The 144,179-nt window shown below is 37.2% G+C and overlaps 6 pseudogenes; 2 read left to right on the top strand and 4 right to left on the bottom strand.

Moving 5' to 3' along the window:
- The first annotated feature begins 12,739 nt into the window (after positions 1 to 12,739).
- LOC129144169 (elongation factor 1-alpha 1-like) lies at positions 12,740 to 14,151 on the top strand (annotated as a pseudogene).
- A 48,970-nt stretch (positions 14,152 to 63,121) lies between these two features.
- LOC129143995 (NADH-ubiquinone oxidoreductase chain 5-like) lies at positions 63,122 to 65,015 on the bottom strand (annotated as a pseudogene).
- Positions 65,016 to 67,272: 2,257 nt separating this feature from the next.
- On the bottom strand, positions 67,273 to 68,813 carry LOC129143998 (ATP synthase subunit a-like; annotated as a pseudogene).
- Positions 68,814 to 68,998: 185 nt separating this feature from the next.
- Positions 68,999 to 69,682, bottom strand: LOC129143997 (cytochrome c oxidase subunit 2-like; annotated as a pseudogene).
- A 3,599-nt stretch (positions 69,683 to 73,281) lies between these two features.
- LOC129143999 (beta-glucuronidase-like) lies at positions 73,282 to 115,921 on the bottom strand (annotated as a pseudogene).
- Positions 91,119 to 92,712, top strand: LOC129143996 (putative POM121-like protein 1-like; annotated as a pseudogene).
- Positions 115,922 to 144,179: the final 28,258 nt, after the last annotated feature.

Raw genomic sequence — 144,179 nt, 5'->3', positions numbered from 1 at the left:
TGACTCATTAAAAGGCTGAGGCTTGGCATGGTGGCTCACACCTCTAATCCCAACACTTTGGGAGGCTGAGGCAGGCGGATCACTTGAGGTCAGGAGTTTGAGACCATCATGGACAACACGGTGAAACCGGGGGGGTCGAACTTCTGACCTCAAGTGATCCACCTGTGTCAAACTCCCAAAGTGCTGGGATTACACCCGGGAGGCAGAGGTTGCACTGAGCTGAGATCACACCACTGCACTCCAGCCTTGGTAACAGAACAAGACTCTGTCTCAAAAAAAAAAAAAAAAAGAAAAGAAAAAAGAAAAAAAAATAGCTAGGCATGGTGCCACTTGCCTGTAGTCCCAGCTACTCGAGAGGCTGATGGGTGAGGATCATTTGAACCCAGGAGGTGGAGGTTGCAGTGAACTGAGAGGGGAAAAAATAATATGATAATTTAAGAAAGAAAGGGGAAATGTGTAGTGATGTCTTTGAATATAAAAGGGCCCGCCCAGTCCAAATCAGGCTAAAAGACCCCACCACTTTTCCTTATCAAAGGCAATATCCCTTAAGGCCTGAAGCTCATAAAGGATTACAGGATATTGTTAGACATTTAAAAGCTCAAGGCTTAGTAAGAAAATGCAGCAGTCCCTGCAGAACCCGAATTCTAGGAGCACAAAAACCGAACGGTCAGTGGAGACTAGTGCAAGATCTTAGACTCATCAATGAGGGAGTAATTCCTCTATATCCAGTTGTACCCAACCCCTATACCCTGCTTTCTCAAATACCAGAGGAAGCAGAATGGTTCATGATTCTGGACCTCAAGGATGTCTTCTTCGGTATTCTGCTGCACTCTGACTCCCAGTTTCTCTTTGCCTTTGAGGATCCCACAGACCACACGTCCCAACTTACATGGACGGTCTTGCCTCAAGGTTTTAGGGGTAGCCCTCATCTGTTTGGTCAGGCACTGGCCCAAGATCTAGGCCACTTCTCAAGTCCAGGCACTCTGGTCCTTCAGTATGTGAATGATTTACTTTTGCTACCAGTTTGGAAGCCTTATGCCAGCAGGCTACTCTAGATCTCTTGAACTTTCTAGCTAATCAAGGGTACAAGGCATCTAAATTGAAGGCCCAGCTCTGCCTACAACAAGTTAAATATCTAGACCTAATCTTAGCCAGAGGAACCAAGGCCCTCAGCAAGGAACGAATACAGCCTATACTGGCTTATCCTCACCCTAAGACATTAAAACAGTTGTGGGTGTTCCTTGGAATCACTGGCTTTTGCTGACTAAGGATCCCCAGATACAGCGAGATAGCCAGGCCCCTATATCTTCTAATTAAGGAGACCCAGAGGGCAAATACTCATCTAGTAGAACGGGAACCCGCAGCAACAAGCTTCAAAACCTTAAAGCAGGCCCTAATACAAGCTCCAGCCTTAAGGCTTCCCACAGGACAAAACTTCTCTTTATACGTCACAGAGAGGGTGTGAATAGGTCTTGAAGTCCTTACTCAGACTCATGGGACAACCCCACAAGCAGTGGCATACCTAAGTAAGGAAATTGATATTGTAGCAAAAGGCTGGCCTCACTGTTTATGGGTAGTTGCAGCAGTGGCCATCTTAGCATCATAGGCTATCAAAATAATACAAGGAAAGGATCTCACTGTCTGGACTGCTCATGATGTAAATGGCATACTAGGTGCCAAAGGAAGTTTATGGCTATCAGACAACCACCTGCTTAGATATCAGGCGCTACTCCTTGAGGGACCAGTGCTTCAGAAATGGATGTGTGCAGCCCTCAACCCTGCCACTTTTCTCCCAGAGGATGGGGAACCAATAGAGCATGACTGCCAACAAATTATATTCCAGACATATGCTACCCAAGAGGATCTCTTAGAAGTCCTCTTAGCTAATCCTGACCTTAACCTATATACCGATGGAAGTGCATTTGTGGAAAATGGGATACAAAGGGCAGGTTATGCCTTAGTTAGTGATGTAACAGTACTTGAAAGTAAGCCTCTTCCCCCAGGGACCAGCGTCCAGTTAGCAGAACTGGTGGCACTTACCCGAGCCTTAGAACTCGGAAAGGGAAAAAGAATAAATGTGTATACAGATAGCAAGTATGCTTATCTAATCCTATATGCCCATGCTGTAATATGGAAAGAAAGGGAGTTCCTAACCTCTGGGGGAAGCCTCATTAAATACCACTAGGGAATCATGGAGTTATTGCACACAGTGCAAAAACCCAAGGAGGTGGCAGTCTTACAGTGCTGAAGCCATCAAAAAGGGGAAAGAGAGGGGAGAACAGCAGCATAAGTGGCTGGCAGAGGCAGGGAAAGACAGCAGAAAGGAAAGGGGCGGGGGGGTGGTGAAGACAGAAAGTCAAAGAGTGAAGAAGAGAGAGAGAGGGAAGACAAAGTCAAAGAGAGAAGGAAAGAGAGAGAGCAAGAGACAGAGAGAAAAAAGGGAGTCAGAGAGAGAGAGAGGAAGAGACAGAGAGACAGAAAGTCAGAGAAGGAAAGAGAGAAAGAGAGAGAGATAAAAGTAGTAAAGAAAAAACAGTGTACTCTATTCCTTTAAAAGCCAGGGTAAATTTAAAACCTATAATTAATAATTGAAGGTCTTCTCCATAACTCTATAACACATATATATAACACACATATATATAACAGACATATATATACACCATTAATTCACACAATTAAATATATATACATATATACCATTAATTCACACAATTAAATATATATGTATATACCATTAATTCACACAATTAAATATATATACATATATACCATTAATTCACACAATTAAATATATATTACATATATAATTAAATATATATATTGTGTGAATTAATGGTATGTATATATATGTATGTATATATCTATCTGTAATGGGAACCTAAGGGACAGTGAATTATCTTATAATTCCTTATATCCCATGGTCAGCAGATATCAAAAGAAGAATATTCAGTAAAAATAAATAGCTTTTGTTTTTTTCATTCTATATACTTTTTTCTTATCAATCCCAAAATCTTGATAGTGTGTCCGGAGTTGGTTCCTTCCGGTGTGTTCGTGTCTCGATGACTTCAAGAATGGAGCTGCGGACCTTCGCGGTATTATAGCTCTTAAACATGGCACAGACCCAAAGAGCAAGCAGCAGCAAGATTTATTGTGAAGAGCGAAAGAACAAAGCTTCCATATATAATTAATACAAATATAATTAAATATATATTTAATTGTGTGAATTTTTCCCTCTGATAAACAAATAGAGATTTTGTTATGGAGACAATTGAGTTGCAAAGTATAATTTGATGTGATACAAAACAATGATAAAACAAAAAGAGAATCATGTATTGGATACGACCAAGGCAAGTTTCTCTCTATTCTTACATTAGGAGAAAAATGATCTTTTACCAAAGAAGTTTATTTTTTATCTTAAAAGTTCCAGAGCAGGTGGCCTTAGGAGAAAGGATAGTAAATATTAGAAAGCTTAATTGGTGGTATAAAGAAAGGGGAAAGCCTCAAACGAGTTGACCCTGTCTGCATATTTACTTTGAGAGAATTCTTGAACCACTGAAATTGCACCCTATGAACTGCTGACATTCTTAACTGTACTACTTCCGCCTTAATGCATGTCTAATGGTAAATGAAACTCTTGCAAGATAAACAAATGTTTAATTTTTTTTAAACAGAAATATTAGCCATTACACATGAAGTATGGAGAGTTATGTGCATGGTTCAAAAACATGAAAGATGCCGGGCGCGGTGGCTCACGCCTGTAATCCCAGCACTTTGGGAGGCCGAGGTGGGCGGATCACGAGGTCAGGAGATCGAGATCATCCTGGCTAACACAGTGAAACCCCGTCTCTACTAAAAATACAAAAAAATTAGCCGGGCGTGGTGGCGGGCGACTGTAGTCCCAGCTACTCCGGAGGCTGAGGCAGGAGAACGGTGTGAACCTGGGAGGCGGAGCTTGCAGTGAGCCAAGATCTCGCCACTGTACTCCAGCCTGGGAGACAAAGCCAGATTCTGTCTCAAAAAAAAAAAAACAACAAAAAACATGAAAGACAGGTAGACTAGGGGTTATGAAAGAAGATTAAACCATTCTGAGCTGGTGAAAGGCAAGAAACTGATATTTGTTAGTCAAAATATTAGTGTTTTTTCTTAATCAGTTTGGATGTGGCCTTAAATGTTAATGAAGAATAATCTAGACAGCCTTTAATTTAAAAAATCATTGTGTCTTGTAATACATTCCAGACCAAAAGTAGTAATCTTAGTGTAAGCTTTTGGACAGCTATGACTAATTTATTTTTAAGTTCCATTGAGAAGGTTTAAAATTTTTATTTTTTATTTAAAATATAAAAATGTAAAAATAAAATATTTCCTTTTAATTCTCTTTCCAGTGATATTTTGTCATAAAATGAGAAAGGCAAATTACAAGTTGAATAGAGGCTTCCCATTAGCTCATTCAGCTACTATATATCTCAATTTTCAAAAAAAAATCATCAGTAATTATATTTTGTTTTGATAATGATAGTTGTTAAACTGTCTCCCCCAGAAGAAAAACCTAGCAAAACAATTCTAGATATCCTTTCCTTGACAGGAGAGGCTCCAAAAACAAAATTATGCCATGATAGCAGGAAGTACTTTTCACTGTGTGTCTTTTAAAGGTAAAACAGTGCGTGAAGCCTAGAAAATTATGGTCATAAAAAATTGGAAACTTTTCTTATTTTTGCCAGCCAAATTGTAAAACAATAAAAATATTTAAGCAGAATTTGAATCAATCAAATGTATAAAATTATAATGCAGAAACAGGATTTGTTAATCTTATTTTAAATCTAACATAGGAAAGTATTAATTTCCAATAGTTTTGTTACAGCAAAAGTGTGGATTTAATCAGTGAAGTGTATGTTTCATATAACATGTATGCTATCCTGTCGATTGGATTGTTTTCTGTTTACTTATTTTATCATCCCACAAGTTAAGCTTTAGGCTGGTAGAGGATAGGCATCATATAAATATCTCATACACAGCAATGTTTTGTAAACCCAATTTCCTGCAATAGTTCCAAACGTAATACTTCCAAAATAATGTTTTATTTTTCTTTAGCTTCTAAGCTGTATTATCATTGTTCCCCAGAGATGTCTATATTCCTTCCAAACAAGTTTCTAGGTTCTATGTTTTCAGTCATATGACTTCCTTCTAAAAAAAAATATTTATCTAAGCTCCTTCTCTGACATTCTACAAAATCGATTTATCCTCTCCTTGAACATCCATTTCAGTCTTATCCTCAACATAAAGCCACTTTGATCCAATAAATCGTTTACTTCAAATGCAAACACACACTGTCCACTCTGAAAACTTATATGACTTTATGGTACATCTATGAGGTTACTAACTGTTAAGCTTTAATTAGAGTTATCTGTGCACATGTCTGCTTTGCCATAATAAACACATACTCAGTGTGTATAGGGATTATGTCTTAGATACCATGATAGTGGGGCTTCTCAATTCCTATAGAGTATTCACTGGTGAATTCTGATAATAAAAGTAGATAATATTATAGAGATTTAAGGAAAATTTGACAGTAAAAACTGATTCTGCTTTACTGCCACAAACCTCTTTGTACCGAAGCTTGGTGGTAATAAGGGTAAGAAGGGTAATCTAAGTAACTGCCTACATAAATTTAGCGATCCCAGATGAACTTGCATAGTAAACAAGGAGAATGAGCTGCTTCAGTTTCTCAATTCAAGGATATTTGTTCGTTTGGTTTTAGACACAAATGCCAATAAATAAAACAGGAAAACCCAATGCACATATGCAGTCATATCTACATTAACTTGGCCAGAGAATGTGGAAGAAATGCTAGATTCTCAAAATCAGAAACTCTCACTAACATAAAGACCAAAAGTAATTCTTATATCCTTAACTCAAATTAATTTATTACCTCACTAATTTGTCTACATCTCTACAGTTTCCCAAAATCTTCTCTAGAGCTTTCACAAAGAGTTAGATGAAAAGTGGGTTCAACTATATATTCTGGCTTACTTCATTTACCTTTCATTATTGTAAGGTGGGGCAGAGGGTAATGAGCATGTCCTACATTTACTTACATCTTTGGTTCTAGTACTACAATAATTGAATTTCTCCTTTCAAATGAATACCTCATGAGGTCCTGATGTGATTATTATGCATTGCATACCAGTATCAAAACATCTCATGTACCCTATAAATATATACACCTATTATATACCCAAGAAAATTTAAGATGAAAAAAATTAAAGAAAATCTCTCCTCACATATTGAATTGCCTCAATTCTTTGGTCAAAATAATACAAATGATTTCATGATTCTATCATTTTTTTCTACAGGATTTGTACCCCTTTGCTTATAAATCCTAGTGACCTGAATATACTCAGTTTTTAATATGCTCAATAAGTAATTTTTATTAATTTCTTTCCCTTCACAAAAAGGAGGTATCCATCCCTGAAAATCCAACCACCTACCCTATAAATAACTGACATTATCTATAATGTTAAAGTTAATAATTCTCGATATTTATTATAACTATGCATGTGTATTCACACACACACACATATTTTTTTTTTTTTGCCTAAGTAATGAGAGACTTAACATATCATATATAGAAACAGAGCTGTCCCAGAATCTGCAGGAACCAATCCAGGAAGCCAAGCCACAAACCTGGTAGCAATCATCCCAAAACAGTCACTGCTTAAACAATAACTAACAATTTCCCTCATTTTTGTCCCAACTTCCAATTCAGGACCAACTAGAGACAACCAAATATATTCCCCTAATCAATCATGAGAGTTTCACTCCCCCAACTGCATCTTCTCAATTAGCACATACAGCCTGCTGAACGTTTGATTAAGTACTTTAGCAATTATTTGCTAGTCTTTTCTAACCTTGTATAGTGAATACATTTATTATTTTAATGCTTTAGAGTGTTTCTTAGATATGGTGTGTTTTTCATCTCTTTAATTATTTACCAGGACCTATCACTTGGCTTACAAATAGTAGGTGCTGAGTAAATCTTGGTTAAATAATAAACTAGTATTGTTTGCCTTATTAATCATTTATTTTATGATATTTTGATAGCTGTGGCAATAGCCTAATAAAATGAACTTACGTGATACCATTTGGTTTATAAAACATTTTTTGATTAGAACTTATTTGTTCCACTGTCTTCACTGAAGCATGTGATTTGTAAGTTATCTTATCAAATATATAAATGAAGCCTTTTCTTAAGATTAATGAACTAGTTGCTTATTAGATATGATGATCACTACAATCAGTGCTATCCTCAATTTTAAGCTTAATTCTAAGGCTTTATATTCCAAATATATTCAGGTATATGCTCTTTGCTTGTTTGGTTTTGTGCTTGTGTTTTTGAATTGTGTTTTTCATGCCTTGGATATCTCGATGTGCTTATAAACTATGCAGTACAAATAGACATCAGTATGCTTATTGATAAAATCCTACTGGCTATTTCCATAAGGTGGCTTTCAAACTTACGGGGTTTTTTTAGCTCCTGCTTATAACTAAAATCTTCGTAAGTGATATTTTTGTGTTCTTTTTGTTGCCTACTGTTATTCTCTTCAATTTCACACATCTCTTTCAAGTGCATACAAAAGGTGGGGGAGATGAGAATGACTAAAATAAAAACAATTAAAATATAGTTTCTATGTGTTTTCTAGTAAAAACATCATAATCTTTGAAATTTCACCTTATATTTAAATCTTTCATTTTTCATTTAAGCTTTTTACATATTTTCTGTTTTAATGCTAATATAAATGTGTTGGAAGTTTAAAATAAATGTCTCTTATAACAAGTCTTAACTTTTAACATAATTTCAAGAATCTAATATATTTCTAGTTTAGAAGTATTGCTTTTGTTGAAGTTACAAATGCTGATAATGATAACGAAGCAGCTTCAATAAAAGATGATCTAATAATTCTTTGTGTTTTGGAACAAACTTAATAAATTACGTTACAGCATTCACAATGCTTAGGTAGTTGTTTTATTTTTTTCCCAAAGTTCTCCAATACTTTATAGTCACTTATTTTGTAGTAAGAGGATTGTCCTTGCAGGCAAATCTAAAGTATCATTTGCTATGTATCAGCATTTTCTTTATTTCTCCTTTAGGAGACGTTTCTTTTTTATTTTGTGATAAGGCAGAAAAATAGAATGAGCCCAAGGGTGTTATTTAATTACATGCTTTCTCAGCTACAAATCAAATAGGTCACTTCCCTCTGAATGAAACCATGATGATAAAGGAAGATGGCATCAGAAATATTATCAGAAAAATGATAGTCAAAAGGAAATTTGTCCTGAGACCAGACAAATTAAGATGAGTTTTCTATCTCCACTAATAGCAACCAGTAGGAGACCCCTCTAGGTTTACCGCCCAGCTTAAGCCAATAATAACATTATTTTTCCTATGAAATCCATGTCTATTCCCTAATTCATATGGTTGTAACTTCAGTGGAGGTGTCAGTACAATAAGTTCTGTTCCCATGGCCACAAATGACTGCACAAGTGGCGACTTTACCAAAGACAATAATCCATTTCCCATGATTTAAAATTGGTATTAGATGATTAGTATCTAAAAGATTATAGTTTAATTTGTGCTGGTGCCTTCAAAAAAGCAACTTTACGATGTATGCCTTATAGAGCAATGTGTCTACAGTACTTGAACAAAGTTGCAGAACATACAGGTTACAGCCAAAGAATAGTGATGTAGCTAAACATTGAGAACCATAAATGAGATTATCTTGAGTTACTGATGTATTTCTATTTCCTATTTCAATTGATTTCTGAGCTCTGGGTATATTTTGGCCCATTGATTTTTGAATCCTCAAAATAAGAGTTTTTCTACTTAAACTCAAGTTGTTTTTTGTTATTTACAGAATGTTAATATAGACTCAGTGCCACATATGCCAATATAGCCTTGGCCAGAGATGAGCTACCTTTGCATATTAGACAGTGCAAATATTTATTATTCAAGTTCACATAGCCTATGTAAATATCCTAAAATATAGGATACATAGAATATTCAAAAATACATTAAACTCTCAGTTTCTGAAGGTCAAAGACTTTGCTGAGCAAGTTTTATTTTTAAATATATATTCACAAAAGTATACACTGAAAAGTAATATATACTCATCTACAATATACTCATATTTACTAGTTAGGGAATCTTCAGAGTATCAAGTAGTTAAAGAGGATATTATTTTCCCTATTTTTAAATTACCATGCTACGTGACTTATATAGGGTCATGTAGATAATTGGCCTCTTCACAGCATGGTGTTCTCAAAGTAGTCACACATCTTACAAGGCGGCTGGCTTTTAAGACAGAGCATGTAAAGTGGTTAAAGGTGGAAGCTCCAGATCTTTCAACATGTAATCTGAGCATTTATCCAAGGTCACTTTACCACATTCTATTGGTTAAATCAGGTCACAGGACTTGCCTTCTTTCAAAGGAAGAAAAAAATAGACTTCAACTCTTTAAGGTAGAAATAATAAAGGATTTGCATGCATTTTCAATTTATTGCTCTAACAGACTGGCATGGGCTCAGTCATGCCAGGATCTTAATACCAAAAATGGGGCTATTAATTTTAAGGATGATCGTAATCAAACAAAGATCTCCCTACTCTACAATAGCATATAAAATACTTTGAATTTGATCTTCTTGAGTAAAATAAATATTTTGCACAGTTTTGAAATATATATGGTATTATTAATACTAGGTGTTAACAATACTAATAAATGTTATAACTTACAAGGCACTGGAATGCCAAATAACCAATTTCCTGTAGCACTTTAGCTTTCTAAAATTCTACATTTAAATGAGATCTGGCCCATTATATATCTACCTTACTATTTCAAAAGTGGTTTTACTATAAGTAAATAGTGTACCTACTTCTCTAAGGGCTAACTATAGAATAATAGGGTATTTAGCAAGAAATGAAATGAGAGGCTAAAATACTTGTCTTGGTCAGGTATCATGTGTAAATAACAAGGTACTTATGAAAATTACTTCATAAGAATCAATGGAAGAAAACATAAAGTACATAAATTATTGGTGATATAGTAGTAACTGCTCTGAAAAATAAAACTTGTCTCTATCATATAGGAGGAATGTGCCACTACAAATGGAACTTCACTGCTATTCCAGTATCAGTAGGATAGGTACTAGGAGTTGATTTTGTAGTGATGTTTTAAATTTATGAAGTATAGTATATATTTCCCAGGAGGTGGAATGGGGGAAAGATTTTAGAACCTAGCCTTTGGCCAGGAAAATTGTATTTGTTCAACACAAACATATATGAAAGGGTTTAACATTACGGGAAACTTAATTGGTAATTGTTAACAGAGCTTCAGTGTCAAAAATTCATAGAAACCTCAAAGCTCATCTCTAAAATGTTTGACCCTTGTTTTTAATCTCTCTGAATTCTGACCCTCCATCTAAAATAGCCAAACAGAAACACTGAGATGTTCCATTTTCACCTAAAAGTTGGCATTTTGAAAACTGAATTCATAATTTTATTGACAAAACAAATTTCAGGGTTACCTTAATTATCCAATCTTTCATTTCAGTGTAACTTCTCTTTCAGCCATCCCTTTCTTTTTATTCCTACAGCTAATGCTCTGTTTCATGTCCCTATATGCCAGCTGAAACACTGAAATGAGATGGTCTATTCTTCCAACTTAATTATTAGGACACATTTGCATAGTACTTTATTGGTTTTGCTGAAATAATAATTTATTATATGGGATTCATACAACCTACCTATTAGACTCAGGCTGCTGAACATGGTATATTATGCTGTTAGGTTCAAAACACAAACTTTTCTTCCAGTTTTAGTTCACACTATATACGCAAACCATTACCAATAGGAAAATTGTCTTTTTTTTTTTTTTTTTTTTTTTTGAGATGGAGTCTCACTCTGTCACCCAGGCTGGAGTGCAGTGGCGCAATCTCAGCACACTGCAACCTCTGCCTCCCGGGTTCACGCCATTCTCCTGCCTCAGCCTCCCGAGTAGCTGGAACTACAGGTGCCTCCCCAACCATGCCCGACTAATTCTTTGTATTTTTGGTAGAGACTGGGTTTCACCGTGTTGGCCAGGATGATCTCGATTTCCTGACCTTGTGATCCGCCCACCTTGGCTTTTTAAAGTGCTGGGATTACAGGCATGAGCCACTGTGCCCGACCACAAATTCCATTTTCTTTCTTGTATCTGTGTGTTTTTTAACAGTCTTCCAACTCTCTTCTCCTAAGGATCATCTTCCTCATGTTCTATCTCCTCAAATTACCAATATAAATCTATTTATTCTTTAGTGTTCCTTTATCATCTCTCTTTGCATTCCATCTCTACTCCCATGTCCAATTTCTCTCCATGGGAAGCTGTTCTTCTCTGCAAGTCCTAGCACTTATTTCTGCATCTCTTTGATAAATGTATAATGCTTTGCTCTCTTCCACTTCTTTTGTTGATTCCTTTTCTTCATGTCTTGTCATTTCAGATTGTAAGAATGCTGAACACATTCTTTTACTGTTTTATACTTATCTGTGTACCATACGGTGCTCAGAGGTGTTGGTTGATTAATTAGATGCATGTAGTTCACTGAGACACAATAATATCTCTTGGATTTATACAAGTAATAAACAAGTATGGACTATGAAATAAGTTTTCTGCTCTGCATGGACCTAACTCCAAGTACCACAATAAAGTAGAATTTGGGTGGTTTATAAAAAGATCAGATGCCAGACAGAGAATTAAAGTGTTGCGTATGTAATGCAAAATAATCAATGCAAATGGATGACTAACAGCAAGACGTTGACTATTATAGGAAACTGTTCACTGGCTGTAAATCATACTCTAGGAAAACCACCGCAAATCCTTTTCAAAATACCCATCTATATCTAACAGGCAAACCATCAAAAAGCAAGAAAGCTTAAAAATGTCAGGACGGGAGGTACAAGAAGGGGAAAATGTGCAAGAAATGTTTTTCATAAAAAAAAGGTCTTAAGAGAAATGAAGTCTCTGTTTTGTACTATTTTATAGAAAGTATTATACAATCAAGTATGATGCAAAGTACTGGGGAAACAGGAGTCAAAATAATGATTTGTTAAAAATGTATTTTTGTAGTTCTATACATTTTGCTCTTGTATTGAAAACCTGAAGATATAGTCATCCCTATCACAGTATAAAACAGTGTGCAAAGGACCTTCCCTGAACCAATAGTATAGACGAAATTAAAATAAACATAAACAAAGTCAGGTAAAAGTTAACAATGGATTTTTTTCTTTTTTTTTTTTCAATACAGAGTCTTGCTCTGTCGCCCACGCTGGAGTGCAGTGGCCTATCTCGGCTCACTGCAACCTCTGCTTCCCGGGTTCAAGCGATTCTCCTGTCTCAGCCACCTGAGTAGCTGAGATTACAGGCATGTGCCACTGTGCCTGGCGAGTTTTTGTATTTTTAGTAGAGACAAGGGGTTTTGCCATGTTGGCCAGGCTGGTCTCAAACTCGTGACCTCAGGTGATCCGCCTACCTTTTATGTTGACACAGTTATAAGTCCATGTCTATAATGTGGAGATAAAATACTATTTAACTAAAAGAAGTATGCCATACACAAGATTGCCCATTTGGTCACAGAGTTTGATCACCCAAGCAGACTGATAAAGCAAAACAACTCATTCTTTTCGCAAGAGGTTTGCTGTCAGAACACAGATGTCATGAAAACCACCCTTAAAACCAAAGCGGGAAACAAAAAGACTCATATCAATATCAGCGTCATTGGTCATGTAGATTTGGGCAAGTACACCGCTACTGGCCATCTGAGCTACAAATGTGGTGGAATCACCAAAAGAACCATTGAAAATATTGAGAATGAGGCCACTGAGATGAACAAGAACTCCTTCAAGTATGCCTGGGTCAGTCTTAATAAACTGGAGAGTGTGAATATAGTAAACTGTCGAGTGTGAATGTAGTATCATCATTGGTATCGCTCTGTGGAAATTTGAAATCAGCAGGTATTATGTGACTATCACTGATGACCCAAGACACAGATACTTTATTAAAAATCTGATTGCAGGCATATCTCATACTGGCTTGTCCGGATTGTTGCTCCTGGCCTTGGTCATTTTCAAGCTATGTTTTCCAAGAGTGGATAAACCCATGAGCATGCTTCTCTGGCTCACACACCGGGTATGAAACAACTAATTGTTGGTGTTAACAAGAGTAGAATCCACAGATTCCACCCTACAACCAGAAGAGATATGAATAAATTGTTAAGGAAGTCAGCCCTCACATTAAGAAAATTGACTTACTACCGTCATAAAGTAGCATTTGTGCCAATTTTTGGTTGGGATGGTGAGCCAAGTGCTTGCATGCTTTGGTTCAAGGCATGGAAAGTCATTGATAAAGACAGCAATGCCAGTGGAACCATGCCGCTTGAAGGTCTGGTTTGCAAACTACCACCAACTCACCCAGCTGACAAGCCATTGCATCTGCCTTTCCAGGTTGTCTACAAAACGATATTGGTACTATCCCTATGGGCCAAGTGGAGTCTGGTGTTCTGAAACTGGCATGGTGGTCACCTTTCTTTGAGTCAATGTTACAACTGAAGTAAAGTCTGTTGGAAGGTACCATGAAGCTTTGAGTGAAGCTCTTCCTAAGAGCAACGTGGGCTTCAGTTTTAATAATGTGCCTGTCAAGCATGTTCGTTGTGGCAATGTTGCTGGTGACAGCAAATATGACCTACCAATGGAAGCATCTGGCTTCACTGCTCAGATGATTATTCGGAAGCTTCCAGGCTAAATCAGTGTTAGCTACACCCCTGTACTGAATTGTCACACTGCTCACATTGCTGGAAAGTTTGCTGCACTGAAGGAAAAGATTGAGCACTGTTCTGGTAAGAAGCTGGAAAATGACCCTGAATTCTTGAAATTTGGTGATGCTTCCATCATTGATATGATTCCTAGCAAGCGCATGTGTGTTGAGACCTTCTCTAACTATTCTCTTCTGGGTCATTTTGCTGTTCGTCATATGAAACAGTTGCTTGGGTGTCATCAACGTAGTCGACAAGAAGGTTTATGAAGCTGGCAAGGTAACTAAGTCTGCCCAGACAACTCAGAAGGCTAAATGAATATGATACCTCTACCTACCATCCCAGTCTTAATCAGTGGTGGAAGAATGGTCTCAGAACTATTCCTTTCAACTGGCCATTTAAGTTTAACAATAAGTCTGGTTGATGATAACAATGCATCGTAAAACCTTCAGAAGGAAAGGCAAGTGTTTTGTGAACTATTTTATTTTTGCATTTGGCAATTTTTAGTTATTAGTTTTTAAAATCCATACTTTTTAATAGAAACAACTTGACAAAAAATCTATTGCAGAATTTTGAGACCCATTAAAACAAAGCTTAATGACAAAAAAGCGACTCATTTTGAGAAATATGAATGAAATATCAATTACCCATTTCTTTGTCAAGAATTGAATGGTAACTCACTTTTAAAGAAAAGCCAGCACATCTGAGACTAAGGATGCATTTTAATAAAATAACAGCTTTTTCAAAGAAATACAACATGATTTAAAATTTGAGCTTTCAAGGTTTATTTTTATTTTCTCAATCTGTTGTAGTTTCTGTCAGATGTCATGGGTGACGTGGTGTCTGTGTCCCAGAGATAAAGTGAAATGAACCCAAGTCAGAGATGAGAAAGGGTGTCTGACAGATGATGGGCACTTGGGCCCTTGTGAACCTTGACTATGCTCCCTTTGGGAGGCCATCCCAGTGCCAGTTGGAGTAAATCCACACTGTCCAAACTGTCAAGAGCAGTTTTGTGATATGTGCTTCACAGAGTCCCTACAGCTACAAATGGAGACTTGATGCCCTGTGCTCTGAGAAGCCTGATCTTTAAATTATTCTGTTTCAGCCCACCCTTTATAAGTTTCTATATGTACTAATGCAAAATAAGAGGAGCACAATTTCCCCAATTATACTTCTGTGGTAATAACATGCTTTATACATTTTTAACCTTCCCTGATATCACTGATTTTCACAGTGTATCTCCTGTAAGTCAAATACATCATTTATGTTCAATTTGTTAGATATGCAAGCAGACATCATTCAGCATTCAGTAAAATATATATTTTGAATCTGTGATAAAATGAGCTAGAATTAGGAATGGAAAATACATGAAGGCTAAATTGAGAAATGAAAACATAAGTAAGTTTCAAAACTAAATCCAAATAAAACATGCCACTTTAAAAAAGAATACTACACCTTCCAGATAAGCTTTGGAACAGAAAAAAAAGGCTTATTTTGAAAAATAATGAAAAAGAACAGCACTGAAGAAGATGTCAAATATTACCAATTATTAGCTATATAGTTAATTAAATAAAAATAAAGCGTGCACAAACACAAAACCTGCCCCAAACTATCCAGATAAAAAATTAAAGAAAATGATTGTTATGCATTCACAAAAAGTAAAAAATCAATAATGCCTGATTTATATGTTCTATGCAAGAAATACATTGAAATCTACATGAGACAAGTTATACTTCAGATAAACACAGCAAGCAATTTTTATAACCCACATCATAATTTTAGTTTTTTGTTTTGTTTGATTTTGTTTTTTTTTTTTATCAGTGAACTTCTAAATACACAAATAGGCATGTGATAACCGTTTAAATTTATCCATGGAAATGGATGAATAATATGAAATAATCACACGGGATACTAGCTGTTGGACTTTTTAAAAAGTTGTAGTTAGAATCAATATGAACTCACATATTAAAAATGCTAATTTCAGAATTAGGAATATTTCTGCATTGATAAAGTAGGAAAAAATGGATTTGACTTATGTTCAGGGAAAATTCTAAATCAATATACTGTTGTAAAATTTGAAAAGCAAAGGTATGAAAATACATCATCTCAATTAGACATTAATCTAGCCTCTTTGGGAAATATCAAAATTAGTTTCTTCTTTACTTACTATTTAATTCACTGAGTTCATCTTTAAATTGATCATAACTCTATTACAAAATAAGTTTAAATTTTTTTGACTTTTAAAACACTTACCCTTGGAACATCTATCTGAAGAAACTGTTTTAAAGTAGTTTTTTTCTTTTTAGAAAAGGTGGTTATTTTTTCTGAGATGAAAGAATTTGGGGATCAATATACACAATTTTCAATCTCTTGAAACTGTATTATTTTTGGATGGCATGGTCATAATAACACTTACATCTGATTACTTATAAGTCTTTTATTCAATCTATTCAAGTCTCTATATTATTCCATACTTTCATTATGGGGATTTGGAATTGCTTACATTGGAAAAGCACATGCCAACTCAGGAGTGAATTTAGTTACAAATGTGAACACTAGCAGGAAAGTAGGTTTCCATTTTTTATAAGAATGGACCTTTGAGAGCAAACCGTATTTATTGCTATTCATCACATAATGAAATGGAAATTTTGGCAAAACCAAACAAGTAATATACTAAATTAAAGCAATAGTAACTAATATTGTTGATGTATTTAGGTACTAAGTTCTATAGCTATCAATTATTATGTGTAGAATCATGTATTTATATAAAATTTCTATATAGTAATGAATATATAGTTTGAAATTAAAGTAATAATGCTTAAGGTATTTCATGATTTACAAGTGTCATATTTCATCATTAATATATAAGTAGATATTTGCTAAACAAATCCAAACTTTAAAAAATATATTTATTTCCATTTAATTATCCTCTACTAGATTAAGCATCTATTTTTGGAAGTGGTACACATTTATTTAACTTTCCTATATCCCTTAAATAAGTAAAGACAGATATATATAGTCTGGTAAAAAATGAATAGGGCTTGTAAGTAACTCTTTTATCATAAAGAGGATAAAGTTTGAAGGAGGATTCAGTCAGTTTATTTCTAATACAATTAGGAAAACGAAGATAATATTTAATTTACAGGACAAATATTAATAATGTAAAATGTCTTCTAAAGGCTGTTGCAATGGAAATTGGTAGAGTATTTTATTCCAAACAGGCAAATGTTTACGAAGCAAAATATTAGCATAGGCCATTTCATAGGGTAATCACCATTGCATCCCCTGCATCTGTAAGAGTAACTCGTATACAGTAGATACTTAATATATATTTGATAATTACTAAATTGATAAATATATGCCTTTTTCCTTTCCTGAGACACAATATCATATGTCTTTACTTGTAGCCAGTTTTCACTTGATAGAGGTTTTACAGACTATTTATAGGCCTTTTGGGTCATAAATAAATTGTGAACTTAAAAAAGAGAGAGAGTTTATGTTTTTCAAGGTGGGCCTTTGAGAATGGAAAAAGGTAAAACCATCATAATGATGTAACTATATTTCAATTTATATTAGACATAATATCAATTTGAAGAATGTGTGTTTTGTTAAAAACCCCATGTATATTTACAATAGAAGAATTTGACACATTTTCTGATAGTCTTTGATATTCTTCACATTTATACTCCTTATACTATGAAAAATATGACACAACACATGCTAAAATGTTTGCCCTAGTGTGAACAGCATCTATATATATAGATACTAGCTATCCCGTAGTCAAAAATTGTTATTATTTTATTTTATTATTATTGTACTTTAAGTTTTAGGGTACATGTGCACAATGTGCAGGTTAGTTACATATGCATACATGTGCCATGCTGTTGTGCTGCACCCGTTAACTCGTCATTGAGCATTAGGTATATCCCTAAAGCTATCCCTCCCCGCTCCCCCACCCCACAACAGTCCCCAGAGTGTGATGTTCCCCTTCCTGTGTCCATGTGTTCTCATTGTTCAATTCCCATCTATGAGTGAGAATACGCAGTGTTTGGTTTTTTGTTCTTGCGATAGTTTACTGAGAATCATGATTTCCAATTTCATCCATGTCCCTACAAAGGATATGAACTCATCATTTTTATGGCTGCATAGTATTCCATGGTGTATATGTGCCACATTTTCTTAATCCAGTCTATCATTGTTGGACATTTGGGTTGGTTCCAAGTCTTTGCTACTGTGAATAGTGCCGCAATAAACATACGTGTGCATGTGTCTTTATATAGTCAAAAATTAAAACAATTCCAGAAAGCAGTCACCATTGGAATGTGGAAGAAGAGATTCTAGCTCTGGGGTTGTTCACACAGGCAGGTGTGTAACTGGGACTAGAGAGGATATAATACTGAAGGTAAGTAAATGGCAACTAGAAAATCTGCCACCAGCTGAAAAGGACAAGTGCTCATGGTTAGGTCTCTAATCTTCTGGTAAATGAGAAGGCACTTTTATCAACAAGCATCAGTTTAACTCTTTTTAACCTTATCTACTCTACTCCATTAATCAATTTCTTTAGAGAAAGACAGATGAGAGATCAATAAATGTATTCTTGGATATGTGGCTATGCTTTGTCAGAGGAAGGCAGAGAGCCTTGTCTGACAATTATTCAGACATAAATATTAGATGATTTCCCACTATGTACAAAACACCGTTCAAATATTTGGATAAAAATCTGAAAAGAAAAACAAGGCATATTTTCCTGAAAATATCTGAGAATATTCACTTAAGGTCATGGATAAAATGTCATGATGGTGTTCATGATAATGTCCTCCTAGCAGAAGGAGATAAACTCTAAGGAATAACAGGGGACTGAACATGTAAATCCCGCTGGGGCTTTAATTTGTATTGTAAGATGGGAAAATATGGAGAATCCTGATGAGGAGTGATGTGGTTTACCTTACTTTTTAATAGAATCGTGTTGGCTGCTCTACTGAGAAAAGACTGTAGAGAGCTACATTTGGGAAGCAAAAAGAGCAGAGAGCAGAGTTTTGTAATTGAGGTATGAGACACTGGGAAATATGGAAATAGTAAGAAGAGGATAGTTCTCGATATAGATTAAACCTTAGGTCAACAGGATTTGTGGAGGGATTGTATATAAAAGGAATCAATATAGTAGATCAAGACTGAATGCAGCAGGGAAGAATATTTCCCAAAAGATAAATAGGGATGTGGCTACCAGAAGAAGGAGCAATGATGCTTAGTTGGCAGAAGCAACAAATGTCCACAACAGCTCCCGAGAAAGCTCAATAGACATAACACAAAATGAGAGGAGGCCCGTTATCACCACCGCGACACAAGGTCAGGAATGGATCATCAGTGGAAGCCATTTGATATTAATGTCTGGGATTTGTACTACAATTTCTTAAGTTTCTCATACCCAGGAACTTGGTTGATTCTACCATATATGTAGGACTAATTATACAAGACTTGGCCATGTAGTACTTTCTGTTGGTAAACAAGGAACTAAAAGGCTGGAAAATACTAAAGGAAAATACAAAATGTGCATGGTATATCGTTTAGCATTTATAAGGAAATAAGAAATATTAATGACTAGGCCAATGTTAGTTTTACCTTATTGCTACATACTCAATGCTGGTAACTGACCCCGAGCAACAAAAGTTCCTGATATGGTTTTCTTTTTCCCCATAAGTACAGAAAACAAGACTGCACAAGATCTTTCTCTAGTTATACAAGAAACAAGAAATAAGTAGAGGAAGTAGAGGCATTGTTTCCATTCTAAACGTTCTAGCCTGGAGCAAATCAAAGTATTTCAGTTAAGATTTAATCAGAGACTAAAATGAATTCAGTATATGTGAACTGACTTTCTAAACGAAGGATATTATTACCATGGGGGTAGAAGTCATAATACATTTTAAAACACACATATTTGAAATTCTAAAATACTTTATGATGTAGAATAAAACAAAGTATTTTCTGAGTGATATTGTGCTCTGCATAACAACATTCAGTCAATAACAACCTGCATATATGACAGTGGTCCCGTAAGATTATAATGGAGCCGAAAAATTCACATCACCTAGTGACATTGTGTAGCCATAGTAATGTCCTAGTGTAATCATTTTTGTGTGTTTGTGTTGATGCTGGTAGAAACAATATTAAATAAACCTTCTGCCAGTCATATAAAAGTATAGCATGTACAATTATGTCTAGTACATAATACTTGATAATGACATAAACAACTATGTTACTGATTTACATATTTACTATACTATACTTTTTTATCATTATTTTAGAATGTACCCCTTTTACTTATTAACAACAACAACAAAAGGATACTTGTAAAACAGTCTAGGGCAAGTCCTTCGAGAGGTATTACAGAAGAAGGCATTGTTGTCATAGGCAATGACAGCTCCATATGTGTTATTGCCCCTGAAGACACCTTCCAGTGGGAAAAGATGTGGAGGTGAAAGACAATGATATTGATAATGCTGAACCAGTGTCGAGCTAGTCTAATGTGTATCTTTATGTCTTAATTTTTAACAAAAATTTAAAGAACAAAAAATTAAAATAATATGAAAATAGGAAAAAAGCTTATAAAGATATAAAGAAACATATGTTTTTGTTTTTCTTTAACAAAAATTGTATTTATTTTTAAAGCAGACTCTTTAAAAATCTTTATCCAAAGTGAAAAGTAGCTTTTAAGAGGGAAAAGATGATATATTTTATCATAATTTGTCTAATTATCTACATGACTTTAAATATTTTCTATTTATTCAGAATAAATATTCTCTTGCAGAGAAAAGTAAGCCCAGTAATAGTTATATTATTTCAAGAGTATCAACTATACTTTCAGAGTACACTTATTTTATTTTTACTAACTTTTATTTTAGTTTCAGGGGCACATGTGCAGGTTTGTTACATAGATCAAGTGTGTGTCAGTGAGGTTTGGTACAATGTGTTTATGTTATATGCTTTGTTTGATATGTTGGCTCTGTGTCCCCACACAAATCTCATCTCAAATTTTAATCTCCATGTGTTGAAGGAGGGACCTAGCAGGAGGTGATTGAATCATGGGGGCAGTTTCCCTCATGTTGTTCTCATGATAGTGAGTGAGTTCTCAAGAGATCTTGTCGTTTAAAAGTGTTTGGCAGTTCCTCCCTCACTCTGGCTCTCTCCTGCCGCCATATGAAGAAAGTCCTTACTTCCCCTTTGCCTTCTGCCATGATTGTAGTTTCCTGAGACCTCCTCAGCCTGTGAGTCAATTAAACCTTTTTTATTCATAAATTACCCAGTCTCAGGTAGTTCTTTATAGCAGTGTGAAAACAGACTAATACAGTGTTATTACAAAAGAGTCCAAAAGTTAAAAATTAAAAGTTTATAAAGTGAAAAAGTTTCATTAAGTGTAGCTTAATTTATTATTGAAGAAAGAAAGTTTTAAAAATAAATTTAGTGTAGGCTAAGTGTACAGTGTTCAGTAGTATACAGTAATGTACTAAGCCTTAACATTCACTCGTCACTCATTCACTGACTCACCTAGTGGAATTTCCAGTCTTACAAGCTCCTTTCCTGACAACTACTTTATACAGGTGTACCATTTTTTAAAATCTTTTATACTGTATTTTTACTGTGTCCTTTTAGGTTTATATATGTTTAGATACACAAATACTTTGTATTGTGTTGCAATTGCCTTTAGTCTTCATTATATTTATATGCTGTACAGGTTTGTCACCTGGGAGCAATAGGCTATATCATATAGCCTAGGTGTATAGTAAGCCTAGGTACGTAGTAGGCTATACAATCTAGGTTTGTGTAAGTACACTCTACAGTGTTTATAAAATGAAGAAATCCCCTAACAAAATAATGCATTTCTCAGAATGTATCCCCATTGTTGACACATGACTATATATGCATAAAAATAATTTTAAATGAACTATAATTGTGTGACAGAGTATATTCTTCTCGGTCAACTGGAAATGTTAACAAATTAACATAATATTATTTATCTAATTTAAATTCTATTTCAAATAGTGACAATATCAAGATTTTGCCTCATCTTAAACCCAGTAACATGTTAAGACAGTAATTGGAAGAATATGTATGTATAACACAAGGCTTAGCAAGCAAAAACACTGCTGAATACATATTGCAGTTATTAATATTTGTCTACTAAGTGACAGGAAGTTTAACTTTTCTCATTTTTTTCCTAAAATTTCTTTTCATTTTGATTCTTTGTTAGTACTCACACAAGCAAAAAGACGCTCTTTGTGGTGGTCTTGACTTTGTTACAGTGTTAATAATTCATTCAAATCAATTCCAAAATCTTCTGATCTCACCCTTTATTATCTGTAGGCATCCCTGATGTATGCTACTTAACTGTAAGGGCAGATATGCAGGCTGGGTGCAGTGGCTCATACCTGTAAACTTTGGGAGGCCAAGGCAGAAGAATCACTCTAGCCCAGGAGTTTGAGACCAGCCTGGACAATGTAGGGAGACTCCATTTTTAAAAATAATTTAAAAATTAGCCAGCTGTGGTGACATGCACTTATTGTCCCAGCTTCTTGGGAGGCTGAGGTGGGAGGATTGCCTGAGCCCAAGATGTCAAGACTCCAGTGAACCCTGATCACACCACTGCACTCCAGCCTGGGAGACAAAGGGAGATCCTGTCTTAAAAAAAAAAAAAAAAAAAAAAAAGCAGATATGTGTGACATAGTAAGTGGGAAGACAGTCCCAGCTAAGTAAAGCTCTGAAGCAACAACCACTGAGAGTAAAGAATGCACTTAAAAGATACGCAGTCTACAAGTTCCCTCCTGTCTTTTAATAAATATTTTTATTAATATGTTGGAGTTGTACATAGTTATGGGGTACATGTGATTTTTGATACATATGTACAATGTAGAATAATCAAATCAGGATAATTAGAATATCCATCAGGTCAAGAATTTATCTTTGCTTTGTGTTGGGAACATTACAATTATTCTCATTAGCAATTTTGAAACCTACATAATTTCTCCACTTTACTATTAAATACTAGAATGTATTCTTTCTATTTAACTGTATTTTTGTATCCATTAACCAATTTCTCTTCATCCCTCTCCCATTCCCTTCCCAGCCTCTGATGACCACCATTCTATGCTTTACCTCCATTAAATCTGCTTTTTCAGTTTTCACGTAATAACGAGAACATGCAGTATTTGCCTTTCTGTACCTGGCTTATTTCACTTAACATGACACCCAGTTCCACCCATGTCCCTGCAAATGACAAGATTTTGTCCTTGTTTATAGCTAAATAATATTCCATTGTGTATACATACTACATTTTCTTTATCCATTCATCCATTGATAGACACTTGGGTTGATTCCATTGCTTGGCTATTGTGAACAGTTCTGCAATAAACGTGGTAGTGCAGACATATCTTCTATATACTTATTTCCTTTCTTCTGGAGGTATACTCAACAGTAGAATTGCTGGATCATATGGTAGTTCTATTTTTAGTTTTCTGAGGAACCTCCATACTGTTTTTCAAAATGAATGTACTACTTTACATTTCCACCAACATTATGTAGGTGTTCCCTTTCTCTGCATCCTCACTAGTATTTGTTATTTTTTGTCTTTTTGATAATAGGCTTTAAACTGGGGTGAAAGAATATCTCATTGTGTTTTTGATTTGTGTTTCCTTGATGATTAGTGATGCTGAGAATTTGTTTATATGCCTGTTAGCCATTTATATGTGTTCATCTGTGAAATGCATATTTGAATCTTTTACCCATTTTTAAATTGGGTTGATTTTTGCTAATGAGTTGCTTGAGTTCTTTACATATTCTGGTTATTAATCTCTTGTCAGATGGATAGTTCACAAATATTTTCTTCCATTTTGGAGGATTTATCATCATTTTGTTGATTGTTTCCTTTGCTGTGCAAAATTCTTTTCAGCTTGATGTAATTTCATTTGTCTATTTTGGCTTTTGTGGCCTGTGCTTGAGATTTTACCCCCAAAAATCTTTGCCTGGCTAAATATCCTGAAGTGTCTCCCCAATGTTTTCTTCTAGTGGTTTCATAGTTGCAGTATATGAAATCAACATACAAAAATCAGTGGCATTTCTATACACTGCAAGAAATCAATCTGAAAAAAAAGAAAATGGCTAGACATGCTGACTTACATCTGTAATCCTAGCACTTTGGAAGGCCAAGGCAGGAGGATCTCTTGAAGCCAGGAGTTTGAGACCAGCCTGAGCAACATAGCAAAACCCCATCTCTGCAAAAAAATTTTTTTCTAATTATCTAGGCACGGTTGCATGCACCTTTAGTCCTAGCTACTCAAGAGGCTGAGGCAGTAGAACACCTTGAGCCCAGGAGTTTGAGGCTGCAGTGAGCCATTATCATGTATAACTCTAAAGCTAACTGTATCTGTAAATGACTTTCTAGGACTCCTTTTGTAAAAAGTGTATAATCGCTTGACTTAGGATTAGTATCCTCCAGAAGGTGAACTATTTAAGTTACTAATTTATTCACACTTGTTTAGAAAATGTGTGTGTGTAAAATGGTGGATGTACATAATGATTATATAAAGTAAAGAAATATCAGGAAAAATAAGCAAGGAAAAATTGTGCTTTCAATATTTGCATGCTGTAGGCATATTTAATTTTCTTTTTCTTCTTGATTGGAGTCGTGTGTGTGTTTCCCGATGTGCACTTTTGTTTTATTCCTCAGGTGTATGCCAGCTGCTGGGTTGATAAGACTATCAAACTGCAGCTTGCAATTAAATTTCAGGCATGAGAAAGGAAGTTACAAAGGAATGCTAGAGGAATGAAAAGATTCAACAAATCTGAACAAACAAATTACTATAATTAGCTAATGGACAACCACAATTTTTTTATGCAAATATAACACTTCAGTGTATACCCATAGCTTGTCCTCCATTCTCTTATGCAGTATGGAGTTCTAAAATCTTACCATGGAATTCTCAAGTAAAATAAGCCTTTGTAGTATATATCAATTAATAGTAGATTTATTTTTTATCAACCAATACTAGAATAATATTTATCAACGAATATTTATTGTAATTTATCAACTAATACTAGAACAGACTGCTTCTAAATGCATCTTCACTATGTCTTCAAACACTTACAGCGCATATCTCATATTTTAACCTCTTTAATGTCCATGCAGCTAGAGAAGTATTTGCCTAAAACCATATTTGACGATTTAAAGATCAATTTCCTCATGTTATCCAAAGGCTTATGAAATTCATTCAGACATATTTTTTATATCCTAGGATGGATTACTTAGAATTCCATGTTAATAATCTAGATAGTAAATAGAGTAAACAAGTGATAAGTCTTTCTTCTTTTAATTTCCACTGACGTGAGTGTGGGAAAGTTTGAGATTTTCTCTTTATGTTTATTAGTCTTCTGGGTTTCTTTAAATTCTTCATAGCCCTTGCTAGCTTCTTTTGGAATGTTTCTATTTTTCATGTTAAATTGCAAGAGGTTTTAAAATATTATCTATATTATTCGATCATCAGTTTTAGATATTTCAAATAGCTTTTATCAATCTATTTTTATGCAACTTATTTATACTCATTACAGTAAATCCAGGCAATAAAGCAATTTGAATAGAATTGCCTTTTCTTGAATAATGAGAATATGAAGAATATTGCTTGTTGGCTGCTGAATAATCTGCATATTATAAAGAGTCAGAATCAAAATATGTAATCTACAATATGCATTTTTAATATGTGAATGTGGATTGTAAGCAGAATCACCTTTAGAGACAGAAGAGAGGGTCCATGCCCTGGGCTTTATGCTCTAGGAATCTCACTGTCGCCCTCCTTCAGCTGAACCCTTCCCCATGGAGTAAGGAGTCCCTCCCTATGTCCAGAACAGCTGCCAAACCCAAGCCTGACATCTCCTTCTAGCCCATATTCTGGGCATTTGTGATCTTGATGTTTGCTGTCCAAATTGTCCCAAGTACTATTTCAAGGCCTAAGCAGGCCTCTTCCCTGAAACCATGCTAAAGAAAGGCTGTGCTGCAGATGAGGGCACTTCCAGTTTTGCAGAATGGCCACATGGAGGTGGATAGAGGTTGGATTTGAGGCCCTCACAGTGCAATGGAGCTGGGAGTATAAAGAAGAGAGTGTAGGCCTGGGTTAGGTCTTGAGGGATATCTTTACACCACCATTTCTTTGGTGAAAATTACAGGGCTTAGAATTTGAAAAATTCCAAGAATTTCAAATTCTAAGACCCATTTCCAGGTCATTATGAAGACATCAATTCATTTTATTGTATACTTTATTACTTTAATATATAACATTTAAACATGTACTCATTTGGGTTGTTAAGTTCAATTTATACCTACAATTCTACTATACCTATCTGTAGATAATAGATTTTCTTCTCAACATATGGTATTTTAGTTTGTTGGAATTCCAAATGTTATAATTAATTAACTTAACTGCAAGTCCGATGATTACACTTGTGAATTCTCTGAAATATTTAAAGAAAACCGAATTATAATATTACACAGGTTTTTTCAGAAAATTTAGAAGGGGACACTTCCAAGTTTATTTTATAAGAATATAATAAGAATTATATTGTTTTTATAAGAATATAAAATATTGTATAAGAATATTTATAAGACTAGAATAAGAATTATATTTATTTAGAAAAATGAATATGATGTGAAAATTTTACAATGATAAAGCATTTTAAAAATTTTTACCAATCTCTCTCCCCATAGAGAAAAATCTAAATTTCAAGCATGAACAAAGGTCCACTTAGAGAGGGACCCTCTAGCATTGCAACTCAGTTTTGAAGAGGTGGTACGCAGGTGGCGCTTGACTCTCAGGAAAGGGCCAATAGCACTGGAATCGAAGGTCTGAAAGAGGAGACACTGCTGCTAAGGAACAAACCACTTTTTCGGTGGGGATCTAGGTCCCTAAGAAGAGAGTACTGCTGCTATGCCAGCAAGTAGAAACTATAGTTGCCACCGAGGGGACTCTGGAGTTCTGTTTACAGAAACTTTGAGCTTCTATGAGTCTTCCAGGAAAAAAAAAAAGGGGGACGGGGTGGTGGTGGAAAGTAGTCCCTCTCACCTTATTGTTTGTCATGCTCAGAAAAACATAGCTTGCAGAGTCCAATTTCCAGCATCACAAACAGAATAGAGAAGGTTAAATACGTAAATAAAAGGCAATAAGTTAATAACTAAAAAAAATATGGAGGAACTAGGATACTCACAACAATAGTGAAAAAAGAAAAATGTTGAAGGATTTAGAATAACTGATTAAAAGACTTACTATAAAGCTATATAATCAAGAAAGCAGGTTATTGACATAAGGCTAGATATTTTAATAAATTAAACGAAATAGAGAGTCCAGAAACAGACCAAGGCATATATGGTATTTTTATTTGGATAATGCATGAGAAAAGTTGAACCTCAATCCCCCTCTCTTTTTTTTTTTTGAGTCGGAGTTTTTGCTCTTTTGCCCAGGCTGGAGTACAAGGGTATGATCTCGGCTCACTGCAACCTCTGCCTCTTAGGTTCAAGCGATTCTCCTGCCTCAGCCTCGCGAGTAGCTGGGGTTACAGGCACCCGCCACCATGCCCAGCTAATTTTTGTACTTTTAGTAGAGACGAGGTTTCGCCATGTTGGCCAGGCTGGTCTCAAGCTCTTGACCTCAGGTGATCCACCCGCCTTGGCCTCCCAAAGTGCTAGGATTACAGGCATGAGCCACAGCGCCCGGCCCTCAACCCCTACTTTACACCTTACACAAAAAGTAACTTGAGGTGGCTTATATAGCTGGACTTAAAACTAAACAAAGCTTCTAATATTTTCAAGACCTAGAAATAGGCAAATAGTTCTTAGAGAGGAAACAAAAACCATCTTAACTATAAAATTAAAAGATAAATAGTTGGACTTCTTCAAATTTAAAAAAATAGATGAATCAAAGGGTTCTGTTAAGATATGAAACTGCAGGTCATAGACTGGTACAATGTTTGCAATACATATATCTGACAAAGAACATTTTTCAGAACATATAATGAAAGTTTACAACTAAGCAAACAAATAACAAAGAAAAAACAACCAATTGAAAAATGGAAACAGACTGCAAGGGAGAATTCACAACAAAAGATACAAGAATGGGTAATGGACACAGGAAAGACCTTAAAGAAGATTAGCCATAAGGAAAATGTTAATGAAAATCTCAGTGAGTTACCATTTCATGTTTAAGGAATTAACTAAAATTTAAAAGACTGACTACCCCAAATATTGGTGAGAACAGGACACAGATCCACTGGAGCTCTCATACATTGCTGGTAGGTGTATAAAATGGCAAAATTATCTTGAAAATTATTTGTCATTTTCTCATAGAATTAAATATAAATCAAAGCTACAAAACAGAAATTCTACTCCCGGAATCCATATAATGGCTACTCCACTAGCGATTCTTCTGTATAGCAGATGCTTTTGAGTGTTCTGGGGCTTGTAATGTGGGATTCCACCAAAAATGTACAGGAATATTTATACCTGCCTTATTCTTAATAGCTGAAAACTTGAGAAACAATTAAATTTCCAGTGCATTTCACTTAATGTAAATTTTACCTTAATTAAAATAAAGATTTTAAACAAAAGTAAGATCTCATTACAAATATGAAATCTGACTACCTCTTCTTGATTCTTATCCAGGCCACTAAGATATTTCTTCTTCATACAGAAAAACATTTTCTTATTGCTGATAATCTTATTCAAAATCAATTCAATGTTGTTAAAGGACAGTTACCCATGAAATTACTTAAATATTTGTCATAAATGAGAGGGAAAGAAGTAATATGGACATTTGAGTTACTTCAGCTGTACCAATTTTATTCCAATTTCACCTTGTTCAATCCTGATATGAAGTTGTCAGATTGAAGTCTGAGAATAAAAAATCTGTAGATCCCTCTCAGCAGATTAAAAAGTGGGTGTGTAGCCAACATAACAGCAGGAAACAACCTTAAATTGGACCAGCATCCACCCAATAAATGATTGCTGGAGAATCTGGACCACTGGAGCACTCATTAGATGAGTTTGAATTTGTCAAGATGGATTTCTTTCATTAAAAAAAAAAAAAAACTCAGGATTTTCGCATGATGTTCATCAAGGATATTGGCCTGAAATGTTTTGTTGTGTCAGGGACATGGATGAAGCTGGAAACCATCATTCTCAGCAAACTGACACAGGAACAGAAAACCAAACACCTCATGTTCGCACTCATAAGTGGAAGTTGAACAATGAGAACACAAGGACACAGGGAGGGGAACATCACACACTGGGGCCTGTCGGGGGGTGGGGGCCTAGGGGAGGGATAGCATTAGGAGAAATACCTAATGTAGATTACGAGTTGATGGATGCAGCAAACCACCATGGAACATGTATACCTTTGTAACAAACCTACACGTTCTGCACATGTATCCCAGAACTTAAAGTATAATAATAAAGAAAAAGAAAAAGAAAAAGTTAGGCTGGGCGCAGTAGCTCATGTCTGTAATCCCAGCATTTGGGAGGCCAAGGCGGGCGGGTATCTGAGGTCTTCAAGACCAGCCTGGCCAACATGGTGAAACCCTGTCTCTAATAAAAACACAAAAATTAGCCAGGCATGATGGCTCGCACCTGTAATCCCAGCTACTTGGCAGGCTGAGGCAGGAGAATCGCTTGAACCTGGGAGGCAGAGGTTGCAGTGAGCCGAGATTGTACCACTGCACTCCAGCCTGGGCAACAAGAGCAAAACTCCATCTCAATAAAATAAAATAAAATAAAATAAAATAAAATAAAATAAAATAAAATAAACAAACATTCCCTCCTCTCCCAGCCAAAGAAAGGAACAGCATAAAATTAACCTAATGCTCCGGAACAACATGCACAGACATCTACCATGTATTTACTGAAGGTAGAATGGGTTTGAGAAGTAAAAATGGGTAGTTATCCTTTCTCACTCTTGTTTCTTCTTTCAAGTAACCCTGGCTGAGCCCTCAGTTCTGGACAAAAAGTGTGGAAATATTTTCCATTAAATATAAATCCCACCTCAAGTTCAATAATTCAAATCATTTTTTCTTCTTCTTAACAACCCTCATAATTCTTAAAAGCATCTGTTATACAGAAAAATCCCTAACTGAGTTTCCATGTGGAAAGATATCTAAAAGCTCACTGGGAACACACACATTATTATAGCAAAAATTGCACTGTGTAAATATCGGTCAATACTAACAACTTATAAAACACTTAATTTATCTAAAAACATATAATTAAAGGTGCCCATATTGAAGTTTGGAGGAAAAAATCCTAGTCCCTGGAAATTTTCTCTGTTTTAATCCATTAAGGCTTTAGTATTTTCTGAAATAATGTAATTATTTTCAAGGGATATAGAACATTTTTAAGATTTTAAAAATTGGAGAAATCATAGAATCAAAGCAAACTCATGTAAATCTCTGTTCAGGTGGGGAAGTATAATAAAGCGTAATTCAGAATTGAAAGGAACAGCATTCACAATTAAATGAGTTAAAATTTATTACTTTTTGGAAATTTATTTTAAAAAATAACCACATACTTGAAGAGTCCCAGGGAAGTGAGAAATCTTGATGAAAAATCTTCATAATAAAACTGTCTCTACGGATAATATTACCTTCTTCTGACTTCCCTTGTTAAATACTTAATATTATGCCACTTTCTGCTCAGTGCAAAAATTTAAAATTTCTTCAGAGAAATAGGATAATATACAGCACATGCAGCTGCTTAAGGCATTTATTCATCTCCTCAAAACAAGGTAGAAGGGGGCATACAAATATATATCATGCTAACGTAACAGGAAAATATATCTAAAATTTGGCAAGTAAATTAAGGGTACTTTAGATTGGAACTTTATTTTCACTATGAGTTAACAAAAAAAATTTTAATAATGAATAAACAACAGATTACATTACATTTCCAAGAAATGAAATTTTACTGAAAGATTGAAAACATATATCCCAATTATCATCAATAATTATGCTAAGATATTATACCTTGTATAAAAAATCTCCTATAGCCCATAAATATAAACACCTATCATTTACCCATAAATTAAAAATATACAAAATGATGCTATAGGTAAACCTGATAAACTGTGATATTAATATTGGATAAAAATTTACCTTATTTATTTATTGTAGATGATTATTTAAATGTATTCATTTTAGAATTTTGTACATATTTATTGACTCTAAATATGTCTTTCCAAAATAAAGGCTAGGTAATGATTCTCTATTTCAGTGGTACCAAATGCACACTTAAATTCCATGAACATGTACTGCACACTTATAAAGTGTTGAGACATACTCAAGATTCAATAAGAAGACCAATTACTTAAAAAAATAGCCTTTAAATCACATATCAAAAAAATTCTACTTTTGTACACAATAGCTGATATATTCATATACTAAAGCCAATGACAAGCACTTTGCAATTTTTTTACTTAATCTTTAAAGCAATGTCATTATGTAGGTTCTTATTCTATACCAATTTTGTTGATGAATAAACTGAAGCTTGAAAGTTGTTAAAAGCTACTCAAGGATAAGACTAGTGGGAGATAAAGGTGAGATTCAAATCCAGATCTTTGTTATTCTCTGCATTAGTTTTCTACTGCTGCTATAAAAAATTGTCACATATTTACTGGGCTAAAATAATACAAATCTTATAGTTCTGTAGGTTTAAATTCCTGCATTTGTCTCAGCAGGTTAAAATAAAGTTGTTAGCAGGACTGTGTTACTTTCTTGGCATCCTAGGAGAAACTGTTTCTTTGTTTTTTTTCTGCCTCCATAGAGTGAACACATACATTCTTTGGATTTCTGGCCCCCTTTGCTTTTTTCTGACTTGTATTTTGTAGCCACATCTCTCTCTGACTCCCCAATTCTGCTTGTTTCTTCTACTTGTGAGAACACTTGTGATTATTTAGGATAATCTTCCTATTTTAATGTCAATGAATTAGCAACCTTAATTCCATCTGCAACCTTAATTCCCCTTTGCCATGTAATGTAACACATTCATAGTTCCAGGAAGTGGAATATAGACATCGTTGGAGAGGCCATTACTATGCCTACCATACTTGAAACCATTCTCTTAATCATTATACACAGTGCTTCTTGACCTAGCCCATATGCGGTAATGGTGACACTTGTAAAATGATACTAAGGGATTTCCCATTTAAGATGCAAGAAAACATGATAGTCATTTCTTGATTGTCTTTAAGTTATCTTCAGATAGGTTTTAAGCCTTGGTCAACTTAAATTTTCTACTAAAAACCTTATTTCACAAATCAAATATTTTTTTCTCTTTACAAGTATTAAAAGGAAGGAGACAGAAAGATGCTCAAATAGTCACCCACAGCGGGTAGACTAAGTGCAATTTTTAGTATGAACAAAGTCCCATTTCTAAGAAAAGACTCACTAGGATTTCACCTCTCTAATGTTCATTTCTGGATTATTCATGCAGACACCTTTCTATAAAGTAGTTCAAATAAATATAAATATACCCAGTAGGCAGACCTGTATAAGTAAAAACAGAAAACTCCATGTCATAGGGATATGCACAAAGAATACAAGTTTGTATGGTGCAGCCATGCTACAGTAGAGAAATGGGATTTGTGAAAATACATTGTGCCATCAAAAAATAAATCAAGTTGTCGTAATAAAAGAAAATGCCATTTGAGTAGCTCTGCTTTAATCTTATGTTAACTGTACATGAAAAAGAGATGTTTAAGTTTTAAAAATTGAATTGTGAAATGAAGTGTAATAGTATCATAGAAGATTGAGAGCTGAATATTCAGAAATTATCTAGCCAATTCAAATTCCTAAGTATTACAGTGTTTATTGTACTTGCTGGATGATTTCTGCATGTAAAATTAAGTGTTATAAGAACGTGTTAAATTCTAGGAGAAGTAATAATTGTCAAACACAATCAAAAACGAACCTGAAAATATTTATCATGTGGTAATGGTTAAGGAGAACCTGATGATGTAAACCAGCACGCCTAAATTAGCTATGTGATATTGAACCACTGCAGAACTTCTCTGTCCCCTGTTTACTACCTGTAAATGTAGGGGGTTAGACTTTAGTGGTTCTCAAACATCAGTATGCCTCAGAATCACTAATAAAGCTTGTTAGCACCCAGACTGCTGGTCTCCAGCCCTAGAATTTCTATCACAGCTCTGGAGTGGGGCTCAGAAATCCACATTTTTAACAAGTTCTCTAGCGATGATGATGCTGATGCTGCTAATCAAAGGCCTCTCTTGAGGCGTAGCAATAAATTAGTGAATTCTTTCAGTGCTTGGTAGAAGGCATCAGAACCACTGCATATGCATTATCCTCCAACCCTTTCTTTCCCTTTGTCCCTTCTCTAGGTGATTCTTGTGGTCTTTCATACTCTTCTAAGAATCAGTGGGTGATGTGATCATTTTAGCAAAATAGTTATTTAAGTCTACGTTCATACTTGAATTATTTGTGGAAATATTTTCAAAGAAAGGAAAAGAAAAAGAGAGAGAAAAGACAAAATTTTCATTTGCACAGAGTTCTTACCATATGTGCCTTGAACTGTGATAGATGACAAATGAAAGCTGTAAGAATTATAAAAATTCTACTATAAAAAGTTTAATAGGTGACTGAATGCCATAAGAAGGACAAATGTAACAGTGACAGAAAAGAAACAGAAGAAAGCAGATCTTAGAGTAATTAAGAAATTTACTTCATCTTCCTTAAAAAAGAAAGTGTGTGACAAGCAAGGATTAGCTGGAAAACTCTGGAAGTTCCAAATTCAAACAGTAAACCAATTGAATAAAATGCACAAAGCATCTTAGAAGCAACTTAATGACACTGTATAAATGGCAATAGTCATCACGATAGGAACATTGCAAATGACACACACCGAACCCTCTCAAAGTCTCAGTCTGGTTTCAAAAAATGTGGTCTCTATGGCAGCTCCTTAACAACTGTGCATCTGCTATGCATTAGCACTCTAAGGTGAGTCTCAATGGAGCACATAGTGATCTGCAGAGCCCCCTGAAAACGCGACTGATTTGAAGTCTGAAAATATCTAACGTATAGTGAGTAAACAGTCCTCAACTTCTACCATTTGTAAGGGGCAGAAATACCAAAATATGCTTCCAATTGATGAGTCAAGTATGAGAAAAAGTACTGTATTTATTTGAATGGAAAAATTCTTGAGTTTTCATCCTAAGTGGGGAAGAAGAAAATAATGACAATGTTGTAAACAAGATGAACTCGATACAATAATGCAGCCCTAATGAATTTTACATGTAAGACTTTTGTAGCATTCCTAAGATCACCATGGCAGCTTCTCATTAGTGTCTTTCTGTGGTTACCAAGCAATCTCAGTAACAAAATATTGTGCTGAAGTAGTAGGCCAAGCACATCAAGGCATGCAAACTTCTTCATTTTTAAATTACAAATTTAGAAAAATGTATTTGTGTAGACCCAGGAAAGAACCATTTCATGTATCAGGGAGTTTTCCAGATACATAAAGACCACTACACATTCTCTACAGTTTCCTCAGCCACATCTGTATGTTTAACTACAAATAGAAGAAAAGTTATGAAAGGAACATGGTGCTTCTTGAATTTAGGGTATTCTGGATAGAAGAGGCTTAAATGTCAATAGGGAGAAAAAAGAGAAACAGTTCTGTAGAAATGAAGGAATAAAAGTTTATGAAAATTGTCTAAATTTTTTCTAATTGTCTACAATTGTGTAACAATTTTCTGATGTGTAAATAATTAATGCATCACTTAAATAACGTGACAAAAAACTTTAAATAGTTGAATTATTAGCAATCATCGACTTCAATCCCTTGGGAATAACATCCAAGGGCTTGACTTAGATTATGAATGAGTTATATCTATTTATTTATTTATAGTCTCATTTATTATTTTCCAGTAATCGCATTCTAAAATAATCTGTGAATGGTACACACCATAAAGGTGATTTAAATCCTCCTGTGAAAGGAGAAAGTTTAATATATATAGTAAATTCTATAATTAGGGAATATTATAATTTTCATACTTAACATTTTAATGGATAACTTCCCTTGGGATTCCTTTCCAATTCCCCTTGGTTATTCCTGAATCTCAATAAAGGTTAGACCCATGCCCAGAAAAATATACTCATCTTATTTCACTCTAGTCTTACAGTCTACTTGCTGATGTCATCCTCCTACTGCCCATAACCTAGTTGCTTTAGTGCTCTGGGAAAAATGATCCTTCCCCACAACTGTTGCCACCTACAACTGTTTAAGTGTGCAGCAACACACATCCATATTCTCTTTCAGTATCTCTCATATTCTACCACTGTGTATATCCATGTATTCACTGAACTCCCTGAGAGTTTTCATACTAATTTAAACTCAACTGGTAATCAACTCATTAAACTCTTTTTACCCTGCCAGCCTAATTCTTTTGATTCCTTTACTTCCCAGCCTCTACTACATTTTGTCTTTGCCTGTAGGAGGATTTTAATTGCAATGGCAGTCACATCACCTTCATCGTTCTTCAATATTACTCTCTCTTTTCTAGGAAACCCCCATTAGTACTTACAGTTTACAAATCAGGCATTCATATATAACATAACATCCTGTAAATCAAAATATCAAAGTTCTTTGGAAGTAGCAATTTTCTCTTTTTGGAGGAGAAAAGTGAAGGAGTTCAATGTGTCTAGAAGATGAAACTGAGCAGAACATACCTGATGTTCTTATGGAAAAAGAAACTATCAAGTCTGAACAAAAATAGATATAAAACTTCCACCTTCCTTCAGCTTAACAAAGGTAAAGTGAGTTCTGAACACAAAGACAAAGCACAATGGATTATCTCAAGTTTTATCTGAAGTGGCAAGGAGATGTTACTCAATAATGAAAATGTGGCAAATCTACTACAAATGATTACCAAGAAAGAAGATAACAAATGTTCAAAATATGGTTTTGTTGTTCCAATATAAAGTAAAAAAAAAAAAAAAAAACAAAGTATTACACATTAAAGTTGCCCCACCATATCTTGAGTTACTCATAGGTGGATTCACCCAACTGCAGATTAAAAAAATTTGCAAAAAAAATGTATTTGTACTGAACATGTAAAGACATTTTTCTTCTCGCTATTCTCTAAACAATAGCGTGTAACAATGACTTACATAACTATTACATTGTATTAGGTATTATAAATAATCTAGGGATTATTTCAAATATACTTGAGGATATGCATAGGCTATATGCAAATACTATGCCATTGTATATCACAGACTTGAGCATCTGTGAATTTTGGTATCCAAGAGAAGTTCTGAAACCAATCCCTCACAGATACCAAGGGATAACTGTAATATTGTGTATTATTATACTTAGTTCATATAAACTCTTCAGTTAATATTATAACTATTCATGTAATTATCATTATACATAAAAACATAAAATTAATTATTAGTGGCTTAGTTCTGACAGTTATAGAAATAAAATATTTTTCATATATTAGATCAGTATTATGTAGAAATATTTGGTGAATACATTATTAGATGGCATTTGTCACAAATTAAAATCCAAGCAGGTTTCCAACTATAAAAGATATGTCAACGTGCTTTGAGATTATTATTTTATCATGTTATTTCCAAAAATTTGATGATTAACAGAAGTGTTAATAATTTGTCATCACAAATAGAAGTAAATATGCTAACTTTCTAATTAGTAACATATCGAACTCAGTTAACTTCACAAATAGGTCTCCTGATAGATATATGCAGTAGCTGGATATGTGGATGGCTAAACTGGGGTAAAAACTGCATCCATAGAAAAATAATATCAAAGGCTTTTTTTATTTTAATTTTTTTGAGACAGGGTCTCACTCTGTTGCCGAGGCTGGAGTGCAGTTGTGCTATCTCAGTTCACTGCACCCTCTGCATCTCAGACTCAAGCAATACAACCGTCTCAGACTCCTGAGTAGCTAGCTGGACCACAGGCGTGTGCCATCACACTCAGCTAATTTTTTTTTTTTTTTTTTTTTTTTTTTTTTGTAGAGACTGGGTTTTGCCATGTCACCCTGGCCGGTCTCAAAATCCTGGACTCAAGTGATCAACCCGTCTCAGCCACCCAAAGTGCTAGGATTAGAGGCGTGAGCCAGCGTGCCTGTCCAGAAGGCTTTATTGTTAAAAATATAATTTAAATCTCTTTCAATACCTCAAAACTTCAGTATAAAATTGAATAGGAATATTGTTCATATTACAGTAATTTAAAAATTAGAAACCAGTTAGATAAACAAAAGTGAAAGAAATTATTCAATATAAACTATTTTTCAAATTGAATTCAGAATAGGCCAGCCAATGAAATAACAGAGGCTATTTAAAATAAGAAAACTACAAGGTAAGGGCAATAATGACAATGAAAAATCAGGCAATCTAGATGAGCTTCTGAAACAGAGAAAGGAGTAGGCTCTCCAAAAGAAACCCTAATTGTGGCCCACATGGCACTAAAGCCACATAGCTACGGTTTAAGGCAAGCCTATTTACTGTATTTTCTTATATCCTTTTCTTCCCAAATAATCGTATTTCCCCCTCTTTGTAATTAAAATGGAGAAAAACTAACCCGGAAATTGATTACCTATTATTTCATTTCCTAAAATTGGCAATTTAAAAAAATTCTTCTGTGATAATATTAAGTAGTAAAATTTAGAATTTCTCCTCTATAAAACCAGTAACCACTTGGTATATGCTTTTTTAATCTTTATGTGGCTTTAACGAAGTTATGTTAGTTTTCTGGCTCCCAGTCACCCATCAATAAAACGAGATATTATGTCTCCTTACATGAAAGATAGTTGTGTACCACCACATTAAAATTGATAAGATGTGCCAAGAGCTCTGGAGGAGAGCATGTCTAACTATGAAATATTCAGTATGATGTGGTAGGCACCTGAGTTTTCATTTTTAATAAAGTTGCTGACAAGAAACACCAATCAAGAAGACTATCATTTCATTGCCTCTTTTTATTTATTTGTTTTTTGTCAGGTTGAGAAAATGTCTTAAAAATAAATCAAACAAGGCTGGTATGAGTACAGTAGTGTTTACCACTAGTTGATCACAACCAGTTTACAGACTTATTTGTTCCTTCTTCACTCCCACTGCTGCACTTAACTAGCCTAAAAAAAGTAAGGAAATATAATAAACATGATTTAATTGATAAATATCCTTTATTTTAGTCATCTGAAGGCAACATTTTCAATGATTTTTTTTCCTCCCAAGTACATGTAATGGAAATTGGAAACAGTTAAGTATTAGTATACAATTTTATGAGTTCTGAAAATACCAAATACATATACTAAAATAAGTGACAAAATATGAGTTGGAATATGAGCACGATGAAGGTGTATGCAGAGTCTGGTGTAGCCAGTGCTCTGTGAAAGGCACCTCTTCAGTAGATACATGCTGGTTGACCAAAAACAGGACTATTGTTGTTCCTGCTATCCCTTTAACGCACATGTCATCAACTCTCAGCACACAAGCTGCATCCAGACAACAGAGCAGATTGACTGGGTCCACCAAAATGTCACTAAAACTTTGCATTAGTTGTAAACATTGAATAATTTCTTATTTAACATACATATGTGGATTTCCGGTTTTTGTCACTGTTGTTTTCATTTCTTCATGAGAATAATGATAAGGGGGAGACAGAGAAAGAGAGGCACGCTGGTACCTTTGGGAAGCATTCTACTTATAAATGGACAAGAATCGTCTAACATTATTTTTATCAGTTGCTGTTTAATATGATGCTTTTGTTGTTTTTCTCTCAACCAATCAGCATTATTTCCATTATCTGTCTATTCCAATGCATTGGGGTTTACAACTCTCATATTAATGTCATCATGGAGAGATTAATGAAAAGATTAATTAGAAAGCATAAAGATAGCTAATTTTGACTAATTTACCTATACTTTATTAACCTCAGTTTCCTTATTTTTAAAATAGTGACAATATCAATTTCAAAGGGTATTGAGAAGACTAGTTGGAAACAAATATTTAGAAATAAAATAGTAAAACCTCAAGAAATATTTACTACTAATTTCTTTTACTAAGGTAAAAGGGCAGCAAAGAAGTAGATGGTTTCATTGATACAAAGAGTAAAAATCACCCCATAAGCCATGCATATAAGTCAAAATATTTATACATGTTTCATGAAAATAAAATTAAAGAATAATCCAAATCAGCCATATGAAATACAATTTCTTGAAGTAATACTTGGTAATCTCACAAGTAAAACAAAATACTTGGATTTACATTTGTATTTCATTTTATCATGTCAAATCAATATAATATTAGAAAAAAGTTTATAATCTTCAATATTTCAAGAACTACAATAATATTATTTTTTATTTTTATATCAACCTTTTTCATATCACAAACATGAACAGAAGCATTGCAGATACTGCAAAATCAATCTCTAGAAAATATATTTAGATAGAACAACTTGGAATGAGGCAGTCCTTTGAGATAATCTAGTGAAGTTGAATCTCAGAAACCTTAGATTCAGAGAGGTAGAGTAATTGATCTTAGGTAGCATGAGTTTTTGATAAAAGATCAGGAACTACAATCTAGACATACTGAAAACTTAAATATATGCAGTCCTCACTCTGCATGGTAGTGTGTGACCATAATAATTACAGAGCAATATGAAATCATGCAGGGTGATCTTAATACCTGTTCTGTGACTTTTAAAACTTTTTGTTAAAACATTAAAAATTCTCTTGATGTCAGTTATTTTTATAAGAAATGAAAAAATATAATTAATATTTGCTTAATGCACTGTATTTTAAAGCTTTAGAAACATTGAGAATTAAACTATTTTATTTCTTTGTAAATGACATAGCCAGAGTAGTTTGGACAGGGCTTATCTTTTTACCCTATCACTTATGATATGAAAAGGGAGAGAAAGCATCTTGTGTATGTCTTAACAAATTGTCATATTTCTTTCTAAATCTGGATCAGCTCCAGCATTCTATCCTTTGCCCTTCCAATTGCATGAAACATCTCCAAATGTCCCTTTAAAGTGAAGGTTTTTTTTTTGTTTGTTTTTTCTTTGTTGGTATCACTTTGTCTGAGCCTTCTTCATCCATTTTGTCACTAGCACTTTCCTCCTTTATATCTCAGAGATTTTTTTTCTGCTGTGTTTCTTTGGAAGTATGTCTAGAAGCTCTCAAATAGTGGCAATGTCAATATTCCCATGGTCGGCTATTTTTTTTTCTGAAATTCTACTTATGTTGATTCAAATTTCACTTCCAGTGTTATCACTTTTCATTTATTTGCAATGCTTTTATCTTTCTTGGCCAATCCTCTATTTTTATTATCTCTTTTTGTAAAATGTCACAAGGATTTATCTCTGGGTGGTAAGGAGTCAATACAAGTACATGCTTTGCATCTGTGCATGAACTGAATAACATATATGTAGTGACAATCTCCCACAGACTTTGAAAAGGTGGTATGATTGGTCACTGATCATGAGGTAGATCTTCTATTGACACAATGATTTGTGGACTTAAGTGCTAGCAGCAAAGTTTGTACTTCATGCAATTACTTACACATAATATACCACCGTAACTGAAATTTGAACTGTGCTGTTGGGGGACTGGTGTTATTTAACTAATCTGTAGTAACTAAATTTTGTACAAAGCAAAAACTACTTATATAAGAATAAGGTGTGATATGGTAAATCCAATTTCAATGAACACTTTTATGTATAAAAATTCTTTACGGTAAAATTATTTCAGTTGCTTGGGAAGTGGTCACATATTGAATTACTCATACATTTTTTCAACAATTAAAAAACTATTAAGTGATTGTAACATAATTTCTAGAAAGAAAACCAATCCCTGCCCTCACAGTACTTACACTGTTGTGAAGGAAACAGACAATAAATAACATAAATAAGTTATAAAATGCAGATAATTATAACAGCAAAGGAAAAAATAAAGCAGGTAAGTATCACATAGTATCAGAGAGGTGAATAAAATTTTATGTAGGGTGATCAGGAATGATTTCACTGAGAATCTAGTTTTATTGTAAAGATTGAAGGGAAATTAGGAATTGAGACTTACGTACATCTTATGGAGGAGCATTCCCTGCAGAGTAAGCAGCAAATTTTTAGTTGTGCATAGGCCTGAGTATTTGAGGAATAGGGAGGGAGTTAATAAAAGTGGATCAGTCAGTGAGTGGAAAGGTGGTAATTGGCAAGGGAAGAGTGGTCAGGGAGAGCCAGAATACACAGACCCTCAAATATCATACATACAGCTCTGGTTTTAGTCTAACTGAAATTACAAATGATGGCAAGGCTGGAGCACAAGAGTAGCATAGTATAAGAATAGCAGCACTTGGCTTCTTTCTTAAGCAGAGACAGAAGGGGGATCCAGGCAGAAGCAGAGAGTTAGTTAAGATTCCATTGGAATAATTCAGGGAAGAATTATGAGGCCTTGGACCACTGTGGTGGTCTTGAAATGATGGTAAATACTGTAGTTGAATTCTGTATATACTTTGAAATCATATTTTTTTTAGTATCACAAGGTGCTTGAATGACCCTCTAGAGTGGATTGAAAATAAATTTGAGATAATTATTGCCTGGAAGGAGGTAGAACCCGAAGACTAACCTTTTCTAAAGAAATGTGTCATCAACTGTGATAAATTAAAACAAAATCTAGTATCACCACACAAAAAAAGCAAAGGCAGGTAAATGATTCTATTTTAGAGACTAAGATAAGAAGTAGCACAATAGCCTCTAGGAAGGCTACCATAACCTTACAGAATAAAATGCAACGTTGTGAGGCTGAGAGATTTTCCTTTCAAATGATTTTCTGATCAGCAACTTGAAGACTTAAGGGCCTAATGCATAAACAGAAGCTCCTGCCTTCAAAAGTCCCCTCATAGGCATGTGTGTGTGGTGGCGGGGGTGGGGGGGGGGTGGGGGGGCGGGGGGTGTAAATTTGTATCTCCATCTCTCAACTAATTCCAGCATCCAGAGAAAAAGCTTTTCAACATTTCAGTATTTACATTTTCAACATGGAGCAGAAAATGTAACTGTAGTCCAATTGCCAATATATTATGTACTTTATACATAGATTTGCAAACAAATCTGAGTTATTTGTAGGGATTATATGTTTAACTAATAGCAAATGTTCTAAATTACATGTGATGGATTTGTTTAGTCAAATCTGTTTATTAGCTATTGTACTTGTGAGTAACCTTTATTTTCCCTTCTTGATACTCCCTGCCTTAATATACTTCACAGCTAACTTTTCATGATGTTCATTTTAATAAATTATTTTAAAGTAAATAAATAAATGCTGATTTTTCTCAATCTAAGGTGACTCATCATTTATAATTTGTCATGCCAGATTGCATCAGACATTTCATACTGGCTTGGTGGAAAAGCACAACAAAATCCAAAGGATTCAACACCAAACAATTTATCACAACATGACACATTTTAAATGATAAAGTTCCAGGATAGACAGAGTAAAAGGCATTGTGCTGTTCAAGAAACTCATGAAACAAATGAAAATAAAATCACTTTCTTGGCTATTCTATGTTCACAAGCATATTGCAAGACAGTCTGTTTATTTGGTAAGAAATTCAATATTATTGAAGTTTAACTTCCTTGATTGATTATATATATTATATGTAATATATATGTGTATATGTTCATATAATATGTATGTATGTAATATATCTCAAATATATATGTGTGTATATGTGTACAGATATGTATATAATTTCTTGCAGATTCAAAAGTCGGCTAGATTAGTTTAAGACTAATATGACAAAAGAACATTGCAATGTTTACCCATCAAGTTTACCTTGATTTTCCAAAGATTCATTCCAGCCACTTACCACCTGCTAATTATGAGAGCGAAAACTTTAAAGTGCCTCTGAATAAAATTTCAAAGTGCTTCCAAGACCAGCACATCATCAAGAAAAGTAGCTAGGCTCATTATCCAATAATCTGTGTTTGCAGTGTCAAATGAAGCATTATTTTGACTGGTTTTCACTGCATCATGCTTTTTCCTTGGCAGTCTGCCAGCAGACATATTTTTTAGATAGATCCCAATGTGATTTCCTTAAAACACACATCATTTACCCTACATATTATATATAGAAATAAAGTGAAAAATCCTATTGTATATTAAAAAGGAATCATTTACTACATTTGCAACTTCTATGGATAGCTATCTTTATAATTTACAAATATTTAAACATAACCAAAATAGTTATTGCATATATCATAACTAAATGATGTTAAGTATCAAATTTATAATTATAGTAATTGGGTAGAGTTACATTTAATTCATTCAATACATCATGGCAGTAATATCAGCACTTGGCTAAGTGTGATTTCACTTAATTTTCAGGCAATCCTAGGAATACAATTAAATCTTCACTTTAATGATGAGAAAACTGAAGCACTAATACTGGGGATACAGGCGCACAAAATTTAATTTCAGATATAAAGACAAATAATTCAAAAGCTAATTATACTTAAGTGTAATGAATGTAAGTAATATGGAGAAGAATGGCAGAAATGGATAACAAAGGGACTTGGCCAACATTACAGTACCAAAAAGAATTTCAAGAGATAAGGAATTTTATAGTAAGAATTAAATTGAGGCTAGAGATTGCTCGTTAAAAGTGGATGAGAAGAATAAGAAGAAGGAAGTTGAAAACATTTCATTGTGTTCCAAGCAGTAGATATGGAAGAACATATGTAACTAAAAAGAGTTTGGTATGTTTGAAAATGAACCTAATTGTATTAAGAAAAGATAAATCTAAAGAGAAGGGCATTGCCAAATTGTAGAGGAAGTTGTATACTGTGATAAGGAGTTTACATCTCATGCTAAGGGCAATTGTTAGGCATTGAAACACAATACTTCCTTATTTTATAAGGTCCCTCTGGCTTCAAAATAGGAAAAGATTGGGAAGTGAACAGCTTCAAAATTAGGGAAAACTTACAGAAGATCATCACCACAGTTTATTTAATTTAATTACTTGGGGTAAGGGAAGTACAATTAAAAAGTAAAGGCAGAGAAAATAGAAAAAATTCAAGTCAAGGGCTGTAGTTTTCAAACTTTAGCATGTCCTAATTACCTGAAAATCTTGGTGTAAGGCATTGCAAGGTTGATCATCAGAGTTTCTAATCCAGAAGGTCTAGGGTAGGAACAAAGAATCTGTATTTCTAACAAGTTCCTAGGTAATGCTGATGCTTCTGGGCAAGAGCTCCCTTTGAGAACTGCACATCAAAAAAGAAGGAAACTGACTTTTTAATGATCACCATTCTAACTGGCGTCTAACTGGTGGGATTTCTGGACCCACCCAGGGTGAGAAAGGAGCTTGGTGCCCTGTAGGGAAGGACACAAGTCTGGCTGGATTTACCACCTGCTGACTAAACAGCCCTTGGGCCTTGGGTGATCACTGGCAGTAACCAGGCAGTGGTTGCCACAGGCTTTGGACAAGACCTAGAGCTGTGCTGGCTTGACGTCTGATCCAGCACAGTCCCAGGGGTTATGTCCACAGAGGTAAGTGCATAACTCTTCCCTCAGCTTCAGGCAGCTCAGAATGGAGTGAGAGACTTTGTTTCTTTGGGGAAAAGTTAGAGAAGAGAACAAGAGTCTCTGCCTGGTAATCCAGAGGATTTTGGATCTTACTCAAGACTACCAAAGTGGTACATTTACAAATCTGCAAGAGCATTTCTGGGTTTGTGGTGGCCCCTAATGCAGATGTGGCTGCAGTGTCCAAAAACCTAGATCACAACACTCAACCCCCTTTGAATACCTGGAAAGCCTTCCCAAGGACGACTGGTACAAATAGGCCCAGACTCTGAAGAATTCAATAAACACCTAACTCTTCAATACCCAGACATTAATGAATGTTTACAAGCATCAAGGCAATACAGGAAAACATGACCTCACCAAACAAACTAAAGAAGACACCAGTGGCAGATCTCAGAGTGACAGAGATATGTGAACATTAGACAGAGAATTCAAAATTGCTGTTTTAGGGAAGCTTGATGATATTCAAGATAGCATAGAAAAGGAATTCAGAATCCTAATTAATCAATTTAACAAAGAGATTGAATTTTTTTTTAAAAAAGCAGAAATTCTGGAGGTGAAATTCAAGTGATGCAGTGAAGAATGCATTAGAGTCTCTCAGAATGGATCAAGCAGAAGAAAAATTAGTAAACTTGAAGACAGGCTATTTGAATTTACATAATCAGAGGAGAGAAAAGGAAAAATAATAAGAAAGAATGATGTACACCTATGAGATGTAGAAAATAGCCTTAAAAAGGCAAATCTAAGATTTCTTGGTCTTAAAGTGGAAGTAGAGAGATATATCATGTCAGAATATTTAATCAAAGAGATAATAACAGATAACTTTCCAAACCTAGGGAATATTCAAGTACAAGAAGGTTATAGAAAAGCAAGCAGATTAAACCCACATAAGACTACCTCAAGGTACTTAGTAATCAAATTCCCAAAAGCCAATGATAAAGAAATGATCCTAAAGGCAGCTAGAGAAAAGAAACAACATACAAAGTAGCTCAAATAAGTCTGGCTGCAGATTTCTCAGTGGAAAACTTACAGGTCAGAAGAGAGTGACATGACATATTTAAGTGTTGAAGGAAAAAAAACCACAACTTTTATCTTAGAATAGTATATCCAGTGAAAATATCCTTCAAACATGAAGAAGAAGTAAAAGTGGGGGTCGGACAAAAAAAAAGCTGAGAGACTTTATTAACACGAGATCTGTCCTACAAAGAAAAGATCTTCAATCTAAAAGAAAGGACATTAACAAGCAATCAGAAATCATCTTGAGGTACAACACTCACTGGTAAAAATAAGTACTCGGACAAATACAAGATAATATAACTGTAATTGTGGTGAGTAAAGTACTCATATCTTGAGTAGAAAGACAAAAAGATGAACCTATCAAAAATAATAACTACAACAACTTTTCAAGACATAGTATAGTAACATATAAATAGAAACAACAAAAAGTTAAAGGGGGGATGAAATTAGTGTAGATTTTTATTAGTTTTCTCTGCTTGTTTGTTAGTTGGTTTGTTTGTTGTCGTAATCAGTGTTAAGTTGCCATCAGTTTAACATAATGTGTTATATTATTTGCAAGCCTCATTGTAACTTCAAAAAACTTACAATAGATATACAAATAATTAAAAGCAAGAGATTAAAACATACTGCCAGAGAAAATCAACTTCACAAAATGGAAAAGAAGATCACAAAACCACCAAAAAACAAATTACAAAATGGCACTAGTAAATTCCTACTTATTCATAACATTGAATATAAATGGACTAAACTCTTCAATCAAAAGAAATTGAGTGGCTGAATGGATAAGCAAACAAAACCCAATGATCTGTTGCTTTCATTAAACATGCTGAACCCCCAAAGACACATATGGACTGAAAATAAAGGAACAGAAGATATTCCATGCCAATGGAAACCACAAAAGAAAAAGTAGGAGTAGCTATACTTGTATTAGACAAAACAGACTTAAAGATAAAACTATAAGAAGAAACAAAGATCATTATATAATAATAAAAGGGTTAATTCAGCAAGAGGACATGGTGATTGTAAATATATATGCACACAACACTGGAACACCCAGATATATAAATCAACTATTATTACAGATAAAGAGATAGACCCTAATGCGGTAACAGTTGGAGACTTTAACACCACACTTTCATCAATGGACAGACAATAAAGATAGAAACTAGACAAAGAAACCTTTAACTTCATCTATACTCTAGACCAAATTGACCTACTAGATATTTACAGAACAGTCATCCAGTGGCTGCAGATTACACATTTTTCTTCTCAGCACATGAATCATTATCTAGTATAGACCTTATATTATACCACACAACAAATCTGAATAAAAATTAAAAATTTACAAATTTAAATCATATCAAGTATCTTCTCTGACCACAGAGGAACAAAACTATAAAGCAATAAGGATAGGAACTTTGAAAATTTATGACCATGTAGGAATTAAACAATATGTTCCTGAATGACCAGTTCATCAATGAAGAAATTAACAAGGGAATTGAAAAACTTATTGAAACAAATAATAATGGAAACTCAGCATTCCAAAGTCTATAACATAGAGCAAAAGCTGTACTATGAGGAAGGTTTATAGCAAAGTGCCTATACCAAAAATGTGGAAAAGCTTCAGATAAACAATCTAACGATGCATCTTAAAGAATTAAAAAAAAACAAGGACAAACCAAACCCAATATTAGTAAAAGAAAAGAGATAAAGATATTAGCAGAAATGAATGATATTAAAACAAAACAAAACAAAACAAAAAACAATACAAAGGGTCAACAAGATGAAGAAAAAAAGACAGAATACCCAAATAAAATCAGAGACGAAAAAGGATACTATCAACTGACACCACATAAATTCAGAGGATCACTAGAAACTACAATAAGCAACTACAAACTAATAAATTGGAAAACCCAGAAGAAATGTTCAAATTCTTAAACATACATAGCCCTACAAGAGTGAAGCATGAAGAAATCTAAAACCTCAGTACACCAATAACAAGTAATGAGATTGAAGCCATAATAATCTCCCAGCAAAAAATGGCCCCAGACATGATGGCTTCGCTGCTGAGTTCCACCAAACATTTGAAGAAGAATTAATATAAATTCTAGTCAAACTATTCTGAAAAAAGATTAGGAGGGAATACTTCCAAACTCATTCTATTTGGCCTGTATTACCCTGATACCAAAACCATTAAAAGACACATAAAAAAAGAAAAAAATACAAGCCAATATCCCTGATTAACATTGGTGCAAATATCTTCCACAAAATTTAGCAAACTGAATTCAACAACACATTAAAAAGATTATTCATCATGACCAAGTGAGTTTTATCCTAGGTATGTAAAAAGGTTTCAACACAGGGAAATCAAACAATATGATACATCCTATCAACAGAATGAAGGATAAAATTACATAATATCCCTGTAGAAATCTGATGTTTCCTGTTTGATTTATACCTGTATATTTTATATATAAGAATGGATGTGATAACTTAGATTTAGATTTTCCCTGTTTGCAACTGGTATAAAAAATTACAATTCACTAATGCATATTAATTTTGTATCCAGCCAGCTAACTAAACTCAACTATTATTTTAAAAATATTATATAATTTTACTAATATACATTAAAGATATGTAACTCAAAAGATGAATCATTATTTTAAAATTTTGTTTGTAGATTGTTTTAAATATTCTGGGTAAATGATCATATCACTTGAAAACAAGCTGTATTCTGTCCTTTCTCATGCTTACACCACATTTTAATTGATGCTGAAAAAGGATTTCATAAAATTCGACATCTCTTCATGATAAAAACCCTTAAAAAATTGGGAATAGAAGGATCATACCTCAGCACAATAAAAGCCATGTAAAACAGACCTACAGCTAGTATCATACTGAATAAGGAAAAACTGAAAGCCTTTCTTCTAAAATCTGGAACACAACAAGGATGCCCACTTTAATGACTATTATTCAACTTGGTACTGAAAGTTCTAGCTGGAGCAGTTGGACAAAAGAAAGAAATAAAGGGAATCTAAATTGCAAAGGAAGAAATAAAATTATCCTGGTTTCCAGATGATATGATCTTATAATTGGAAAAATCTAAAGATCACATCAATAAACAAATAAAACTATTTAGTAAAGTTCCAGTATACAAAATCAACATACAAAAATTAGTATTGTTTCTATATGCCAACAGCAAATATTCTGAAAAAGAAAGCAATAAAGTAATCCTATTTACAATAACTACAAAAAAATTAGATACCTAGGAATAAACCAAAGAAGTGAAAGATCTCTAAAATGAAAATTGTTAAATATTTATGCAATACATTGAAGAGGACACAAAAAAATGTAAATATACCCCATGTCTCTGGATTGGAAGAATCAATATTTTCTAAATGTCCATACTACCCAAAATAATCTATACACTCAATGCAATCCAGTTAAAATATCAATAACATTCTTTACAGAAATAGACAAAATAATCCTAAAATGCATATGGAACTATGAAATAATCAGAATAGTCAAAACCATTTTGAGCCAAAAGAACAAGACTGGAGGAATCACATTACCTGAATTCAAATTATATCACAAAACTATAGTAATCAAAGTAGCATGCTACTGGCATAAAAACAGACACACAGACCAATGGAATAGTATACAGAACCTGGAAATAAATCACACATTTATGGTGAACTCATTTTGACAAAGGTGTCAAGAAAATTCATTGGGGAAAGGACAATCTCTTCAATAAATGATGCTGGGGAAGCTGGATATCCATATACAGAAGAGTGAAACTAAACTCCTCCCTCTAATTATATAAAAAAAGAATTAAAGACTGAAATCAAGGACCTGAAACTGTATTTTCCAGGACATCCAAGACATTTGCTGGGCAAAGTTTTCTTGAACAATCCCCCACAAGCACAGGAACCAAAGCAAAAAGTGGACAAATGGGATTACATTAAGTTAAAAAGCTTCTGCACAGCTAAGAAAGAATCAACAAAGTGAAGAGATGACCCACAAAATTGGACAAAATATTTGCAAACTCTCCATCTGACATGTGTGATTAATAACCAGAATATATAAGGAGCTCAAACAACTCAATAAGAAAAAATCTAATAATCTGATTTAAAAATGGGCAAAACATCTGAATACACATTTTTCAAAAGAAGACATATAAATGGCAAACAGGTATATAAAAAGGTGCTCAACAACACTGAATATGAAAGAAGTGCAAATCAAAACTACAATGAGATATCATCTCACTCCAGTTAAAGTGGCTTTTATCCAAAAGACAGGCAATGACAAATGCTGGTGAGGCTGTGGGGAAAAGGGAACCCTTCTACACTTTAAGTGGGAATGTATCAAATAAATTAGTACAGCCACTGTGGAAAACAGTATGGAGGTCCCTCGAAAAACTAAAACTAGAACTACTATATTATCTAGCAATCATCTAGCTAGGTATATATTCATAAGAAAGGAAATCAATATATTGGAGAGACATCTGCAGTCTCATGCTTATTGATGTGCTATTCACAATAGCCAAGATTTGGAAGCAACCTATGTGCCCATCAACAGAAAAATGGATAAAGAAAATGTGGTACATATACACAATGAAGTACTGTATTCAGTCATAAAAAAGAATAAGATCCTGCCATTTGCAACAACATGGATGGAACTGGAGGACATTATGTTAAGTGAAATAAGCCAGGCACAGGAAGACAAACTTTGCATGTTCTCACTCGTTTGTGTGAGCTAAAAATTAAAACAATTGAACTCATGGAGATAGAGAGTAGAAGGATCATTACTAGATGCTGAAAAGCATATTAGGGGTTGTAGGGGGAATTAGGGATGGTTAATTGGCACAAAACTATAGTTAGATAGAATGAATAAGGCCTAATATTTGATAGCACAACAAGATCACTACAGTCAACAATAATTTATTGCCTGGGCACGGTGGTTCACGCCTGTAATCCCAGCATTTGGGGAGGCCAAAGGGGGCAGATCACCTGAGGTCAGGAGTTCGAGACCATCCTGGCCAACATGGTGAAACCCCATTTCTACTAAAAAATACCAAAAAAACTTACCAGGCATGGTGGCACGCTCCTGTGGTCCCAGCTACTCGGGAGGCTGAGGCAGAAGAATTGCTTGAACCCGGGAGGCAGAGGTTGCAGTGAGCCGAGATCGCACCACTGCACTCCAGCCTGGAAGACAGAGCGAGACTTCATCTTGAAAAAACAAAACAAAACAAAACCCAATAATTTATTGTACATTTAAAAATAACTGAAGGTGTATAATAGGAATGTTTGTGACACAGAAATGATAAATACTTGAGATGATGGATATCCTATTTACCCTGATATGATTATTACACATTGTATGCCTCTATCAAAATATCTCATGTACTCCATTAATATATACATCTAGTGCATACTCATAAAAAAGAGTTATAGCCACAGAATTGAACGCACTTCAGCCATAAGAAGGAATGAAATACTGATAATATGGATGAACTTCAAGAATGTTATGCTAAATGAAAATAGCCAGACATGAAAGACCATATATTGCATGATTCCATTTATGTGAAAAGCCCAGAAAAGGAAAATCTACAGAGATGGAAAATAGATTAGTGGTTGTCTAGGATTGGAGGCAAAATCAGGAAATGACTGCAAATGGGCTCGACACGATGGATATTTTCGGACTGATGGAAACATTCTAAAATTAGATTGTAGTGATAGATATACAACTCCGTAAATTTACTAAACACTGAATTTTACATTTAAAATGGGTAAAATATTTGATTTTTAAATTATACATCCAATAAAAGCTGTGTGAAAAAACCAAGTGAGTAAATGAATAAATTTCAGGCCTTTAAAAAATTAAAGTGGAAACCATATGATCATCTCAAAGCACCTTATAAAGTTAATTACCAAGTCATTATTTTTAAAAAAGAACTTGAGCACTTAAAAGAAATTATTTAGCTTTGCACAGAAAACTTAAATAAATAAACAAGAAAAACCTGAGCTAACTATATAATAAATATAACAACTTTATGAACCTTCCCTTTTAAATCAGGAGTAAGAAGAAAATGTCAACTACACCAATTTAATATTATAGCCTCTAGTCTATAGTATAAGACCAGAAATATAATTTAGTGGTGTAAGCATGAGAAAGGACAGAATACAGCTTGTTTTCAAGTGATATGATCATTTACCCAGAATATTTAAAACAATCTACAAACAAAATTTTAAAATAATAGTTGAGTTTAATAAGCTGGCTGGATACAAAATTAATATACATTAGTGAATTGTAATTTTTTATACCAGTTGTAAACAGGAAAAATCCAAATCTAAGTTATCACATCCATTCTTATATATAAAATATATAGGTATAAATCAAACAGGAAACATCAGATTTCTACAGGGATATTATATAATTTTACTAATATACATTAAGGAATATGTAATTCAAAAGATGAATCATTATTTTTGTTAAAATTGGAAACACATGTGGTTATTATCTTATTTTCAAACTATCTAGATTCAATACAATTCCAATCAAAACTCCAAAAAGTTTACTTACAGAACTTGACAAGGTGATCCTAATAATTATATAAAATGGTTAAGGCTAACCAGCTCTTTTGAAGAAAAAAGAGTAGAAGCATGGAGACATTCTATCATGTATTATGTCTTAATATAACGCTATATTAATTAAGAGAGTGATGAATTTCAATTATGCTTTCAAATATGTCTCAACCTAGAACTGAACTGCCCAAAAGAGGTAACTCAAAATAGTCTAAAAATCTCATCATTGTTTACTTTGGGAAAACCACTGTAAATTGAGAATGCTAAGTAAGTGAAAATATATAATGATCATTATCATAAAATTTACTTTGAAAATAAAATCGCTTTTACCATGAGTACATTTTTAAAACAAAATCACCATTATAATATTTCACTGAAAAATAATTGTCAAGGCAATTTGCTATTCCTTTTTTTCAAGTAATTTACAAATGTTAACAAACAATAGTTACTATAACCTCTATGTATATCAACTTCCCAGGAAACTAAAAAGGATTAAAAATTTTAAAGATGCTAATCGATCTGGGAATTTTTATGTTTGCTCCTTTTTTCCTCAGTGTAATTTTTAGCATTATGTATGTTTTTAAAAAGTATTCTTTCTAACCTTTCTACAAACTGAAACAATACATTTCCTTTTCAAATAAATTTTCCTGTGTATTTATACTGTTGGATATTGACTATAAGATAATCAGAATGATTTTCTTAGCAGGAAAGATAAATTAGCACATTTATGAACAATGTTTATATTTACACATCTTTTGTAGTGAGATTTTCATTAAAATTATCTAGCTTAATTCTTGCTTTTTTAGGAAAGACAATCTTCTAAGTTTTATAGCTGTACTTTAACTTCTTAAGTATGATATTTCACACTAGGGGTCATATTCACCAATTTCAACTTGCCATACATGTTACAAGTTCCAGTGAACTATTTATCTTTTTCTATTTTCCACCTGAATAAACAATTTGAGAAAGAGAAACAGAGACAGGGAGAGAGAGACAGACTGAACCAAGAGGCAGAAAATAATACAGAAAGTTACAGAACAGAGAAAGAAGAGAGAGAGAGGATAGCAAAATAGATATAGATAGACATAGATACAGTCATGCATTCGTTAATGAGAAGGATACATTCCAAGAAATGCATGCTCCTGTACTTAATACTATAGAGAATTGTAAAACAATAGTAACTGTTTGGGTATCTAAACATATCTGAACATAGTAAAGATACAGTACAATTACTGTACTATAATCTTATAGGACCATGATTGTATATGCGGTCCATCATTGACCTAAACATTGTTATGTGGTGCATGACTGTACATATATGTATGATACATATACATAGAAACAAAAAGGGAAACATATTGAGACAGAGACAAAGAATGAGAATCAAGAATGTTTCCCATATACAGACTTCCACATGCTTTGATAAAATATCACCTTTCTAAATCAGTAATGCATGTATCCCATCATGAGAGCAGATATATTTTAAATTACCTTACAGTAATGCTGAGAATTATAACATCATTTTCCTAATCAATTTCCATTGTAACCAGTGGCTTTTATGTATGAGTCAGATGTCCAGGGACCAGGTATAGTTTATGACATTGAAAACAACAACAAAATACACTGGATTAAGCCCATAACTAGTTTCCACTCGACTATATATTAAATAAGATAAACTTATCATAAAGAAAATATGTAATAAAATAATAAAAATACATCTGGACAATGAAAATCTAATATCTTCAACCTAAAGTTATTCCTTAAATAGGTAGATTATTTTTTAAGAAAATGTAATCTCAAAATTGGTGAATCATTCCTTTGAATTAGAGAATATTTAGAAACTTTCAAAGTAAAATATTTGCTAGCTTAGCAGTGCCATCAAAATTCTCATAAAATTACTTAAAAGAAAGCAAAGATGGGATAACCCAGGAATCAATCAATAAATTAATCCATAAATAAATGGATTAATCAATAAAATATAGATAGGACTAGGAAATTACATACCCAGGTTTGTTATGATAAAATTGAAGATGTTCACACACCTACAGTCTATCAGAGGCGTGAACTTCTACAACTATTTTTCCAATTATTTCGAAATTTTTTCCGAGGCAAGCAAAGCCATTTTGTCTTCTGCTTTCTGCTTCAGTTCATTTCATCACTCTGCTCTACGTTTTATCCTACATTTCATGATTCTAATCTAGTATTATGCAAAAGGGAAGAAGTTGGTATTTTACAACCTGATACAGTAACCCTAATTTTGGAGATGTGTATTTGTGAGTATCACAAACCCCTGCATAAGGGCATGAGTTCACGGTTCAGTTTCACTATCTACTAGATGTCTCATCTTGAACAAGTAATTGAACGTCACGTTAATGAATCTACTTGTCAGGGAAATAGGCTTTTCAGCACCCATATTCGTTCCAAATGTTTGCTGTAAGCGATAAATATGTTAACATTTTAAATGTATATAACACATTAATGGCATAATTAAAATTTAATAAATAGTAGGTAGCACATGGAAGAATGTATATGGATAGATAGATAAATGGAATGAAAGTGGTTAAGTCCTGGGACATAGGAATACAATATGGGATGCAGTATTCCCTAAATTCATTTGGAAGAACTACTTCAAAACATATAAGAATGATTACTTCTGAATAATTCAATCAAGGATAAACAGAAGATCCATCTCCAGCTTAACAGAGTCACCATAAATATTTGCCTACAAAACATGGGAAATTTTGTTAACTCTGTGTAAATTAACATGCCAAAGGTTACCTTCTAAGCTACCTTCAAAAACAGAGAGTAGATCCTACAGTTTTCTCCAGGGTACCAAAATACTAGACCCCAATAACAGTAGTGGTTTCAAAAATGTTTTTCTCTCTTTCAAAGGTTTGCTTTCTCCTCCGTATATTGATAATATTTCATAAGTATTTGTTGCATGAAATCACTAGGTCCCATGTTGGAGGTATTATTTCTTTATTATTTGTTCTTGAGTGAGGACAGTTCTATGTTGTTTGATATCTGTACGTACACAAAATTGGTCATTCTCAGTGTTTAATAAAAGTTGAATTTTAATAAAATTCCAGTGAGTTTAATAAAACGACTCATTAAAATTACCTTCAATTTGAAGGTGGAATAGAGGCTTTGACAGCAGTTATAATGTAAGGGATGAGAACTGATAAGAATAAACATGTTTCTGAGCTATAATCAAGCCATAATAGCACTTGCTACCACTGCTGGAATCCCATATTCAAGAAGGCTAATATTTCTGCAAAGAGTCCCAGCTGCTATTGCCCTAAAAGATGCCAAGACAACATTTCCCATTGTCAGTTCTTTTTTTATATTATGGCTCCTTCAGCCACAGATGCACAACATGCTGCCAGGGGAGCTGCTGGAACATGGGCCCAAAGGCCAGTCTCCAATCATCAAGTCACTCACCAAATTCTTAGCACATCTTCACTGTGTGTTATATGCTGAGTTACATTGTGGAATAATACAGTCAAATAATCTAGCCTGATGAGCTTCACACCCTACTGGGTGAGCCAGACGATGAATAATTAATATGGAATTATGAATCATAATATTGTAAAACAAAATGTAGGTTAGTCTGAGGGAAAATTAAAAATGGAGCCTAATTTCACTGATTTCTTTCAGAGGAATTAAATTTAGGCCTAGAGGTTTTGTAAAATTGACTAGGAGCTAGCCAGATGAGAACTCTGTGTGTGTAGGTGTGTGTGTCTGTGGGGGTGTGTGAAAAAGAGAGAAACAGAGAGAGGGGTAGTGAATAATTACTGTTTCAGGAAGAAGAAATAAGCAAAAGCAATGAGGAAGGCAGAATAAACAGTGGCCATAATTAGGAGGTTATTATGGCCAAAGGCAGAACGAATTATCCTTCTGAGCCAAAGCTGCCCTATGTTTTTTTTGTGTGAAAAGCCTAGATAACTGAGCTCTATTGTTACACACAACACACACAGACACACACAGACACACACACACACACATACACACACATCTACATTTCTGTATTTGTCTCTGAGCAATGCTGCTTTCTTTTTCACTATATTGTAGAGATTGTGTGTGTCCAGGCATGTGTGAGTGTGTCTGTGTGGGTAAAAATAACATCTTGACCTACATCTTTAGGTTTTGGGGTTTTTTAAATTTGTTTGTTTTTAATATCCTTCTCTGTTGGATTCACATACAAGTTTATGGCATTTAGGCTGAATTTAAAAATGTAGATGGAAGTGACTATACTTTACTCTCAGCTGTTCTTTTAACCAGACACTTAAAATATTAATTGTGCTGCAGTGATGTGCCAGGTCCTGTTCCTGGGAATGAGAAAAGTATTATTATTGTGCCTGCCTTGGGTCTAACACCCTCTTTCCTTAGAATTAGTGCTTTCCCCAAAATTTATTTGGCTTCCCAATAAAACAGACTTTCACTTAATCAAGGCACCATTCTTTGAGTCTAGACACATCCAGACATTTATGAGATTTATTAGTGATAAAGTTTAACATAGCTTACTCTCAAGCTGAAATCTTTCTGTCTCTCTCTCTCTCTCTCACACACACACACACACACACATACACACAAGAGTTAAAATTTAAAAGGAATGTTTTAGGAAATATAAGTTTTATATTCTGGAAAAGAAAGAAGCACAATTGTTGAGAAATACATGCAGAGAAAATACAAATATACAAAGTGGTGAGGATTACTATTAATTATTTGATGAGTAATTTTTATATGCACTTGGATAAGTGGTAATTTCTCTAGAATACATAAAAGTCACCATATAACTGGAAAAAAACACTTGAAATTAGAAGAACGAGGCAAAATTAAGACAACCAGTTTTTCTATGGAGAAAATAAACTTTTCCTTGTTATTAGTGCTTCAAGTATATTCAAATAAGCTTAACAATATTTCCAAAAACGGAAATGAGCATAACAGAGAGCACAAATTGCACATTTTATTGGGAAACTTTAATGCTTAAAGATAATTAAGTAACATGCGTTAAAATTTTAAGTAAGAAAGATAAATAGAAAATCTATTTTAAAAAGTCTCATGCTTCTACTTTTTCAACATATGCTATATATTTATAGGGCACAGAAGTAATTAGATAACTCAGTGTTTTAATCAAGAAAGTCCTCCGGATGTGTATGGCAGAGTGGGTGTCTGATTCAGAGTAAGAAGCAGAATTACATTATTTTAAAATAACAGTGGTAATTTTAATCAAGATTTTTGCCTAAATTTGTGAGCTAAGTGATAGCTGATTACATAATAATCAAAAATGTAATCTTGTTAAGAGGCAATGCCCAAATTTTCATGTATCTAAAAATAATCATTGAAATTTTATCTCCAATTACATATACATATATTAATGAAAAAGGGGCAGATTTTCCTTAAAACAAATTCTTATCAATAAACCCGTAATGCAAATGTGGTTACTATTGCATAATTGACATGAAAAAGATGGCTTTAAAAATTGATTAAGAAATAGACATGCAAATAGTTCAATATTACTTGAACATTTAGCTAATCAGATGTTCACTTCTAACTGCTTCTTTTCTTCCAATAATCACATATTTATTGAGAATCCACTATGTTCTAAGCACTGTTCTGGGTTCTGGAGAAACATTAGTAAGCAAATCACAGAAAAACTGGTTGTCTCAAATTTGCCTTGTTCTTCTAGTTTCAAGTTGTAGGAAAGACATATGCAGTTATCTTGGGAAAGGCCATTTCAGCCATGGAGAACATCCAGGGTGAAGTCTTTAGGGCAGAAGCATTCTTGAATTATTAAAAAAATAAAATAAAATAAAAGGGGAGGTGAGTGCACCTGTTACAGAGAGAGCAGGGAGTTGAGGGTCTTAGGACAGGTATCACTGAAGTCTTAACATATGAGAAAAAATAGTGCTTTAATGATTTTAAAGTTCAAAGCACTAACTTCATGATATAAAAACCATTTCCACTCTGGCTCTCAGGTGAGAAGAAATTTCTCACCTCTGAAGTATAGTGTAAAGCAGTGCATTTCAAACTGTTTTAAGCAACTTAACCATTTTTTGCAATGAAACTTTTATGGAACTGCTATATATAAAAGGTAAACTCAGAACAGATCTGTTTGAATAATGGTAAAGGGGCTAAACTCAATCTATCACATACCCTGACCTTAGTGGCAGCCAAGAGATTATTTCTTAGAAAAATGTTCTAATAACTAGACTAGATGATCTTAAAGCTCTGTTCATGCCTTTGGTTTTATAAGGTAATAAAGCTTTCTAGAAACTGCCTAATACATTATCAAATTGAATAGTTACTTACTGTCCATTCATTCCTAGGCTCTACTTACAGTGCTTTACCCCTTCCAAAAATAAAGAAAAACCTTTGAAACTAATTAAATTTGTAAATTTGTCACTAAATTTTAAAAAGGTATTTAAATTAAATTAACTATGATTATTTCCTCATTTCTACTAGTTACATTTTTTGCAAATTACCTCAAGGTAATATTTCCCAGAACCAATTTCTGAGAATCTCAAAAAACATTATGAGCTGCTTATTTATATCTCTTATGGTGTCTAAAAGTGAAAAAAAATTACTAATAGGAAAAATTACTCATCCCTAACATTATAATTTTATAATTTTTTAATGTCTGAGATTCTCATGTAGATTTGGGATAATGCACAGATTTTTATTTTGATCCAGGAGCAATATGTACACATACGTAAATACATGGGCCGAAGGTTGTTTGGCTACATTTATTCAAGTCAATAGGGAACCCAAAGGGATTCTGGAGGTTTTTTCACTTTTATATCTAACTACTAAATCTCATTCTTTCCAAAAGTCAATGAAAATCCAAATAAGTATTAATGAAGCGAGCAAAATATTTTAAGAAATTTGGCACAGAAATTTCCCACCCAGAACACATTAGATTATTTCTGTTAATCTTCTGCAGTGTTTTTAGTTGCATTATGTCCCTGTGTGCTATGCCACATGTTTAAAATCAATATAAAGAAAAAGCAAGGTCAGGTCATTTGTCCTATAAGCAAACATAAGTAAAATAAGTCTTTGCCCAAAAAGAGAGTTTCTCATTGATATTTTAACTAATGTTAATGAAAGTTAAAAGAACTTTTATTTAGTTTATGTTATTTAAAATAAATTGTAATAGACATGCAGCAATTTCAAAACTTGTCATTACAATCTTCCCAATGATGCCATTTCCTTTTTTGTTCTCCTTGATCTTTATTACATAATTTTAATCTCTCATTGCTTAAATTGTTATTGTTATTGGCTTGCTACGTACTTTTCTTCTTCTTCTTTTGATCCAGAGATGCTACTTTTAATTTTGAAGGTTACTTGCACAATATAGCTGCTGTAGATAATGCCACAAAATAGGGAAATGGAAAGTGCCAAGAACTATTTCCTTCAGTCCCTGGTAACAGTTCATGACACTTAAAAAAATTACTGTCAGCAGAATATTGAAGATAAATAATTTTCTTTATATTTCTGCAGAAATGCAAAAAATAAACCTTTGATCTAAAGTGATGTTTATTAACCTGAATGCGAGACGAACTATAACATTCATCTTGAGTAATATTTTGTACTCATCTAGAACCTTTTATCTTAGATGCTAACAAAATTTAAATACATTAATTCCTTACAAGACTCCTGTAGCTAGGTAATAATTTTAATTTCTCCTTTATCGATGGATAAATCAAGACACTGAGATGAATTCAAAGTCATATCAAAAGTCAATTGTGACTGAAAATGAGAGTTGTGGTTTGAATGTCTAGGTTTCTACTATAAAGTTGCTATTTTTAATCCCAAACAGCTTTTTCGAAGTATGACTTTTTCCGAATATATTTTTCTAAATGATAGTAGAACTAATGCAAATATTTCTTCAGTAAACAGGAAAAAATTTTACTTCTAAATATTACCTTAAGATTTTCTAACATATAAACTGAATAGTTATATTGAAGAAACTTGTTGAATATTTACATGCTCAACAACAAGGAAAGAATATAAGAAAGCTTATAGAAAGGTGGAATCCTACTGTGAGTATACATTTACAGTTTAAGACCAATTTTCCTTATGGATGTAATGTGTAATCAATAATTTACTCAGGCCAGGAAACAGTGATGATGAGAAAAGTGCCTATAAGTTGAGGTCTACTCTGATCACATTGTTGTGAAGAATGGTCATACTGGTATATGTAATTGAAAGTTATAGTTACATAAAGAGTGGCTCTCCCATTTCAATTGCAGATAAGTCTACAATTAGATATAGATTCTTCTAAACATTTGTATATAATCACACTTCACCAATCGTTCATATGAGAAGTCATCTGTCATCTCCCAGTCTATGTCAAATCCTGTACAATACGGTTTTGTAGCATCATGCCACTCTCATAGTAATTAGCAAGCTGTACATTTATACTTATTTGCAAAATTGTTTAATTATTTCTCTTCAGTAACAGACTGTATCCTAGACTGGATTGGAGACAGTATCTGTTTTCCACTCCATTCCCAATGCTTGGTACATTAGCTCTCCCAGATTAAGTATGAAAATATTAATACATTAAGACATTTTAATTGGAATGGGATATTTGGCTTAATTGTGCTTCAAAGATATTTTTCCAATTGTGTAATGTTATTATGTAATTATGGCAAAGCACCCCACATCATTTATTCATACAACATAATGGGACTAATTGTAATGAATAATGGAAAGGGGGATAAACTCAATCTCTCACATACCCTGACCTTTGCGGCAGCTAGGAGACTCTTTCTTAGGAATATTTTTAATAACTGGACTAGATGATTTTTAAAGTATAACAATGCTTCCAGCATTTTGTTGCCTTAAGATGCCATTTGGAAAATGAACCAAATACTCTATCTAGATTAATGTAAATGTATTAATGTAACTTACTCTGAGATTATATTGCCATTATTAAAATACATGTGAAATATCATAAATTAATTTAATGGATCCCTTAAATAAAGCCCACGTAGTGTGGGTGAGAAAACTTTTTCCCTCAGGCAACTGTCAAGCTCTTTGTTACATCTCTAGTTTAAGTTCCTTTTGGATCTTTGATGCCTACTGTTAGATGTGGGAGAAAGAATGGATTCCCAGAATGGAGTCATATAGACCAATTCAGTGTACATCCTTTGAAACTGCCCAGGATTCATGAGATTGCTTTAGTTAACCATTTTGGGGAGTAGCTGAATTTTCAAACAGACCATAGTATTTTACTTTATTAACTAAGCTAAAGTATTTTATGCTGCATTAACTTGTTTGAATTAAACAAGCATTAAAAAACTTGGTGGAGTCAACAAAAAAAGAAATTGCACCAAGTATTATTATGCTGTAGAACAAAATGCTTAAGCACAGTCAACATGACTTGAATTTTAACTGAAATTTGGAAGGAATTTGCTGTTTGTTAAGACGGATATTTTCTTAAACATCTCCACCCCTATGTGCATATGTGTGCCAATGAACACATTATATCATTGAGTGCATTGTACACATCAACAAAGGCGAAAGTAGCAGAGCAATTATTTAACACTGCCCTTATAAATCACAAGTGGTCCTAGCCTGTAGTCAGGACAGGAACTCAAGTCTTCTGACTCTGAGTCTCGTGTTCATTTTACTGAAGTGCTCTTAGAAGGTCTGTGCTATAGAACTGTCTTTCAGGCTCCCACAGTGTATAGCTATATAATCTCTCCCAGTGGCTGATTTCTTTTAAAACTCTATATTGGAGACATGAAAGTCTTACTTTTATTTGAAGTATAATTTACTCAACTAATTTAAACTCATATGCAAATATTAAACATCTCAAACTTATTCATAATGGCATTTACGGTATTTGACAGTGTAAGGTTTGTGTGTGTGGTTTAGCCGTTCACATTAATTTCAGATACATCCAGTTTCTCAAAGAGGCAGCAGAATATCTTTTGCTTAATATAGACTCATTTGGAAGAGAAATCTTCAGATTTTATTTTTGGATATCATAATGAATGCTGCTGATTACTGTGGCTCCTCAGAAGGATATTTGGCCTCATGGGAGAACATAACCTATGAAGGCTGTTGCTATGGTTGTGAGTAGAAGGATAATGCCAGTGTTTCAGGTTTCTAGGTAGAGAAATGAGCCGTAATATAGGCCTCGGCCGATGTGTAGGAAGAGGCAGATGAAGAATATTGCGGCTCCGTTAGCGTGGAGGTAGCGGATAATTCAGCCATAGTTCACGTCCCAGGTGATGTGGGCGATCGACGAGAAGGCAGTTGAAGCGTCTGGTGAGTAGTGTATGGCTAGGAATAGTCCTGTGATGATTTGGAGGATTAGGCAGGCGCCAAGAAGTGAGCCGAAGTTCCATCATGTGGAGATATTGGATGGGGTGGGAAGGTCAATAAATGAGTGGTTGATTAATTTTATTAATGGGTTGATTTTGCGTATAGGGGTCATTAGTGTTCATGTAGTTGAAATGCAATGATGGTTTTTCATATCATTGGTCATGGTTGTAGTCCGTGCGAGAATAATGACATATGCTTTATTTTTATGGAGTGTGGGTTTAGTAATGGGGTTTGTGGGGTTTTCTTCTAAGCCTTCTCCTATTTATGGGGGTTTGGTGTTGATTGTTAGTGGTGTGGTTGGGTGTGTTATTATTTTAAATTATGGGGGAGGTTATATAGGTTTAATGGTTTTTTAAAATTTATTTAGGGGGTATAATGGTCGTTTTTGGGTATACTATGGCGATAGCTATTGAGGAGTACCCTGAGGCATGGGGGTCAGGGATTGAGGTCTTGGTAAGTGTATTAGTGGGGTTAGCGATGGAGGTAGAGTTAGTGTTATGGGTGAAAGAGTATGATGGGGTGGTGATTGTGGTAAATTTTAATAGTGTGGGAAGTTGAATGATTTATGAAGGAGAGGGGCCAGGGTTGATCCAGGAAGATCCTATTGGTGCTGGGGCTTTGTATGATTATGGGAGTTGATTGGTGGTAGTTACTGGTTGAACGTTATTTGTTGGTGTATATATTGTAATTGAGATTGCTCGGGGTAATAGCTTATGTGATTAGAAGAAGGGTTAGGAGGAGTGGGAAGAAAAAAGAGAGGAAATAAAGTTTGATTATGCCTTTTTGAGTTGAGGTGGTGATGGAGGCGGAGATTTGGTATTGTGAAATTGTTTTAGGTAACAGTTTCTCTAGTCAAGTTAGGTCTAGAAGAAGTAGGGGTAAATTTTGGCTTGCAAGAAGGCTTAGGTAAGGGATTGTGTGATGAGTAATACTGGGGTAGAATCCGAGTATATTAGAAAAGTAAAATGTATATAGTGGGGTTTTTATTTTGAGTTTGTTGGTTAGGTAGTTGAGGTCTAGGGCTGTAAGGAGTCCTAGGGAGGTGATGCCTAGGGCTGTGAGTTTTAGGTAAAGTGGGATTGTTATTTGGGGAGTGGATGCGGGGAAAATGCTGTTGGTGATGAGAAATCCTGCGAAAAGACTTCCGATTGTTAGGCGTTTAATGGGGTTTAATAGGGTGGGGCAGTTTTCGTTGATATTGTTAAGGGTTGGGAAGCGAGGTTGGCCTGTTAGGGTGAGAAGAATTATTCGAGTGCTGTAGGCGCTTGTCAGGGAGGTGGTGATGAGAGTAATAGATAGGGCTCAGGCGTTGGTGTATGATATGTTTGCGGTTTCGATGATGAGGTCTTTGGAGTAGAAACCTGTGAGAAAGGGTATTCCTGCAAGTGCTAGGCTGCCAATGGTGAGGGAGGTTGAAGTGAGGGGTATAGTTTTGAGTAGTCCTCCTATTTTTCGAATGTCTTGTTCATTGTTGAGGTTATGGATAATGGATCCGGAGCATATAAATAGCATGGCTTTGAAGAAGGCGTGGGTACAGATGTGTAGGAATGCTAGGTATGGCTGGTTGATGCCGATTGTGACTATTATGAGTCCCAATTGGCTTGAAGTAGAGAAGGCCGTGATTTTTTTGATATCATTTTGTGTGAGGGCGCAGACTGCTGCGAGTAGGGTAGTTATAGCGCCTAAACATAGTGTGAGGGTTTGGGTTGGCAGGCTATTTTCTGCTGGGGGTGGAAGCGGATGAGTAGAAAGACCCCAGCTACAACTATGGTGCTTGAGTGGAGTAGGGCTGAGACAGGGGTAGGGCCTTCCATGGCTGAGGGGAGTCAGGGGTAAAGGCCTAGTTGAGCTGATTTTCCTGCTGCTGCTAGGAGGAAACCTAGTAGTGGGATAAGGTTGGGGTTAGCACTTAAGAGGAATATTTGTTGTGGTTCTCATGAGTTGGAGTGTAGGAAAAATCATGCTAGGGCTAGGATGAAGCTGATGTCACCAATACGGTTGTATAGGATTGCTTGGACGGCTGCTGTGTTGGCATCTGTTCGAGCATACCACCAGCTAATGAGTAAGAAGGATATAATCCCTACGCCCTCTCAGCCAATGAAGAGTTGGAATAGGTTGTTAGCTGTAACTAGGATTAGTATGGTGATTAGGAAAATAAGCAGATACTTGAAAAATTGATTAATGTTTGGGTCTGAGCTTATATATCATAGTGAGAATTCTATGATGGATCATGTGACGAATAGTGCTACAAGGATTAATATTATGGAGAAATAGTCTAGTTTAAAGCTTAGCGAGAGTTGTATTGTTTGGGTTGTTGCTCAGTGTCAGTTTGAGATAATAACTTCTTGGTCTAGGCATATGAATATTGTTGTGGGGAGGAGGCTAATACTAAAGGCGGATGCAATAATTGATTTTACATAGTGGGGGTATGAACTCTTTTTGTTAGGGTTGATGAAGGTGGCAATGATGGGGGGAATTAAGGAAGTTAGGGCTAGGATGGTTATGGTGGCATACATGGTTATTACTTTTATTTGGAGTTGCACCAAAATTTTTGGGGCCTAAGACCAACGGATGGCTGTTATCCTTTAAAAGTCGAGAAAGCCATGTTGTTAGACATGGGAGTATGAGTTAGCAGTTCTTACGAGCTTTCTCGGTAAATAAGGGGCTGTGAGCCTCTGTTATCAGATTCACAATCTGATGTTTTGGTTAAACTATATTTACAGGAGGTAAAACCAGTAATGATATCAGGGTTAAGGGATAGGAGGAGGATGGGGGATAGGTGTATGAATATGAGAGTGTTTTCTAGTGTAAATGAGGGTTTTATGTTGTTAATGTGGTGTGTGAGCGAGCCTCATTGTGTTGTGGTAAATATATAGAGGGAGTATAGGGCTGTGATTAGTATGTTAAGTCCTGTGAGTAGGAGGGTGATGTTTGATCAGGAGAATGAGGTCACTAGTACGAAGAGTTCTCCTAGTAGGTTAATGGTGGGGGGCAAAGCGAGGTTGGCGAGGCTTGCCAGAAGTCATCAAAAGGCTATTAGTGGGAGTAGGGTTTGAAGTCCTTGAGAGAGAATTATGATGCGGCTGTGGGTTCGCTCGTAGTTTGAGTTTGCTAGGCAGAATAATAAAGAGGATGTAAGTCCGTGGGCAATTATGAGAATGACTGCGCCGGTGAAGCTTCAGGGGGTTTGGATGAGAATAGCTGTTACTATGAGGGCTATGTGGCTAATTGAAGAGCATGCAATGAGTGATTCTAAGTCTGTTTGTCGTAGGCAGATGGAGCTTGTTATGATTATGCCTCATAGAGATAGTATGAGGAAGGGATAAGCTATGTGTTTTGTCAGGGGGTTGAGAATGAGGGTGAGGCGCATTATGCCATAGCCACCTAATTTTGAGAGCACTGCAGAGAGTACTATTGAGCCAGCGATGGGGGCTTCAACATGGGCTTTAGGGAGTCATAGGTGGAGTCCGTAGAGGGGCATTTTTACTATGAAAGCTATTGTGTATGCTAGTCATATTAAGTTACTAGCTCAGGAGTTTGATAGCTCTTGGGCAGTAAGGGTGAGTAATAAAATATTTAGTGAGCCCAGGGTGTTGTGTGTGTGGATTAATGCGATGAGTAGGGGGAGGGAGCCCACTAGGGTATAAAATAGGAAATATGTGCCTGCGTTTAGACGTTCCGGTTGGTTGCCTCATCGGGTGATAATAGCTAGGGTGGGGATAAGTGTGGCTTCGAAGAAGATGTAGAATATAATTAGTTCTGTGGCTGTGAATGTTATAATTAAGGAGATTTGGAGGAAGATTAGTATAGAGAGGTAGAGTTTTTTTCGTGATAGGGGTTCGTTGAATAGGTGGCGTTGGCTTGCTATGATTATGAGGGGTAGGAGTCAGGTTGTCCGTATTAGAAGGGGGGTCGTTAGGGGGTCAGAGGAGAAGGATAGAGAATAGCTATATAGGTTGTTGTTGATCTGGTTGAAAAATAGTAGGGGGATAATGCTGATAATTAGGCTGTGGGTGGTTGTGTTGATTCAAATTATATGTTTTTTGGAGAATCATGTTAGTGGTAGTAATTGTTGGAATAATTAGTTTTAGCATTGGAGTAGGTTTAGGTTATGGGCGTAGTCCAAGTCGTATGTGTTGGAGATTGAAACTAGTAGGGCTAGGCCTACTGCTGCCTCGCAGGCAGCAAAGACTAATATGGTGATAGGCACGATGTTGGCTAAGAGGGAGTGGGTGTTAAGGGTTATGAGAGTAGCCATAATAAATAGTGACAATATTACTCCTTCTAGACATAGTAGGGAGGATATCAGGTGTGAGCGGTACACTAATATTCCTAGAAGTGAGATAGTAAATGCTAGTATAATATTTATATAAATAAGGGGCATTTGGTAAATATGACTATCATAATTTAATCAGTCGAAATCATTCGTTTTATTTAAACTATGTACCAATTCGGCTCAGTCTAATCCCTTTTGTGATCATTCGTAGGCTAGGCTTAGGGTTAGGATAATGATTAATAAGAGGGATGATATGACTGTTAGTGGTAAGTTGGTTGTTTGTAGGGCTCATGGTAAGGGCAGTAGGAGAGCAATTTCTAGGTCAAATAATAGAAAGGTGATGGCTACTAAGAAGAATTTCATGGAGAAAGGAATGCAGGCGGGGAATAGGGGGTCGAAGCCACATTTGTAAGGGTTGGATTTTTCTATGTAACTGTTGAGTTGTGGTAATCAGAATGTAATAACTATTAATAGTAGGGCTAGGAGGGTATTGACTATTAGAATTAGGGCGAAGTTTATTACTCTTTTTTGAATATCATCAAAACTAGTTAATTGGAAGTTAACAGTACTGTTTATACTAAAAGAGTAGGATCCTCATCAGTAGATTGAGACGTATAGAAATAGTCAGACTACATCTATGAAGTGTCAGTACCAGGCGGCGGCTTCAAAGCCGAAGTGATGTTTAGATGTAAAGTGAAATATTAGTTGGCGGATGAGGCAAATAGTGAGGAAAGTTGATCCAATGATGACGTGGAGTCCGTGAAAGCCTGTGGCTACAAAAAATGTTGAGCCATAGATGCCGTCATCGGAGATGGTAAAGGGCGTTTCAAAATACTCTGAGGCTTGTAGGAGGGTAAAGTAAACACCTAGTAAAATTGTAATAAGTAACGCTTGAATTATTTGGTTTCGATTATTTTCTATTAGGCTGTGGTGGGCTCAAGTGATTGAGACTCCTGATGCGAGTAGTACAGATGTGTTTAGAAGTGGGACTTCTGGGGGTTCAGTGGGGTGATGCCTGTTGGAGGTCAGTGTCCTCCTAGTTGGGGGGTAGGGGCTAGGCTGGAATGATAGAAAGCTCAGAAAAATCCGGCGAAGAAGAAGATTTCTGAGGTGATAAATAGGACTATTCCATATCGGAGACCTTTTTGGATGGGTGGTGTATGGTGGCCTTGGTACGTGCTTTCTCGCATTACATCACGTCACCATTGGTATATGGTTAGCGCGTTGGTTAGTAGGCCTAGTGTGAGTAGGGTTGTGGAATAGAAGTGGAATCATATGGCTAAGCCAGAGGTTATCAGGAGGGCTGAGAGGGCCCCTGTTAGGGGTCATGGGCTGGGTTTTACTATATGGTAGGCATGTGATTGGTGGGCCATTATGTGTTGTCGTGTAGGTAGAGGCTCTCTAGAAGTGTAAAAACGTAGGCTTGGATTAGGGCAACAGCGATTTCTAGAATAGTTAATAGAATTAGGATTATGAAGATGATGAGCGTTGAGGGGAGGTTAACAGTTGATATTGCTAGTGTGGCACTTCCAATTAAGTGCATAAGTAGGTGGCCTGCAGTGATGTTAGCAGTTAGGCGTACGGCTAGGGCTACTGGTTGAATAAGTAGGCTGATGGTTTCAATAATGATTAATATGGGAACAAGGGGTGTAGGTGTGCCCTGTGGTAGGAGATGGGCTAGGGCATTTTTGGTTTTAGAGTGAAGGCCTGTAATTACTGTACCTGTTCACACGGGGATGGCCATGGCTAGGTTTATAGATAGTTGGGTGGTTGGTGTAAATGAGTGGGGCAGGAGTCCGAGGAGATTAGTTGTGGCAATAAAAGTAATTAAGGATATTAGTATGAGAGATCAGGTTCGTCCTTTGGCGTTATGTATAGCTATTATTTGTTTTGAGGTCAGTTGAATTAGCCACTGTTGAGTGGTAATCAGTCGGTTGTTGATGAGGTATTTGGAGGTGGGGATTAGTAAAGGGGGAAATAGAATGATCAGTACTGTGGCGGGTAGGCCTAGAACTGTAGGGGCAATGAATGAAGCGAATAGATTTTCGTTCATTTTGGTTCTCAGGGTTTATCGTAGTTTTTTACTTTAATGGGTTTTGGTGACGGGGGTGAATGGTAATTTGTATTTAATATTTTTAGTTGGGTGATGAGAAATAGTGTGAGGAGTATTGGGGTAATGATGGTGGGTCATACAGTGGTGTTTAGCTGTGGCATTTTCACTGTAAAGAGGTAGTGATTCTCTCAATCTTTAACTTAAAAGGTTAATGCTAGGTTAGCTTTACAGTGGGCTCTGGAGAGGGGTGAAAGGTGTGTTATAGGGTGAATACGGGTGCTATTTCAAAGATTTTTAGGGGAATTAATTCTAGGACGATGGGCACAAAACTGTGGTTTGCTCCACAGATTTCTGAGCATTGGCCATAGTATACCCCTGGTCGTGTAGCGGTGAATGTGGTTTGGTTCAGGCGTCCGGGAATTGCATCTGTTTTTAGGCCCAGTGTGGGGACAGCTCATGAGTGTAAGACATCCTGTGATGTAATTATTATACGGACGGGGGCTTCAACTGGGAGGACCACCCGGTTATCAACGTCAAGGAGTCGTAGGTCACCTGGTTCTAGGAATAATGGGGGGAGTATATAGGAGTTGAAGATTAGTCCACCATAGTCGGTGTATTCGTAGGTTCAATACCATTGATGTCCAATTGATTTGATAGTAAAGGAGGGGTCCTTGATCTCGTCTGTTATGTAGAGGATACGTAGGGATGGGAGGGCGATTAGGACTAGGATAATAGCGGGTAGGATCGTTCAGACGGTTTCTATCTCTTGGGCATCTGAGATACTAGTATTAGTTAGTTTTGTTGTGAGTGTTAGGAAAAGGGCGTACAGGACTAGAAAGCAGATGAGAAAAATGATTATGAGGGCATGATCATGAAAGATGATTAGTTCTTCTATGAGAGGAGAAGTAGCATCTTGTAGACCTACTTGTGCTGCATGTGCCATTAAGATATACGGGGTTTAACCTGTAACTTAACTTTGACAAAGTTATGAAATGGTTTTTCTAATATCTTTTTGAAAAAGTCATAGAGGCTGTGGGGTTGGCTTGAAACCAGCTTTAGGAGGTTTGATTCCTTCCTTTTTCGTCTAGGTTTTATGTATATGGGTTCTTCGAACGTATGATAGGGTGGAGGGCATCCATATAGCCACTCCAGGTTGGTGGAGGGTTGTTCGATTATTAGGGCTTTTCGTTTTGAAGCGAAGGCTTCTCAAATTATAAAAATTATTAGTATTACTGCTGTTAGGGAAATAAATGAGCCTACAGATGATAGAATATTTCATGTGGTGTATGCATCAGGGTAGTCCGAGTAACGTCGGGGTATTCCAGATAGGCCAAGAAAGTGTTGTGGGAAGAAAGTTAGATTTACACCAATGAACATGATAGCAAAATGAATTTTGGCATAGGTTTGGTCTAGAGTGTAACCTGAGAACAGAGGGAATCAGTGGATAAAACCCCCTATGATGGCGAATACAGCTCCTATTGATAGAACGTAATGGAAGTGAGCTACGACGTAGTATGTATCGTGTAGTATGATATCTAATGATGAGTTTGCTAATACAATGCCGGTTAGGCTACCTACAGTGAAGAGAAAAATGAACCCTAGGGCTCAGAGTACTGCAGCAGATCATTTGGTATTGCTTCCGTGGAGTGTAGCGAGCCAACTAAATACTTTGACGCCAGTGGGAATAGTGATGATTATGGTAGCAGAGGTGAAGTAGGCTCGTGTGTCTACGTCTATTCCTACTGTAAATATATGGTGGGCTCATACAATAAATCCTAAGAAACCAATTGATATCACAGCCCAGACCATGCCTATATACCCGAATGGTTCCTTTTTTCCGGAGTAGTAAGTTACAATGTGGGAAATTATTCCGAAGCCTGGTAGGATAAGAATATAAACTTCGGGGTGGCCAAAAAATCAGAATAGGTGTTGGTACAGGATAGGGTCTCCTCCTCCGGCCGGGTCAAAGAAGGTGGTATTGAGGTTGCGGTCTGTTAATAACATAGTAATGCCAGCAGCTAGGACTGGGAGGGATAGGAGAAGCAGGACTGCTGTGATTAAGACGGATCAGACGAAAACGGGTGTTTGGTATTGAGTTATGGCAGGGGGTTTTATATTGATAATTGTTGTAATGAAGTTGTAAAGTTGTAATGTTGTAATGTTGTAATGTTGTAATTGTTGTAATGAAGTTGATAGCTCCTAGAATAGAGGAGATGCCTGCTAGATGCAAGGAAAAAATGGTCAGATCTACGGAAGCTCCAGGGTGGGAGTAATTTCCTGCTAAGGGAGGGTAAACTGTCCAACCTGTTCCGGCACCGGCTTCCACTATGGCAGATGCGAGCAGAAGGAAGGAGGGAGGAGTCAGAAGCTTATGTTATTTATACGGGGGAACGCCATGTCGGGGGCACCAATTATTAGGGGAACTAGCCAGTTGCCAAAGCCTCCGATTATGATGGGCTTTTAAATCACACTCCTTTGAAAGAGACTTTTAGTCTCCAATTTCTATTCTTCCATTCTCTCTTGAATATTGCACAAACAAAATTTTTCCCTGCTATTTTACTGCAACTGCTGTCGGCGATGTCCCCAATAACCTCCATTTGCTAAATGCTTGATAAATTCTCAAAATTTGCTATATATCGGCAGAATTTGATAGCGTTGATTACTGTTTTATCACTGATATACTTTATTTACTTGACTTCTAGGACACTATACTCTCTGGTTTTTCTTTTCTGTCACTGGTTATCTTCACATTTCCACCACTAATTCTTTCTCCCTTTCAAGTAGACATAGAAATCCCAGAGTATCAGTCTGCATAATTACCTTGGTGATTTCACACCAGCATGTGGCATACATATCATCTATATGGTGATAGCTTTTGGAATTATATATTCAGCCTAAATATTCCCCATGAGCTTCTATATCCAGCTGCCTGATCAGCATTTCCACATAACCATAGAGCAGTATCTCAAACTTCAAAGGTCTGAATCAAAGTCCTGATCTTTCCCTTAACCAAACCTGTTTCACTTAAAATCTTCCCCATTTCAATAAGTGGCATCTCTGTATTTTCAAGTTCTTAGTTTAAAACGTTTGTGTCATTCTAGATTCTTCCACATGCAATCCAGTCAAATCTTTCAGCAAATCCTGTTGACTCCACATTCTGAAAACTCCTCTCCATCCTCATTGATCTCATTATAGTGAACTACTCTTACTTTTATTGTTGCACTAGCCTTCTTTTAAGCCTATGTGTACATATTATCTATCTGTCTATATATATATATCTTTAAAATACATATATTTTAAAATATATATATATCTTTAAAAAAATTCACCTATTTTTTTCTGTTTACTCACTTGTTAGAAGGCTCACCAAGACATAAATTATTTTTCTGTTTTGTCTATTTTCACTGCGTTATTCCCAGCAACTAAAAGGGTATGTGATGCACCAAAAGTGTTCAGTCTTTTCAGTGAAATAGTGAACCAAGAGATTAGTTTTATTTTCCTGCAAGATTCATTATGTGAAAACTTAAAACCTAAGAAAGAGTTTGAAAGTTTACTAATACGATAAGAGATAGGGATGTTTTAGACTACTCTAAAAATTCACAAGTATGAAATGTTGGGTATTAAGTTGATAGATTGTTGTTAATAATTGATATGTCAAAAAAATTCAGTACTGAAATTTGGGAAATTCCTGAGTAGACTAAGTCATATCTTCCTTTTTAGTTCAGAAATGAACTGACAGTTAAAAATAATATACTACCAACTATACAGGAAGATGGAATTAATATTTAAATTTTTAAAAATGAAATAAGCACAAAATTCCATTTTAAACAATGAATAAAACATAATAAAAACTTTTTACACATCTGCAATATATGTAAACATGTTTCTATAACCTTATACAAAAGCCTTTAAAAGTGATTTTGCACAATAGCAACACTAAGCAAGAAATTTGAGTGAAAAATGCATATGAAAAAGAATTCAAGATGATCAATACACACATGAAAAGTTATTTAACCTCACTAGTAACCAGAGTAAGTTTACATGGTTCTCTGTATTATATTGAGAGTGATTGAAAATACAAACAATGCTCAGTTTTAAGAGAGGAATTAGCCTGTGAAAAAGCCCTGATAAGATAAAGTTTAACATGTTCAAGGCATGAAAGACAGCCAGTGTTTCTGGAATACAATAAATGAAAGAGAAAACTTGAGCCATTGTAGACTACAGGAAAGAGGCAGATTTATTTCGAAGTGAAATGGGGATATTCTTAAAGTTGTATGCAGGTAAATGATAGACTTTGTTTAAATTTTTGAAAGATGATTGTGGCTATTGTGTGAGGATTATATGAGAGCAACAGAAGTGTGGCAGCTCATTAGGTGGTGTCAACGTTATTCTATGTGAAAGATCACGACGTTCTGTACCATATGATATCTGTGAATATGGAAGAGAAGAATAGAAAAACCTTTGGGAGGCCTAATTTTCAGATCTGGCTGCTCAGTTGATATAAAGAATGAGGGGTGAAGAAAGAACAAGCATATGCCAAGAAAATGTTTTATAAATGACAGAGCTGGGATTTCTGCTTGGCTCTGTCTAATTTAATGTCCCATGTACTTTTACAGTGGTAGATATATTGGGAAGTGAAAGAAATTTAAACCAGTATTCTTCATTTAATCAGGTCCCTACAAATGATTAGGGTGTTGTCATGGGCACAAACTTCTGTAAAAGGTGTAAAAGTTCACTGTCTTTCCTCTCAGACTCCTCTTCCTTTCCAGTTCTCCTTATGTTAGTTGTGGCCAAGACAGTTTTAATTCCCCTGAGTTTAAATAAACTTTAGACAGGCTTCCTCACTAACCTTCCAATCTCACTTTTCTTGTAGCAATGACCTAAAAAAAAAAAATTGTCATTGTAAATTTTTTCCCAACCCATTTGAGATGTAAATCTTTTTAAAAGACTGCCAGTTTTACAACCCAGGAATGATTTTTTTCTTAAGGGCCTGGGAGCCATCTCTTTGAAATGTCATCATCAAGGAAGATAGACATGCCTATCTCTCATTCTCTGTGGCAAGGAAACTAACTTTGGTGGACACTTTGCTTCAGGTTGTGAAACTACTTTCTGTCATGAAGAAATTAGAAAGTTTGCTTTTCTTTTAGGTCAGGACAATTAGCAAACACAGATGGCGTATGTTCTTTCCCACCTCAGCTCTTAAAAACTCTCCTGCCCTTTTGTTTCAAGGGAATTGAGTTCAGACTACATTCTAGTCTTTCCCCCAATTGCAAGATCCATGAATAAGCCTTCCTTACCTGTTTAACTTTGCCTAGTTTTATTTAGTAGGGGGGGGATTCGGTGTAGGCACAGGTGTTTTGGGAACCCAACTGACAGGAAAAAAAGTTAGAGCTAGAATTAGTTTAGATGTAGTGCACATGTGTGTCATACTGCTGTTACTTCTGTGTTCAGTAATTGCTAATAAGGTTTCACAGGCTAATAAGGCAGCACTAATATTCAAGCATCAATTTGTTTGAAATTAATGCTAATGATCTTAACAATGTACAAAATTATCTTTCTCATGTTTAGTGATCCATCAACAGGACTTTTAATTTAAAACCATTCTAGCTGGGCCAGGCACAGAGGCTCAGGGCTGTAATCCCAGCATTTTGGGAGGCAGGTGGGAGGATCACTTGAATCCCTGCAGGTGGGAGGAAAACTTGAAGGCGGGAGTTCAAGACCAGCCTGGGTAAGAAGATGGGACACCGCCCCCCACACCACATCTCTACAAACAAAGTAAATAAATAAATAAATAAGCCAGGCACAGTGGCATTGCCTGTAGTCCCAGCTACTCAGGAAGCTGATGCAGAAGGATGTATTGGGCCTAGGAATTCCAGAATGCAGTAAGCTATGATCATGTCACTTCATTCCAGCCTGGAGCAGAGACAGAGTGAGACTTTGTTTAATATATATATATATATATATATATATATATATATATATATATATTCTAGTTGATCCTTACTTATGTCCAGAATTTGTCACTATGAGCCATCTTTTTGTCTGGCTCTACATATATTTTCATTCTGATTGCCCACTTCTATCTCACCCATACTTTTTAACCTCACTATTTTTCTCTACTGAGCTATGCCTGAGCACCTACATGTCTCCTTCATCTTATAATGAATTGTCCAGTTACATTTTTACAGAGCCTTATTTTCTGGTTGAATACCACAAAATGCTGCTGCTGATGATGAAACAAACAAAAACATTAACAAGAATTTAATCAACAAACGGTGGTCACGCCAAAAATTATTTAAGACAACACACTGCAAAAGGAAGTACAAAGTAAATAAGTTTTGAAATCTTAAAGTTTATACTAAAAGAAACTAAAAAGAGATTTTGACAAATTTAGAAACAATCCTAGAATTTGCATAGCATTTCCAATAACAAGATTGAAGCTGAAAGAAACCTTTCTAAACATTAACTAATAATAAAGGTCTTCATCAACCATGCTAGAAGAAAGACTGAATTACATTTTGTATTTTTGTAGAGACAATGCTATTATACAATTGTCATCATATGACATGGTAATCAGAAAAAATACAAACAAAATGTAAGAAAATGTATTATAGAGGTTGGTGAGAAAGTTAAATGGTGAAAATATGATTTTAAAAATATTTCTGGTGTTCAAAATTTGTAATTTTATAAAATTGGCTATTCATTGTGATTTATATAGTAATGTTTGGACTTAATGTGACAATTGCAATTTTGCCTTTTTTTTTTTTTTACACAGAGGACACATCAAATTTTCTAACTTTCAAAACCTGATACACCTAAAGCAGGCTGTCTTAATGTCTCAGATAGAAGTTGTCTAAACATGTTTTCTTAAAGAAATAGGCAGTTTATTTAAAAAATGAAATAGGCTTCTGAGATTTCAACAGAAAATAATTTTAGTATTTTAATCTTGTATAACTGGTCAGAGAGGAGACATTATTTCAGGATCATTGGAAGTATGTCTGAGAAATATCAGAGAGGGTCAAATCATTGAAAAAATGATGTCAATTACCTGAGGATTTTGCAGCATGATGTAAAGCGAGGCTGGTGTATAAGATCAGGTCTGGAAGGCTGGACTCCAAATCTAAGATAAAAGTGTCAGTAAAAAAGATGAAATGTGAAGATGAGGGGAAGAAAACCAAAATAATGTATATAAAATTATTTACAGTTGAGGTCTGTTTGGGGGTTTAAACCTGTCAGGGGATACTATAATATTGCATATTAATGGCTCTTTTGTGACTTGTTAAAAATGGAGTTATTTGCAATACAAATAACTAAGGATTCCCAGAAGTTCAGAATGTAAAGAAAGTCCTTTAAGATGCTCAAAGCTGTGAAAGCAGTGCCTGTTAGGAAAAAATGTGCAAGTAAAATCATCACCTTCATAAGCTACATATGTCTTTAAAGTGCAAACATTTCTCAGGTTAGGTATTTCTCTGTGACCCATTTTATTTGCATTTTGGGTGAGTTCACGGTGAAATAAGAAGGTTCTCAACGTTACTATCATCCTGGGTATTAACTGACCATCAGTCTGTTTGATCATGACGAAAACTAACACAACATTAAAATATAGTAATAATGATCATATTGAATGATCATTACTGAATGACTCTGAAAAGACTCGTTATAACTATATTTAAGGAAGAAGAAATTTCCACAAGTTAAATTGTTCAGAGATCTGATTTTTTTTGTTTGTTTGTTTTCACTGTCTCTGACATCATGATGCCAAATAAACAGTTTTTCTCAATTATTATTATATATAAAGTTTAAAAGCCAGTATAAATCATCCCATGCGTTCTTTTTATGTACAAAAAGTCTTTATGTGCATTAAATAGACATCTGGGTACTTGTGCTTTGATAGTTTAAACTTCTTTTTACGTTAATCGGAAAAAGAAATGTTAGTTTTTAAGAAATAATATTTAAAACATCAAAATCATTTAGCGTTTAGTATTACACTCCAATTTTCTTAGTTGAGGAAAGTCCTGTTTGATCTGAAGATTATATGTTGTCCCTGAACTTATTTCTGATTTTGTGATGAGCATTGCATTTTTTTGAGCATTTTAGAAAATCTTATAATGCACAAATAAGATCACTTGAGCCCAGGAGTTTGAGACCAGCCTGGGCAACATCATAGGACTCCATTTCTACAAAACAAAACAAAAAGCCTAGAACGGGAAGAGCTGCCTCTCGGGGCTGAGAACATCCAACTGCACCAATTTAGATCCTGAAATTACCCTGCCCCACAAGCAAAAAACATGGTCACAAAGTGGCCCAAAGGAGGCAGGCCTGTGATTGCACACTGACGCTCACGACGTGTGCAGCTGGGAAGGGCTGTGAGAGGCAGAGCAGCTGCCAACACGTAGTCCTCAGCCAAAACCCAGGGCCCCCGCCACTGGAACTGACTCCTCTCTAGGCAGCACTCCCAGCACTGGGCATCCCCTCACCTTGCCCTGGAGAAGCGCTCCCACCCAAGGAGCCAATGCAGTCATTCTCGCAGATAATCTTTTTTCGCTTTGTTTGGAAGACAGAGTCTCGCTCTGTTGCCCAGGCTAGAATGGAGTGGCACAATAGTGCAACCTCTGCCTCCCACGACCAAGCGCAGGCATGGTGGCATGTGCCTGTTATCCCAGCTACTTGGGAGGCTGAGAGGCAGGAGAATTGCTTGAACCTGGGAGGCGGAGGTTGCAGTGAGCTGAGACTGTGCCACTGCACTCCAGCCTGGGCAACACAGCAAGACTCTATCTTTAAAAAAAAAAAAAAAAAGAATGCTAGTATCAGCCAGGCACGGTGGCTCATGCCTGTAATCCCAGCACTTTAGGAGGCTAAGGCAGGAGGATCACTTGAGCTCAAGAGTTTGAGACTAGCCTGGGCAACATAGTGAGATCCCATCTCTACAAAAACATTTAAAATTAGCCGGGCACAGTGGTGTACACCTGGAGTCCCAGCTACTTGGAAGGCTGAGGCAAGAGGGTTGCTTAGGCCCAGGAATTCAAGGCTGCAGTGAGCTGTGATCACACCACTGCACTCCAGCCAGAGCAACAGAGTAAGACACTGCCTTCACAAAAAAAAAAAAAAAACAAAAAAAACAAAAAAAAACTCAGGTTCCAACCCTGGAGTTACTAAATCAGGATCTCAGAATGCAGAGATCTGGCATTTCAAAAAAAACTTCCCCTGGAGATTCTGATCAGCCAGGTTTGGGCCAGATGAACTCTAAGCTCACTTAAACCTTTGACATTTTATGAGTCTATTAAATCGAGTACAAAAAATGCTGAGTCCAAACTGAGCAAAACAAATACCATCTCCCTATGCCCAGCCTCCTTGGATTCAGAAAGCCACACTGCCTGGAGAGTAAGCAGAGAGAGAATTGTCATTAACCCAAAGACCATCTTTGAAAACAGACTGGCTGCGGCTGAGTGCGGTGGCACATGCCTGTAACCCCAGCCCTTTGGAAGGCCGAGGCAGGAGGATCACTTGAGCCCAGGAGTTCGAGACCAGCCTGGGCAACATGGCAAGACCCTGTCTCTATCTTTCTAAGTAAAACAAAATAAAAAGCTCAGACTGGCAGCACATGGCTCTTTCCAGCTGTTCCCATGAGCAGGCTTCAGGACAAGCCCAGGCAAAGGCAGGGAGAAATGGGGTGGGGACCCCCAGGCTCACCCCCTTGTCTGCTGCGTAGGTGGAGTTGGTCACAAAGGTCACAGGCTGGGAGGGGTCCAAGGCTTTGGTGTGAGCAATCACCATCCTGTCCACAAAAGAGAGAAGACACAGGTTCCGTCAGTCTGGGAAAGGCTCAGACACCCTCCCATCCTCTCTGTCCCATCTTCCCCTGTCAGAACACAACTGGGGGCCAGGCACGATGGCTCACATCTGTAATCCCAGCACTTCAGGAGGCTGAGGCAGGCAGATCACTGAGGTCAGGAGTTCAAGAACAGCCTGGCCAACATGGCAAAACCCCATTTCTACTAAATATACAAAAATTAGCCAGGCATAGTGGCAAGCATCTGTAACTCCAGCTACTCGGGAGGCTGAGGCACAAGAATTGCTTGAACCCGGGAGGTGGAGGTTGCAGTGAGCCGAAATCAGGCTACTGCACTCCAGCCTGGGCCACAGAGCAAGACCCTGCCCCAAAACAAACAAACAAACAAACAAACAAACAAAAAGAAAGAAAGAAAAGAAAAAAAAAAAAACAACAAAGCACAGAGCCGCTGCTTTCTTCCCTAACTTGAGATGTATTTTACATAAGGGCACGATCCTCTAGTCCTAGACCGAGCTCTCTAACATCACTCTTTCTCCCCCACCCCTGAATCCAATTCCCCCAGAGGCGTAGCCACCCTGCCAGGTACACACAGCTGAGGTCACTGGACTGAACACTGCCAAAAATGAGGTTCACTTCCTGAAATAGCTCTTGAACACAGGAGTGAATGGGCTGTGGATTCAGGTGGAATATTTATTAATGCATCAAGCAAACAGGTAGTGCGAGGTGGGAGGTAGGCACGGGGCTGGGTGCTAGGTGCTCAGTAATGACTCAAATCTAAGTCCACAGGTTCTGGGCAGTGGGAGTGGAGATGCATGCACAGAAAAACAGTGCAAGTGACAGGCAAGGTGGCTCACACCCAGAACCCCAGCACTTTGGGAGGCTTACTTGAGACCAGGCGCTTGAGACCAGCCTGGGCAACATAGCAAGACCTTGTTTCTACAACAAATTTAAAAATTAGGGCTGGGCATGGTGGCTCAAGCCTGTGAGCACTTTGCGAGGCCGAGGCAGGTGGATCACGACGTCAAGAGTTCGAGACCAGCCTGGCCAACATGGTGAAACCCCATCTCAACAAAAAATAAAGAAGAAAACTAGCTGGGCATGGTGGTGTGAGCCTGTAATCCCAGCTACTCGGGAGGGTGAGGCAGGAGAACTGTTTGAACCCAGGAGGTAGAGGATGCAGTGAGCCAAGATCGCAACACTGCTCTCCAGCCTGGGCAACAGAGCAAGACTCTGACTCGTGGGGAAAAAAAATATTAAAATTTACCCTGGCAAGGCAGCGCACGTCTGTGGTCCCAGCTATTTGGGAGGCTGAGTGGGGAGGATCGCTTAAGCCCAGAAGGTCGAGATGGCAACGAGCTATGATTGCACCACTGCACTCCAGCCTGGGCAACAGAGTGAGACCCTGACTCTGAAAAACAAACAAGGAAAGAAATGTTGCGAATGGAAATGACAAGTGGTGGCAGGAATTGGGCACTGTATGAGACAACAGACACATCCCGGATTGGAGAGTCAGGGACAGGCTCTTAGAAGAAATGGCCTTTACGCTGAGTCAAGTTAACCAGGCGGGATGAAGGGAAGAGGCTCCCAACAGAGGGACCAGTCCGTGCTCAGAGCTCCCAGCATCTGCCCAAGGCCTCCACAGAACAGACTGTTTTGTTTTGTTTTTTGTTGTTGTTTTTTTGAGATACAGAGTCTCATTCTGTAGCCCAGGCTGGAATGCAGTGGCATTATCTCAGCTCACTGCAATCTCTGCCTCCCGGTTCACCTGAGGCGATTCTCCTGCCTCAGCCTATCTAGTAGCTGGGATTACAGACGTCCACCACCATGCCCAGCTAATTTTTGTATTTTTAGTAGAGACGGATTCACTACCTGTTGACCAGGCTGGTCTCGAACTCCTAACCTCAGGTGATCCACCCACCTCAGCCTCCCAAACTGCTGGGATTACAGGCGTGACCCACCGCATCCGGCCTAGACCGTTGTTGAAGCTGGTTTTCTTCTTCTTTCCTCAGTTCTTTTCTTTTACATCTTCCCCCCATCATTGCTCTGCCCATCCGAAGGCTGTGGCTGGCACAGGACAGAACAGAACCTCCTAGCCTCAAGTTCCAAACCCACACTCTCCAACAGCCAGGCTCTCAGATGGGAAGCTTCAGAGTCTTGTGACAGCCTGGCTGAACCTCTCCAGCCTGGGTGCTCCCTCCATTTCCTGCCCCGGAAACAGGCATCTCCTCTGGCCACCTCCCAAAGAAACCTGTCTGGAAGCCTCAGGCACCTGTTCCTGGAAGCCTGTACTATTCACAACAAAGGGCCTGTCCACCCAGTCGTGCTGAGCACACCCCTATTCCCCTGAGCTCTGAATTGTCCTTTGCCCAGGCTGGGACAACATCTCAGAGCCTTCTGCCTGCTGCAGACTCGGCTCAGCCCAAAGCACTCCATGAAATTGGGGTGTGGCATCTGCCTCAAGGAGCATTTCTACAACCTCTGCTGCCTCTACCGCAAATGAAAACTCCACCTCTGAATGCCGAGTTAGAACTGCACAATTGTAAGGAAGAAAAGTTGGGCAGGACTGGTGGCTCACAACTGTAATCCCAGCACTTTGGGAGGATGAGGCAGGCAGATCACCGGAGGCCAGGAGTTCAAGGCCAGCCTGGCCAGCATGGTAAAACCCCGTCTCTACTAAAAAATACAAAAATGAGCCGGGCAGAGTGGCTCACGCCTAACATCTCAGCACTCTGGGAAGCCGAGACAGGCGGATCACCTGAGGTCAGGAGTCTAAGACCAGCCTGGCCAACATGGTGAAACCCTGTCTCTACAAAAAATGCAAAAGTTGGCCGGGCACGGTGGCTCACGCCTGTAATCCCAGAACTTTGGGAGATCGAGGTGGGTGGCTCACAAGGTCAAGAGATGGAGACCATCCTGGCCAACATGGTGAAACCCTGTCTCTACTAGAAATACAAAAATTAGCCAGGCATGGTGGGACACACCTGTAGTCCCACCTACTTAGGAGGCTGAGGCAGGAAAATCGCTTGAACCTGGGAAGTGAGGGTTGCAGTGAGCCGAGATCGCACCACTGCACTCCAGTGTGGGCAACAGAGCAAGACTTCGTCAAAAAAAAAAAAAAAAAAAAAGCAAAAGTTAGCTGGGCATGGTGGCACACATCTATAATCCCAGCTACTTGGGAGGCTGAGGCAGAAAGATGACCTGAGCCTGGGAAGTCGAGGCTGCAGTGAACTGAGATCGTGCCACTGTACTCCAGCCTGGGCAACCAGAGTGAGACCCTGTTTCAAAAAAAAACCAGGCCAAGCACAGTGGCTCATTTGTGCCTGTAATCCCAGCTACTCAGGACGCTGAGGCAGAAGAATCACTTGAACCCAGGAGGCTGAGGTTGTAGTGAGCCGAGATCGTGCCACTGCACTCCAGCCTGAGCGACAGAGCGAAACTCCATCTCAAAAAAATAGAAAAAGAAAACTACAATTTGGGTGGGTAGATATTTAGTTCCCTGAACCATCTGGGTATGGACGGCCCTCCCATTGGGCTGGGACAGGATGCTGATCTCGGATAGCACACGTCCACCACAGTCTGCCATCTGCCAGGGTCTCCTGCCTGATCCAGCCCAGGGCAGGCAGCAGGCACTCACTTGAAGGAGTAGCCGGCAGATTCCAGGAAGGACGCAGGCTCGTTGGCCACGGACCACATCACCATGGCGGGGTGGTTCTTGTCTCTGAGCACCGGTTCCTCCACCACCCACATACGGTGATGCATAGACACGTTGTTGAAGAGTTGCCAGCGGGCCAGGAGGGAAGGGACAGAGGGTCACGGTGTGGCCCGAGGGCTGGCCAGGCAGAGCGGGTGCACAGCAGGGACTCATGGCAGCATCAGGTCCACAGCAGGACACTCATCGATGACCACAATCCCATACCGGTAACATATCTGCAGCATCTCCTCCGTGTAGGGATAGTGGCTGGTACAGAAGGTGTTGGCGCCAAGCCAGCAAAGCAGGTTGAAGTCCTTCACCAGCAGCGGACAGTCGAAGCCCTTCCCTTGGATCTAGGGGACAGCAGAGCCGAGTGACCCCTGTCCCTGTCGAAGCGGCACTTCCTCTGAGAGCCAGGACCCTGGAGAACCACCCCATGAGGCCCCCTCTCCAGCCCAAGCACCGGCTCCACCATGGGGTGGTTTGGAGCCATTTGCCTCATTGCCTTCAGCTGCCCTCAACTGCAGGACACAGGGAAGGCTAAAGTGGAAGGTGACCAGAAGCAGCCCCCACCAGGACCCAGGAGCCCCAACGCACGTCCGCATCCTCATGCTTGTTGACGCCGTGGAAATAGAAAGGTTTCCCTCTGATGAGGAACTGGCTCTCGGTGACGGCCACAGTGCGGAGCCCCACAGGGAGTGTGTAGAAGTCAAAGGCCCCAGTGACTTCTGTGCAGTCAGCCACACCTACGACAGCCAAAGTGCCAGGTGTGAGCGCCCCGACAGCCTGAGCCCCATCTGGCCTGCCCTACAGCAGGAAGACCCCTCGTGCATGCACCCCAGCAGTCACCTCTGGGCCTGCAGAGAAGCAGCAATCAGAGGCTCTGCCCTTCACTGGCTGACCCTGGGACCTGCCCTTCAAAATCGGGCCTTCTCCTTGACCAGATGAGATGGCTCATGCCTGGAATCCCTACACTTTGGGAGGCTAAGGCAGGAGGATCACTTGAGTTCAGGAGTTCAAGACCAGCCTGGGCAACAGAGTAAGACCCCAACTCTATAAAAAGGATTTTTTTTGAGACAGTCTCACTCTGTCACCCAGGATAGAGTGCAGTGGCATGATCTCAATTCACCACAGCCCCTGCCTCCTGGGTTCAAGCAATTACCCTGCCTCAGCCTCCCGAGTAGCTGGGATTACAGACGTGCACCATCATGCCCTGCAAATTTTCCTATTTTAGTAGAGACGGGGTTTCACCATGTTGGCCAGGCTGGTCTCCAACTCCTGGCCTAAAGTGATCCGCCCGCATCAGCCTCCCGAAGTGCTGGGATTACAGGCGTGAGCCACCATGCCCGGCCTACAAAAAAAGTTTTTTTAATTAGCCAGGCATGGTGGCATGTGCCTGTATTCCCAGCTACTCAGGAGGCCAAGGTAGGAGGATTGCAGCTCAAAGCTGCAGTGAGCTGTGATCAGGCCATTGCATTCCAGCCTGGGTGACAGAGTGAGACCATCACAAAAAATAAATAAATAAATAAATAAATAAATAAATAAATAAATGTAAATAAATAAATATAAGTAAATAAATAAATAAAAAATCTGGGCCTCCCACCAAGGGTGGGAAACATCAGAAAGCTCAGAGGACCACACCTGCCCCTTCACCTGTCCTGGGATCCTGCTGAAGCCAGGGCTACCAGATGGGGGCAAAAGACCTCCCTTAAGCAAGTCCCAAACCACCATTACCTCCCACGAGTACAGGGAGGCGGGGTGTTCGTGCATCAGGTACGGCCACCAGAGGTTGGCACCCAGCACCTTCAGCTGGCCCTGGGTCCCAGCCTGGTTGCCCACGACCTTGTTTTCTGCATTCAAAAGACACACTTCCAACTTGAACTGGTTACTGCACTTGACGGAGATCTGGTAATTCACCAGCCCTGCAGGAGGCAAGAGAGACCAGGGCTTAGGGAGGGACATGACCTGGGTCACACAAACGGGAATGCCCCACAATGACCACTTCCAGGCACTCTCATTTGCTTCTGTTGCTTTTTTTTTTTTTTTTTTTTTTTTTGAGATAGAATCTCGCTCTGTCACCCAGGCTGGAGTGCAGTGGCATGATCTGGACTCACTGAAACCTCTGCCTCCAAGGTGCAAGTGATTCTCCTGCCTCAGCCTCTGGAATAGCTGGGATTACAGGCACCTGCCACCACATCCAGCTAATTTTTGTATTTTTAGTAGAGACGGGGTTTCACCACATTAGCCAGGATGGTCTTGATCTCCTGACCTCGTGATCCGCCTGCCTCAGCCTCCCAAAGTGCTGGGATTACAGGCTTGAGCCACCGTGCCCGGCCCTGAACCAATGTGCCCGGCCCGCTTTTTTTTAATTTAATTTTTTAATTTTTTTTTTTTTGAGATGGAGTCTCACTCTGTCACCCAGGCTGGAGTGTAGTGCTGCGATCCTGACTCACTGCAACCTCCACCTCTGAAGTTCAGGTGATTCTCCTACCTCAGCCTTCCGAGTACCTGGGAATACAGGAATGCACCACCATGCCCGGCGAATTTTTGTATTTTTAGTAGAGACGGAGTTTTGCCATGTTGGCCAGGCTGGTCTTGAACTCCTGAACTCAGGTGATCCAACCGCCTCAGTCTCCCAATAGATTAGATATATTATTAATGAATTGCTTCCTTTAACACCCTATTCATTGAATTTTCCAGTAAACCACAATTACTAATTACTCCTGAAATCAGAAAAGAGGTTAAAAAGATTTTATAACAGTATCCTATGAAATCTACTACTTTCAAGTAATAGTAGTTGAATTACCAAAACCCGTCACTCAAGCCAATGACTACAATTAAGATATCAGTAACATTTCCTAGATAAATAAAGTCAATTAATTATATTTGCATCTGGGAAATAGAGAAAGTACATATAAGCCATGATTTTGAAGTCAAAAGAGAGAGAATATTTGGCAAGGAGGGGTGAGTTATAGTATGTAATTAGAACATATAGTAGTTTTTTGTATGCTGGTAACTAATTTTAATTTCCTACATTTTTATGTAGATTTCTGCTATTCTTGTCCTATTTTCCTAATCATCTTTCTATATGGATGACTACATAAGTCTGAAAATACCAAAAGAGATAGACACAGAACCAATCGGATTCCTTTCTTCTTGAAGCTTCTGCACAGCAAAAGAAACTATCAACAGAGTAAACAGACAACCTACAGAATGGGAGAAAATTTTTGCAACAATGCACGTGACAAAGATCTAATGTCCAACACTGATAAGGAACTTAAACAAATTTACAAGAAAAAAAAAATCTCATTAGAAAGTGGGCAAAGGACATAAACAGACACTTCAAAAGAAGACACACATGCGGCCAACCAGCATATGAAAAAAAGCTCAATATCACTGATCATTAGAGAAATGCAAATCAAAACCACAATGGCATACCATCTCACACCAGTCAGAATGGTTATTATTAAAAAGTCAACGCCGGGCATGGTGGCTCACGCCTATAATCCCAGCACTTTAGGAGGCCAAGGCAGGCAGGTCACATGAGGTCAGGAGTTCCAGACCAGCCTGGACAACCTGGCGAAACCCCGTCTCTACTAAAAATACAAAAATTAGCCCAGCGTGGTGGCGGGCACCTGTAATCCCAGCTACTCAGGATGCTGAGGCAGGAGAATCGCTTGAACCCGGGAGGCAGAGGTTGTAGTGAGCCGAGATCATGCCACTGCACTCTCCAGCTTAGGTGACAGAGCGAGACTCTGTCTCAAAAAAAAAAAAAATTATATTTGAATTTTGTTTAAATCGCTAACACATACTGGGCATTTAATAACAAAAAAAAAGGACATGAGATTGTGATCCTTATGAGGGTTTGAGAGGCATTTCACTAGGGTTCAACATAGAGCAGTCTGAAACATACTGTAATAATTTAATCCAATGGCTCATCTACAGCACCTAAAAAGATTACAGCAGATTCTCATTATTCAGTGTAGTTACGGTCTAGAAAGTTTCATGAACAAATAAAAAGTTAGGTTTCAGCAAGCTACTGGTCATATTTTTGTAAGCTTACCAACACCTACTTTTGTTGTATGTGTGCTTATTTAATATATATTGTTGGCCAGGCACAGTGGCTAACGCCTGTAATCCCAGAACTTTGGGAAGCCAAGGCGGGCAGATCATTTGAGGTCTGGAGTTCGAGACCAGCCTGGCCAACGTGGTGAAACCCCGTCTCTACTAAAACTACAAAAAAAAAAAAAATTAGCCAGGCATGGTGGCGCATGCCTGTAGTCTTAGCTACTTGGGAGGCTAAGGCAGGGGAATTGCTTGAACCCAGGAGGCAGAGGTTGCAGTGAGCCAAGACTGCACCACTGCACTCCAGCCTGAGCAACAGAGTGAGACTGTATCTCAAAAAATAATAATAATAATTAATTAAATGAATGAATAAATAAATAATATACACTGTTCATTCATTAACATTGAACTCACAGCCAATGGCACTACAGCACTCACGCCTGAATGGAGTTTATTTAATGCATGTATTTTCTCTGTAAGGCACATCACAGACTTCTTGGACTTGTGAATGCTAAGCAGCACTTCAGCACTATGCTTGGGGGTTAATTTAAATGGCAAAACAACCAACAAACAGTACAAAAATAGGAAAAGCATGGCATTAAATAGACCACAAAAAGGATACCTGACTATTGTATGAGAGCTGAAAAAGAAGGCAGAATATCACCCTGTTCAAACTCAAATTCTTTGACACTCTATGCAAACACATGACTATGAAAGTGCTGTGAGTACTGATTTGGGGGTTACAAAAAATAGTAGGTGAGTTCACAAATACAAAAGCTGAAAACAAGGAGGATCAACTGTATTTTCGTAGACAATCGAATCTCATAGAAGATTTCAATTCAGACAAAAATCATGAGAATTACTGTATTACAAAAGGGCACTAGATAGGGGGAAAAGAGTAAAAATCAGAATTAAAACAAAGGTTCAAAATTCTGCATCAACCATATCCAGTTACACTTTAATATGTTTGTGGCAGACTACATTATTGTTCCCAACTCATCACCCCTCCCTATATCTACAACCTTTCCCCAAGACAATGCAGTTCCTCCTGCTAGAGATCAGGTATATTTATCTATACTATCAATGTTAGCCATGGACAAGGTATGTGCTTTGGCTGACTGAATGTTAGTGGACATGATAGAAACAATGGCTTAAAATGTACTTCCAGAACTGGAGTTTCCTTGTGATTCTATCACTGTGACAAAAACACATTCTCAGGTAGTCCACTGATCCAAGGGGGAACAAACACACAGAAAACATACCTAGACTCTATCTGCAGCTTGCAGCCTCACCAAGCCAAGAACAGTCAACTCACGGATATGTTAGCAAAAATAAATGTTTTTCGTATCTTAAGTTTTATATAATTATTGACCTATAGTTAACTGATATACAATATACATTAATCTTAAAATATCATTATCCCATTAAAAATATTTACATTAAAAACTGAGATCACTTTCTTCCCTCCGTTTTTTGTTTTTGTTTTTTTTTTTTTAATTAAGAGACAGGGTGTCTCAATGTTGCCCAAGCTGGAGTTCAGTGGCTAGTGGCTATTCACAAGAACGATCATTGCACACTACCTCAAACTCCTGGGATCAAGCAATCCTCCTGCCTCAGCTTTCCAAGTAGCTGGGGCTATAAGTGTGTACCACAGCATGTCAGCTCTCTCTCTTCTTCTTGACCTAAAGCCTAGCATAAAATTAGCTAAGTAGAATGTTTCCAAAGATGCCTGCATCAGTATCTCCCATCCCACATAATTTCTGTTTGATTTTGCCATTCACCCATAAAATGGTGGGATCTACCTCCCCTCCTTGCAAATTTGAGCTGGCCCTCTGATCCTGTCTAAGATCTGAAGCCAGATATTAAGGTACTTAATTAATTTCCATGTTTGTCCTCTATGCAACCCAGCAATCAAGCAAGAAGTCAAAACCTACTGATTTAGTTTGGATGTGTCCCCACCCAAATCTCACCTAGCATTGTAATAATTCCCACGTGTCAAGGGTGGGGCCAGGTGCAGATAACTGAATCATGGGGATGGTTCCCCCCATACTGTTCTCGTGGTAGTGAATAAGTCTCATGAGATCTGATGGTTTTATAAATGGGAGTTCCCCTGCACATGCTCTCTCCTGCCTGCCACTATGTGAGACATGCTTTTGCACCTCCTTGCCTTCCACCATGATTGTGAGGCCTCCCCAGCCATGCAGAACTGTGAGTCAATTCAACCTCTTTCCTTTATAAGTTACCCAGTCTCAGGTATGTCTTTATTTGCAGTGTGAGAACAGACTAATACAATAAGTTGATACCAGTAGAGTGGGGTGCTGCTGTAAAGATACCCGAAAATGTGGAAGCAACTTTGGAAATGGGTAACAGGGAGAGGCTGGAACACTTTGGAAGGCTCAGAAGAGGATAGGAAAATGTGGGAAAGTTTGGAACTTCCTAGAGACTTGTTGAATGGCTTTGACCAAAATGTTCATAGTGATATGGACAATAAGGTCCAGGCGGAGGTGGTCTCAGATGGAGATGAGGAATTTGTTGGGAAATGGAGTGAAGTCACTCTTACTATGCAAAGACACTGCAGGCATTGTGCACCTGTATTAGAAACGGGCATAAGATAGGCGGGAAAGAGTGAAAATAAGAATTTTTTTCTAGAGTTGCCTAGAGATCTGTGGAACTTTGAACTTGACAGAGATGATTTAAGGTATCTGACAGAAGAAATTTCTAAGCAGCAAAGCATTCGAGAAGAAGCAGAGCATAAAAGTTCAGAAAATTTGTAGCCTGATGATGCAACAGAAAAGAAAAATCTATTTTCTGAGGAGACTGGGTTGTAGAAATTTGCATAAGTAATGAGGAGCCAAATGTTAATCACCAAGACAATGGGGCAAACGTCTCCAGGGCATGTTAGAGAACCTCACAGCAGACCCTCCCATCACAGGCCAGGAGGCTTAGAAGGAAAAATGGTTTTGTGGGTCCAGAACCCCCTGCTGTGTGCAGCCTAGGAACTTGGTGCCCTGCATCCCAGCTGCTCCTGCCATAGGTAAAAGGGACCAAGGTACACCTCAGGCCATGGCTTCAGAGGGTGCAGGTTCCAAGCCTTTCAGGTTCTAGGTGGTGTTAAGCCTGCAGATGCTCCAAAGTCAAGAATTAAGGTTCATGAACCTCCGCCTAGATTTCAGAAGATGTATGAAAATGCCTGGAAATCCAGGCAAAAGTTTGCTGCATGGGGGAGGGGGGGGCCCTCATGGATAACCTCTGGTAGGGCAGTGTCAAAGGGAAATATGGGGTTGGAGCCCCCACACAGAGTTCCCACTGGGGTACTGCCAAGCAGAGCTGTGAGAAAAGGGCCACCATCCTCCAGACCCCAGAATGGTAGATCCACTGACAGCTTGCACTGTGTGCCTGGAAAAGCTGCAGACACTCAATGCAGCCAGAAGGGGGGCTGTACCCTGCAAAGCCACAGGGGTGGGGCTGCCCAAGACCCTGGGAACCCACTTCTTGCATCACCTAGATGTGATACATGGAGTCAAAGGAGGTCATTTTGGAGCTTTAAGATTTGCCTGCTGGGTTTTGGACTTGCATGGGGCCTGTAGCTCTTTCGCTTTGGCCAATTTCTCCCATTTGAAACGAGTGTATTTACCCAATGCCTGTATCCCTGTGTATCTAGAAAATAACTTTCTTTTGATTTTACAGGCTCATAGGTGGAAGGGACTTGCCTTGTCTCAGATGAGACTTTGGACTATGGAATTTTGAGTTAATGCTGAAAGAAGAGTTTGGGGGACTTTGGGGAAGGCATGATTGCTTTTGAAATGTGAGGACATGAGATTTGGGAGGGGCCGGGGAAGAATTATATGGTTTGGCTCCAGGTGGAGATAATTGAATCATGGAGGCAGTTTCCCCCATGCTGTTCTCATGGTAGTGAATAAGTCTCATGAGATCTGATGGTTTTATCAATGGGAGTTTCCCTGCACATGCTCTCTCCTGCCCACCATGTCTGACTAAATTTTGTATTTTTACTAGAGACGGGGTTTCACTATGTTGGCCAGGCTGGTCTCCAACTCCTGATCTCGTGATCCGTCCACCCCGACCTCCCAAAGTGCTAGCATTATAGGCATAAGCCACCACACCCGGCCTCTTTTTTTTGTTTTTCTTTTTTTTATCTGGAGACTGAGTTTTGCACTTGTTGCCCAGGCTGGAGTGCAATGGTGCGATCTCAGCTCACTGCAGTCTCCACCTCAGCAGGAGAGCAGGAATCTTCAGTGATCCACGGGCAGATCTGCAGCCACTGTGGGCACCTGCTCCTCCCGCGACCTTTGTGCCCGCGTCTCTCCCTCCAGTACCTATTGCACGACCCCCCACGTCCGCCTCCTGCCATTGCCAGCAAGTGCCTTGTGCGGGTACCTGGCTGTGCTTATTAATCCATTATGGTCGCTCTGTCACCGGTGCCATTATGTGCTCACGTGCCCACTCCCTCAGGTTTAGAAGGCGTGTTGCCCGGCAACAGAAGAGTCTGCTGGCTTAGCCTTTGGCCGAGTTGGCAGCTGGACGAGGACGCTCAGAGCCCAGCTCTCAAGAGTTCAAGCATCGGACGGTTCCCCACTGCTCCCAGGAGCAGTTACCCGGGCACTCTGTGCCCCTCATTCCTGTTTGGGCCAAGGCTGAGGACCCGCGAGTAGGGCTCAGTTGCCTGGAGCCCCTTCAGCCCATCCCCCGGTTCACTTTGCTTGTGGGATCTCCCCGTTGCTCCTGCCCCTGGACTGAGTGGCAGGCCATCCTACAAGCACCCGGACACTCGACATCAGTGGTGTCAAGACAACTCCAAGAAGGTTTTCCGTGATCCTGCAAGACCTGTGGTTCGATCCTGGTGATTCTGCCTTCAATTTCACTGCACAGGTACCATAGCAAGCCAGTGCTGTGTGCTCCGAGTTCCAGGGCATCCTCCAGCACAGCCACTACACTGAGCACAAGGACTCTGTGGGGCCCAGGAGCAGGTAGTCACTCCTTTGGGGTCCACAACACCCAGCTGTCCCCAGACTTGTGTCCAGGGAAGATAGTGTTGAGGGCCCTCAAGGAGAGCGGGGCAGGGATGCCTGAGCAGGACAAGGACCCTAGAGTCCAAGAGAATCCTGATGATCAGAGAAGGGTCCCCGAGGTCACCAGGGATGCACGGTCTGCATTTCGGCCCCTGCGGGACAATGGAGTCCTCTCTCCCTTTGTGCCCAGGCCCGGGCCTCTGCAGACATACCTCCATGCCCAGAGGTCAGACATCAGATATAACCAGACATCCCAGATCACCTGGACGAGCTCGTGCACCAACCAAAATGCCATCTCCAGCTCCTACAGCTCCGTGGGAGGCTTGCTGGGGCTAAAGTGGAGGAGGGGGCCAGCAGGGCAGGAGAGCGGGGCAGGGATGCCTGAGCAGGACGAGGACCCCAGAGTCCAAGAAAATCCTGATGATCAGAGAACAGTCCCCGAGGTCACCGGGGATGCATGGTCTGCATTTCGGCCCCTGCGGGACAATGGAGGCCTCTCTCCCTTTCTGCCCAGGCCCGGGCCTCTGCAGACAGACCTCCATGCCCAGAGCTCAGAAATCAGATATAACCAGACATCCCAGACCTCCTGGGTGAGCTCGTGCACCAAATGAAATGCCATCTCCAGCTCCCACAGCTCCACGGGAGACTTGCCGGGGCTAAAGCAGAGGAGGGGGCCAGCCTCATCCCACTGCCAGCTGGCCCTCAGTTCCTCAAACACAGTGAGTGAGGACGGACCTCAGGCTGTCTCTTCGGGTCACTCAGGGTGTGAAAAGGCGGCAGATACAGCACCAGGGCAGACACTCGCCCCCAGGGGTGGCTCCCCCAGATCCCAGGCCTCTAGGCCCCGCATCAACAGTGCACTGCAGGTTGAGGACAAGGCCATCTCGCACTGCAGACCCTCACGGCCTTCCCACACTTTGTCCTCACTTGCAACAGGGGCTTCTGGTGGGTCTGCCGTTTCTAAAGCACCCACTATGGATGCACAGCAGGACAGACCCAAGTCCCAAGACTGCCTGGGCCTAGTGGGCCCCTAGCATCTGCTGCAGAGGTCCCCTCTACAGCTCCCGTGTCTGGGAAGAAGCACAGACCACCAGGACCCCTGTTCTCCTCCTCAGATCCCCTTCCTGCCACCTCTTGCCACTCCCGGGACTCAGCCCAGGTCACCTCGCTGATTCCTGCCCCCTTCACAGCTGCAAGCATGGATGCCGGCATGAGAATGAATGCCGGCATGAGAAGAATGTTTTGTGTTCGAAATTGTTTGAGGGGTTTGGCTTTATGTTTGTTGGGTTTTTTTTTGTTTTGTTTTTTGTTTTTTGCTTACTTGGGCATCCTTCAGCTTTTAATAATCTGAAAATTTCTATTTACCCATTGTCAATGTGTATAAATTAATCTGCGTGAATTTTATACAATAAAAGGTGAACTTTTATGCATGAAACAATAATTTACAAAAAATATACCAGAAGAAGAATGTTCATTACAAATATAGGAAACATAAATATTACCAAATATTGGCAAGCACTAAAATCTTCAGAAATATAAGTCTATTACACTTATAGCTCTCTCAAGCAAAAAAATAGCAGAGAAAAACTTAGTGTACCTTAGGGGCTATTTATTGACTTAGAGATTTGTTAAAAGGTCAAATGGGGTCACACAGAATACTAAGAAGAGCTGTTCACCCAGACCTCACTAAGAACTCTTCTTCATTCAGTAGCTATATAGTAATATGACAACTGCTCCTACCACCCAGAGAGGAACTACAGCAACTACTCTTTAGCATCTGTTGCTCCCAACTCTGCTTTGCAATTATATGACTCAAGCATTCTGGCTCCGTTAACTATTACTTCTGTTACTCCCAATTAAATTCCCTCTAACCCTCCCACTCTGCCTATTTCAGCTTTCTGCTGCCTCATGACTTCAATTCCATCAGAGTTATGCATTGTTTCCTCTGTACATCTTTGCTCTGCTTCCATTGCTAATTCCCTAGTAAAGTGTTGTATATTCAAAGTTCCAAAGAAACAGAATATCCAAGACATCACCAATCGTCCAAAACACAGTGTAGGAGGCCACAGTTAAGAGAAGCAAGACCATTAGCTCTTTTTATAGGCTGGAGAACAACAGGATGCTTTGGTCCTGTATCAGCAGGATGCTTTTTCGGTAGATCCTACTGCCACCCTACTATCGGGTAGATCCTACTGCCACCCTAGCTATGGGCACATGTCAGAGTCCCATGTAATAAAGGAGACAAAAGGAAACCACCACGAGTATAAACTAAGAAAAGTACTCCAACGTTTCTAAGAATGGAGCTGTATAACTCACTTTGCCCCATTTGTTACTTCTCCACGGTACTTACCACCACCTATTATATATATTTTGTTTATAGTCAGTCTTCCCTCATTAGAATGAAAGTTCCGTGAGGATAGGACTATACAGTCAGCCCCCAGTATCCATGGGGGACTAGTTTCAGGATCTCCTGAGGATAACAAAGGATACTCAAGTCCCTGATATAAAATGACATACTATTTGCACATCACCTTTGCACATCCTCCCATATACTTCATATCAACTCTAGATCACTCATAATATTCAATGTAAATGTCATGCAAATAGTTATTGTACTATATTGTGTAAGGAATAAGGACAAGAAAAAAGTCTGTACATGTTCAGTACAGACGCAATTTTTTTCCCAATATTTCCGATCCTTGGTTGGCTTAATAAACAGATGTAGAACCCAGGAATAAGTTCTGGTGTCCTATTGCATAGTAGGATGAGTATAGTTAACAATAACCTATTATATATTTGAAAATAGCCAGAAGAGTAGATTTTGAATTTTCTCCCTATAGAAAAATCATTATGCAAATTACCCTGATTTGATCATTACACATTGAGTACATGTATTAAAACATCACATTGTACCCCATATATATGTACAAGTATGTGTCAATAAAAATTTAATGTCAATATGTGAAATAAAATGAAAAAATAAAAATTTTTAAAGCTGTAATTATCTCCATTTGGTAGGAATACATATAATCTGAAATAAAAAATATATTTGTAATTGTTAGGACAAAATAGATTATAGATTATTTTAAGTTTGCAACTTCTAAATTACAAAATTCTCACAGAACCTGAAAAATTATTGGTATTGTTAAATATTTTAAAAGCTGTCCTTGGAGACAAGGAAACCTATCAGATTTACATCAACAAGTGCAATATATCAGCCTATTACCATCTGCTACAGACTGCATGTTTGTGTTCCCTCAAAATTCACATGATAGGCCGGGCGCGGTGGCTCATGCCTGCAATCCCAGCACTTTGGGAGGCCGAGGCGGGTGGATCACCACGTCAAGAGATCGAGATCATCCTGGCTAACATGGTAAAACCCCGTCTCTACTAAAAATACAAAAAATTAGCCGGGCGCAGTGGCGGGCGCCTTAGTCCCAGCTACTGAGGAGGCTGACGCAGGAGAATGGCGTGAACCCAGGAGGCGGAGCTTGTAGAGAGCGGAGATTGTGCCACTGCACTCCAGCCTGGGTGACAGACAGAGCGAGACTCTGTCTCAAAAAAAAAAAAAAAAAAATTCATATGATAAAGCCCTAACCCCCAAGGTGAGGATATTGGGAGGCGTGGCCTTTAGGAGAGAATTAGGTTTAGATGAGGTCATGAGAATAGAGCCCCTATGGTGGCATTACTTCCTTTATAAGAAGAGACACTAGAGCTGCTTTTCTCCCTACCATGTGAGGATACTGAGAGAAGATGGCCATTTCCAATCTAGGAAGCAGGCCCTCTTTAAGAAACGTAATTTGCCAACACTTTGATCTTGCACTTCCAGCCTCCAGAACTGTGAGAAATATCTCTTCTTTTTTTTTTTTTTTTTTTGAGACAGAGTCTCATTCTGTCATCCAGGCTGGAGTACAGTGGTGCAATCATGGCTCACTGCAACCTCCACCTCCCAGGTTCAAGCAATTCTCCCACCTCAGCCTCCCAAATAGCTCAGACTACAGGCGTGCACCACCATGCCCAGCTAATTTTTGTAGAGACAAGGTTTTGCCATGCTGCCCAGGCTAGTCTCAAACTCCTGAGCTCAAGTTATCCACCTGCCTCGGCCTCGCAAAGTGTTAGGAATACAGGCATAAGCCACCATGCCTGGTCAAAATATCTACTGATTAAGCTACCTAATTTATGGTATTCTGTTTTAGCAGCTGAAGCAGACTAAGATACCATCCTATAAGTAAGCTACAGACCAGCACTATCCAATAGAACTTTATATGATGAGGAAATGTTTTATATCTGTGCTATCCATTATGTTAGCCACTAGCCACATGTATCCATCAAGTATTTGAAATATGGCTAGTGCAACTAAAGAACTTAATTTTTAATTTTTTTTTTTTTTTTTTTTTTGAGATGGAGTCTCGCTCTGTCCCCCAGGCTGGAGTGCAGTGGCGCCATCTCGGCTCACTGCAAACTCTGCCTCCCAGGCTCAAGTCATTCTCCTGCCTCAGCCTCCTGAGTAGCTGGGACTGCAGGTGCCCGCCACCACGCCCAGCTAATTTTTTGTATTTTTAATAGAGATGGGGTTTCACCGTCTTATTAAGGATGGTCTCAATCTCCTGACCTCATGATCTGCCCGCCTCAGCCTCCCAAAGTGCTGGGATTACAGGCGTGAGCCACCATGCCCGGCCAATTTTTATTTCATCTTATTTAAATAACCCCATGTGGCTAGTGGCTAATGTATTGAACACTACAGCTGTAGACAATATGAAATAAATATAAAGCAGTCTCCACTTTGGAAAAACAGAAGACTCTTACTGCCTCATAATATAGATGAAAAATGAAATACTGAGATAAGTAAAATTTTCTTTAAAGAACAAAAACAAAAGAAAACCTAATGAAAGCTATAAAAGTCCATTGGATAATAATGCTACCAGTACTAAGGAAGTACAGCCCCTAAAAGTGACTTGCAGTCACAAATATAAAAACGACTATTCAAGTGAACTCCTAAGGTAAAAATTTGTTATTCACCATGCTCCAAAATGGTCTGTAATATTCTTCAGAGATGGCATGGTAAAGTACGATACAAGGGTAATATTAACAGTATGCTGTCACAGGTGCCATTCTCTTAAAAAAAGAAATCCCAAAATAAATATAAATGGAAAGCAAATAATTAAACACACTAAATACAGATTATTACAAAAATCCATAAGGAATTCTGGTGCAGAAACAACTTCATAATCAAAATCCCAAATATAAAATTTATCTATCAAAAATGAAAATGCTGACATACAGTTTCTTGCAAAAAAAAAGTTTAGAAATTTTTTTAATATAAATAAATAAGAACATCTTTTTAAACAAAATCTTAGGCTGTTGAGTCCCGTTTATTTTCTACACCTCTAATTCCAAAGCTGAGAAATAAACGGATACTTCAGAAAAAAAAAAAATAACTCATGACAATTTGTCTTTTGGACACAGAATATAAAGGAAAAATAAAATTTATGTCTAACTGGCCAGACCTCAATTGAATTTTTCATCCTAGCTGGTTCCTAAATCCAAATCAGATACTTATCAATAAAACTGTTTTTCTGCACAGCTACTACTGGCTAGAAACTGCTTCTCCAAATTTATACTGCCCATTTCTTCTAAAATGTTGAAATTCTAGCTCATAGTTTTTAAAAAACCATTCTTAATGTACTGATTCCAGAGTACTAATTCCAATGGCCAAGAAAATTCAAAAAGATTTGGAGTGGTCTCTGAGATTAGAATGTGTGACAATGTGAAGCATTTCACTACAACGTCCAAGATTAAAGTGTCAAAGCAGATGAGGAAATGAAGCTCCCAAAACAGATGCCCATGAGAAAGGAGCCCAGAAAAGCAAAAGGGGCCACAGCCTAGGACCTTACAATAAAGAAAAGTGGCTCTGGCCCCATGGTATCCTTCCTGAAACACTGGGAAAGAATGAAGTCCTTAGCAAAATTCTGACCAGGATCGCAAATTTAAATGTAAGCTTGTAAGGAAAACACCTATGGACCTGGGTTTAAATTTGTCCATCTAAGATATAAAATTACAAGTTTGACCAAATGTGCCAGTTGTCCACTTATTGTCTCTCAGCTCCGAATTCATCCTTTCCTGTCTGCTCTGCAGAAATGAACTTGGACCCTTTAAACATTTTTCCTTTGCTAGTTGGCATGATGTTAGATCGACATTGTAAGAGGAGATTTTCCTCTTCTTTCCAAGAGTCTTGTGTGCTCCTCTTGGCAGGCTTCTGTACTGCAACACAGCTTCTCCAGTGTCCAGATCCAGAACCCATGCAGTTTGCTCCATTGTCAGGCTCCTGAAGTGCACAGCAGTCAGCAGCACCAAGTATCTTCCACCAGTACCTCCACAAGGCAGTATTATAGCAGAGTGATTCTGATGAGACAGATTTCTACCACAGCAACTTCTCTTCCTTCAGTGAGCCATAGCCATGCCCCCTCAAACAGGGTCTGGATCTTAATCCCAGAGGCCCTGGATGTTCTATCTCAACCCCAGGGGTTGATGCTCCTTTTATCTGTTATTCTTATATTGCTTAGAGTTCTCTTTACTTTTTACTAGCCAATCCTCATTGCTCCAAAACCCTGTTATAGCTAGCAGTTCTTCGTATTAATCTTTCCTTGTTCAAATTACATGTGATTTCTCTATTCTAATCAAACACTGACTGATAGATCAAATTTCAGGCAATTAATCAAACTGAGACAATTATAGGGCATTATGTCTAATTTGTTATTTTATATATTAGCAAACACATAAGATCTGATAATCAGAAAGTTCAGAGCGCTAAACCAAAGTCTCTAAAGAATGGAAGGAATCAGTTCACAGGATATATGCTTGTTAATGCTACTCCCATTTGGGGGAAGTGTAATTTTCTCCAGTAACCAGGAAAAATAAGAGATCACTTTGTTTCTTCTGATGATTTATTTTTATTTTAAAAGGGAAATGAAAATCTAAAAAATATAAAAGTTTAAGAAGACAAAGTAGAAACAGTCAATGGCTCCATTTCTCTGGCAAACTAATCAACCAAACTGTTCTATCTACATTTGACGGGAAACCCAAAATTTCAGTGATCCCACACTAATGTTCACATTGTTTTTCTGCTATATAGGAACACTTTTAACATTTTCCCTCTGTCTCACTGTTTGTCATGTACTCTCTGTAGACTACTTTGCCAACATTAAAATGAAATGTTCAGCATCAAGCTCATCATTTCTGTCTCACTTCACTCCGAAATCTGCTAGCCACAGAGTTAAAAGGACAGGATTAAGAGTCATTAGACACAGTACTAAGGAGAATTAAAGGGCCTGTTCAAGGGGCATAACATCTGCTCCTCAAATTCCTGCCTAAACAACGAAGATTCCGATCAAAGAGAAGAGAGGGAAAGCCAATCTAACCAGTAAACCAGAGTCATGAGGAAGTGAATGCTCTCTCAGGGAGTAACTCTGACACCAGAGGAAGGCTTAGTGACTCTGCACAATTGTTTCTATGAAGTCATTCATGGGGCAAGTGGGAGTATATGAGTAGAAGTGGAAGGGAGTGGGAAGGTGAAGATTGAGGATCCTTTTAAGTAGTTTTTGCTCAGCTAGCAAAACAAGCTGGGACATGCAAGACAGATAAACACAGCTGTCTGGGGCTGTCACTTGGGGCTCAGGAGTCAAGGTGTCCTGCTGTAGTGAAAAGTGCACCGGAATGTGAGTCAGGAGTTCAGGGATCCAAGTCCTCATTCTGCTGCTAACTAGCTGCGTGATGATGAGCAAGTCCACTGGCTTCACTAGACTCAGTCTCTTTTTTTTTTTTTTTTTTCGATACAGAGTCTCGCTCTGTCACCCAGGCTGGAGTGCAGTGGCACGATCTCAGCTCACTGCAACCACCACCTCCTGGGTTCAAGCAATTCTCCTGCTTCAGCCTCCTAAGTAGCTGGGATTACAGGCGCGCGCCACCACGCTGGGCTAATTTTTGTATTTTTAGTAGAGACGGGGTTTCGCCATGTTGGTCAGGCTGGTCTCAAACTCCTGACCTCCTGTTCCGCCCACCTTGGCCTCCCAAAGTGCTGGGATTACAGGCATGAGCCACCACGCCCAGCCTCAGTCTCCTTATTTCATGGAAAATGAGTAGACAAGACTAGATGGCAGCACTATACAGAGATGCTCCTGAACCCACAGAGTTCATGTACTACTTAATATAACTTTGCTGAGTCCTGGTTTCCTCCACTGAAAAAAACATGAGAAATAATACTTTTTATAAAATTGGGTGAGGATTAAAAATAATATACATAAAGACACCTAGTACAGTAACTGAAACAAGTAATTATTATTATTACTACTTTATTTCCAATGCTAAGATTATTTGAGGGGTATAAAATCTTGGTAGCCAAATGCAATGTTATTTCAAATGCACTACAAGTTAGTATATGTTTAGCACATGTCTTAATTATTGCTAACCAAAATACTCAAGACTTACAAATTAAGGACTTGGGCCGGGCGTGGTGGCTCACGCCTGTAATCCTAACACTTTGGGAGGCCGAGGCGGGCGGATCACGAGGTCAGGAGATCGAGACCATCCTGGCTAACACGGTGAAACCCCGTCTCTACTGAAAATACAAAAAATTAGCCAGGCGTCATGGCAGGCGCCTGTAGTCCCAGCTACTCGGGAGGCTGAGCCAGGACAATGGCATGAATCCGGGAGGTGGAGCTTGCAGTGAGCCAAGATCACGCCACCGCACTACAGCCTGGGTGAATGAGTGAGACTCCATCTCAAAAAATTAGTTAATTAATTAATTAATTAAGGACTTGTAAATGTCACCCAAAAATGTAAAAATATATTTTGTCAATATAAGGTTGATTCTGCAGAGGGTGCAAAAAAAGAATAGAAATAAGGAATCCTTAAGAATTTGGAAATAGGAAATATAGAAGACGTCTAAGGAAAAAGAGCTGAGGACTTCATCAGACTTCCCTACTCCAAATGCCAAAAGAAATAACCTAGAAAAATATAAAATCAGGATAAATGAAAGGACTACTGAAAACTGGAAATTATCCAGAAATTTCTAGTAGGAAAAGATCAGAATGATTAGGAAAGCACCACCCAGAAAGAGTGCAACAGCCTCATATGAAACTACCCAGAAACCATGAAGTCCATGGGCGGTTCATTCTCAAAGCAGCAAGGATGCCCTTACGGAAGCAGTTGTCACAAAAATTAGGCAGCAGGCACAAAAAACAATGTGGAAGAGATAATATAGGGTTAATAAAACAAAGACATATAGTCAAAAACCTACTATCTTTCCTAAAACTACAGCATACGGGCCAGGAGCAGTGGCTCATGCCTGTAATCCCAGCACTTTGGGAGGCTGAGGCGGGCAGATCATGAGGTCAGAAGATCAAGACCATCCTGGCTAACACCGTGAAACCCCGTCTCTACTAAAAATACAAAAAATTAGCCAGGTGTGGTGGCGGGCACCTGTAGTCCCAGCTCGTCGGGTGGCTGAGGCAGGAGAATGGCGTGAACCCAGGAGGCAGAGCTTGCAGTGAGCGGAGATGGCGCCACTGCACTCCAGCCTGGGCAACAGAGTGAGACTCCGTCTCACTCTGTTGTACAGTTTACAACAACAAAACTATAGCATCCATCACATAGAGGAGAAACTCCCCAACACACATATAAGGATTACTCTCAGCCCCAGCTCCCTCAAACTTCCTAAGATCACAGACACATTCCACTGGCCACAAGCAGTGAGGTTAAGAAGGTAAGGAGATACAAGAAGAATCTTTTCAGCCTGTATCTCACCAGGCAGAGAGCGTAAATAAGAAGAGCAAAATAATAAGCGGTTGTGAAGAGCTTTTACAGTAGGGTCAGCAAACTTTATGTGAAGGATCAGATAAATATTTGAGGCTTTGCAAGCCATATATGATCTCTGTATCATATTCTTCTTCATTATTCTGGGGTTTGTTTCACAACCCTTTAAAACTGTAAAAAATCATTCTTAGTTCAAGTGTCATACAAAAACAAGCCATGGACTACAGTTCAGCCACTGGTCACACTCTGTACTGTTCTAAGATAGAAAAGACAAAGAATATAGCTGTGGAATTTTTTTAAAGGAAAAAGAACATATTATCAGACTGTTATTTTGTGCTGAAAAAAAATTCAAGAAAACGTGTCATCATTACATATAATGCTATAATAAATAAACTTGTTCCTGACCATTTCCACATATGTGGATATATCTGTCAGAGGAATTCCTAAAAGTGGATTACTTGTTCAGAGGGTATATGCATTTGTAATTTGGAAGAGAATGCCAAATTGCCATCTATGAGACAGTGCCAATTTACACTCCCACCATGCCTGATAGTATTTGTTTCTCCAAATCTTGCCATCATAGTTTACAGTTTACATAAGAATAAGATATACTGGCTGGGTGCGGTGGCTCACACCTGTAATCCCAGCACTTTGGGAGGCCAAGGCGGGTGGATCACTTGAGGTCAGGAGTTGGAGACCAGCCTGGCCAACATGGTGAAACCCTATCTCTACTAAAAATCCAAATATTAGCCAGGCATGGTGGTGCATGCCTGAATTCCCAGCTACTTGGGAGGTTGAGGCATGAGAATTGCTTGAACCCAGGAGGTGGAGGTTGTAGTGAGCCAAGATTGTGCCACCGCACTCCAGCCGAGGCGACAGAGCAAGATTCTGTCTCAAAAAAAAAAAAGAAAGACATCATCAGATTGTTATGCGGAAAAAAAAGTCTGGTCATTTACACCCCCACCTTAGCCTTCTCACATTGGATAGTATATGTTCTCTTCACTTTTGCCAATCTTACAGGTAATACATAGTACCTCACTGGCACTTTAATTTTTCCTTCTTTATTAATGAAGCTGAATATCTTTGTTTATTGACTATTTGTATTTCTTCTGCTGTTACCTATTAATTCATTTCCTTTGGCTAGTTTTAGTTTTCAAATATCCCTTTCTTTATTTACAGAAACTGTATTATGGATAGTAGCCCATTGCTTTCCATCTGTGTTACAATGTTTTGTTTATAATTTGTCTTTTAATTTTGTTTTTGATGTCCTTTGTTTTCTGAAGTGTAAAATATCTTTTTAAATTGTAAAAGTAATTCATGCTGTTTTGTTATGTCATATAAAAATATAAAATGAAAGTTCTCCAATACCCCCACATAATACACTTCCATTTCTAGGACATAACCTCTCAAACTTTCCCTAGTAACTAAAAAACACATATACATAAATTATATATTACAAAAGTGGAATTTTTTTGGAAACTACTTTTTCTTTTTAAAAAATATTTATGGAACTCTTTCTATCTAAGCAACAGACTGGAATATCTGTGACACACATATCTTATAAAGAACTTTATCAACCAATCCAAGAAAAGAACCCAGTTTTTAAAATGGGCAAAAGTTTTTGAACAGTTGCTTCATCAAAGAAGACATATAAGCTCAATATCACTAATCATCAGGGAAATTCAAATTAAAACCCAATAACATATCACTACATACCCAACTGAATGGCTAAAATTTAACATATTGACAATACCAAGCGTAGGTAAGGATATGAAGTAACTACAACTCTTACACATTGCCGCTAAGAAAGCAAACTGATACGGCATTTTTAAAAAGTCGGGCAGTTTCCTATAAAGTTAATACTCACATATCATCTGACAAAGCAATTCACACTTAGGTATTGACCCAGGGAAATAAAAACACCTGTCTATAAAAATGACCTCTACAGTACGGAGTATTTATAGAAGCTTTATTCCTTATACCTAAAAACTGGAAATAAGCCAAATGTCTATCAACTGGTAAAGAGATAAACAAACTGTATGTAATATAGTCATACAAAAGAGTACTACACAGCTATAAAAGGGAACAAAACTACTGATAGAGGCAAAATCAGATCAGTGGTTACCCGGGGGTCAGAAGGAGGGACTGACTGCAAAGGGGCTAAAGGGAACTTTGGAGGATAATCATAGTGTATGACTATGACTGTATGCATTTCTCAAAATTCATAGAACTGTACAAGTAAAAAGAATAAATTTTACTAAATGTAAATTATACCTGAATAAATGTGACTTTTAAAAAGTTCATTAAAAGAGTAGAAAATTAGTAAAGTGAATTGGCTTAAGAAGTTTTCACAAATTGTGGCAAAAAAAAAAAAAAAAAAGGATAAAGAGAACTGGACCAGAGAGAGAAAAAGGGAAATGGAGAACAGATAACAGAGAGCCAAAGCTAAATAGCCTATATTCCCAGAAAACAAATCAGGGTCAGGTGCGATGGCTCACACCTGTAATCTCAACACTTTGGGAGGCCAAGGCAGGAGGATCACCTGAGGTCAGTTCAAGACCAGCCTGGCCAACATGGTGAAACCCCGTCTCTACTAAAAATACAAAAATTAGCCGGGCATGGTGGCGTGCCTTAATCCCAGCTCCTCAGCAGGCTTAGGCAGGAGAATCGCTTGAACCTGGGAGGCAGAGGTTGCAGCGAACCAAGATCGTGCTACTGCACTCCAGCCTGGGCAACAGAGCTAGACTCTATCACAAAAAAAAAAAAGAAAGAAAGAAAGAAAGAAATCAGGACAGGTGACAGTCTTCAACAGTAGTCTGATTTTTCAGAGGTAAAAACCAATGTTACAATACTAAAAACTCAGAAATGGGAAGTAATACTTGAAAGACATGAGAGATATCAACTTAAGAATCTGTGCACTGAGATTCCTTCATATTAAATAAATACTAGGTGAGTTATTATCTACCGAATGCTTTACTAGGTGCCAGGCACTGTACCATGCACTTTATAATATATACATTATTTCATTTAATCATCAATCAGAACACCAAAAAGCTGGTAGTATTAATTCTATTTTACAGGCAAGGAAACTAAGGGTCAAAGTGATTAAATGACATGCCTAAAGCCATATAGCAAATGAACAAGCCAAGACATAATTCAAATTCAGATTTTCATGAGTCAGAATCCATGCTCACATTCCATTATGCACATTAAGTCTATAGTTATACTTAGTTGTAGAATTAAATTTTACATCAACTAATATGCTATAAAAAAGAAAGAGGAGGAAAAATACTTCAGTGAAAATCTAGGACAGTAATCTCCCCCTCATTCCACTAAAACTGATAGTTATGGCACAAGCTCAGCTAAATTAGCAGAGAAGACAGTGTATAACACTCAATGACTACAGCATTGACTCATCCATTCTGATTTCCAGTAACAGAAATTTTTAAATTTCAGAATCTAGGATCGACTCAGAAATGCAAAACAGTAGGTATCTGTTTTTTTCTTTTTTTATTTATTTGAACTCTGAAACTCTTTAATCAAGTAACTGTTCATACATAGCAAGAACTACAAATACCATGTGAATAGATGGAAATTTCTCAGTGGCAATCACTTTTAATATAAAATGAATGGAAATCATAAGATGCACTAAAACTCACTATTCAATTATCTTCAGAATACATATTTTTATTTTTTAAAAAAGAGCTAAACATATCAGCCTTAAGCCTGTAGCTCAAGGTGTCACTTACAGTGCAGAGCCAGTGATTTCAAAAACTGTTCCTTACTTGACCTGAACTGATAGGGTTTAAGCCAAGAATTTCAGATCTTCCAGAAAAAGAAATCCTTATGCTTCCTTTCTTTTCCAAAAGGTGGATACACCTTGCTGAAAATAGCCTTCTGCTCTATTTCTCAACAGAAAACTACTGAAAAAAAATATGAAACACTATTATTGTATGACTTATTTAATGAATAATAAGTTCCAAGTATATCCCAAACACTGTTTTAGGTGCTGGAATAGAAGTAAACAAATGTGAAAAACACATCATTTCTGATTGTTATAAGTGCTACAAAAGAAATAAATCAGGGTAATGGGTAGAGTGGGTGGTAGTGGAGAGGTGGGAGAGGAGCTACTTTTGACAGTATGGTGAGGAAAGGTCTCTTTGAGGAGCTGACATCTGAGCTGAGACATGACTCAAAAGAAGGTCACTGGATCTTAATAAGATAAAATTTTAAAATTATGTAACTTGATGACAGTTACAGAGGGAAGCAAAAACCAGGAAATTAAGTAAAAGGCTATTACAGACAGTTTACATAATTTTACCATGAAAATGTCAAAGAGAAGGTGTTGGGAACAGGCCCCCCAAAATCTGGCCATAAACTGGCCCCAAAACTGGCCATAAACAAATCTCTGCAGCACTGTGACATGTTCCTGATGGCCATAATGCCCATGCTGGAAGGTTGTGGGTTTACCCGAATGAGGGCAAGGAACACCAGGCCCGCCCAGGGCGGAAAACTGCTTAAAGGCATTATTAAACCACAAACAATAGCATCAGCGATCTGTGCCTTAAGGACATGCTCCTGCTGCAGATAACAAGCCCAACCCATCCCTTTATTTCGGCCCATCCCTTCGTTTCCCATAAGGGATACTTTTAGTTAATCGAATATCTACAGAAACAATGCTAATGACTGGCTTGCTGTTAATAAATATGTGGGTAAATCTCTGTTCGGGGCTCTCAGCTCTGAAGGCTGTGAGACCCCTGATTTCCCACTTCATACCTCTATATTTCTGTGTGTGCATCTTTAATTCCTCTAGCACCACTGGGTTAGGGTCTCCCTGACAGAGCTGGTCTCGGCAAGAAGGAAAAATATATTCAGGTAAATAATGTATATCAAATAATAAACTGTGCTTAACAACAAAAGAAAAGCTTTTTTTAAAATTCAATTTTTATACTGGTAGACAAGAAAAAAACACCTAATGTCAGTCTTTTTAAAGTGTGCTAGGTGAGTGAGAAACAAGCTAAGAATACTACAACACCAAAGAGCTCTTCTGGAGAAATTAGTCAGAGATGCCCAAAATCCAGAATACTTTATTTACCTCAGCTTCACTCCTAGACTTGGACTTCTGTCTCCCTTCCTGAATAGCTACGGGGGCGTTCTTTGAGTGTGACTGCCTCTTTGATATCCACTTACTCACCATGATGCTGCCTGTTGGATCTCAAACAAATTCTGATGTTTGCTATTCCAGGTGAGGAGACGGTTTGAAAACATCATACTATGTTTCCACATCTTCAAGACAGTCAACAAACTCCCTCAAGTTATCTTTGTGGATAATATAGGAATAATACAGATCAGTGACAAAAAGATGTGGGGAAATTTAGCTCAGTTATAGGCATGTGTGGATTCTCACTTGGGTGAAAAACGTAATTTAAAAGGTTAACAGACCAATGTCGGGCGGGGGCATGGTGGCTCACGCCTGTAATCCCAGCACTTTGGGAGGCCAAGGCAGGCAGATCACCTGAGGTCAAGAGTTCAAGACCAGCCTGGCCAACATGGTGAAAACACGTCTATACTAAAAATACAAAAATTAGCCGGGCATGGTGGCATGCACCTGTAATCCCAGTTCCTCAGGAGGCTGAGACAGGAGAATCACTTGAACCCGGAAGGTGGAGGTTGCAGTGAGCCGAGATCATGCCATTGCACTCCAGCCTGGGCAACATGAGACAGACTCCATCTCAAAAAAAAAAAAAAAAATCAGTGTCAAAATAAAGAAAGGCTTCTAATGGCATATGAGAGTTTGACCCTCCCATATTCCACAGGTATCAGCTGAATGAGAATTTACTGTACATTCATCAAATTTGCAATTGGCAAAACACAAGCAGTGATCATTAACATACACATTGGGTGTTACAATCAGAAACTAGAACAATGATCCAACAAAATTAAGAGAATGAAATTGAAGGGGAAAATAAATATAAAAATACATATGTTTCACTTTTTTTCTTTTGTCTTTTTTGTTGTTCTTGTTGTTGTTGTTGTTGAGATGGAGTCTCACTCTGTTGCCAGGCTGGAGTGTAGTGGCACCATCTGAGCTCACTGCAACCTCTGCCTTGCAGGTTCAAGCAATTCTCCTGCCTCAACCTCCCTAGTAGCTGGGACAATAGGCAGGTGTCACCACACCCAGCTAATTACTGTATTTTTAGTAGAGATGGGGTTTCACCATGTTGGCCAGAATGGTCTTAATCTCTTTACCTCGTGATCCGCCTGCCTCGGCCTCCCAAAGTGCGGGGATTACAGCCGTGAGCCACCGCACCCGGCCTCACTTTTTCTTCATTTAAAAATCTGCATTAAACTTTAGTGAGTTTTTGGTGGTAGTATTCCTGTTTTTGAACTTAAGTCACATATTTTTATGTCTAGAGGTACCTTGTTATCTACCGTGGTAGTCTGTGTGTACTGGATTTGGCCACTTAAAGGGAGGCTCAAGATATGCACTATCCAATACAGCAGCTACCTAGCCACATGTAGTTATTCACATTTTAATTAAAATTCGATTTTAAGAAATTTCAGTTCCTTAGAATTACTAAACACATTTCAAGTATTCAGTAACCCCATGTGATGAGTGACTACCATACTGGATGATACAGATACATAGTATCTCCACTACCACTGAAAGTTATATTGGACAGCACTCTTAAACTACTGGAATCATCAGGTGATGACCCTTGGAATACTCAATCAAACAGAAAGTACAGCGAGAAAACGATTTTATTTTCTTTCTTAACCAAATCAAAGGCATCAAGTCAGATTTTACTGTCTTTTCTTGAAAAAAGTAGGCCAGGGGCAATGGCTCACATCTGTAATCCCAGTACTTTGGGAGGCCAAGACGGGCAGATCACCTGAGGTGGGGAGTTCGAGACCAGCCTGACCAACATGGAGACACCCCGACTCTATTAAAAATACAAAATTAGCCAGGCGTGGTGGCACATGCCTGTAATCCCAGCTACTCAGGAGGCTGAGGCAGGAGAATCGCTTCAACCAAGGAGGTAGAGGTTGCCGTGAGCCGAGATCGCGCCATTGCACTCCAGCCTGGGCAACAAGAGCGAAACTCCATCTCAAAAAAAAAAACAAAAAGAAAAAGAAAATGTATACACTCACACAAACACACACAGAGACACAGACACACACACACACACATAAATATATACACATACAGATAAATTTAACAAAGACCATTTGTGACCTGTAAAGCCTAAAATGCTACCTGGCCCTTTATAAAAAAACTTTGCCAACCCCTTGACCAATAAGTGTTTTCTTATAAATGACTTTTATCTTTTAATTTGAATATCAAATTAAAAGACATTAAGAAAAATTCTGTAATGCTAAATTTAAATTGGAACACAGTTACAATGAACAATTCTTAAATTGCTTTACATGTATACTGAGGCTGAATAAGTAAGTAAATGGATAGTGGAAGCTAGGTTTCTCACCATTGGAAAGTGATGATACGGAAAAGCAGGAAGGTTAGAATAAATCAACATAGTACTGGATTAGAATTAGAACATCAGTATGAACTGGTGTTCAGGTTAACGTGGATGTACAGAAATACAAAATGCTATATGCTATATACGTAGGTTAGTATAATATATATGCATGTATTTCCTAGCTTTGTCAGCTGAGTCAGCCTAAGAGCAGTGACATCCCAGGAGCAATGAGCATATTAAGAACCTAGATCTTCTAGAGCCAGAAATACCATTCGACCCAGCAATCCCATTACTGGGTATATACCGAAAGGATTATAAATCATTCTACTATAAAGACACATGCACACATATGTTTATTGCAGCACTGTTCACAATAGCAAAGACTTGGAACCAACCCAAATGCCCATCAATGATAGACTGGATAAAGAAAATGTGGCACATATAAACCATGGAATACTATGCATCCATAAAAAAGGATGAGTTCATATCCTTTGCAGGGACATGGATGAAGCTGGAAACCATCATTCTCAGCAAACTAACACAAGAACAGAAAACCAAACACCACATGTTCTCACTCATAAGTGGGAGTTGAACAATGAGAACACATGGACACGAGGAGGGGAATATCACACACCAGGGCCTGTCAGGGGTGGGGGGCTATGGGAGGGACAGCATTAGGAGAAATAGCTATGTAGATGATGCGTTAATGGGTACAGCAAACCACCATGGCACGTGTAAACCTATGTAACAAACCTGCACATTCTGCACATGTATCCCAGAACTTAGAACTATAGTAAAAATAATAATAATAAAGAACCTAGATCTTATTTGCTAATATACTTTTCCTGGGGAAAAGAACTGATTCTAGAACTGGGGCAGGGAAAATACAAGCATCTATAGCCTGGAGCATTTGATTTTATTTATTTGTTTATTTATTTATTTTTGAGACAGAATTTCACTCGCTGCCCAGGCTGGAGTGCAATGGCGCGATCTCAGCTCACCGCAACCTCCACCTTCCGGGTTCAAGCGATTCTCTTGCCTCAGCCTCTGAAGTAACCAGGATTACAGGCACCCACCAACATGCCCGGCTAATTTTTGTATTTTTAGTACAGACGGGGTTTCATCATGTTGGCCAGGCTGGTGTTGAACTCCTGACCTCAGGTGATCTGCCCGCCTTGGCCTCCCAAAGTGCTGGGATTACAGGCGTGAACCACTGCGCCCGGCCTGGAGCATCCTGTAGTATCAAAAATTAAGGAAGTATTTCCAAAAACGAAAGAAAGGAGGCATGTCAAAGGGACAAAAGACCAAACTAAAAGAGCTCCCAATCACCACAATTGAAACAAGCTGAGCAACAAAATAAATATACAAGAAAACCAAAAAGTTTATTTAAATACCACTCACTCCAGGAAGTGGAGCCGAATTTTTCCACTGCCTCTAGTTTCAGCAGTACTCAGTGGCTTGCAGCCAAAGAATGGCATATGGAAAGGAAAGGAAAAAGTAACTTTACCATGAAGAACCTAAAAAAACACGATAGAAGTACCCCGATATGATGTAATAAGAAAGCCACTTCACCTCTGTGATATTCTTCCCAAGGACTCATAATCTCAATCTAACCATGAGAAAAGCATCAGACAAAAGCAAATTGAGAGACATTCTACAAAATACCTGACCAATACCCCTCAAAACTGTCATGGCCATGAAAAACAATGAAAGACTGAGAAACTGTCAGGGACAAAACAAATACAAGGACCAAAGGTAATGTGGTATCTTGGAGGAATCATTAGTGAAAAAAAAACAGTGAAATCCAAATAAAGTTTGGAGATTAATTAATAGTAACTGACTAATGTTAGTTTCTTAATTGTCACAAACGGACCATAGGATGTTAATCATAAGAAAAACTGGGTGAAGTGTATGCATAAACTCTGTACTATCTTTGTAGCTTATCTATAAGTTTAAAAATATTCTGAAATTTAAAAGTTTACTAAATATTTTGAAATTGAAATAGAAATATCAAAGTGACCTTGTAATTTAAACATAGACACATATATGCATGAATACATATGCATCTATATTTTCTACCTCTTTCCATCAAAAGGTCAAAAGCAATGACATCCCAATATCAATGAGCATGCCTAGCAACCAGATTTGGTCTCTAAATACCATTCCCACAAAAAGAAAGACGGGCTACTCGGCAAAGTACTGAGTCCAGGACTTGGAAAGGAATGTAACAGGAAGCCTACATCATATTGTGCCAGAAACCAAGAAAGTTTTCAAGACTAATAAGGTCATGTCAAAATTATACAGCAATCAAGGACTCCTAATAGACAAATCTAGGACAATTTAAACATCAAAAAGAATAATGACTGCAATTGACTGAAACATGAAAATTTAAAAATCGTAAAGACTGATACTCAAAAAAGAAAAAGAAACCATCACCAATAACAGAAACAACTCATTTATCACCACCAGCCCTTAAGCTAAAAATGGGCAATTAAAGAAAGATAACTAAGCTTTTATCCTGCCTCTTCAGTAGTAACTATATTTCAGGGTAACCAAATAACATCAGTTAATGAGGAAAAGTTTTTCTTTTTTTCTTTTTTAATTATACTTTAAGTTCTAGGGTACATGTGCACAACATGCAGGTTTGTTACATATGTATACATGTGCCATGTTGGTGTGCTGCACCCATTAACTCATCATTTACATTAGGTATATCTCCTAATGCTAACCCTCCCTCCTCCCCGCATCCCACGACAGGCCCCGGTGTGTCATGTTCCACTTCCTGTGACCATGTGTTCTCATTGTTCAATTCCCACCTATGAGTGAGAACATGCGGTGTTTGGTTTTCTGTCATTGCGATAGTTTGCTGAGAATGATGGTTTTCAGCTTCATCCATGTCCCTACAAACGACGTGAACTCATCGTTTTTTATGGCTGCATAGTATTCCATGCTGTATATGTGCCACATTTTCTTAATCCAGTCTATCATTGATGGACATTTGGGTTGGTTCCAAGTCTTTGCTATTGCAAATAGTGCCACAATAAACATACGTGTGCATGTGTCTTTATAGCAGCATGATTTATAATCCTTTGGGTATATAACCAGTAATGGGATGGCTGGATCAAATGGTATTTCTAGTTCTAGATCCTTGAAGAATCGCCACACTGACTTCCACAATGGTTGAACTAGTTTACAGTCCCATCAACAGTGTAAAAGTGTTCCTATTTCTCCACATCCTCTCCAGCACTTGTTGTTTCCTGACTTTTTAATGATCTTCATTCTAACTGGTGTGAGATGGTATCTCATTGTGGTTTTGATTTGCATTTCTCTGATGGCCAGTGATGATGAGCATTTTTTCATGTGTCTGTTGGCTGCACAAATGTCTTCTTTTGAGAAGCGTCTGTTCATATCCTTCACCCACTTTTTCATGGGGTTTTTTTTCTTGTAAATTTGTTTGAGTTCTTTGTAGGTTTTGGATATTAGCCCTTTGTCAGATGGGTAGGTTGCAAAAATTTCCTCCCATTCTGTAGGTTGCCTGTTCACTCTGATGATAGTTTCTTTTGCTGTGCAGAAGCTCTTGAGTTTAATTAGATCCCATTTGTCAATTTTGGCTTTTGTTGCCATTGCTTTTGGTGTTTTAGACATGAAGTCCTCGCCCGTGCCTATGTCCTGAATGGTATTGCTTAGGTTTTCTTCTAGGGTTTTTATGGTTTTAGGTCTAACATTTAAATCTTTGATCCTTCTTGAATTAATTTTTGTATAAGGTATGAGAAAAGGATCTGGTTTCAGCTTTCTACATATGGCTAGCCAGTTTTCCCAGCATCATTTATTAAATAGGGAATCCTTTCCCCATTTCTTGTTTTTGTCAGGTTTGTCAAAGATCAGATGGTTGTAGATGTGTGGTATTATTTCTGAGGCCTCTGTTCTGTTCCATTGGTCTATATCTCTGTTTTGGTACCAGTACCATACTGTTTTGGTTACCGTAGCCTTGTAGTATTGTTTGAAGTCAGGTAGCATGATGCCTCCAGCTTTGTTCTTTTGGCTTAGGATCGTCTTGGTGATGTGGGCTCTTTTTTGGTTCCATATGAACTTTAAAGCAGTTTTTTCCAATTCTGTGAAGAAAGTCATTGGTAGCTTGTTGGGGATGGCATTGAATCTATAAATTACCTTGGGCAGTATGGCCATTTTCATGATATTGATTCTTCCTATCCATGAGCATGGAATGTCCTTCCATTTCTTTGTGTCCTTTTTCATTTCGTTGAGCAGTGGTTTGTAGTTTTCCTTGAAGAGGTCCTTCACATCCCTTGTAAGTTGCATTCCTAGGTATTTTATTCTCTTTGTAGCAACTGTGAATGGGAGTTCACTCATGATTTGGCTCTCTGTTTGTCTGTTATTGGTGTATAAGAATGCTTGTGATTTTTGCACATTGATTTTGTATCCTGAGACTTTGCTGAAGTTGCTTATCAGCTTAAAGAGTTTTGGGGCTGAGACAATGGGGTTTTCTAAACATACAATCATGTCATCTGCAAACAGGGACAATTTGAATTCCTCTTTTTCTAATTGAATACCCTCTATTTCTTTCTCCTGCCTGATTGCCCTGGCCAGAACTTCCAACACTATGTTGAATAGGAGTGGTGAGAGAGGGCATCCCTGTCTTGTGCCAGTTTTCAAAGGGAATGCTTCCAGTTATTGCCCATTCAGTATGATATTGGCTGTGGGTTTCTCATAAATAGCTCTTATTATTTTGAGATATGTCCCATCAATACCTAATTTATTGAGAGTTTTTAGCATGAAGGGCTGTTGAATTTTGTCAAAGGCCTTTTCTGCATCTACTGAGATAATCAAGTGGTTTTTGTCTTTGGTTCTGTTTATATGCTGGATTACATTTACTGATTTGTGTATGTTGAGCCGGCCTTGCATCCCAGGGATGAACCCCACTTGATCATGGTGGATAAACTTTTTGATGTGCTGCTGCATTCGGTTTGCCAGTATTTTATTGAGGATTTTGGCAGAGACACAACAAAAAAAGAGAATTTTAGACCAATATCCCCAATGAACATCGATGGAAAAGTTTTTCTTTAAGAAGATGCCAGGAAATAAAGGCAGATGAAATAACAGAATAGGAAAATCACCAATTTGTAGCCCTCGGTGACATAACCGATTCAGGAAGAAATCATCAATGGACACTAAGCTCATTAAGTGAAAGAATGATGAGTATCTGGATAGTTACATAGTACCAAACTATCTCTCTACGAAGTTCTTGCCTATCTCAAGTATAAAATAGTAACTTTACAATGAAGGAATCAGACGTCACTACCTTAATCCAGGGATTTACCTTAATTTCTAGTCACTAACAGTGAAACAACTAGACAATACATGCCATCTGAAGTGATACAATATAATTCTGATAAAGCCTTTGATATTCCACAGGAAATATTGGAGAGGAGATAAAGAAACAAGTTAAGTCAGGAGTCCCCAAAGCCCAGGCCATGGACTGGTATCAGTCTATGGCCTGTTAGGAACCAGGTGCACAGCAGGTGTTGGGAGGGTGAGCAAGCATTATCACCTGAGCTCCGGCTCCTGTCAGATCAACAATGGCATTCAATTCTCGTAGGAGTACGAACCCTATTGTGAAATGCACATGCGAGGGATCTCTAGGTTGCACAATCCATATTAGAATCTAATGCCTGATGATCTGAGATAGAACAGTTTCATCCGGAAACCATCCCACCACCCCGACCTCCATGCTACCCCTAGTCCATGGAAAAATTGTCTTCCACAAAACCAGGCACTGGTTCAAAAAAGATTGGGGACCGCTGAGTTAAATGATACCATAAGAAAGCAATATGCCAAAAGATCAGATATGGTCAAAAGCAGAAAAGAGAGTGGCTTATGGGCCAGGCGCGGTGGCTCATGCGTGTAATCCCAGCACTTTGGGAAGACGAGGCAGGTGGATTACTTGAGATCAGGAGTTTGAGACCACCCTGGAATACATGGTGAAACCCCATCTCTACCAAAAAAATACAAAAATTATCCAGGCATGGTGGTGCACACCCATATAGTCCCAGCTATTTGAGAGGCTGAGGTGGGAGGATGTCTTGAGCCCAGGAAGCAGAGGTTGCAGTGAGCCAAGATCTCGCCACTGCACTCCAGCCTGGGCAACAGAGCCAGAGCCTGTCTCAAAAAAAAAAAAAAAAAGAGAAAGGCTGGCTCATTGTAGCAACATGGAAGGCCCTTTCTAACATAATGCTAGCCGACCATACCTAGACAGTACAAAATGGACTGGTACCTGGTTAATGGCTTACCATATGTTAATTTCTCATTTCTTGGGATTAATTGGAATGTTTTAAAACAAACTATTTTTTTGTTTTTTTAATTTTTTTGTTTTGAGATGGAGTCTTGCTCTGTCGCCCAGGATGGAGTGCAGTGGCGCAATCTTGGCTCACTGCAGCCTCCACCTCCCGGGTTCAAGCGATTCTCCTGCCTCAGCCTCCGAAGTAGCTGGGATTACAGGCATGAGCCACCATGCCTGGCTTGTTTTTATATTTTTAGTAGAGATGGAGTTTCACCATGTTAGACAGGCTGGTCTTGAACTCCTGACCTCAGGTGATCCGCCCACCTTGGCCTCCCAAAGTGCTAGGATTACAGGCATGAGCCACTGTGCCCAGCCTTTTGCAATTTTTTTTGAGACGGAGTCTCTCTCTGTTGCTGGGCTGGAGTGCAGTGGCACAGTCTCAGCTCACTGCAACCTCCACCTCTCAGGCTAAAGCAATTCTCCTGCCTCAGCCTCCCGAGTAGCTGGATTACAGTCATGCGCCACCACGCCCAGCTAATTTTTGTAATTTTAGTAGAGACGGGCTTTTGCCATGTTGTCCATTCCGGTCTCAAACTCCAGGCCTCAGGTGATCCGCCTGCCTCGGCTTTCTAAAGTTCTGGAATTACAAGTGTGAGCCACCGCGCCCAGCCTAAAATATAAGTTTATGAAACAAAAGAAATGTAAGGCTCATTTTACTTCATTTAAATTATGAAGGCAGTATACAGTCATATAAACATAATGTATTTTGATACAAATCATTGTAGATGGGATTCCAAAGCCAATAGCACTGTCTTCCAATGTGAAGATATTAAGTCAAATATGAAGATATTAAGTAAGTGAATGCATACCACTCACAGGGCTGAAGGGATTGAAATGCCTTAAAAGAAGCATCCATTCCAGCAAAATCCCAAAACTTAACATCAGAGTCATATCCTCCTGTCACCAAACGGGCACCTGAGGGATCCAGACCCAAAGCAGACACCTGGTTTTAAAAAAATAAAATAAAATGACTGGAGCAAAATGACATATGGTCAATTATAACCCCCATTTCTGTTCTTTAATCCCACCCCCTATGTTATAGGCCTTGGAAGCACAAACCACCAACTATTGTTACTTCTGAAAAGCGGGAATGGATGGTGCCTTCTATATTATTAGACTTTGTTACTATATTAATTCTTTTGCAATAAAGAAAAATACTTTAAATCTATTGGACAATTTTGTCCCAAATCATCAACTATGTACTCAGAATAGCTATCACTGCAATTCCGTAAGATAAACTAAGTTGCTTTAGTGTACAAGTAAAAATCTTACAAATAATTACAATAATTCAGCATTTTCAATATACAATCTAAGGAAAACTTTTAAGATAGTTTAATCATAACTGAATGAAAACCATATGAATCTGAAATTACCAAAATGAGTAACACCAAGGGAGCTTTAAGAAATCTATTTAACAAAGTAGAACAAAGCAGAATTATCTGTCCCTTATGGTCAAATGGCTCAGTATATCCACCTTAAACAATTATTTTTAAAGCTGAATTTTTAAGTGACTAATCACATAATAATAGTACTTATATTGGCTCCATAAAATATTTGCTTTCGGCTGGGCACGGTGGCTCATGCCTGTAATCCCAGCACTTTGGGAGGCCAAGGCAGGGAGATCACTTGAGGTCAGGAGTTTGAGACCAGCCCGGCCAACATGGAGAAACCCCATCTTTACTAAAAATACAAAAATTAACTGAGCGTGGAGGCATGCACCTGTAGTGCTGAGGCACAAAAATCGCTTGAACTTGGGAGGCGGAGGTTGCAGTGAGCCAAGATCGTGCCACTGCATTCCACCCTGGGTGACAGAGCGAGACTCTGTCTTAAAAAAAAAAAAAATTTGCAGGCCAGGCACCCTAGCTCATGCCTGTAATCCCAGCGCTTTGGGAGGCTAAGGCGGGCGGATCACCTGAGGTTGGGAGTTCGAGATCAGCCTGACCAACATGGAGAAACCCCATCTCTACTACAAATACAAAATTAGCCAGGCATGGTGGCGCATGCCTGTAATCCCAGCTATTTGAGAGGCTGAGGCAGGAGAATTGCTTGAACTCGGGAGGCAGAGGTTGCAATGAGCTGAGATGGTGGCTCTGCACTCCAACTGGGCAACAAGGCGAAACCCTGTCTCAAAAAAAAAAAAAACAAAAAACAAAAAAAACAATTGCTTTCCCTGTGAACTTTCCTAGGTCCAATTCACACGTCAATATCCAATGTGTAACTCCTTGTTCCTAAGATATATGTAGCTTTCTCTCGAAGCAGAAAGTGCCTAGATCTACTGCCCTCTAAGAAGAAAAGAACTGCAGTAGGAATATTTAATGCGATTACCATACATTGGACACAGTAAAAGAATCAAAGGTTTTTTTTGTTTTGTTTTTTTTGAGACAGAGTCTCACTCTGTCATCCAGGCTGGAGTGCAGTGGTGCAATCTCGGCTCACTGCAACTTCTGCCTGCTGGGATCAAGCGATTCTCCTGCCTCAGCCTCCTAAGTAGCTGGGATGACAGGCACGTAGCACCACGCCCAGCTAATTTTTGTATTTTTTAGTAGAGAAGGGGTTTCACTTGTTGACCAGGCTGGTCTCAAACTCCTGATCTCGGATGATTTGCCTGCCTCAGACTCGCAAAGCTGGGATTAGAAGTGTGAGCCACGGCGCCTGGCCAGAGTCAACGTTTTACATAAAGGAAGTTTCTATAAATCAGTTCTCCTAATAAATAGACTTGAAATGTAATTAATATAATTAAATAAGTCAGATACTGACAAAATAACATATTCATTTCAATTAGCACTTGCAAATACCGATTTCATAATATAAGGGAATCATACATAAATAATAATACTTATGTTAAAATTAGACGTGAACTCTAAAGATGTCAAGGAAAATATACAAGTGAAAACAAAGTCATTTTTTATGCCCGAACAATAATGTCTTAAAAAACAATCAAAAACAAAAATAAATGAACAGTAGTTTTAAAAATCTAGAAGTGGCTTCTGCTACCACCACCTAGAAACTCACTTGCCTCTACATTCATTATGCTATCCTTCTTCCCTCCTGTTACAATTTAAAAGTTATTTCTCCTCCTAATAAGGCTAACCCCACCAGTGTTCATCTCACTACAACACAATATAAAATTACAACTTCATCTGTGGTTCCTCTATTCTGTACCTATCCTTCCCTCAAGAGTATTAGCACCATATGGACAGAGACCTTGTCTGTGCCCAGCACTGAACCTGACACAAAATACAAACTCTACTAAATATGTGTTTAAAAGAAAGGAGAACTAAAAATTGTAAAATCTTATGGAAAACAAACATGCAGTCTGACAAATATGAGATAAATTCCTTTCTATCAAGGAAGAACAGAATAAATTGCAAACTTGACTGTTCTCCTAACTAAGAAGAAAGATGACAAATTAAAAAGCAAAATTACAAAATGAGGCTTTCAGTGCTACCATTCACTGAAGTATCAGGATCTCTGCTGCTGACTGTATATATGATTCGTCATTTACCAAAAGGATATGAAGGAGGTAATTAGAAAGATAGAAAACAGAGCTCAGAGGCTGGGCGCAGTGGCTCACGCCTATAATCCCAACACTTTGGGAGGCTGAGGTAGGCGGATCACCTGAGGTCAGGAGTTCAAGACCAGCCTGGCCAACATGGCAAAACCCCATCTCTACTAAAAATACAAAAATTACCCGGTGTTGTGGTGAGTGCCAGTAATCCCAGCTACTCGGGAGGCTGAGGCAGGAGAATCACTTACCCCTGGGAGGTGGAGGCTGCAGTGAGCCGAGATGGCACCACTGCACTCCAGCCTGAGTGACAGAGCAAGACTTTGTCTCAAAAAGAAAACTGTCTTGTTCCAACTTGGGAATGAGCACAAATTTTCAGTTTTAACATTTATATTAAAAGAACTAATGTGTATCACCCTCTCTCCTTTCAAAAAGCTTTAGACTTTATCATCACATTCAGTGGGAAGGGTTCAGTTGACTATTATGCCATAGTAAGTATATTTACTAAATATTCACTAAAAGGAGAAAAAGAGCACAAAATCTTATAAACTTAGAGATATAAAAAATAAACATAATGATAACTCTCCTAAGAGTACATCAGACATCATTAAGAGACTGATTTGAACAAACTGACTCAGAGTCAGAAGACTTGAGTGAGTCTCGTGTTCATTTTACTGAAGTGCTCTTAGAAGGTCTGTGCTATTGAACTGCCTTTCAGGCTCCCATAGTGTGTAGCTATATAATCTCTCCCAGTGGCTGATTTCTTTTAAAACTCTATATTGGAGACATGAAAGTCTTACTTTTATTTGAAGTATAATTTACTCAACTAATTTAAACTCATATGCAAATATTAAACATCTCAAACTTATTCATAATGGCATTTACGGTATTTGACAGTGTAAGGTTTGTGTGTGTGGTTTAGCCGTTCACATTAATTTCAGATACATCCGGTTTCTCAAAGAGGCAGCAGAACATCTTTTGCTTAATATAGACTCATTTGGAAGAGAAATCTTCAGATTTTATTTTTGGATATCATAATGAATGCTGCTGATAAAGCCATATGAAATCATAGATGTGTACATGACTAGAATTTTCCTTTTCTGATTTTTTATAACTTTCAAATATTGCTTCTGGGTGTACTTTTAAATTAAATCAAAATAAATGCATAAGAGAAAAAATCCTTCACATAATATCCTGTCAGTAAAATTAGTAAAACCTGGAAAGCAATTTCTATTTTAGTATGTGGATAAGGAGATAAGATTCAATATCTGTTCATTTTCACTATGGCAAGAAAAAAAGTGTAATTTTCAGTACTCTTGCTAACTTCTATTATCCACATGGGAGCTGTTATTATCTGCATAATGTACTGAGGCATTTGCTATCAAGCTTACTGTTCAAATTAGTCTCCCTTGGTTTCAAGTCACTTTCACTTGAAACGATAAAATTAAATTAGCAGTCTTACCCAGGTCAGTGTGAAGTTTCTCCTGATGAATTTTCCAAGATATTGTTGCTCTGTTATAGTTTTCATATCATAACTTTGGGTGCAATTGAAACAGATATTTTTCCCCCATTTGTAGGGATTTTTTAATAAATGAGGGCAATATATAATTTCGTTTAATTCAATTTCTTTCATTTTGCTACTGTGCAGCAGCTTCAAATAGCAATAAAATGAACATTTTAAAGCATATCTTAGACTTTTATTTTGGTGTTTTAAAGTGCAATGAGGTTTATATTAAAATTAAAACATTGATATGATAAAATAACACTGGATCCCAATTGTAATAAAAATTGCATTTTCTCTTTTAAATATGAAGTAAAGTTACTCTGAAATTATGTTTAAGAAAAAACTAGCCACTTTTTTTCTTGCTATAGTTTTCCCTTTTTATATATTATTGCATTTCTTTTGTTTCTCCTTGGCATGCATTTATCAAATATAATCAGAGGAGGTTTTGTTTGTTTATTTGTGGTCTCAGAGTGTAGGGATTTCAAAGAATGTTTTAACAAATGAAAATAACTAGAGCAGACACATAAATAGTATCATTTACATTCAAATTGTATTGAATTTTGTCACTGCTGGGGGACGGATAAAATGTGGAAGTGACAAAGATTCAAACATTCTGAACAATTGAGGTAGCTGTATTTTGCCCTGATTGTTTGAAACTAGAGATATATTTTTTTTACCCCCAGGCTGTTTTTATAAGGAATTCCCCTCAGTTACTCAAATACACCTCTTCCTTCATACTCAGTGCATTTTTTCCTCGTGTTCTCTCTGCTTGGAAAACACTCACCCTATTCATTGTTTGATTAACTTTTTTTCTCCTTCCAACCATAGTTTCATCACTTCTGCAAGTGCTTCTCTGACATCCTTAGACTAAATTGAGTACACATCTTTTGCATTCCTGCAGCACCTTGCTCTCACCTCTGATTATTAATTGTATCTTGGCTAGCTCATCTTTAAGGTATGAACTGCCTCATTCATTTGTATTTTTCCAGAGTTTTACATTTTTTCAATACAGTGGAAATGTAATACTATTTGTTGAAAGACTGATTGACTAAGAAAATGAATAATTCAGTGATAGGTTAGGTAAATTGTTTAGGGAAGTAAAAGTAAATGACAACAACAAAGAAGCTAAACGTGAAAAATCACTTAAGGTGAAATAAAGCTTTTCATAATAAATTCTGTTCCATATTTCCTTACAATGTATATGTATTTCTGACTTAGACATCACATCTGGCACTCTCTCTCTCACTCTGTGTGTGTGTGTGTGTGTGTGTGTGTGTGTGTGTGTGTGTACTATGAGATAGAGACAGAGAGAAGGAAGAGAGGAAAGAGAGGGAGAGACTGAATGTCTTTAGACAAGCATCCTCTTTTCAGTTTCAGTTCTCCACCATTCTCTAATTCAACAAATCATCTGACCACTTCACATCTTTATGTTACCTGACTTACCCCAGAAAGCAAGCATTTGAATTTGAAGCCTTTTCTTCTAACTACTTGGAACTAATAATGGTCTATTAGGAAAGGGAAATTAAAAAGAAATATTTGCTTTACCCCGGCAATTTTTTTAGCACAATGATTGGCCATTATATTATTTTGAAAATTCTGATCTTCTAGTACATTTACTTCTCCTTTTTTTTAAATTAGTTACTCACTTTAAATATAAACTTTTCAGAAAAACAACCACATCTACACAATCCCTATAAAAATTTTAAAATCAAAAATTTCTGAAGATAAACAGTCTGTCATTGATCTGACTACAAAACCTGACTAGAACTCATGTAAATTTAATGTTGGTATTTATTTATTCCACTTAGAGTATTTATACATTTTGCAGCAGAAATATGAATGTAGTTGACTATGAGTTGTTGTGAATATTTAAAATATGTTCCAAATTCCTTCCTAAAATAAACATAAAAGTAATTTAAATTCTGAAACTCATCTGGTCCCAAGAATTTTAAATAAGGTAGTACAGAAACATAAAAAATAAATATAAGATCATTTCAAATGTAAATATAGGTAGACTTGGAATAAATAAAAAAGAAAGTTCGAATGCAGATGCACAGATTCTACAGTTTTATATCATTACAAAGTTGATTCAAACTGTACTTTAGCTGGTGCAGTGACTCTCAGTATAATCCCAGCACCTTGGGAGACTGAGGTGGGAGTATGACTTGAGCCCAGGAGTTCAAGACCGACCTGGGCAACATAGTGAGACTCTCTCTCTCCCCCAAAATTTTTAAAAATTAGCCTTGCATGATTGCATGCACCTCTAGTCCCAGCTCCTCTGGAGGCTGAGACAGGATGATCCCTTGGCCAAGGAGGTGGAGGATGCAGTGAAATCTGATCACTCCACTGCACTCCGGCCTGTGCGACAGAGCAAGACCCCTGTCACCAATAAATAAATAAATAAATAAAAATGTAGTTTAATTTTCTCAACAGCTAAACCAAAGGATTAGAAAAAAATTACTCTGTTCCACTACAAGTCAAAGAAAAATGATGTTAGAGTGCAATGAAATAAACATCAAACAATAATTAATAATTCATCATATATCTCTCAATTCTGATGCTATTTTGCCTGATAACTTGACATTATTTTATACATTTCTGAATAGAAAGTTTCTCCACTTATAGGATATAGTAACTGCACTTAAAATTTCTTGAGTATCTTCCAGTTTTATAGTATCGCCAATTGGGTCATAAAGTAAAAAAATAAGAAATAATAGTTAATATAATCACCTCAAATATAATTGTAGTTAGCATAGTTATTTAGACCATTAACTTATTACCAGCAAAATGTAGTTATCAATAACTCTGACAAAAAAGTAAAAATAATAAGCATTAGCAAGAAAATTGGTAGCTTATTGAGAAAAAAAAAATTTTCCTCTAGGTGATGGGCCTTTGTGTAGACTACATATACTGGCTCCAAAAAGAAGTAAAAAGTAACACCTCCCACAGCTGGCATGGAAAGGATGCTTTGTTTAGTGATATTACACAGACATTCAATTTTTTCTATGAGAAAGCTATTTTTAACTTCAATCTAAGTATGAACATGATTAATATATCTGGTTACTATAATTTCTTTTCCAGGATAGAAATTCCCATAATTAGGCATTTTAAACAACTCATTTATCAAGTTGTGTTTAATAATATAATCAGCTAGACTGTTTATTTTTATGTCTTAAAATATATTACTATAATATTTAAGTTTAAAGATATCCATAATCATGCCACCTTAATCTAATGAGTTAACTTTTTATTCTCCTTTTCATACATACTATTTGACATACAATCATTTTTAATATTATCTAGATACTGGAGAGAATTATGAAAGATAAAGATTTAATACTGTAAATAAAACATTTTACCTACAGAAGCAGTTCCTGGAGACACACTTGACAAATAATGACATCTTGCCCAACATATCTTAGGGGTAATACTTGCAGTGACTCGTTAAGGAGAGTGGTGAGTTGCCCATAGCATATGAAACCCTCTGTACATATTTTCATTTTTCATACTATGTTTAAAGTTATTGCTCAAGTATTCTAAACCTATATGACTAGAAATTGAGATTTTCAAAGCAAAGTAAGCTATTTTTTTTTTTAAAAGAATTCTTGCCTTCAGTCTTTTTTGGTTTGAATCATGTGTATTTCACATTAGGCAATTATTTTATATCCAAACAGGGCTTACTTTCTTTGTATCAGTTTGAATCTTATCATCCTGAATTCAGAGAAGTGTGACATTATAAGGCATTTTTTAAAGAGATTTTTGAAAAACTTTATGCTAACTCGAAAGATCTACCACAGTCTTCAGGCTATATACAGGAAAACTTGACATAATTTAAGTTTAAAATTAGCAGATATATGAATATACACAAATGTATTTAGTTATACAAAGTAAAAGTTAATTTTAAAGGCCAGAAAAAATGGTGCAGTCATTAAACAATTATTAATTTTATATTAAAATTACATAATCTATCATATTAGTGCATAAAATTATTTTTTACAACTGACTGACAAGATGTGTGCTATACAATCTACAACAATGTGTAGTGTCATTAAACTGTTACACTCAGGAAGGCCTGAAAATTTAATAGGAATTTATTACAAAATAAGTTTTCTCAGAGTGCTAAAATATCTTAACCATGTTTAAAAATACACTTCAATGAAGAAAATATAATGGGTTTATATACATCTCCCAATCAAATAAAAAACAGAACTATAAACATTTAGGCCAATTTCAACTGAAAATGATGAGTGCAGCTTTTTGCACAATGAATGAATTTTTAAAATTCCATCAATTGAACTTTTTCCTCAGCAAGCATATCAGAAAATGACTCAGTTCAGACTTGTCTGTTAATGTATTAATTTTAAAAGTCTCTTATCTTGCTTTTGCAACCTCCCTTCTAAGCCACTATCTTTCTGAATGGCACTGAACTTTAACAGAGAAAAGGTGCTTTCTATGCAGAAGATGAAAAATGCCTACAGCAGCAAAAAGTAAGCCAAATAGATGTGAAGCCAACAAAGTTCCTCAATGGGATGGGGTAGAGCAGGAACACAGCTCTTCGTGAATCCATAATATCAAATCCTATCTTAAAGCAGTGCACTTGTTCTGTATACACTGTTCTAATGGTATAAATACCCTGAGAGTAGAATGATACAGTTCATGCATATTTAAAGAAACACTGCAATGAATAACACTAGAATATGTTTTCCTACATCTGTGTCACTCATTCTGGATAAGTATTTAATAGCCAAGATATTTTGAAGTTTACAAGTTGTTCACAGTGTGAACTCCAAAACATGGATAGAAACTAGTAGTTTATACTCTGATTACAAAATACAGTGCATTCTCTATAGATAATTTGAAAAATAAAAATCAACCAAAATTATATCACCTCAAGATAACACCTGTTAGTATTTTCTCCCTGTAATCATTCTATCCAATTTAATTTATATTAATATAGTCCATTTTGACTTATGAAATTTTAAAGTCCTATAATTATAATTATTTAAAATACATTTATATTTTTATTTAAAATGGCAATATTTGACTGTTTTGACTAAAAAAAGGGTAATGACTTACAATCCAATTTTATTGAATACACAGTTTTATCCTGCTTTCTCCTCTAATATTATATTGTCATCATTTAAACATGTCTTGATTTTTGTTCGTTGCCTAAAATTTCTTTCCACAGTTGTTACTATATTTTTGTATAACAACTTCCTAACTTTTTGACAGTTTGGTTACTTAAAACTTCTTATTATTTTAAACTGCTATGAACAGCTCTGTTCAGAGTTCTTCATACAAGTCTCTAGATAGTTGCTTAGGACAGATTGTTACAATTACCAGACATTAAACCTTTAAGTGTCTTGATCCATATAGCCAAATTTGTTTTCATAATAATAATATCAATGTACACTGCCACAGACAGCACACGGTCATCCATCTAAGTGCTCTCAACAATAGCAATATACTCTCTAACTATTGCTTACATAGTAGGTGAAAAGAGTTTTTGAATGTGATTAAATAGTGGGGTGCCTACACTATTGTTAAAGCATAATAAGATTAGAATGTCTAGCTCAACTTCTGAGTTTATTTCCTGTTCTACTAAAAACCCAACAGAATGACATTAAAGAAACTTGAGGGGAAAAAGGATAAGCCAGAAGCACAAGGAAAATGGGAAGAAAATTCTTGCCATGCTATCACCAGGCAAGAGAGTCAACACATTTCTCAAAGATGAAAAACTAAGGAAATAGTGTTAATTGTGATGGATATGCCCCACAAAATGGAACTAAAGCAATGGGTTCAGTTATTTAGCTTAGCTTATACCCCAAGACACAGGAATACAATTAATGTACATTCAATGGAGGGCAGGAAGGAGAAGGGCAGGTATTAATTAAAAGGTTACATTGAAAAAGTCGAACTTCTCTACATATTTTCCCTGCCCTTTCTACAAAATGATCACCACACAGAAATTAGATAATCACAACTAAATACAATGTTTAAAAATCAGGGACAATTTACCTGGTGTGGTGTACAGTGTGAAGAGAAGAAATCTTTGGTCCAATCTAGTAAGAGGTCTGGTGTTTTAAATTAAAGGTTAGAGAACATAATTCTAACAGATCCTTGACTATTTCTTAAAGTAGAACTTGAAACTAGGTGTGCTCGACCCATACCCTCAGAGCTCCTAAGAATTTATTTTGTTTTATTCTTAAATATGAGAGGGAAACCAAGGGTTATACAAATTGTTTCAGAAATTGCAGGAGGAAAGAGAAAAATTCTAGATAATAAAATACACAATTTGATGTTAGAGTAGAGGTAATCCAAATATTTAGAACTAAATTTAATTTAGTAGCCTCAGATAAATGATAATATAAGAATAAGAGATACCATGAAATAGCAATGTTCAGAGAGGGAAAAATATCTCTTGGAAATTAAAAATATAACTGAAAAAATTAAAATGCAATAGAAAGATTAGAAACTAAAATGAAGAAAATACCCAAAAATGTAGAATAAAAGATAAGTCGAAAATATAAAGTACCTAATTGATTCCAAATGTCCAACAGTTTCAAAGGCAGAAAGCTTGATTATACAATCATTTACACCAATATGCTGGATTTAAGAGTGACAAGCTTCTTTAAACTGCCGTTCATGCTGAAGAAGATAATATATGTGAACACACTTGTCATGAAATTTCAGAACACTGTGGATCAAGTCAAGGATTCTGAAATTTCTGTAAAAAAAAAAAAAGTAATGTGAATCAGGTTAACATCAAACTGATTGCTGGAAGAAAATATGCTGAGGTTTTCAACTACAAATTTTCAACTACAAATAAAAGATTTCAACTACAAATTTTGCCCAACAAAATTGTCAAGTGAAGTGCAGAATAAAGGCAACTTTGGATATAAAAACATCCAGAAATTTTACCCCTTGAATACCATATGCTAAGAAGTAACCTGAGGATTGCTTTGCAAAATATGAGATTATTCCAAGAAAATTGAAGCAAACAAAATTTGGACTCAGAAAAGTAAGGAAAGTACAAGTAGAGAATAACATCTATGCAGAAGGCCTAAAGAAATCATTAGACTCAATGATGAGAACAGATGAAGAGGGTAACAGGGTAAGAGGGCCAGGTGGATATAAATGCTTTTGCATCTCTTGGATTCCGTAGATCAATAGATAAGCTTGAGACATTGACACAGTTTAGGCATGTCATAAAAAGGCAGATAAGAAAAATATAAGCAATAAGTACCTCCTGGTGATGGGATGATGGCAACTGTGACAAAATACATCTATATCTATCTATCTATCTATCCATCCATCTATCTATCTATGTATATATGTGTCTATATATGTAGTAGCACATCCTTTGGCTCTGAATTGAACAATATTTACTTAGTCATTATAATGCAAGTATTTTTTATTATTATTATACTTAAAGTTTTAGGGTACATGTGCACAATGTGCAGCTTAGTTACATATGTATACCTGTGCCATGCTGGTGCACTGCACCCACTAACTCGTCACCTAGCATTAGGTATATCTCCCAATGCTATCCCTCCCCCGTCCCCCCACCCCACAATAATCCCCAGAGTGTGATGTTCCCCTTCCTGTGTCCATGTGCTCTCATTGTTCAATTCCCACCTATGAGTGAGAAGATGTGTGTTTGGTTTTTTGTTCCTGCGATAGTTTACTGAGAATGATGATTTCCAATTTCATCCATGTCCTTACAAAGGACATGAACTCATCGTTTTTTATGGCTGCATAGTATTCCATGCTGTATATGTGCCACATTTTCTTAATCCAGTCTATCATTGTTGGACATTTGGGTTGGTTCCAAGTCTTTGCTATTGTGAATAATGCCGCAATAAACGTACGTGTGCATGTGTCTTTATAGCAGGATGATTTATAGTCCTTTGGGTATATACCCAGTAATGTGATGGCTGGGTCAAATGGTATTTCTAGTTCTAGATCCCTGAGGAATCGCCACACTGACTTCCACAATGGTTGAACTAGTTTACAGTCCCATCAACAGTGTAAAAGTGTTCCTATTTCTCCACATCCTCTCCAGCACCTGTTGTTTCCTGACTTTTGAATGATTGCCATTCTAACTGGTGTGAGATGGTATCTCATTGTGGTTTTAATTTGCATTTCTCTGATGGCCAGTGATGGTGAGCATTTTTTCATGTGTTTTTTGGCTGCATAAATGTCTTCTTTTGAGAAGTGTCTGTTCATGTCCTTCACCCACTTTTTGATGGGGTTGTTTGTTTTTTTCTTGTAAATTTGTTTGAGTTCATTGTAGATTCTGGATATTAGCCCTTTGTCAGATGAGTAGGTTACAACTATCTGATCTTTGACAAACCTGAGAAAAACAAACAATGGGGAAAGGATTCCCTATTTAATAAATGGTGCCGGGAAAACTGGCTAGCCATATGTAGAAAGCTGAAACTGGATCTCTTCCTTACACCTTATACAAAAATCAATTCAAGATGGATTAAAGACTTAAACATTAGACCTAAAACCATAAAAACCCTAGAAGAAAACCTAGGCATTACCATTCAGGACATAGGCATGGGCAAGGACTTCATGTCTAAAACACCAAAAGCAATGGCAACAAAAGCCAAAATTGACAAATGGGATCTAATTAAACTCAAGAGCTTCTGCACAGCAAAAGAAACCACCATCAGAGTGAACAGGCAACCTACAAAATGGGAGAAAATGCAAGTATTATTAATTAGTTTAAATGTATCTGACCCTAATTGGCTCTATGTGCATTTTGTTTGCAGCCCATTAACAAGAATAATATTGAAAAAATGAAGACAGAGATAAAAATATCACAGTTAAACCAAATTATTAGGACCAAAGAAGAAACTTAGACAAATATATGAAAGAATTTTAAATAAAGAACCACATTTTAAATAAACCTGAGTACAGACAAAACTTAAAATGTTTTGACCTTATATTTTTATATAAGTAATTTCAGCAGAAAAGGTTAAAAGTTTAGCCTTGTTTTACCAATGTTAATTAAAATATTTTTATTATGCATAGAAAGTTCAAACACCAAATGTAATTGAGTTATAAATGTTCAATAAGTAGCTTATTTGTCCTGTTTTTTTTCCTTAATATTATTTCCTCCACATTCCTTCTCAAAAATAGGATGTATATAGATGGTGAGAAATGAAGACAATATAATTACCTGTCCCTACATAAAAAATGAAACCATGCACATTTTTCTATTCCTAGTTAAACAATCCTGACACCAAACAAAAAATAACCTAGCAGTTGGCCCTAGGAAATTATTTCCTCACAGAAAATGAGTTTGTAACCCAAATAAATGATTCTACATGTCAAAACTAAGAACACTATCAAGACTCATTTTAAGACCATCGATTTGAGGAACCCACCAATCCAAAGCTATTATATCATAATTCTGTTTAATTTCAAGTTTCTTATCTTGTAAAATCCACCTAAAATACTAAAATAAAAGTCTTATTTCTTTTAACAACCCTTTCTCCTTTCAATCATTTGAAACACAAATAAGGCTCTGCTAAGTAGTTCATGTTCTCTCTTGCTGCGGTAAGTTTAATAAGCTTGATTTTTGTTGATTAACAAATTTTCCCAGTGATCTTGGTGTGGAGTGGAGATCTTTGAAAATTCCAGAGACTCCATCAAGATCCAGCAGAAACCACCTTGCCAAAAGGGCTCAAGATCATCACCTCTGAATCAGAGTCCTTAGTTTAGGTTCTTATTTAGATTCTTCCTAGCTAAGAAGCAGGCCACCAGAATAGAGTCACCTCAGCTTTTCCTAAGGAGACCAACTATATTTGGAAGGCAGTGTAGAAGTTTATGTCTAAGGGTATTGTCAAAAACACTGGAGATTTTGATTGTGAACAACTAAAAGGAGACAAAAGTAGGAGACCAGCTACAAGATTATGTTTATAAGAGAGAAACAGGGAAAGAAACAGCTAAGAAGGGCCCTCCTAAAGCATAAGGTCAGACTAACCCTAAAATATCTACTTGTGCAAAGCGGCCCAACATTAATTGGATCAGACTGTTTTATAATACATGCCCCGTTGGTCAAAAACAATACAACAATCAGCTAGAATTTGGTGGAGGTCAACAATGGAGGCTGAGTGTCCCATCATGTGTTAGTCTGTTTTCACGCTGCTGATAAAAACATACCAGAGGCTGGGTAATTTATAAATTAAAAAAAGTTTAATGGACTCACAGCTCCACGTGGCTGGGAGGCCTCACAATCATGGCTGAAGGCAAAATGCACACCTTACATGTCAGCAGACAAGAGAAGACAACTTGTGCAGGGAAACTCCCCTTTATAAAACCATCGGATCTCATGAGACTTATTCACTATAATGAGAACAGCACAGGAAAGACCTGCCCCCATGATTCAATTACCTCCCACTGGGTCCCTCCCATAACAGGTGGGAAATGTGGGAGCTACAATTCAAGATGAGATTGCGTTGGGAACACAGCCAAACCATATAAGATAGTAAGAGGCAGATGAGCCAGTTAATCAACTGAGAAAGCAAAGGTCAAAGAGACATCCTGGATAAATTACCAGTCCTCTCACTGGTAGTCAGGGACTTAATACAAACCCACGCTGCACAATATAAGGTATGACATCAGAAGCTGCATACTGTGGGGTAAATAAACTTCACCCAAATCCTCCATTCAAATCAGTAAACAAACAAGTAAACAACCAAACAATAACATGCTTTTGAAGGGATAAGTATCCAGAGTTGATACAATATATTATCTAAAGTATCCAGTTTCCAGCACACAATTATGAAATATGTGTTACGGACAGAATGTTTGTGCCCTTCCAATATGATGGTATTAGGAGGTGGGGCCTTTGAGAGGTAGTTAGGTTATGAAGATGAAGCATGTTCATTTCCTCTTATCAGAACACTGTAAGAGCTCATCCTTTTTCTCTTTGCCCTCAGCCATGTGAGTATACGAAGAGAATGTGCTCACCAACTACTGAATCTGCTGGCACCTTGATTTTGGTCATTCCAGCCTCCAGAACTGTGGTAAATTATTATTTATTGCTTTACCCACCCAATCCATGGTATTCTGTTATAGAAGAGCAAACTAAAACACCATGCAAAGAAATGGGAAAATAGGTCCCATACACAGAAAACTAAAAAGAAAAGTGGCCAATAGAAACAGATTTTGACAGGGCCGAGATACAGACCAAAATAAAAACAAAACTTCAAAGCATCTAATATAAATAGAAATGCTAATATTAAAAAATTAAAGAAAATCATGATTAAGTAAGGGATAGTATAATGGCAATGTCTCATTAAATTAGAGATATCAATAAAGAGATAAAATATTTTTAAAAACCAAATAGAAGTTCTGGAGGTGAAAATTAAAATGCTCAATATGGAAAATTTACTAAAGGGAATCCATAGTAGATATAGCCTTGTAGAAGAAAATGAAATCAACACCCTTGAAGACAGGTGGATAGAGAATGACAATCTCAGGACAAGGAAAAAAAATAAAGAAAAGTAAACATAATCTCAGAGAAATAAGAGTATCAGTTAATGCAACAACATTCTAGAAGCACCAGAAGAGGAGAGAAAGACATATTGGAATAGGAAACATATTGGAATTTTTTTTTTTTTTTTTTGAGACAGTCTCGCTCTGTCGCCCAGGCTGGAGTGCCGTGGCAAAATCTCGGCTCACTGCAACCTCCGCCTCTGGGATTCAAGCAATTCTCCTGCCTTACCCTCCTGAGTAGCTGGGATTACAGGTGCACGCCACCAAGCCCAGCTAATTTTTCTATTTTTAGTAGAGACAGGGTTTCACCATGTTGGTCAGGCTGGTCTCAAACTCTTGACTTCATGATCCACCCAACTCGGCCTCTCAAAGTGCTGGGATTACAGGCATGAGCCACTGCACCCGGCCACATATTGGAAAAATTAATGGCAGAAAACTTTCCAAATGTGATGGAAAACGATCTGTATATCCTAAAATTTAATGAACTCCAAGTAGGATAAATACAAATAATCTACACACAGATATATCATGATCAGAATGTTAAAACCCAAAGACAAACATAACATTTTGAAAGGACAAAGTGAAACAGCTAACACTTCCTTCATTAAAAACTTACTAAAAATCTCTTGTAATAAAGACAGAGTGGTACTGGATGAAGGGTAGATATATTGATTAATTAACCGTATTAAGAGTTCAGAAATGAAGTCATATATTTGTGGTCAAATGGCTTTTTATGTGGGTGGCAAAACAATTCAGTGGTGAGTTTTCAGCCAATGAAGCTGGAACAACTATATACGGACATTTAAAAAAATAAATTCAGACTCCTATCTCATACTATTCACAAAAATTAACACAAAATGGAAGAGCTAAGCCTATAAAACTCTTAGTAAAAAGCATAGAAATAAACTTTTGTAACCTTGGTTTGGCAGTGGTTTCTTAACTATGACATCAAAAGCACAAGCAACATTTTCTTTTTTTTTATGTTTTAAACCACATTTATTGGCAATGCATTGAGCACTTGGACAGAGTGGTGAACCAGATAGATGTGACAACTCACTGTGTTCATGGAGCTTACATTCTAGTAAAAGATACAGACATGTCACTATCATTTGAGAAATGTTACACTGGAGAAGTACAATGTTCTACAAGTGAGTTATTAAATTCTATGCTCAGCACCACCTCCCAGATTATTCTTTCAGCCATGTCTAATTAATTATTCAAACAACTAGTTGTCCCAATTGCATAAAGTCTGGCTCTCCTTAGGCCTTTCCCCACCCTCAATGCAGAATGTCGTCCAGGATCTCAAGTTGCATTTAGTTGTCTATCCACTCAGTTGATGGGCATTTATGCTGGTTCCATATTTTTGCAATTGCGAATTGTGCTGCTATAAACATGCATGTGCAAGTGTCTTTATCATAGAATGACTTCTTTTCCTCTGGGTAGATAACCAGTCGTGGGATTGCTGGATCAAATGGTAGGTCTACTTTTAGTTCTTTAAGGAATCTCCATACTGTTCTTCAGAGTGGTTGTACTAGATTACATTCCCATCAGCAGTGTAAAAGTGTTCCCTTTTTACCACATCCATCCCAACATCTATTATTTTTTATTTTTAATTATGGCTATTCTTGCAGGAGTAAGGTGGTGTCGCATTGTGGTTTTGATTTGTATTTCCCTGATTATTAGCAATGTTGAACATTTTTTCATATGTTTGTTGGCCATTTGTATGTCTTCTTTTGAGAATTCTCTATTCGTGTCCTTAACTCACTTTTTGATGGGATTATTATTATTATTATTATTGCTGATTTTGTTTTGCTTAGCCTTAGCTTTGGCTATGCAGGGTCTTTTATTGTTCCATATGAATTTTGGAATATTTTCTCTAGTTCTGTGAAGAATTATGGTGGTATTTTGATGGGAATTGCGTTAAATTTGCACATTGCTTTTGGCATTACGGTCATTTTCACAATATTGATTCTACCCATCCATGAGCATGGGATGTGTTTCTATTTGTTTATGTCATCTACGATTCATTTCAGCAGTGTTTTGTAGTTTCTCTTGGAGGGCTCTTTCACATCCTTGGTTAGGTTTAATTCTAAGTATTTTTTATTTTATTTTTGGCAGCTGTTGTAAAAGGGATTGAGTCTTTGATTTGATTTTCAGCTTGGTCACTGTTGGTGTATAGGTGCTATTTATTTGTCTACATCGATTTTGTATCCTGGACTTTACTGAATTCATTTATCAGAGCTAGTTGCTTTTTGGATGAGCCTTTAGAGTCTTCTAGGTATACAATCATGTCATCAGTGAACAGAGACAATTTGACTTCCTCTTTACCAATTTGGATGCCCTTTATTTCTTTCTCTTGATCAATATATTTATTTCTCTGATTGGTCTGGCTAGAACTTTCAGTGCTAGGGTTGAATGAAAGTGGTGAAAGTGGGCATTCTTGTTTTGTCCCAGTTCTCAGGGGAAACGCTTTTAACTTTTCCCCGTTCAGTATAATGTTAGCTGTGCATTTGTCATAGATGGTTTTTATTACCTTAAGGTATGTCCCTACTATGCCAATTTTGCAGAGAGTTTTAATCATAAAGGAATACTGGATTTTGTCAAATGCTTTTTCTGCATCTATTGAGATGATGATATGATTTTTCTTTTTACTTATTATGTGGTGTATCACATTTGTTTACTTGCATATGTTAAACCGATCCTGCATCCTTAGTATAAAACCCACTTGATCACGTTGTATTATCCTTGTGATATGCTGTTGGATTCAGTTAGCTAGGATTTTGTTGAGGATTTTTGCATCTGTGTTCATTAGGGATATTGGTCTATAGCTTTGTTGGCAGTGGCATTGTTATGTCTTTTCCTGGCTTTGGTATTAGGGTAATACTGGGTTCATAGAATGATTTAGGGAGGATTCCTTCTTTCTCTGTCTTTTTTGAATACTTTCCATAGGATTTGTACCAATTCTTCTTTGAACGTCTGATAGAATTCAGCTGGGATATTACTCAGTCATGAAAAGGAATGAAATAATGGCATTGCAGCAACCCGGATGGAGGTGGAGACCATTATTCTAAGTGAAGCAATGCGCGAATGGAAGACCAAACATAGTATGTTCTCACTTATAAGTGGGAGCTAAGATATGAGCAAGCAAAGGCATTAAAAATGATATAATGGACTCTGGGGAATTGAGGGGAAGGGTGGGAGGAGGGTGAGGGATTAAAGACTGCATATTGGGTACAGCATACACTGCTCAGGTGATGTGTGCACCAAAATCTCAGAAATCACATCTAAAGAACTTATCCATGTAACCAAACACCACCTGTTCTATAAAAGCTATTGAAATAATAAATAAATAAAATTTTAAAAAGCACAAACAACAAAAGGAAAATATAGATAAATTGGACTTCATTAATATTAAAACATTTTTATTCAAAGGGCATCATCAAGAAAGTAAAAATATAGGAAATATTCATAAATCCTATATCTGATGAAGGACTTGTATCTAGAATTTATGGTGACTCTTGCAACTCAACAACAAAAAGGAGAGTCATCTAATTCAAAATGAGCAAAGGCCATATTTATCAAAATCGATATAAAAATAACCAATAAGAACATGAAAAGATGTTCAACATCATTAATCATTTATGAAGTTCAATTCAAAACTCCAGTGAGATACCACTTCATACCCAATAGAATGATTATAAAATGGATAATAGGAGAATAATACACGTTGTCAAGGTTGAGAAGAAATTGGAACTTTTATACATTGCTGGTAGTAATATAAAATAAAATGGCGCATCTATTTTGGAAACAGTTTGGTAGTTCCCCAAAATGTTAAACATATTACTGTGTGATCTTAAGTATACATGAAAACAAATGAAAACTTATGCTCACACAAACAATTGTATATAAATGTTCATGGCAGCATTATTCATGATAGCCAAAATGTGGGATGAACCCAAACGTTGACTAACTGATTCTTAGAAAAATAAAATATGTTATATTCATATAATGGAATATTTTGCAGCCTTAAAGAGGACAGAAAATTCTGACATGTGCTACAACATAGATGAAGCTTGAAGACATTATGCAAAGTGAAATAAGTCAGTCACAAAAGTCAAATACCACATGATTCTACTTATAGGAGGTACTTAGAGCAGTCAAAATTGTAGAAACATAAAGTAGAATGGTGGTTGCTAGGTATTGGGGCAGAAGGAAATGTAGATTTATTGTTTAATGGGTATGGATTTTCAGCTTTACAAAGTCAAAGAATTATCAAGATAGATGTTGATGATAGCTGTGCAGCATAATAAATATATTTAATACCACCGAGCTGCACATTTAAAAATGGTAAACTTTATATTCTGTGCAGTTTTATCAAAATGGAAAAAAAGCCTTTGGACAAGAAAAATCAAATAAAAAAATTATTTGCCTCATAATCCAGGCCGGGAGTGGATCATAATTTGAAAAGACACAATCCCAGACACCATAATCTTGAATGTTGAAATCCCAAAAGATCAAATGCAAAAAACATAGTTCTGGAAAAAATAATTTCAAAAATTATGATATATGTATTTACCTTTTTGTAAGGGGGGTTATTTGAGAAACATCAAGCAACAATAGAACACTTCATAGGCCACTTTACACCATAAATTAGGCAATAATAACATACATATTTCTGTAAACATAAACGGGTATACTAATGACAGTTGCAAGAGTAAAACAGCAATAAACAGATAAGCCATATTCATAAGTAAATAGGTCAAAAAGGGAAATGTATAAAAACGTACTACCATTATTGGTCATTGTGTGCACCAGCTTTCTAACTGTGGTCATCTGAAGTATCATGATGAACCATCAAAACCTTTTGAGGAAATAGATCAAAAACTGAGACAGGTCACCACCGCATATGCAGTCACCCAGAGAGCTGAGATGTCAATAAATTTTATCTTTCACAAATACAGATGTACAAAAAATAAAAATATATCTCTTCATTTATTGAGGAAGTTTCAATATTTCTACATACATGTAAAATGCTTATACACAATGTCAGTGTTGTGACAATACACTTTTATGGAGTCAAATTTGCAAAAAAAATTGCATAAAATGAATTAATAAATTTCTGCACAATTTATATCTCCAGTACTGGAAATGACATGAAGATAAAATACATGGCATAGTGAATTGTAAAAAATAATTCTGACAAATTGAAATAGTGGGAAAAAAATTGAAAAAAACTGAAAAGAAAATTTCATATATGAAAAAGTATATTACAGGATACACTTTTATATTAGGGGTCGATTAGGAGCAATTGCATGGAGATAGTACAGAAGAGCTGGACTAATATGATGCACTATTCTGTGATTGCGATATTCAGATTTTTGACATTAGGGATTTTAGACTTTAGGGATTTTAACTTTAGGAATTTTGATCTTTTGTTATGTCAACACTTAGGATTATGGTGTTCAAGGTTGTTTCTTTAGAGATTATGATCCAAGCTCAACCAGGTGAATGTGAACATGTGTGGAACTTCTGCTTTACCATCCTTCATTTGCCTACCTCTGTGTGACAAGGTAGCTGTGATGACAAACAGAGTCCAGCATCATGTGTGATTCAGCCATCCCAGAGCAGGCCTGGAGCATATGGTGGGGCACAGTATTGGTCCCAGAGACACCCCACTTCACCTACCTTCCAAGAACACGCACTCATCCTTCCAAGCCCTCTCCAGCTCTCATGACATCTGTATTTAGCCAAAATCAGAGCCTCTACCAGAAGAATAAATGAGACACAATGGCCCCCTTTTCAGTACATCTGGCCAGAGCATTCCAGTCGAGCTTACCCAATGGCAGTGCAAGGCAGCCAGCTTCCCAGTGTCTAGGGAGGGACGTATGTATGGAATGAGCAAGCAGGCATCATCAATGGCTCCACTGGAGCAACAGCTTCCAGCCACACCAGTGGGCCCTGGACCCAGGGGTTACACACCTGTTCTTGCATTGGAGTTGTTACTGAGTGATGGATATAAATACAGTATATTTGAAAGGAGGAAGTGGGGAAAAAAGAAAAATGGAGCAAAGAAGTCATACAAGCTACAATATGAATAAACCTTGAGAACATCATGCTAAGTGAAAGAAACAAGTGACAAAAACACCATATATTGTATGACTCCATTTACATGAAATGTTCACAGTAGGAAAATCTATAGATAGAAAGTAGATTAATTATTGCCTGGGAAAAATAGGGAGGAATAGAGAAGGACTACTAATTGGTATGGGGCTTATTTTAAAAGTAACGAAAATTTTCCAAAATGATATTGTGGTGATGGCTGAACAACTCTGTGAATATAATAAAAACCATTGAACTATATATTTTAAATGGGTAAATTGTATGGTATGTGATTATTTCTCAGGGAAGATATATACCGGTTCAAGATATGGGACATACCCAATAGACAACTTGCACAGCACTCTAGGTTGACTTTTCCAGTTCTGTGTTACTGGAATAGTGCTATATCAATTTATGAATGTTACCTATAGACCTAAGAATCTACTTTACTGAGTTTAAGCACAAAGGGATTTAACGAATATCAAGTTTCTCACAGAACTTCTATGTGGTCTAGAGATCCAAACTTGGGTGCTGGAAAAAAATAGGTCAGGTGGAGGCAACCCCAGTAGGAGAAATACCAAGCCACACACCACGGTATTCAAACACCTTGCACAATATTTTTTAATACAAAAGTTATTCATAGAACAATAAAGGGGACAAATTCCCAAACATTCAGTGGTTAACTGTATTAATCCATTTTCACATTGCTGATAAAGACATACCCAAGACTGGGCAATTTACAAAGGAAAGAGGTTTAATGGAGAACTCAAAGTTCCAGGTAACTGAGGAAGCCTCACAATCATGGCAGAAATCAAGAAGAAGCAAGTCACATCTTACATGGATGGTGGCAGGCAAAGAGAGAGCTTGTGCAGTCAAATTCCCATTTTTTTTTAAACCATCAGATCTCATGAGACTTATTCACTATTATAATAACAGCAAAGGAAGACCCGCCCCCAAAATTCAATCACCTCCCACTCACTGAGTTCCTCTCATGACACGTGGGAATTGTGAGAGTTACAATTCAAGATGAGAATTGAGTGGGACACAGCAAACCGTATCATCTACATATGCTTTTCACTGGTATTAGGAAGATTGCAGAAAAGCATTCAAATTCAAAAATTGCCTGCTTAAGAATTCCTTTAACAAGTCAAATAAAAATATATAGAAAACTTAGTATTATGTTGAAATTGGATTACCCTAAACTACAACTTGAACCTATCTTTATCCTATATTTCCTTTCTGATATCTTACAAATCTTTATTGCTTCCTGCTTCTACTCTTTCTTTGGCTCTCTTTCTTCCACTGCGGTCAAATAGACATTCTCAAAGCTCAGCCGTCCCTTTAAAATGAGGCTCCTTCAAAGGAAGTCTCTTGTGGTTAATATTAAGCCATGATCTCTATTAGATTTAAAAGCCATTGTAAAAGATTTCCCCAAGCTTAGACAAAATAGATGAAAAATAATGGAGGAATTTAGGATAGTCCTGGGGATGGGGTGGACGCCATGCTATCCCTTCAGGAATGAAAGTATTAACTGTCTCAAGGTCACCCCTGCTTTCCTGGGGCCAGAGTACACGCAATGTAATACATTGTTCCTTTTTTGAAATTTTTAGTTCAAAACCCAGATCACATTTTCAGGCTTTCTTCCTTTTAAAAATGAGCATTTAAATATACAGTTTTCCCTCTCTAAAATTATTTAGCTATATCTTATTTATTTAAATATGGGTTGCCTAGTTTAATTGTATGTTCCTTATTGTTGTTATAATTTCTTCTTTCATCCTTGAGCTATTAAGAAATAAAGTCACTTATCTCCATCTTAATTACCTTACTATACAGGGGATACAGTCTGTATAATCTTTCCTTTTTGGAATTTGTTGAGGCTTGCTTTATGACCTAGTATGTGCTCAATGTTTGCAAATATCCCAATTAAACTGGGGCTGTGGGCCTCCAAGATTCACCAACTTATCAGGACAACACAAGCTCCAGTGTTTGTTTATTCCTCTGATTTTTCAATTTCTGATTGTTTCTGGACTGTGAATTTTTTTTTCAGCCATACATTAAAAATAATTTTGAAAACATTTCATGCATCAGGGATTGACTAGAGCCAAGGGTGTTAGTGGATGATTATAGAGGACATAACTTTTCAGGGTGATGAAAATGTTCTATATCTTGATTGTAATACGGTTTCAGGGGCATATATATATATTTGTCAAAACTCACTGAACTGTACACTTAAATGTACTTAAATACATTTTATTGTATGTAAATCATGGCTCAATAAAGTTGATTTGAAAAATACTTTAGTATGTTTAGTAACTACACTGGAAGTAATTCTGTTGACTACACAGCCAGCCATATTTCTTAAAAATCACAGCCAAATTTTACAAAGGTGGACTGAGAAGTTGCAAGCAACATATAGAATGTTTAAGTCAATCAGGAAGTCCTTGAAAGCCTGGAAAATGTAAATACCATAAATAAGAAGACGTGTTTCAAAACCACTACAAACAATGAAGTTATAGATCTGAATTAAGACACTTTATTGAATGTTTATAATTTTATGTTGCCTCAGCAGCCATTTTGAATATATGTTGGACTTTCTCATACTAGAAGCAGGGCTCAACTATCCTTGACACAATTTCCAGTTCTACATTACCCACCCCCAGCTCCTCAATGTGGTTCATCTAAATATCTGCCTTATAAAATATCTCCTTCATGACCAGTCACTACAGAACAGCTAGAGTCAGCTTACTTGACGACCTGTTGACCTCACACCCTGCATGAACTGTGCAGCAGTCACTGCATCACCTCCTGGAACTTGTACCTCCTTGCTTTAAATCCACTAATTAAAACTCTTTGCAGGAAACCTGTTTGAAAAATGCTATGGACCACACTACATTGTTGACCCATGAGTTTCTTTCTTTTTCTTCCTGACTTCTGAATATATGGCTTCAAGGCCTGCCTTGGACCGTCCACGGTCTATAAGTATTAAAACTTTAATACTTTCACATTATATCATTGAAGCCATGCCCACAATCCAGCCTCTGAGAGGGAGACCACCTGTGGATCCATGAAGGTGAATCTCTTGCTGGTGCTCCTTTGTCCAGGTGTCTGGTGGCTGCTGGAGATGGTAGCTGCCAGCTAAGTTTAGATGTTTCGTTCAAAACAGCAAGCAACACTAAAAAGGAATTAAGATATGGCATGAAGAAAGAATGTACTGGCCTCAATTTCTGATAAGGTATGGATGAACCTTCCTCATGCCAGACAAGAAAGCATGATAGATTAGCACACTATGGTAAAATGTATTTCCTCAAATTAATAAACCTACATGAGATAATTCACATTAGCCAATAAGGCAGAATACAGTAAAATTATATAACAATAATTATTTTTCTAATAAGTGAGGAAGCAGATGAATAAAAAGTGAATCTCTCCCAGGAAAGGTAAACAGCAACTGTGGCCCAATGTCTCTGCATCTCTGGAAACAAGGAGCTGAAGAGGCTGGAAAGGTATATTGACAGAAAGCTGATATAAGAGAAGAGATGGACTAAAGATAAATTTCAGCTATTTCTGATTTCATTGTGGGCCAGACCTGCTAACTAGTAATAATTACTGCTGTTCTTTCCTTGTAAGTCTCTCCTTCCTTTCAGATCATACTGTTTCTTGTTGGTCTCAGGAATTTATTATACAATGAAATTTCTTGGATTTGAGACCAAATTCTGTTAAAAAAATAAAAAGAGACTTTAAATGATGAACCAAGAAAGACACTAAGAGGGAAAATCTATGAATATCAACAGTGCCTGTCATTCAGCGAATGAACTGTAATTGCTGACACCTTCCCAGTTGGAATAACGGGAATGTCAGCCTAAATACAGATCAGATTCAGACATCTTTCAACAAGATGTCTCTAAGGAAATACTATGTGGACAGGTGTTCAGGAAGCAGTATTCAGTGGTAATGGCAGAAATTCATTCTGCAGTAAATGTTTAAAACGGTTGACAGTTTTAATATGTTTTACTTAAAGATACAGTCATTTTACTGAAGATTACTTACACCGTGGGAAATAAAAAATGTTCTTAGTAGACTGAAAAATCTATGTCCCCAAATCTCAGAGGAATCAATGAGCATTTTATTCAGCCTGCAATGAGCAGTTGTGTGAAAGAATTCCAGGACTTGCAGAGCGAATTAAACATTAATACAAATTCCCATCATGTCACTTTGTGTGTGTGTGTGTGTGTGTGTGTGTATGTGTATCTATATATATATATATGTAAGTTTGACCTGATTTTCTTGATAGTGGGTGAATGTGCAACACTTGGAAGAATAAACTAAAACTGTTAATTTGATGAGTTACTATGAATATAGAAAAGAAAAAAAACCAATCAAATTTATGGCATGATATTTCTCTTCTTTTAAGACAGTTGAATCACACCTATAAAATATTATCTGATGTGTAAGCTACATTTTTAGAAAGGTGGTGATTGTAGACACAGTGTTCTAAAACATAAAATTATGTGGCACTTCATTGAGTGTTTACCTTTTCAAGGGTCAGCGGTAACATTTTCATCGATCCTTAATGAACACATTGATTTTCCTAATTAATCAGGCATATTCTTAAATATCTTGGATACAAATTCACTAAACTTTTTTTCTATCATTTTATCTTTATCTTTGAGCTCATTTGAATTACGCCGATTTTGCTAGAAGCAGCTCAACATGGGAGATCAAGTTTTCATATAAGCAATAAAGGTCAGTGTTACCACACATGCTTTCAATTTGATGATATGACAATATTATCTTCATGTCTATTTTAAATGGTTTATTAATGGCCTATTATTCTGAAAGTGGAGGAAAGATTATAGCAAAAAATAGCAGCACTTGCATTTCTCAAGTTTAGAAGCAATTTGAAAATAAGACAAAAACGTTAACAAGTAGACAAAATATTGTCATTCCTACTAATGAATATATATGGTATTGGGCCTAGAATCCCTAGTTTCATCCTATTCCAGTACTAAAAGCAATTCCTCCTGCTTAGCAAACAATATCTCTGTCCCATTGCTCTTTAACTATTAAAATATTTTTCTCTAAATCATAACTAGTTTAGGCAGATCTGCCTTCCTCAACAGCACATGCGCTCTGAAAAGCAAAAGTAATGTTGAATGATAGCATATTTAAGACTTGATATTTAGCCCTCAAGACCCAAATTAACACAATGGTAATGTGCTTAATTCCACTAGACAGCACACTTAAAAATGGTTAAAACGTTATATATATACACATATATATGTATATATATGTATATAAGAGTATATATGTATATATATGTATATATACGTATATATGTATATATATATATAGAGAGAGAGATTTCAACACACACACACACGCACATGCACACACATACACACATATACCCCCACTAAGTTTAACTCCCTGTCTCTATTCTTTATTCCTGAGACACTATTCAAATGGTCTCAACTCCTAAAGCTTTAAGTCAATAAATATATGATGTAGGTTTCTTGGGCTGAGGAAAAAAATGGAATTCTTATTCATTGTTTATTATAATGTCATGTCTAAAACTCCAATGTGTATAAGATATTCTAAGTACATTAAAAAATAACATCCACTCAAATAACATGGACACTATCAAATCCAATCTCTCATTTGTAATTAAAAATAGACTTCTTTTTGGGAGGTTGCTACATCCAAGTTTTCACTCTTAATTTAGAATGGTTCATTGACATGCTGCTTCTTTAAGATGTATATTTTCCTAAATGCTAGAGATAAAAATGCATTTTAAAATCATTTTCATGGTCAATATGTAAACATAATAATATACTGTGATAGAAGATTTTGCCTTGTTTGTTGTCGTGGTTGTTGAATTTAAGTCACAAGTAATGGTTTTATAATAGTGTAATAATATTTTACAGCTCAAGGCTGTTACATTGTAGTCTGAAGCACATGCAATCATGCAAATAAAATACAATATTGTTTTAAAACCATCCAAGAGTTTATTATTAAGCAAATATTGTGTAGCTAAGGCATTTGGCAAGAAGCAGCATATTATATTTACACAGGAAGCCATTAAATATTATTTATGAGAGAGTAAACATGACTATTCACCTAATTAAATATCAAACCCAAGTATAAATTAGAGTGTGTGCTTATCTGGAATGCTTATTGGTAAGGATCAGATATTTGTTTCTACTCTTGGATGTTAAGCACATACTATGCATTTATAAATATATCTCTGCTAGAAAGGCATTAACCAAAGGGAGAGCCGCAGGGGGAAAAAAGTAGCTTTGAATACATTTTCATTAGAAGCAGTTTACTAACATCCAAGTACAATGTTACCTGTTGTTCACTCAGGAGTTAAATATCTGTTCACCAGGGTGTGCTCATAGAGGTAACTGCTCTCACATGTTTTGTCTTAATTATAATTGGCAAACTTTCACTGCGAATTTTTCCTCAGGGAGTAGTTGACAGGTTTGACTAATAAAAATAACGATGAAAATCCAAGTGTTGAAACATGTACGTTTCTGGAAATCAACCAATGTCTGAAATGTTAACTGCTGAACAATATATCCTTTCTACCACCAAGGCATATA

The sequence above is a fragment of the Pan troglodytes genome, chromosome 4 (assembly GCF_028858775.2).
Source record: "Pan troglodytes isolate AG18354 chromosome 4, NHGRI_mPanTro3-v2.0_pri, whole genome shotgun sequence".
In the NCBI taxonomy this organism is placed as follows: domain Eukaryota; kingdom Metazoa; phylum Chordata; class Mammalia; order Primates; family Hominidae; genus Pan; species Pan troglodytes.
The sequence above is the reverse complement of the archived record's forward strand: the minus strand, read 5'-3'. Positions and strand labels throughout refer to the sequence as shown.